This window comes from Lontra canadensis, unplaced genomic scaffold (genome assembly GCF_010015895.1).
Source record: "Lontra canadensis isolate GAN:19392208 unplaced genomic scaffold, GSC_riverotter_1.0 scaffold91, whole genome shotgun sequence".
In the NCBI taxonomy this organism is placed as follows: Eukaryota; Metazoa; Chordata; class Mammalia; order Carnivora; family Mustelidae; genus Lontra; species Lontra canadensis.
The window spans coordinates 3,710,402-3,852,340 of NW_022631085.1; the positions used below are offsets into that span (position 1 = coordinate 3,710,402).

Here is a 141,939-nt window from a genome sequence, read left to right on the forward strand (position 1 = left end):
CAGGGAACCCTATGCGGGACTCAATCCTGGGACTCCAGGATCATGACCGGAGCCAAGGGCCATTGCTTAAACCACTGAGCCACCCAGGCGCCCTACAAACCTATTGATAAAGAGAACAACAGCGGTTTCTGAGTAGGTCCCCAGAACCTCAGACCTGAACTTGATTACACCTTGGATCCATCTACCAATTTGCAGGAAATACAGAGAACAGAGGAAAATCCAGGCTAAGGAAAATTCTAGAATAGTAACCCTGATGTCTTCAACAAATCAAATGTAAAGGGAAGAAAAAAGATATAGGAAAACCTATGGATTAAAAGTGACTACATATATCATATATGTATATGAATATATATGACATACATATGACATATATAAATAAATGACAAAATATAAAGAGAGACTATGTTAAGAAACTATGTATATATTTTTATGGATATATTTTTATAGTGTTTATGGATGCACATCTGGGTGATAAAACTGCAAAGGAATTGTAAGGACATGATTGCTGTAAAGGTCAGAAAGTGGTTATTTTTTCTTGGGGTGGGGGGAGCCGGATTTATTTTGGGCAGGGGCTCCCAGAGGACTTATGGGGTGTCTGAGAAGTTTCCTCTCAGGGAGGGGATGGCGATTATAGGGTGTTAGTCAAGGACAATTCATTTCTTTTAAGCTGTTTCCTATATTTTAACAATAAAACCTGTTTTTGTTTTTGTTTTTGTTTTTTAACTGTGTTCATGAACTTGAGGAAGCTAAGGAAGCAAGGTCTCAGCGTTGCCACCTCAAGTTGCCTTTAGGAATTGCAGACTTCTGTCCAAAATTTCCGGGTAAGGTTTAAAAAATGATTAAAATCTATTTTTTACAGGTAATTTACTTAACTTTTTTTTTAATTCATAAGAGAAATACTAATGGTAAAAATTCGATAATGCAGAATATAAAATGGGATATTTGCCAATTTCTTTTCATTCTTCTCTAAACCCCTACTCCCATTCCATAGATTTCGCCTTCTATTTTGTAAATAAAAAATCTTTGTATCTGTTACTTAATTTAGAAAGAATCTGTTTCCTTACTCTATAAAATGGGAAATTTATTGCCATTTGCACCAGCTCTCCTATCCTCTCCACCTCCTGATTTTTGTTACTTAATTTCATTTCTTCTAGAAATAAAAGTGAACACTCTTCATGCCTTTAAATATCACACTTAAGGCACGCCTGGGTGGCTCAGTGGGTTGAGCCTCTGCCTTTGGCTCAGATCATGACCTCAGGGTTCTGGGATCGAGCCCCACATCTGGCCCTCTGCTCAGCAGGGAGCCTGCTTTCCCCGCCCCCCCCCCACTCCTGCCTCTCTGTCTGCTTGTGATCGCTCTCTCCGTCAAATAAAATAAATAAAATCTTTAAAAAAAATCACACTTAAAACTTTGAAACTGTCCAAGGTGGCAGCCAACAAATATATTTGGGTAAATATTAAACTAGTTATTCCCATTTTTCATGGGGGGAATAATTTTCATGTTTTAAAGTTTGCTTCTAGAATAGAAAATGTTAGTTTCATCTCTCTAGTTTCTGTTTTGTACAATCTACTTTGTAATGTAATGCAAAGACACTTGGAGGTGGCTTTAGAAATTACGAAATTTTAATGATATCCATGATGAGATGTTCAGGGGCGAAATATCTTGATGTCTGCAACTTTGAAGTGTATCAAAACAGAAGACATATTGATGAATAGATTAGATGCTTACAAAATCAAGCAAATATAGGGAAATGCTCATTGTAGAATCTAGAAAGTGGGCACGTGGCTGTTCACTGCACAATTCTTTCATTTTTTTTTTTTCTAAATGTTTGACTGCTTTCTTAAAAAAAAAAAAAAAAATTTATTTATTTTTCAGAGAGTGAGCCAGCGAGCACAAGCAGGGGGAGCGACAGCCAGAGGGAGAAGCAGGGTCCCTGCTGAGCGAGGAGCCAGATGTGGGGCTCCATCCCAGGACCCTGGGATCATGACCCGAGCAGCAGGCAGATGATTAGCCGACAGAGCCACCCAAGGGTCCCTAAACATTTTCATAATAAATTGGAAAAAAATTATTTGTTTTGCTCTGAACCGGCACACAAGGCTTCTTTCGGTAGAAAACAATTTTATTAACATAACTGGGCAATTTACCAAACACAAGTTAGATAGCACAAAACATGTAATTACTACACTGAAAATGTGACCCAGTCATTTACGCAGATTTCGGAAGAGATGCGCACAGAAGAGGCGAGAAAGGGTATGGTTTTGTGGTTGTAACGTCATCGGTCTTTGGTGAAGTGCTTTAGTGGCTGCAAACGTGGGAGACAAGTCTGTTGCAGTCTTCCTCATTAAAGGAATAAGCAAATGCATGCCCTCTCGCATTCGTGAGAAACACATGCTTGTACGGCAAGAAGGGGAGCGATTATGGAGGCAAGATGCGTACTGGACAGGCGCCGCAGTGAGGGTGCTTGCGTCTGGATCCCACCTAGACTGGCACTGGGAAATGGGTAACGACCTCTCCATCACAGGGTCGCTTGCACTATAAAGTGGAACAGGAGCAGCGAACTATTATTATTTGTATTATTATTATTATCACCTGACCAGTCATAATTACGGCTCCACATAATGGAGGAAGCTGGACCAGCTGTCTCAAAGTCTTTTCCATCTTGGATCCTGCGGGAGGATCCGAGACAAATACCCCAGATCGCACTAGCACCTTTTTTGAACACGCGTCACTGGAGAACCTTACACCTGAAGCCCCGCAAACTCCTGGGGCGCCTAGTCAACGGCCGATCCTGCGCAGGCGCGGGGGCGCTCTCCAGCCCCGCCCTTCCGTGGTGCATGGCCTGTTCCATTCCTGAGGGATGTTGACAGTGGGGACAGCTTGGAAGCCTAGGCCCGGAAATACAGGTGCATCACTAGCATTTCCAGACTCTCAGCACAGGAGTGATCACTGGCGGTTATGATATGTCTACCCCGAAGCCTACGATGGGCTTCTGAGTGTTGGGAACGACTCCACAGTGCCTCCCCCCCTCACCTGGGAACGTTAGGGCTGGCCGGCGTGACGGCCAGGTACGGAAGCCCAGAGGGCCCCGCCCACCCCGAGGGGCCTCGCCCACCCCGAGGGGCCCGCCCCGCCTCCCCGCCTCCCCGCCTCCCCGCCTCCCCTAGCCCCGCAGATTTCCCACCCCGCGGCGACGCCAGGAGCTCCTCCTCGTCTCCGCCCCGCCGGCCGCGGCCGCGGGGGACGTCAGCGCTGCCAGCGTGGATACCGCGGCGGGCCGCGGGAGGCGGAAGTAGCGCTCGGACCGCGGAGCCTCCATCGGGCTCCGCCGGCCGCCTCAGCCATGGACGCGTCCCTGGAGAAGGTCCGTACTCGGGCTGGGGGGAGGGGGTAGGTGGCGGCGTTGCGGCCCGGGGTCTCCTGGCTCCGGGGCGACTGTTTCCCGGTCGCGAGCTGCCATTGTGACCGGGGAGGGGCCCAGGGGCTAACTGGCCCTGCCTGAGGAGGCCTGGCCGCGAGGGCGTCCGGCTGGGCGCTCGCGGCTGAGGCCTGGTCACGTCATGGGGCCGGGAGCCCCTCGGGTCCCCGTGGCCCGAGAGAGGCCGGGCCGGTTCTGCGCATAGCCGGGTGCGGGAGCCGCGGGGCCGACCTTGGGGCCTGCCCGAGCTCGGTTCCCCCTTTCGGGTGACAGCTACACACTTGCGGCCCCAGAAGAGCGTGGACAGAAGCTCTGGTGGTTTCGGAGCCAACTGCAAGCCTGTAGGTTTTCTGTGGTCTTCAAGTCAGTGGGGAAACAGGGTTGAAGCAGTGGGTTTCCAACTTCAGCATGACTAGGGATCCCCTGGGGCCGTTGGTAAACAGCCAGATTTTCGGCAGTGGGGTCGGACCCTCAGTGGGGGCGGGACGGGGAGCTGCCTGTTTAACAAGTTCCCGCACGTGATTCTGACGCTGTAGTTTGTGAACACCTGTGAAGAGCCCACTCCTCCCCTGGCCCCGAGGTCGAGAAGGGATGGGTCTTCTGTAGGTGGTGAGTTGCGTTTTGGGGGCTCTGCTATTCCCCCTTTCCGGTGGGGGAGTGGGTGGGAATCCGAAGTGCCCAGATAGCCTCGCTTTCCTCTGGTTTGCCCTGGGGGCGCAGCTGCGGGATGTACCTGGCTCACTGCTCTGGCAAGGGGGATGGATTCTGATTGTCCCTGATTTAGGGCTGGTAGATGAGAACCAGTGCTTGGATACCTGTCTTCCCTCCAGGTTCTTCGTCTTCGAGCTTGTGAGTCCACTCGTGCAGACCCTGTTCTTTTGTGCATGCAGAATTCGGGAGCAGTGCTGCCTTATTTTGGTTTTGAACTGGCAGAAATGTCACACTTTGTCATGGTGTGCCCCCCCCCCCGCCCCAGTGTGGCATCTGCTGTAGATTGGTTCTCTTGTCACTGGAAAGTTGAAGGGAGTAGTTGTACCAGTTCAGCCGGATGTATAGCTTACACCTCATAAATTGCATGGAAGGTTTCTTATAAATTGGGTGGAAGACAGTCAAGAATAGAAGAAGATTATGTTTTTAACCTTATGTGTTTTGCTGGCTAGGAATAAAGTCTTTCCAGGCTTTTGATTAGTACACGGTGTCTACCTTGTGGTACCTTTTTTTTTTTTTTTTTTTTAAATTTATTTGAGGGAGAGCAAGCACAAGCAGGGCAGCTGCAGGCAGAGGGAGAGGGAGAAGCAGGTTTTCCTCAAAGCCAAGGGCAGATGCTGAGCATCTAAGCCACCCAGGCACCCCTGCCTTGTGGTACTTTTGAGTTACAGGCTAGGTCAGTGATTCTCAACCACCATTGCAGTTTTGTTCCCTAGGGGACATTTTGCAGCTTGTTTGGAGACATTTTGGTTGTCACAGCTGAGGGGGGTGCCGGGTGGGGGGCGGCTGGAGGTGCTGCTGGCGCCTAGTGGTTAGAGGCTAAGGATGCTGGTGGACATTCCACCTTGCATCCGACAGCCTCAATACCAGAGAATATGTGCTTAAAATGTTAGTCATGCTGAGGCTGAGAACCCCTGGTCTAGGTCACCTGTGTTAGGCCAGTAGTTGAATATAAAATGATACTAAAATTGCCTCTTCTGTGTTGTTTCCTGTCCAGTTTCATAAGACAGGATGGGCGTTGTGTCTTTTCAGTTAGAAACCTAAAGAACTGGCGTGACCTTTCCTCCAAGAATAGTTTCTTACAGGCAAATCTGCAAAAACAGTGGGTTGGAATCCCGCTTTAAAAATACTACTTTTCTGGTGTTTAATTAGTCGATTATACTGGTTTCTCCCTATAAATGTTGATCGATGCCAAAGGATCGTAAACTCTCCAAATGAGGATCTGAAGTGCGATGAAATTCCAGAGTGCCTACGGCTGGAGCATTCACAAAAATGGCAGTGATCTCTGAGGAATTCAGAATGTGTGGGCTGGAAGTTTCTGCCTTAGGCCAGTGTGGAAATTCTGAATGCAAGTGTTTGAGGACTAAGACTGTGTCTTATTTTTATATTCCCTGTTCACATCTAATGAGCGATTTCAGTTGGTGCTAAGTGGGCAGAAAAGAAAAAGAATTGCTATGTGAACGTTGAGGGTTTCGTGTTCTGAAAAAGAGTTTGAATCAAAGTAAAAACATTGAATTGTGTCTGCTATTCCTGTTTCTTTGAGGGATAGGCTGTTCTGCTAAATTGTACATTGCTAATATAAAACTATTTGAGCAGTCCTGAATGATCCCATTTAAACGGATCCTTGCATAATTTACACTGGCTACAGAAACCACAATGTTACTTGATTCCCATCCTCTAATTTCAAGTAATAGTTCTCTCTGAATGTAGTAGTCCGTCCTCATCTAGTACAATCAGTCAGTACATTTCCTTTGGTCCAAATATAATTCTGTACTCTTGCCTTTTCTTTACATAATATGTAGATGTGAGACCTGCCATGACAGAGACGTTTTCTTGTCCTGACCGCTCCTCTTTCCCAGTACTCTCCGCTGTATCTGAAATTAGTGAGGTCTCAAGAAACCAAGACAGGTCAGTTGAAAGGGCAAGGCATTCGGACTAGAAGAGTAGGTGTAAGGGCCTCAGCCCCCCGGTACTCTGTGTCCAACTCATTAAGGGGCAAGGCCCTATCTCATAGTCTCACAGTGTTTACTTAGGTTAATAATCAAGTTTTAAAAATGCCACAAGAAATAACAATTCTGATGCTTTAGATCTTAAGTTAACACACCTGCATACACTTTTCAGTAAAGACCTGCTCCTTTAAACTTGTACAACAGCCCAGACCTTTTCCTGTTCCTTAATAAAGCTTGTTCTTCCTGGGTATTATGTTTGGACAAAGCGTATTACAATTTATTTGCATTTACTTTAATTCCAGCCTTGAGTAAACTTAAACGCAGCTGTGCTGGCATGCTGGGCTGGATAATGCCGTGTTGGGAGAAGCTGGCCAGTGCATTGTAGAATGTTGAACTGCATCTCTGGTCTCCATCAGTAGCATTTCTTGTAGTGTGAGAACCAGAGTCGGCGAATGAAGAAGTTGTTCCCCGGGGGGTGGGGAGACTGCCTCTGGTTGAGACGCATGGACTTAGAAAATCTGAAGCTGCACCGTTCAGTAGGGGAGACACTAGCTGTATTTGGCTTCTTAAATTCAGATTAGTTAAGATTAAAATCTAGAATGCAGTTCCTCAGTCGGCACTTTTCAAGTGCTCTAGAGTGACGGTGTGGCTCGTGGCTGCGCGACCGGACAGAGCGGACATAGAACATTTCCGTGACCACAGACGATTCTCTTGGGCAGCACTAGGAGTGGGGCTCGTTTATTTGTTGCATATTTACTTTTTGTCTGCAAGAGGCAACTTTGACCTTGCTTCTGATCAAAATAATTGTAACCCAACCCATTTTTTCCTGTATTCCTTCTAAGCAAAACTTCTCCCCCACCCCCTTTGGATCTGTTTTTGGAAAATTGTTTCATCTTCCTGATGGTAAGTTTTTAAGGAGCAATAGGAACGTGACTGTAACGTTCCTGATTATTACTGATAAAGAAGACCAGAATTTCTATTCCTGTTTTGTATTTTAAAAGCGCACAAAAGGAATACCTATTAGCCATGTTTGAAATAACCATTCTCAAATGAAAAAAAAAAAAAGAGGGGGAAAGAACCATTTTCTGTGGTTTGACTTTGTAGACCTTACAAGAAAAGGGGACGGGAGATGATGGCCTATAATTTTGACATTCATTTAATGCTGATTCCTATATCATCCTCGTGTAAGGGTTTTGCATACAGGTGCTTGGTGGCCAACGTGGTAAATGATTATCAAATGCTGGGTGTCCAGGAAAATATGGTACAAAGTTCCTGATCCTGAAAATTTATGGCCTCGGGGATTTTTTATTTATTCAAGATTGCAGAGGCAGTCAGTGACCGAGCCGTTGATGGTGCATTGTGTGTGCCACCAGATCTAGGATTATGAGTTAAAATTATAGAGAGGAGTTGCCTGTGTTTAATGTCAGCTGTTTTCACCTAAAGCAGTGGCCTGCTTTGAGTTATAATTTTTCTTGAAGCCCGGCTATGGTCAGAGCCCCGTGCTGAGAGAAACATGAAGTGAGTAAGACCTGATCTTGCAGGAGGTTATGTTCTGGTAGGGATGTACCTGTTTCGACAAATCCTTCTATAGCATGGTGGGATAACAAGTATTAAGGATAAAAAGGGGAATGCATGGAATTGAGTGGCCAGGAAAGATTTTTGTAGAAGAGATTCTTTAGGTAGACTATCAGAACCCTGTCTTTTCTAGTTTCTAAAAAATGTAAATAAAATGTAAATGCTTACTTTACAATACAATTGTGCCTCATATTAATTGCTGGTAGATCATAAGGGAAAGGAAACCCCTTTTCACATTTTGAAGTTTAAATCAGATATTTAAAAAATATGTTTCCAGTCACTTTGAAAATATCCAAAATCTAGCTTACATCTATTTTTCGAAGCAATATTCAAAACAAAATATTATTTTTTATTTTTTTGTTTGATTTCTGTTTTGTGGTTTTTTGCTTTATCAAATGCTAAATATTTAGTTGCCTTAAAGTTGCATAATCTTTGCAGTCTAGCCTGGGACCCTGTCCACTTTTTATTTCTGTGGAAAATGCATTCTGAGTTTAAAAGAACTGAGGGAGGAGTACACTCTTCTAATAAAACCTTCTTCCTATATGTGGAAAAGCAGAAACAGCAAGATAAAGCCTTCACCTTAAAATGTAACTCCTTGGGGTGGCTCAGTTGGGTTGAGTGTCGGACTCGATTTCAGCTCAGGTCTCGATGTCAGGATCTCAGGGTCATGAGTTGAAGCCCCGTGTTGGGCTCCCTGCTGGGTGGGGAGCCTACTTAAAAAATAAAATGGGACTCCATGACATGGAACATTGAGCCACAGTGACCTAGGACCGTAGCGAGACTGAATTACTTACTAGACTGTACATTGTATTAGGTGGAATCCTATGAGGTTGTGTGGGTTTTGTGCATTAAAAACAGTTGAATGTAGGCACTTTCACAGTTCAACGTTGAAGGTCTGGAGATGCATAGATACCACACAAAGGCTTCAGAATCGGTGGGTTCCTTTCCTCAGAGAGACGTGGCTAGGAGCGTTAGCGCTACAGAGTTCCCATTCAGTAAGGGACAGAGTGATACTGGTGAGGATAATGGGTATCTTTATCTTTCTGATTCCATCCCCACCAAGTCCTAGGAAGCACTCCCTATAAGAAGCACATCTCAGTGAAAGATTTCTATTTTCAAGGGACTCTAGCTTGCTTTTTTGTAGGCAGTTTTTTTGTGTGTTCCAGAATGAGTGTGTGATTCCAGATGAACTAGTAAACGTCTTAGAAATAGAGCTTGCCTGGTGTGTGGTACTTTTCCATCTGTGTAGTTGTTGGGAAGCATTTATTCATGATATATATAAAGCCTGAATGGATTGATTCTTCAGAGGAGTGGTCTCTAGGAATACGTTGTTGAAACTTAGACTTGAATCCCTAGCGTTCCCAACACATATCTTAAGACGAGTGATCTGAATGCCTTTCTAAACCCTCTGCATGCTTCTGTGACAGGTTTGATCTGATGTTACTGACTGCTGCCTCCTTATCTCTACCAGATTCTTACTTCCCTGCTGTCTATTTTTGCCCCTTCTTTTCCCCATATGTTCTGTTTTGCCTCTCCTCTTGATGAATTGGTAAGATTAGATCCTAATGCCCGATGGAATATTTGAATATTCTTCACCTAGGAATCTTAAGCTCCTTAATGAGCCAGTGATTACAGTATGTCTTCCTGTTCTCACAGACACACTCAAGCAGAGTCTATGATAGTTAAAAAGGTTTTCCAAGAGTATCCACTTCTTAGAAGACACAGGCAGTAGTGCCTAGTTCTTTTTTTTTTTTTTTTAAGATTTTATTTATTTATTTGACAGAGATCACAAGTAGGCAGAGAGGCAGGCAGAGAGAGAGGGAGAAAGCAGGCTCCCCATTGAGCAGAAAGCCCGATGTGGGACTTGATCCCAGGACCCTGAGTTCGTGACCCGAGCCGAAGGCAGAGGCTTAACCCACTGAGCCACCCAGGCACCCAGTAGTGCCTAGTTCTTAGTGAAAAACTGTTCTGTTGAAATCAGGCAAAAGTATTTACAAATGGAGAAATTGAGATGCCAAGACAGCAAGCCAGGTTTGCAAGGCACTATATCAACTTCCCAGAGAATCCCTGTCAAAAATTTTCTCTTGTCCTTGACCTGAAAGGAACAGCTGTGTTCCTGGAGTGGCTGCTTGGTGCTGCTCAGAGATGCGTAGTGTTTGGGGTGCTTGTTGAGCTAGTGCTGGATAGCAGACACTGTGTCTTCACTGGGGAGGAAAAGAAATGATTTTAAGAGAGTTGATGATAGTTGCATGATTATCACTCTGTGGAATTCACCCTGTTTAGAAAGATGTAGAAGGCCACAGTAGTTAGTATGTTAGAAAGGATTTTGGGGCGCCTGCGTCAGTTAAGCTGTCAGTTAAGCGGCTGCCTCTGGCTTAGGTCATGATCCTGGAGTCCTGGGATTGAGTCCCAGGATCAAGTCCCGAATTGGACTCCCTGATCATTGGGGCATCTGCTTCTCTGCCCCTTTCCTTGCTCATGCTTCCTCTCTCGCTCACTTGCTCTCAAATAAAATAAATAAAATCATTAAAAAAAAAAAAAAACCCAAGCAGGATTTTAGAGTTTTTCTGATTGCTTTGATTGAAGAAAGGGGGTGATTTTTTTTTAAAGATTTTTGTTTATTTATGAGAGAGAGCACAAGTGGGGTGGGAGGCAGAGGGAGAGGGAGAAGCAGACTCCCCTTTGAGCAGGGCCCCGATGTGGGGTTAGACCCCAGGATCATGACTCGAGCCGAAGGCAGATGCTTCACCGACTGAGCCACTCAGACTCCAAGGTGGTGATTTTTTTCTTTTAGCGTGTCTAATGCATATGTTGTAAACTAGCATTTGATGACACCACAGTCTTCTGTCCACTATGAGCAGCTGGCATTCTCATATGCCTTAGTTCTTCTTCGGTAATAGTTATGAACATTCTGCCAATGAAAACATTTATTAAAACTAGAGTATCACTTCTATTGATGAATGTTGTGCTTTTTCGATTTTAAGATTACATTTTATGCTTCCTTTTCCCCTCTTTCAGGGGTCTGTCTCTTTTTAAAGGGTTAGCTCTGTATTTCCTAAATAGCCATTATTCATATGCCATTTTTTAATTTTGCCACATCAGTATGCCATTTACACTATTATTTGCTTAATGTTTCTTCTAAATTGACTTTAAATCGGTTCACCCGCCTTTTTAAAATTGAGGGACAATTTATGTGTAATAAGAGTACCCACTTTGATGATCCAGGTTGCATTTTGGTGGTTATACACAGGCATAGAATCACGAGCACGATCAAGATACGGAACATTCGCATCTCCCCTAAAAGTTCCCTTTTGCCTCTTAACAGTGGGTCCCAGATATGCTTTCTGTTCTGTAATCTGCCCCCGTTTTTAAACTTAGATTTTGCTAAACAGTAGTGTCTAAGAATTCAGGGTTCAAGGTGTTATTTTTTTTTTCCTCCTAATTCATTTGAAAGTAAGTATATGATTTTTGCTGTCACACTTGGTTCCACTGAGGAAATGTATACAAGAGCTCGATTGGTAGCTGTGAGAACATTCTAAAATTGACTGTAGAGCAGTTGTTGTTGAATTTTATGCCCTAAAATTCTTTTTCTACTGCAGTTTCCACTTTTGAAAGGTTCTTATAAACTTCTTGGTAAATAAACTTTATTAACAAATGATTATTTATCTGCTTGGTAATAACTCCCAACATCCATACCACAGGTTACATCCTGTATATGGGATGTCAGATCAACTTAGCAGGTCATGATCAGCAGGTTTTTAAAAATGAAAAAGAACTTGGGATGCCTGCGTGGCTCAGTCAGTTAAGCACCTGTCTTCGGCTCCAGTCATGATCCCAGAGTCTTGGGATCGAGCCCCCCATCGGGCTCCTTGCTCAATGGGGAGCCTGCTTCTCCCTCTCTGCCTGCCACTTCCTCTGCTTGTGCTTTCACTCTTTCTCTCTCTCGGACAAATAAATAAAATCATTTTCAAAAAATGAAATAGAACAAAACAAATAGGATGTATTTCCAAATAAGGGTAGGAATAGTGCCAGCATTACTTTATACCGAATTAATACATTTCTAGCCTAGAGCAAAAGTAAGAGATTTTTTTTTTCATTAATCCCTGCAGCCCTACTCCAGATAAATTTAGAACTTCTACTAGCTTTTGGAAAACTTGAGAATTACTCCATGACTTCTTTTACTGTTTTCCCTTCATTTGACTCTTGACTTTTTTCCTCCAACATTTGAGAACTTGAATTCATGATGTTTTAACATTATAAGTGTAATATTTCTTCTGATAGTGGCAGGGTATTTTGCTCTTCCACACTGACTGAAAGTGATGAAAATCAACTAGTATAAAAATGGCTCTTGTGCGCCTGGGTGGCTCAGCGGGTTAAGCCTCTGCCTTCAGCTCAGGTCATGATCCCAGGGTCCTGGGATAGAGCCCCACATCAGGCTCTCTGCTCAGCGGGGAGCCTGCTTCCCTACCTCTCTCTTTCTCTGCCTGCCGCTCTGCCTACTTGTGATCTGTCTGTCAAATTAATAAATAAAATCTAAAAAAAAAAAAGGCTCTTAAATGTTTGTAAAATAATGAATGGTGGAGCTGGTTTTATAAAATGAGCTCTTGCAGTTCTGTGACAATTTATCATACAAACAATTGAATGGTTCATCTTTAGCCTTGAAATTGCATTAAGCCATACCACGTGCTTTTGTGAGACATAATTGAAGCAAAAATACTGAATCTATTTCATTACACAGCAGAATCAGCCGTAACTGAAATATAATTTATGAATTTACAATCTAACAACTAACAGTCTAATAGCTGTCTCTGCATCGTCGGTAATGAGCATATAGTGGTTTCGTGATTAGGTACACACACTTTGTAAATGCTTTGTTGCACTGTTTTTTTTTTTTCATTTTTATAAAAGTTTTTATTGATATATTATATATCTGTGTACTTGAGTGAAGGTCCATGAATATTATGATCATTCTAATACCCATCCCATCCAGAGATGGTGTTTACTTTTACTATAATAATTTATTATAATCTTCAAGATTTTTCTTTTAACACTGTCCTTTTTGCATGAATCTTTCTCACATTTCTCTTGTACCCTAAAATATTTTTTTGCATTTCCTTTTTCTTAATCTTTTAGAGATGTGTGGTTTTCAGCCATTTCCAAGCTTGGTTCTCCAGTCCTATCTGTTTTCCGAGTTCCCATTTCATCTTTCCTTGGTTGTGCTGTCAAAATCTGGTTAAAACACTGGTTTAGTTTTCTAATTCTGTAATGGTCACAGCACAGCAGGAGTAGACGTGGGAACCACAGATGTTGCAACTTGAACCGGTCACAGGCTTGGTCAGCCCGGAGCGCGGCCAGAGGCCAGGGCGACGGGAGCAATTGGGCGCCGTTCTCTGAGGGCGCACCGAGGAGTGGGGCCCCGGGCTGTCGGCTCCTCCGGGCCGGACTGGGAGGCCGCCATCCTCATTCCCGTCCTCTTGTTGCACTGTTTTAACAGTCTGATGGCTGCAAGCCTCTTTAAGACTTAGGGACATGGGTGAGCAGAGGCCATGGGTGTCCAGCTCAAAAGTCTGAGTTGACCTCCTACTCCCTTTCCTAGAAAAGCATCTGAAAACCCCCCACACTCACATACTTTACAGCCTGGATTGGCTTGCTTAAGGTCGGTAGGAAAGACAATGGGAAGGAAACGGCTAACGGCCCCTGGCCTCTAAAGGATTGGTTGGAATCTGTTGACCTTTTCGTTAACAGAGGGACCTTTTTTCCTGAAGTTGTTCCTGGTAGGCCCCAGATTTTCAGTTAGGTCACTTTGTTCAAGATTTCAATGAGGGAACTTGGATTCAGATGTGTTTATAGGTAGGAAAAAAAATCTTCGGCAATACTTGGACTTCAGGTGCACTCTTTGCAAATTATACGTTGTCTTTGATTTTACCTTGTAACTCAGACAGCCGTGACCATAGACATTTCCATGGGCTCCACTGGATGGAACAAGGGCATGAGCCGTGGAATGAACGTTTTAGTCAAGGCCAGGGTACCTGTACATCCTGGTTGGCCCAGGACTCTCCCAGTTTATACCTATTGTCATGGCTTAATTATTAATAGTGCTTCCTTCACTCTTGAAAATGCCCTGGTTTGGAGATAAGTTTTTGGTTATCTAGTCATCTAGTTGACACTGTGAATTTTTCCCACTAAGGAGAGCCTTCTGATACACTTTAGCTGAAAACATTAATCAAGGAAGGATCATCTTAACATGAGGTCTGGGGCACTTGGATGGTTGAGTCAGTTGAGCACTGACTCCTGATCTCAGCTCAGGTCTTGATCCCTGGGTCATGAGTTCAAGTTCTGCCTTGGGCTCCATGCTGGGCCTGGAGCCTACTGTTAAAAAGGTTAGTGGGAGGCCTTAGCTCTAATTAAGACTTTTGAGTACAGGGTTTTTTCAAAGTGTGAGTTGCTTTGTTTACTTATTTTATAAAATTGAAAAGCAGTATTGCCTAGTGGTTAAGAGCACTAGTGGTTAGGGTAGTACAGGCTTTGTTTTAAATTCTGGCCTTACACCCCACTGTTTATAGCAGCAATGTCCACAATAGCCAAACTGTGGAAAGAGCCTAGATGTCCATCCACAGATGAATGAATAAAGGAAATGTGGGATATATACATAATGAATATGACTCAACCATCAAAAAATAAAATCTTGACATTTACAACAATGTGGATGGAACTAGAGGATAGAATGCTAAGCGAAATAAGTCAGAGAAAGACAATTATATGATCTCACTCATATATGGAATCTAAGAAACAAAACAGAGGATCATAGGGGAGGGGAAGGAAAAATAAAACACAGATGAAGTAAGAGAGGGAGATAAACCATAAGAGACTCTTAATCTTAGGAAACAAACCGGGTTGCTGGAGTAGAGGGGGGTGGGGCGGTGGGGTAACTGGGTGATGGACAGTGAGGAGGGCCCTCGATGTAATGAGCACTGGGTGTCATATAAGACTGATGAATCACTGAACTCTACCTCTGAAACTAATAATACACTAAGTTAATTAATTGGATTTAAATTAAAAAAATAAATTCCGGCCCTAAAGCATACTAACTGCCTTTGGATCAGTCAGGAAATAATACATATAAAAGTATTAGTTGGCGTAATGCCTGGAATATAGGAAGCAGTCCAGTAACTGTTAGTAATTAACAAGGATCACAGATCTCATTGAGCCCTTTTTCTGTGCTACATCCTGTGCTTGGTGCTAAGGAATAAAAAAAAAAAATGATAAGACATTCTTCCTAGGAACCTAGCACAGAATACTACTCTTTTCCCCCTCAAGAGCCTAAAACAATCTTAATCTAAATACTGAATAATAGATACCTTTTTTTTAAACAAGCAGTCTACACGTATGTATGTATGTAAAGATTGTATTTGTCAGAGAAAGAGAGCACAAGCAGGGGAACCACAGATGGGGAGAAGCTCCCGCTGAGCTAGGAGCCCCATGTGGGGCTCAATCCCAGGACCCTGGGATCGTGACCTGAGCCAATGGCAGACTCGTAACTGACTGTGCCACCCAGACATCCCCTGATACACAAACTTAAATCATTCACACATTTAGGTTTGTGTCTGGCTATTGCCCTTCTGTTGTGTATTAGCAACTGCCTTGTCTGGCACTGTCACAGGAACTGAGGATAAGAAATATGAATTAGATAATCACAGCTGCCCTCACTAGAAGCCCGAGGAGGCATGGTTTTTAGTTTGAAGGAACCAATGAACAAATACACGTTTTTCTTAGAGCATTCCTTGACGGAGCGTATTATTATCCTGCAGCTGGGTAACACTTTATATTTTGGATTTCTCCAGTTAAGCCCTGGAGGGTGTGTGGCATTGGAGTCCCATCACACTCAGATTTAATTTACTGAAAGTTAACTATAAATGTTATTTTCCCTAGCCACCCACTTTCCGCCACCTGCTCCACCCTCGACTTCACTTCCTAAATGAGAGGAGGAGCCAGAACAATTTAAATGTAAGCCATTCCTCTCAGTGAGCCCGGGCTCTGTACAGAGAGACTCACACCGGAGAACGCGAAGCTGCGTTTCCCTCCTGTGTCTTGTCATCACATGTGAATTCTCGTGTTTAAAAATAAGTACTGTTCATAAGAAGCGAGTTCTAAACTAAGTCAGCTATTTTGTGTGCTTTCAACTGAAAAACCATGTTCCAGTCCTATAGGAAAGCGCTAGCCATGTTGTACTTAGAGCCGGTGTGTTGATGCCCATTATGCTCTGTCTTCCGAAGGGGTTTCGGATGTAACATGACCGTCCAAGAATCAAGCCGACTTGAGGCCCCTAGTCCTACAAAAACACTCAAAATGAGTTGTCTGGATCCCTGCCTTCAGGGAGCTTATAATCTAATTGGAGAGAATATACTGGAAAGATCATCTCTTAAACAATCCGCAGTAAAGGATGTCAAGGAATCATAAGGATAAATGGCAGTTGCATATTAGAATGGCCCCTGTTTCACATGTTCTCTTCCATATACACGTGTTTCTGTTCCCATAAATACAGTTCTTTTTGTCAGGTACCAGATCCAGAGTCTATGGTTAAGCAAAAACAGTATTGCTGTCTTTAAAGAGAATACAAGAGAGCGAAGTGGTTTTATCCATCACAGTTTCTTGCAAGTATTGAATTGTGATTTAATAGATGGAAAGACAAAAGGCAGAAGGACCTTTTAGACAGGGCAAGTGTTACAAGCATGAAACAGGGATGTATGGTTCATCAAACAGACCTGTTTATCTTTTCGTATGGTTCATCAAACAGACCTGTTTATCTTTTCATTTGGCCAGAAGATTGGGAACACCCTGGGGGGTCACAGAGGGTAAGGGTAATGAGGAACATGACCAGTAGACGGAGGAGTTCAGATACATTCTCTTTACCATTATCTGTTCCTCATCTTACTCACAATCATTAACTGAGAACACAGAGACCATTTGAGATTGTTTTGTAACCCATCTCATGGTAACATTAAAATTGTGAATTTTTTTTTTTTTCAAACAGCAGTTTTAAAATGATTTTTCTATCCCGTGTAAAATCGTGTTGGATGTGGCTACGCAGTTATTTTGTAATCTGTTTTGGGGTCTGTGTGATGTACCAGAAAGGTCAGAAACAGGAGTCAGGAAACCAGGGTTCTGGCACTGCTCTGTCACCCATTCGCTCTGTAACCTTAGGCCAGTCGCTTTACCTCTCTGAATCTTCGTTTCTTCACTTCTCAAATGGTACACCAGAGGTTTACACGCTATACTTCACTTTTTTCTTCCTTTTTTCAGTGATTTCTTCTACAAGTGAAAGTTAAAACTCTTGTCGTAAAACAGATCTGATCTCCTTAGTGGGGTGCAGGAAGCTAAAAGCCCCAACTGCCTGTCCATCCCTACTTCCCCAAAGTTATTCCTGGAAGTCTTAAGACTCAGAAGAACACAAATGGAAAATCCGTGGACTAGATCCCTAAAGTTAACATTTTTCCGAACTTTAACTGAGTAGCATTTCTTAAAAACAGTTTTGAGGAGAGGGGCGCCTCGGTGTCTCTGTCCCTTAAGCAAGTGTACAACTTTTGATTTTGGCTCAGATCTCTGGGTTGTGAGGTCGAGTCCCATGTCAGGCTCTGCACTGTGCATGAAGCCTGCTTAAGAGTCTCTCTATCCCTCTCTTAAACAGAACAAAACAAACTTTTTTTTTTTTTTTTTTTTAGATTTTATTTATTTGTTTGACAGAGACATAGAGAGGAACACAAGCAGGGGGAGTGGGAGAGGAGAAGCAGGCTTCCCGCTGAGCAGGGAGCCCTATGGCAGCAGGCTCCATCCCAGGATGCTGAGATCGTGACCTGAGCTAAAGGCACATGCTTAACGACTGAGCCACCCAGGTGCCCCAAAACAAAACAATTTTGAGGAGATATGGCAATACTAACTGTAAAACAACCTATTGTACACTTACTTCATATAAGTTATGATTAGGTAAAGTAGGCAGTCTGAAGGGAAAAAAGCATAAATACACTTGAAATACAGTTGAAGGGTAAGAGGGGAGCAAAAGAAAGCCTCTGTAACTCTTGGTAACCCAGCTTGTATGGAGATTCAAGACAACTGGTTTGCCTTAAGATTGCTAGGGAGATTAAGAAGTAAGAAAGGGAAGTGAGTTTGTGTGTTTAATTTTGCAAGACTTTTTAGAATATTGCCTTAGTTATCTTTTGAATGGAAGTAAAAATTCACTTGGTACTAAAACCAGAAGAGAACAAAAAGACTTGAGCTGAAAAGACTCCCTCTGATCTGATGCCTGTCCTTCCAGTTCCCTTCTCTGGAGGCACTCAATGGTGACCAGCTGTGGAAGCTTCCAGAGTTTTTGGAATCACTTCCAGATTTTTTTTTTTTTTAAGATTTTATTTATTTGACAGAGATCACAAGTAGGCAGAGAGGCAGGCAGAGAGAGGGAAGCAGGCTGTCTGCTCAGCGGGGAGAGCAGAGAGCCTGATGCGGGGCTCGATCCCAGGACCCCGAGACCATGACCTGAGCCGAAGGCAGAGGCTATAACCCACTGAGCCACCCAGATGCCCCGGAATCACTTCCAGATTTATGAGGATATTAGTTTCCTGTGGCTACTGTGACAAATGAGCACAAACTGGGTGCCTTAGGACAACAGAAATGTGTTTTCCCACGGTTCTGAAGGCTAGAAGTTTAAAATCTGTATCCGTGGGCTGAAGTCAGGTGTGGGCAGGGCTGAATTCCCTCCAGAGGTTCAAAGGGAGAGTCCCTTCCTTTCTTGGGCCAGCTGATGTTGCCTGCCAGTACTCATTCCTTGGTCCCTGGCCCCATCATTCCAGTTTTTAAGACCAGACCTTCAAATCTCCCTCTGCTCTGTCTTCACATGGTCTTCTCTTGTGTATTTGTGTGTGTGTGTGTGTGTGTGTGTGTGTGTGTGTGTAGTCTCCTTCTACTTCTCTCTTAGCTGGATGCATGTGACTGCATTTAGAGCTCACCTGGACAGTCCATCTCTAGATCTTTAACTTAATCACATCCGCAAGGACTTTGCCATATAAGGTAACATTCACATGTTCCAGGGTACTACGTGAATTTGTTTGGAGAGGCCATTTTTCAGCCTACTACAGTGATAAAACAAATAGGATACTAATCATACTTCTCTGAACTTTGCTTCTAGGAGTGTAAAACTGGAATCATCTAACATTAATTCAAGACTGGCTAAATGATGAAATAGCCATAGAGTCAGGTATAGCGTCACCACTACAAATGAAGTGGATATATACGGACATGGAACCATGTTCACTATAAAGTAGAAGAAAGCAAGTTGTAGGACTTCATAGGGGTGGCGTGTGAGTTTAGAAAGATACACGTCACACCTGAGTGGCTTCCCCTGGGGAGTAGGAATGGTGGTTGTTTTGTTTTGTTTTTTTACCTGTTTGTACTTTGGAATTTTAAAATCAAATCTATTTTAGGGGCACCTGGGTGGATCAGTTGGTTAGGCATCTGACTGTTGGTTCCGGCTTAGGTCGTGATCTCGGGTCATGAGCTCGAGCCCCAGGTTGGGCTCAGTACTCAGCGAGGAGGCTGTTTGGGAGGCTCTATCTCTCTGCCCCTTACCCCATTTGCACGTATGAGCTATGTCCCTGTCCCTAAAATAAATAAATAAAATCTTTTAAAAATTTTTAACAAAAATAGAGAACTTGTAAAACAAGTACTTTATAATAAATTCATGTGTTTTATAATAACCCCAGAAGGAAATGGACTTGAGTTTAATTTTTCTGGATGAATTATGTTGCAGAAGTAATACAGGATTATTGCAATTTAACCTTTTTTGATTTGTTGCCCAGATAGCAGACCCTACATTAGCTGAGATGGGAAAAAACTTGAAAGAGGCCATGAAGATGCTAGAGGACAGTCAGAGGTGAGCCTGGAACAGAAGTGACCCTATTAAACGTGTTCAGCCTGTTGTGAAGCTGGTGGCACTGGTTTCCTGCTGGTAAAAACACCTCTTGGTTTCACAATGTCACACTTAGCTTAGCTTCATCTGACTTTAAAGACGGTGTTTGTTTTGCATAGAAGGTACTTTGTAATTAAAAGATTTTGAAATTGTGGGGCAGGACTTACTGATTTTCAGTTCTGCCTATTAAGAATTTCATTTACTTAACAGATTGATTTGAATCCTGTAAATGCTCCTTGCTCTATGTTTAGGTCATATAGAGCATCAGCTAACCAAAAAATGGGTTACAGTGTTACTCATTTCATGTTCCTTTCCTGAAATTCAACCTGTACCCCAAACGGGCTAGGCCAACAGGACTAGGGCAAGAGATGTGGGAAATGTATTTCAAATCCTATGTCAGTTACTAAGAGGTTAAAGGCAACATCATCACATGTTTACATGTTCAAATCTTGGAAATTTGATAAGACAGAACAAATCATTTTTTATTTCCTTTAAATTAGAAGAACAGAGGAGGAAAATGGGAAGAAATCATCAGGAGATATTCCGGGGCCACTCCAAGGCAGGTAGGTGACAATGAAGATACATATTTTAGTTGGGTATGTGTTTTCTTTAAATCGAGATTTCCAGACTATAGTTGATGGATAATTTTAGTTGTGATAAGCACAGAGCAAATTGAGAGTCCTGTACCGTGTCGTATCAGAAAACCGGAATGCCATTGGCTAGTTGTGATAATGCTGAATCTGCCTGCTTCTCGCCCTTTCCCATTCAGCATTTAATTTAATTTCGCATTCAGAATTTAAGAACTTCAGGACTCAAAAGTGATGCACAAACTTAAAATTCTGTAACTCGACTGTCATACTTAGTTCATCCTTGAAACTTGTCCTCTATTCAGTAGACTGGGCTTTATGGTAAGAGATATGTTAATTTGATAAGACGTATCAGTTTTATAATACAGTAAAATGAAGATGTCAGCTTCAATCTTTTGTAGGCAGGGTGATTTATATGTATATATTTTTTGGCAACTAAGCCAATCTGTCCAGTTTGTATGGTTGAAGCTAGTAGGCAAAGATCAGAAAAATAAGTAGCTGTGTACCTAAGATACTCACCGGATGTTAAGACTCCGTCTGGAATTAAAGTCCCAGCCCAGCTTCCCTCAAGCTTTTTTTTTTATAACCAGGAAACTGCACATAGGTAAACAGTACAACTCCCTTCAATTGTCCTTTGACCTGTATGTGAATCTATACAAGGTTGCAAAAGAGAAGCGTGGAGGAAGGACCACTTGTGTCAATTAGTATCCTGTCTAATACACCCAGATACTAGCATTTTACGATAGGCTTCCTGCCTGTAGCCTGACTGCTGATCTGAAGCCCTTGGATGTGAAGTGAGTTCTGCAGCTGAGAGCACAAATCAAGTCCTGTCACCCCCCTCTTCGCACACCTCTGGAAGAGAATGAAAGGGTTCTGCTGATCCCACAGAAATTTCCCTGCACGAGGTAGTAGCAGGAACTTCTCGAATTCTCGGAACGGGAAGGCATTAAAGCCACAGAGCGGGAGCAGTCACGCTTAATAATGCTGACACCAGCATGGGAGATCGTGTTTGCCAGGCACGGCGATAAATGTGTTCTGTGCACTGATTGTGTCCTCACAGCTCTGTAGTGGGGCTGAGGGAGTTTCAGCAGCTTGCTCAAGGTCACGTGCCTAGCCCCCACTGTCTCCACAGTGTCCGAGGGCCAGAGCCCCTCTCACATGAAGGTCAGCACCTTGTTTTGTCTGTGCTGCATTTTCAAAGAGACCCCTTTTGTTAGTCATATTCTCATTCATGGAGTAATACTATTTTTACATTACAGTTACTACAAGTCGCCTTGTCATTGCTTACTACCATAGCCATTCAAATCCTCCTCATAAGTTTTCAACCCCTCATGTAATAAGCGTTTAATAACATATCTTGGATAGAAGTAAAACTGTTTGCACTCGAAGTAGATCTCCGGTTTCCCTGCCTGGGGGAGTGGGGGTAAGAAGCGATGTTTGCATTACATGTTTAAGTCTGTTAGAACAGCCAGGCAAGACTCCTCCGTGGAGGGAAACCAGCCATACCAGTGGCCTCAGAGTAGTCTTAGTCCCGCTGTGACCTTCCAGCATCTTAAAAAGACTGTGTTGGTTCTTTAACATGCTTATTAAATGTTCTCCTTGGACTCAAATGAACAGGTAGAGAAATAATGCTGACGTAACACTGGTGAAATTTCAGAGATCGATCTCCTGTTTGGGTGGAAGATGTAATAATGACATGGTTATATTGCGAATTCGGTTCATTTGAGGTTTGTTTTTCGAAGATGTCTAGTGTATCTCAAGCACATGCTTATGCTCAATTTAAAAAGAACAACTCGCCAGAGCTGGTTCAAGTGAGGGAGGTAGAGTGGTGAGGGATGTGTGCTCTTTCCACCCACCGTCAGCTCTCTTCTCGCTCTGCAGTGGACAAGACATGGTGAGCCTCCTGCAGTTAGTCCAGAACCTGATGCACGGAGATGAAGACGAGGAGCCCCAGAGTGCCCGGTAATGTGGACGCTTGGCAGCTCCTGTTTGAAAGTATATGCGTTCTTGATTTTATAGCGATTGCATTCTTTTGTTTCGTTTTGTTTTTTGCCCTGTAAACAGTGATTGCAGTCTTACAAGTTGCCAAAATAGAGCTATGTTTCATTCAGAGTTACGTGTGATATTAAAACAGTGGTCATTTCTTCCCTTTCGGAGAGACATTGAACATATTTTAGGGAACATAACTTCCCTAGGAAGGAAGGTGCTCACTCAGACTCAATCCTGTAGTTTCTCTGGCATCAAGTCTTAGAGAGGGGCTGGCACAGAGACCAGAGAACACCGCTGAGGGCTTTCTGCCGCGGCTGGCTTCTGCCTCATGCTCCCGCCGCGGACCGCTGAGAACTCCGCAGCTGAATCTGTGGGTGGCAGGCCCCGCTGTCTGTGAATCACCCACTTATTTTTATTCATCTAACTTAGCTATTTATTTAGTTTCATGGTTAGTTGTTTTACATTTAATTTGGGGGGAGATAAGGAATGGCATTCTCCTTTTTCAAATTTCAAACACTAAAAAAGGCAGTTTTCAGTCAGTGATACGATGGCATGTGTTACCTGAACCCAAAACTGATGTGAATTCCAAAATTACAGAGGCCTTGGATGAAAAGGGGAATTTCCTCCATACTCTTCCCCTCCCCCTCCACGCTTGTTCTCGTGTGTTCGGTCAGTGATACCGTATGTGTATGTGTACACAAGCAAAGTCTCCGTTCCCTCCAGTCTGTAAATACTGTATGTTGTTCTGCACGTTGCTGTTTTCATTTATGTCTTGGAGTTCGTTATTTATCGGTATACAAAGAGCTTTTGCCTGTAAGAGCTGTTTAGTTTTCCTTTTGATGAATGAACCATATTTTATTTAACTGGTCTCCTGTTCATGTTTACTGTTGCAAGCATTGTGGCTGCCAGTAACTGTACGTGTGTCATTTATCATACAAACGAGGGCTTCTGGGGATCGAAGTCCTAAAGTGGTATCTGTAGGCCAGATAGTTTGTATATTTGTAATTTTGATAGATACTGCCAAATTTCCTGTGGAATTATGCCAGTTTATAGGCCCACCAGCAGTGCATGAGAATATCTCTCTGCCCACATCTTGCCTACGAGGCTGTTAGCAGACCTAAGGACGGTTGCCCGTCCGCAAGGTGAGCAGTGATATGTCGGCATAATTTTAGTTCACATTTTCCTTATGAGTCAGGTTCAGTTTCTTTTTATGTATTTTAAGGCCCATTTATATTTCCTTTTTTATGAAATACATCCTTTGCTCAGTATCCTGTCCAGTTTTTTGGTCTTATTCTTATCGATTTATACTTTTTGTAAGGGAAATTAGTCCTTCCATTTTAATTATGCATAAAATGCTACATGGTTCTCCTTGAATTTGCTGTATTGTTATAAACAGCCCATAGACAGTGTGTGTGTGGGGGGGGGAATTGATCTTCATCTAATGATTCTTTGAGAAAATTTTCTGCCCAGTGTATCTCAGCACTATGCTCTGTAGTTCTTACAGCTGACATTTAATTAAAAAAAATGGGGACAGAAAATTATTCACAGTTCGTATATTTAGTAGATATTCAATAAAAAGGATATATATCTCCTAGGATTTGAATTTTTAAAATCTTTTTGTTCCCCAGATTATCAGTACTTTATATACATGAATTTCCTAAATTTATCTGAATATTTGACTTCTAGGCCATTAAGTGGATTTCAAGTCTGACAGATTTCTGTGAAAACCCTGTGTCTCTAGGTTTTGTTTTATTGCTTTATTCATATTTTAAATAAATAAATTTTTTAAATTTAAAAAATAAAAATTTTAAATAAATACTCTTTTAATATAATTCATTTTGATTAATAGAATCCAGAATATTGGAGAACAAGGTCATATAGCTTTGCTGGGGCATAGTCTGGGAGCTTATATTTCAACCCTGGACAAAGAGAAGCTTAGAAAACTTACGACCAGGATACTTTCAGACACTACATTATGGCTATGCAGAATTTTCAGGTAAGGACACACATGAATTGGGTGCAGACTTTTTTTTGGAGCTGTGCTGCTTAAGTTCATGTCTGCTTTTCCCTTTCCTCTTGAAGGGTTTCTTAATCTCTGAATGTCTCAGTTTTATTAAATGGGGATAACATTAATATTTATGTCATGGTATTGTTACGAGGATTAAATGAGCGAAGGAATGAGCATATGTCAAGAGCCAAGAACATATGCACATATAGTTTGGATAATGTCAGAGTTAGTTATTTTTAGGATTCCTGCTTGGCATATGTTGATAGAAGATAGAGTAGGAAAAATGCTTGAAGTATTTTTAATCAAAATACTAGCTTGGGCTTTAGTAGAAGGGAAATGCTGCCATAAGGAATTTGAGTGTGTGTTATGAAATGGAAATTTGCTTTATGCTGTGATAATGTTGGCATTATTAAGGAATTATAGCAGGTGAGGAGTCAGTAGAAGACACAGGACCAGTGGTATTTTTGTGTTTATGCTGTTACTTATAATGAAAAGAGATGTTTGCCTAACCCTATAAGATTTAACATGAGAGACATGCTTTCAGATATTGGGAAAGAGGTTGGCCTGATGAGAATATAAACTGTATTGGTAACTGTATTGCAAAGAAGAAATTTTCTTCTATTCTAGTAATAGTCTACCACCTGTAATTGAAATTCTCTCTCCTTTTCTAGAAAGCAGACTGAGAAGAGTAATTGGCTCCAGGCAGATAATAGCAAAAGCAAAAGTTGGGTTGCCTAGCATTTTTGACAATTTTATTTACTTCGGATGTTTTAGGGCTAAAACTGCTAAGAAGCTTGAGTGTGTTATCTATGCTGGCCTTCTTGTAGAATAAGCCAAAACCACGATTTCAGCTTTTTTTTTTTTTTTTAAAGATTTTATTTATTGATTTGACAGAGAGAGATCACAAGTAGAGAGGCAGGCAGAGAGAGAGAGAGAGAGAGAGGGAAGCAGGCTCCCTGCTGAGCAGAGAGCCCGATGCGGGACTCGATCCCAGGACCCTGAGATCATGACCTGAGCCGAAGGCAGGGGCTTAACCCACTGAGCCACCCAGGCGCCCCTACCTTTTATTTATTATTTTTTAAAGATTTTATTTATTTATTTGACAGAGAATGAGAGATCACAAGTAGGCAGAGACGGGGGGGGGGAAGCAGGCTCCCCATTGAGCAGAGAGCCTGATGCGGGGCTCGATCCCAGGACCCTGGGATCATGACCTGAGCCGAAGGCAGAGGCTTAACCCACTGAGCCACCCAGGCAGCCCCGATTTCGGCCTTTTTACATCAGAGAGATTCCTCTCCTCTGCTGTTTTTCATGGTCGCTGCTCTCTGTGGAATTGAGTACAGATGAAGGATCGTTGCCTCTCTTCTGAGGCATAAACAAAGATTTAGGTATTTGAAAGAGTGAGCGAGCAGAGGGAGGGGCAGAGGGAGAGGGTGACAAGCAAACTCCCTGCCTGAGCAGGTAGCTCCTCCGAGGGCTCAGTCTCAGGACCTTGACATCACGACCTGAGCCGAAATCAAGAGTTGGAGGCGCAACCCACTGAGCCGCCCAGGCGCCCTTCCTCTGTTCCTTAGAGCCTCCAGCTGTACGGTGTGGTCAGCCATCGATGATGCGGGTGACCCCTATCTCCCTCTGACCGTTCTAGGTGACAGTTTCTAGGTTAAAAAGGAATTATTTCCAGGATTATAAGACTGGGATTGTAAAATCCGAGTTACCCAACGATAAGACCATATTGATATATGGCTGTCTCTTAACAGGTATGAAAATGGCTGCGCCTATTTCCACGAAGAAGAAAGAGAAGGACTTGCAAAGATCTGCAGGCTTGCTATTCATTCTCGTTATGAAGACTTTGTAGTGGATGGTTTCAATGTGTTATATAATAAAAAACCTGTCATATATCTTAGCGCTGCTGCTAGGCCTGGCCTGGGCCAGTACCTTTGTAATCAGGTAAGGTGTTAAACGGTGGATATTATAAAGCGATTGTGTTTTGTTCTGTCCTGAGCAGAATGGGTGTAATACACCCATTTCTTTAGCTCCAGTTTCAAAAGGAAAGAAACATTTGCTTGTTTTGTCATTGTCAGCAAATATATTAAAGTATATTAATGAATTTTCAGATATATATATGTGTCTGTGTGTGAAAAAAATACATATATATATTTGAGAGAGAGCACACGCTCGTGCAAGTGGTGGGAAAGGGAAGAGGGAAAGAGAGAATCTTAAGTAGGCTCCATACTCAGCGTGGAGCCTGACGTGGGGCTCAGTCTCACAACCCTGAGGTCATGACCTGAGCTGAAATCAAGAGGTGGACACTTACCCAACTGAGCCTCCCACATGTGGGGGGTGTGTGTGTGCGCGTTCAGTTGCGCGGAGGCAACCACAGTCAACATGGTTGTTTTTTGCAGAGTTTTTACACAGTTATGTGTTTTTACATGGTTATATCTGGCTTTTTTCATTTAGTGTTATAACCGGTACATATGCTGTTTGAACAGTTCTTCCAACTGCAGTTTATTTTTAGTATCTTCATAATATTCCTTTACATGACCGTATGGTATTTTAAATACTGTTTCCCTTTTGGGCAATTAAAGTGTTCACCTTCTTTTATTTTATTTGACCATTTTCAGGTAATGCTTTTTCCATAGGATTATTATGGACATCTTTGTGTACATAACTTCTTCTGTATTAAGGAAATATTTTCTATATTATATTGTTTAAATAGATTTTCAGAATCTATCTAGAATTGCTAGATCAAAGAGCATTACCATTTTTTAATTTCATGGTACATGTAGCCCGATTAGGGGGCCTACAAAAAAGTGTTCAGCCTCTTGGCCAAGATTGTTTTAAGGCAAAGCCATAGGATTAGAGGGTTTGTCTTTTGTAAGATGGAGGAGTCCTGGGGAGATACATGGGGGGAAACTCAGGGACTTAAGTTGATTAGGAGCTGTGGTCATTGGTGGCAAGAAATTATGTCATTTTTTTTTCTTCCAGATTTTGTTTGTTTATAAGCAAGAGTAGGGAGAGGAGCAGAGGGAGAGGGACAACAGACTCTGCACTGAGCGCAGAGCCCAACATGGGGCTTGATCTCACAACCCTGAGATCATGACCCAAGCCGAAACCAAGAGTCAGATACTTAACCAGCTGAGCCACCAGGCACCCCTTATGTCCTCTTCTGAGTGCATACAGAAAGAGCAGATTTATAATATCCTTACAAAATCCTGGAAGACATTACTTCCTAATTACTACAGGCCAGGTTCTTACGGACCCACAGTTGTCTTGGATCAGCAAGACAGTTGGGACAATTGGGACAGCGATTCCAGTTGGAATTGGGACATTCCCAATGCTTAGGAACAGCAATCCAATTTTCAAAAGCTGTATGGGGGCACCGGTGTACTGTCACAAGACCATGCAACTCTTAGTCTTGGGGTCATGGGTTCAAGCCCCACACTGGGTGTAGAGCTTACTTGAAAAAAAAAAAAAAAACAACAACTGTATAAAGGTATTTTGTTAAGTCAGGCAGATGGCAGAATAGTATATATACAGTGGTCATATTCATGTTTTTTAAAGTGTTTATGTGTGGTGTGCCTGGCTGGCTCAGTCAGTGGAACATGTGACTCTTGATCTCGGGGTCATGAGTGTAAGCCCCATATTGGGCACAGAGCTTGCTTTAAAGAAAGAAAGTGTACATGTGCATGTTTTTCATATCAAAAAATATATTTTTTTATTTTTTTTTAAGATTTTATTTATTTATTTGACAGAGATCACAAGTAGGCAGGGAGGCAGGCAGAGAGAGAGGAGGAAGCAGGCTCCCTGCTGAGCAGAGAGCCTGATGCAGGGCTCGATCCCAGGACCCTGGGACCATGACCTGAGCCGAAGGCAGAGGCTTTAACCCACTGAGCCACCCAGGTGCCCCTCAAAAAATATTTTTATAAATACTTAGAAAATATTTAGAAAGTTTTATACTAATTTGTTAACAGTAGTGGCTTGATGGCTTATGGGGTGGGAGGGGATATTCACTTTAAACTTCTATATTTTTTATTGTGTGTTTGACTTGGGCTTCATTTTCATAATTTAAAAAGAAAATCCGCTAAGGGGGAGAAAGTGTGCTCATTAAATTTTTGGTCTCGAAATGGTACTACCAAGTCTTAGTTACACAGGACAATATGCTGCCACTGTTTAAAAATTTCTTAAACTATAAACTCCTCAAGGATTGGGAAGCTAAAAATAAAGAATATAAAATTTATTTGACAATTACTATCTCCATTCATAACACTGACTTCATTTCTTTTAAGAAATGTACATCTGCTAATCCATATTTATTGCTTTTTTAGGAGTGGGTGGATCCATAAATGAGATCCTGTTCTTTGGATGCCTTTTGCTGGTGTTGTCACTAATGCTTGGAGGAAGGATCCTAAATTATCTCCCAAAATGCTTAGAGCTTGGTTGTTTCTTGGTTTGGATGTGTTTTTATTTTTTGGTATATTCTGGAATATAACAAAGATAGTTACCCATTTAGAACACAAGTTGATAGTTATTCATTTTGTTGACACAGAATATTACATTGTCTGTATCTTCTTACAAGAATCTCAGTGCCTGGGTAGCTCAGCTGGTCAAGTGTCTGCCTTCAGCTGAGGTCACGATCCCGGGGTCCTGGGATAGAGGCCCACATCGGGATCCTGGCTCAGCCAGGAGCCTGTTTCTCTCTTTCTCCCTCTCCCCCTCCCCTGCTTGCACTCTCTCACAAGTGTGCACTCTCTCAAATAAATAAATAAAATCTTAAAAAAAAAAAAAAAAGAATTTCTGCTCCTGGAAATTTGCCCTTTTTTTAAACGTGACTCTCTAGATGTACTTCAGCATCTGTTCATAATATGAAGAGTTCCTAAGGAGAGATATTGTTTAAAAAGGGTAATTTTGAGTTTCTTAGAGCCACATTCTTTAGGGGGCGTAAGTGAATGGTGGCAAAGCTCTTTCTTACGAAATGGTGTGTTTCTTCTTGTAGCTCGGGTTGCCCTTCCCCTGCTTGTGTCGTGTGCCATGTAACACTATGTTTGGATCCCAGCATCAAATGGTGAGTTCTCTTTTTGGTTTGTAAAATAATACAGAATTGTTTTTGAAACCTTGTCTTCCTTTCAACTGAATTCTGTTTGCTGGCCTCCAGATAATTATTGGCCTGTTCATTTATCACTTTTATCTTCCCACTGCATAGTACATGCTTCTGGGGTTGAATGTCCATGAAGGTTGGGTGATAGATAGATCAGGAGCACCTGCCTCTTAAGGAATCTTGTCATTACTGTATCATGTGCTCTAAGTAGTAACCTGGGAGTCCAATTAAGCACCAGAATTTCTTCTAAAGCTCATCCTTTGAATGGTTATCATTGTTGTTTGGATTTGTAAATGGCAGATTTTAAAAATGAGGTTCTTTATTGTAATGTGGGGTTGGAGTTGGATTCTGCTTTTTATTTTCTTAATTTTTAAAATTTTAAATTTAAATTCAATTAATTAGCATAGTGTATTATTAGTTTCAGTGGTGGAGTTCAGTGATTCATCAGTCTTACATAACACCCAGTGCTCATTATATCACATGCCCTCCTTAATGCCCATCACCCAGTTACCGCATCCCCCACTCCACTTCCCCTTTAGCAACCTTCAGTTTGTTTCCTGTGATTAAGTGTCTCTTACGGTTCGTTTCCCTCTCTGATTTCATCTTGTTTTTTTTTTCCCTCCCACCCCCTATTCTGCTGATTTTTAGACGTTCAAGTGTTAAGCCTTTCCATACTGAAGCCAGAAACAAAAGGGATAGATTTTAGGGTTCCCTGTTTCTTTTTCCAGGGTAGTTTGATCTTCTGGTTTGGATACATCAATGAGTAATATTGGAAATAAATTTTTGGTTATTTTGGGGGATTGAGAGAATATATTCTCATAAGTATTTAAAATTAGGGAAATATTTGTCCTGTATATATGCAGTTTTTAACTTTGATCTCATTTAAGTGATTTTTGTACTTAGTCTTCAAGGTAAACTATTTGATTTTTGTCTCTGTGATGGGTGAAAATAGAAAAATGGTCAAGAATAAGAGTTGAGCCTGGGTGGTTCAGTTGGTTAAGCATCTGACTTTTGATCTCAGCTTAGGTCTTGATCTCAGGGTCATAGTGTGGAGCCTACTTAAAAAAAAAAAAAAAAGGATAAGAACTGATTTGCATGATTTATTTTGAGAGTCATCTGCTTCTTTTGAAAGTTAGAATTTTTTATCGTATAGCTTTTTATGCAAGTTGCTTCATGTTTTTATGGTTTGCCTTTTTATCTAGGATGTTGCCTTCCTGGAGAAACTGATTAAAGATGATATAGAACGAGGAAAACTGCCTCTGTTGCTTGTAGCAAATGCTGGTGGGTATTATGAGCTGAATCTACCGTTTCAGATATGGGAGAAAGACTAGGTGCTTAGCCTTAAAAACAAAAAGTCCAAAGTAATGTTTGTGCGCCACATGGATCAGCACCATGGTGAAAATGACCGTACTACACTGGGCTCCTTTGATTCCCTTTAATTGTGGGCTTGTTTGGGGAGTCCGTTTACTGGGTGTGTGTCTGTTCTCATTTAGGTTGTAAGTACTTCTCTCTTTCGTGTGCTTCCTTTCTAAATTGAATTTTATTATTTTTTTTATTTATCTGACACAGAGAGAGGGAGATCACAAGCAGGCAGAGAGGCAGGCAGAGAGAGAGGGGGAAGCAGGCTCCCCGCGGAGCAGAGAGCCCGAAGTGGGGTAAGACCCTGAGACAGGGACCCAAGCCGAAGGCAGAGGCTTAACCCTCTGAACCACCCAGGCGCCGCTCTAAATTGAATTTTTAAATGTCATCCTTAAATGTCCACCTTGAACATGGCAGTTCAACCACCCCTTTCTGCTCTGCTTCCCTCATCGTATTTAGCATTGAACTTGAAGCTCTAGACAGTGCGTAAGGCAAGAAAAATAATGATGTGACGCACGTACTAGAAAGAACCAGCTGTCTTTACTTGCAGATGGCATGATTATATAGACAGAAAGTCATAAGGAAACTACAGAAAAGCCATTGGCTTTTCTGCAAATTTTCTGCAAATTTCTGAAAATAAGCAAATTGATCAGGGTTGCAGAATTTCTGTATACCAGCAACAAACCATTGAAATTCAATTAAAAATGCCATTCATAATAGCATCAAAAAAATGAAAACTTTATGGATAAATGTAATAAAATATATGCAAGATTTGTACACTGAAAACTATAAATGTTGCTGAGAGAAATTCAAGAATGATACAGCATACGCATCTGTGGAAAGACTCAATATTATGAAGTCTTAATCTGCCCAAATTAATCTGTAGATTCTACAGATCAGTCTCTATCAAAATTTCAGCAGGCTTCAATTTCTTCCAGAAGTTGATAAGCCAATTCTAAAATTTATGTGGAAATACAGAGGATTTGAGGATAGCCAAAATCATTTTGAAAAAGAACAAAATTCAAAGACTCGGGCTATATCTGGCTTTTAGACTTAGTATAAAGCCACAGATAATCAGGACAGTGTGGGATTAATTGAAGACAATAGAGTTTAGAAATAGACTCACATGTACAGGGTCACTTGACGTGTTACAAAGATGCCAAGGTATTTCAAAGGAAGAAAGGTAGGTCTTTTCCACCAGTGATCTTGGGACAAGGAGATAGGCACATGGGGAAAAAAAAAAACTGAACCTTTTGCTTACCTCACTCTGTATACAAAAATCAGTTAGAATTGGTTTATAGAACTAAATCCTGCAAAAGAACCACTTGCAGTGGTTGTGTTTGTTGAGGCAGTTGGTGAGGATTTGCAACCTAATAAGGTGGAATTCTGGTAACTGGAAGTTTGGGACAGTCAGGAGAAAGCACTGAGTCCTGTTTTACTCACGCTCCGGGAAGAGGGACCTGCCTATCCAGCCTGCAGTGTAAACGGACTTAACAAGGGGACAGGGTAAAGCACTCAGTATGTTTCAGCTGACTTTAGAGTGCACGTTCTATATTAAAACAAAGAACCTCTCGTATTGAGTTAAAAAAAAAAAACCCGCAAATTTATTTACATTTATAATAGGGCACCTGGGTGGCTCAGTGGGTTAAGCCGCTGCCTTCGGCTCAGGTCATGATCTCGTGATCCTGGGATCGAGTCCCGCGTCGGGCTCTCTGCTTGGCAGGGAGCCTGCTTCCCTCTCTCTCTCTCTCTCTCTCTGCCTGCCTCTCCGTCTACTTGTGATCTCTCTCTGTCAAATAAATAAATAAAAAAAAAAAATCTTTATAATAGACACACCTACATAAAAATAACCCAGAAAGTGACAAAAAGCACGCGTGAAAACGGGTATCTTGGGCACATAGTGACAGAATGAAAGTACTGTAGGCGTGTTAGTGTGAGATAAGGTAGACTCCACAGTAATTACAACGCATGTAATCCACTAAGACATAGCAGTTACGAATGCTGATGAGCATAACTGAAATAGATAAAGGAAAACCTTGGGAAAAATTGATAAAATACAAGCATAAATGGACAAACCCACTATCTTAGTGAGAGATTTGAATACCTTTCTCCTGAAAGAACATCAAGTAGATAGGAAAAAAAAAAAAAAAGCTTTAATAAAGAGGTTTTAAGTAACAGTATTAACAATCTTGCTTCTATAGATACATACAATGGAGACTACGCATACGTCGGAATTTGAATAACCAATTTGTAAAAGTTGATTTTAAGCCAGTTCACATAGCTAATCTCAATAAAACGGATATAATGTTACTTCCTTCTGAGAGATAATGTATTTCAAAGCTTCTATCATGCTGTAAAGACTCAGAAAGTACTTGTTCCTTTTAGTATCCTTTTTTGTGTATTTCGTCCTAGGAACTGCGGCAGTAGGACACACGGACAAGATTGGACGTTTGAAAGAACTCTGTGAGCAGTATGGCATATGGCTTCACGTGGAGGGGTGAGTGGAGGGCAAGGTTGGCTCTCTGGTGGGCCTGTGCGCAGTGCTCATCAGGGGCGGGCGTCCAGGCTCTTAACTTTGTTGTTAACGTTTATCTCTAAGGACTCTCTGGGTTCGGTAGTAAAGGTAACAAAATAACCCAGAGTGGCGTGAGCGAGAAGAGATTTTATTGGCTTACATAACTAAAAAGATGGTGTTAGGATTATTTTAGGCACAGCATCAGCCAGGGCTCGGCATCTTCCTCCCCCCACCCTCTGCCCCAGTCACTGGGCCTCATTTCCTCTGTGGTGCTTCCTATAGAGACTTTGCGATGTTGGTGCAAAGTAGTTGCAGTGGCCGCAGCTTGCTCTCCAGGTTTTTGTCCTGAGGGTCAGAAGTCCCAGCAAAAGTCTCCTACTGAGTCCCTCACCGTGGCCAGGGAAAGGTACCACTTCTGTCATGTAGGTGATATGCTCGCCGGTGGAGCAGGTGGTGGTGTCTCCACCCAGAGCTGTGGTCTGATGGAGGAGGTGGGGGTGGTTTCCCAGAATGGCTTAGGGGAGGATAATGGGCAGCTACAGGAAACCATCCCCGGCACACCATATGGGCTGGGTTATTTTGTCACTCTGGGAAAGCACTGATGACTGGAAAATAATAGGTTTGAAAGATAAAAAATAAGACAGCCATTACGTTGCATCAGCAGGTGACATCCCCTGACACACATTTGATTTAAGTGCATTTTCAAGGTTTTGCTGAAATTTGTATATATGCATTTTCTGGTGATACACTTATAACCCCGTTGAAAGACATTTTAATGTCAGTTTGAAACAGCACAGCCTTTTTTTTTTTTTTTTTTTTAAGTATAAACTGAGTGAATAAGCAGCAATAAATTTTTTTTTTTTTTCCCCAGTGTGAATCTGGCAACCTTGGCTCTAGGTTATGTCTCCTCATCAGTGCTGGTATGTGACTGATTTAATAAATATTGTGTTTTTAAGAAGGATTTAAAATCACTTAATCCCCAGGGCGCCTGGGTGGCTCAGTTGGTTAAGCATCCAACTCTTGATTTTGGCTCCCGTCTTGATCTCAAGGTCATGGGTTCAAGCCTTGTGTTGGGCTCTGTGCTGGGCATGAAGCCTACTTAAAGACAACAGCAACAATCCCTGATGGCTTTTCATGTTTTTTAATGATTGGAGGAGGGTGTTGGGTTTAATGGATTCTGATAGTCTGTAGCAAAAAGTTGTTTTCTCTTTGGTAGGCTGCAACCAAATGTGACAGCATGACATTGACTCCAGGTCCATGGCTGGGTTTGCCAGCTGTCCCTGCGGTCACCCTTTATAAACACGACGATCCAGCCTTGGTAAGCTCACTCTCACTGGGAGGGCCTGGGGAGTGGCTAATAATCACTCTGGAGTCTGGGAGCAAAACATGGAAAAAGTGAAAAATTTCCTTAATGCCAGTTCTGTGACTTTTTTTTTTTAAATCAAAAAAATATTTCTAACATAAATGAAACAGTACTGTGTATGTTTTTTTAATATATTCTCATAGGCCCCCATGTGTATGAAGAACGTTTTATGACATTTTATGACTGTGTAATATTCTCTTATTTACCTCGATTTAATCATTCTCCATTTGTCAACTTTGAGGATGTTTTCAAATTTTTGTTACTAAAATAATGAGCATCTTTCTGTACTTCAAATTATTTCCTTAGAAAGGGTTCCCAGAAGTGACCTAACTATTAAAAGTCATTAAAGCTCTCGATCTCCATTATCTAGAAGATTGTAGTGTATTTTTCCTAAGAAGTGGTTCTTAATAGTCGATCCCTCAGTGACAGGCCTATGCAAAATAAGCTTTGAGTGATTCTTACTAAAGCACTTAATGTCTTGCTCAGTTGATAATGGTCCCCTGTTTGAGGACACTCAGAACAGCTTTGGCTCTGGGACGGGACCCATCTGGATTCTCATCCTGGCTTTGCTACATCTGAGCTGTGAACCCTTGAAAGCAAGTTCTCTGACTTGGGTTGTCTAGAATACTCCCCTCCTGGAGCCTTTAGGTGATCAGACAAATAAGGCCAGCCAGGTGCCTGCTGTAGCATCTGACACACACTAAGTGCAGAGGGAAATGGTGACTAATCTGTGTCTTCATTGGCTTTGATCACTAAAACCATATTGGCTTCTTTAGACTTTAGTTGCCGGTCTTACATCAAACAAGCCAGCGGACAAACTCCGTGCCCTGCCACTGTGGTTGTCTTTACAGTACTTGGGGCTTGATGGGATTGTGGAGAGGATTAAGCACGCCTGCCAGCTGGTGAGTAGAAACCTCAGGTTTGAATGAGCCACCAATACTGTGGCAAAAGCAGTGACAGAAAACTGCCCCATTGCCTCACCCGCCGTCCATGACCTTGTTGCCTGGATTTGGCTTCTCCTAAGTGACCAGAGAGCATGCGTACATTTCCTGTGCAAAGTTCTGGGAGGGACTGCAGGGGTGTCCCAGCAGTTGCATCCACAGACATGAGTTCAGAGGAATGCTCATGTGAACACAGGATGAGAGAAGGAATCACAAGATGAGAGCCAAGGATTGGAGAAGGAAGCAAAAGGGGGTGGTGGGGGAGTGTGGTAAATGAGGCCCCTGACTGGCTGTCTCTTGAGGGGGAAGGAAATATGGCTGCTAGGGGTTGATGATAGATGGGCTGCGTATTTTTTTTTTTTAAGATTTTATTTATTTATTTGACAGACAGAGATCACAAGTAGGCAGTGAGAGGGGGAAGCTGGCTCCCTGCTGAGCAGAGAGCCTGATGCGGGGCTCGATCCCAGGACCCTGGGATCATGAGCTGAGCCGAAGGCAGAGGCTTTAACCCACTGAGCCACCCAGGCGCCCCTGGGCTGCATATTTTTAATACCAGCTGGTTTGGGCTCCCAAATGGCAAGGCTCTAGGGACAGTTCTGTAATTTTCCTTCCTTCCATATGAGGTGTTCTCATTGTGAAGATGTAATTACGCTCTAGTTTAGATAGCAAAGAAAGTCATGTTTGTGCCGTTTGAGAGCTGAGTCTGGAAGCTTGACGTCGCCTGTTTTGCTTACCTGGTAGACGGGTGATGTAGTAAGAGATTGTAGGACTGAATGAGCTCAGACCTGTGAGGCTCTTAAGAGTAGTGCTTGATCCCATGCAGATGGATTTAAAAATAAGTCTTTGTTTTAAATGTGTTCTGTGGAATCGATACTTCCTCACGTGTCATTTTTATGTTTAGGGGAAACTAGTGTCTTCGTGTCCCTATAGCAGCTGTCTTTGGGTTTGTCATGTCAGGATCGTTCATTCTAACACTCATTTCTAATGCAGCAGAAACACTATAAATGAAGTAGTTTGATTTTTACATGAGATGATTTTGAGGTTTCTGTTCATTAGGTTTACAGGAGCACATTTTGGGAAAAATGTGGTCACTGGACTGTCGGCTCATGTCTTGAGGTTTGGTTGTTCAGAAGGGAGAGGCCTTTATTGCCGAGGTAACTCGGGCACTGCAGGGAAGGTCTGGGCGTCAGGGGAGGGCTCCTCAACTCCCTCAGGCTTGCAGAGCACAGGAAGATAATGAGACGTCCGCTCCCAAGCCCTTGAGGTCACTGCGGCTCTGTCTTCCTGCAAGCAAGCACCGTAGCTGGTCCCAGGACCGCCGAGCGCCTCTGATGGCCTGTCGCTGACTCCCCGCTGCTCCGAGTGCGCGTGAGACTGTGGGGACACGTAGCACATGTGGTTATCTGTACGGTCATGCCTCTCCGGGTATCCTCCTCCTCCGCTTCCTCCCGTCGTCATCGTCATCACCGTCTTCATCCTCCTCCTGGAAAGCAGCTACAGAGCGTTTACTCTGCGCACAGTAGTGCACGTGCGCGGTCTCATTCGAATGTTCCTAGACACGAAGGCCACAGGTAATGGCGTACTGGGTAGTTTTCGTGAGGGGTTTTCCAGTGTCTGATGCTCAGTAAATAACTGCGGAATGAATGAACCCAACGCCGTGAAATAGCCGCTCGTTGATCCCACATCAATAACGAGACCTGGGACGGAGCTAGCAGTACAATGAGGAGGGGGTCATCGCACAGGCAATGCATATGGTGTTCTAGAGGCTGTTTCCAGGCTCCTGCCTAACAACCCTGTCAGATAGCTACCCTCCCGGTTTTCTCATCGACGGACCCAAAGCACAGAGAGGCTGAACAAGGTGTCCAAGGTCATAGCTAGTAAGTAGCAGATGGACTTGGGCCTTGTCCTGTAGGTGAGGTTTTGAACTCAGGTGTGCGTATTGTAGACCCGTTCTCTGAACAGCATTTCCTCGCTTACCTTGGCTCTTCTTCCCCAGTGTCCTGTTCTGTGTCTTGTGTGCCTTTGCCTCAGTTGCTTTGTGGGGGGGTTTTGAGCTCTAACTGGCATGTAACGTTTTATCAGTCTCCGGAGGACAGCCTAATGAACAGCATAATGAACCGGTGTTTGTGTATATTGGGAAGTAATCGCCACGGTTACAAGTCCAGTTAACCCGTGTCACTATTCATTGTTACAGAATTATCTTCGGTTGTGATGAGGACTTTCAAAATTTACTCTTAGCGATTTGCAGATAAGCAGTATAGTTCAGAACCGTCGTTACCATGCTGAACATGACATCCCTGTGACTGACTTATATTACAACTGGAAATTTGTATCTTTGAACCACCTTTACCCATCTTTCCCACCTCCCATCCCCTGCCTCTGGCGGCCACCAGTCTGTTCTCTGTATTTATGAGCTTGTGGGGTTTTTTGTTTTCTTTTAGATGCCTGTATAAGTGATATCATACAGTATTTGTCTTTCTTGTCTCACTTATTTCACTTAACATATCGTCCTGAAGGTCCATTCAGGTTGTCACAAATGGCAAGATTTCATTCTTTTTTATGGTGAATAAAACTTTGTTGTGTGTGTATGTTCTGCACTACCTCTTCTTTATTCACACATGCGTGGATGGACACTCAGGTTGTTTCTTTATCTTGGCTGTTGTAAACAATGCTGCAGTGAACGTGGGGGTGCAGTTTTCTTTTCAAATTGGAGGTTTTTGCTTTGTCTGGATAAATATCCAGAAGTGGAATTGCTGAATCATATGGTGGTTCTGTTTTTAAATCTTTGAGGAACCTCCGTATGGTTTTCCATAGGGGCTGTGCCAGTTTGCGTTCCACCAGTAGTGCTCCAGGATTTGCCATTTTCTCCACATTCTTGCCCACCTTTGTTGTATCTTTTCTCTTTGATACTGGCCATTCTGACGACGCGGGGTGACATCTCATTGTGGTTTTTGACTTGCATTTCCCTGATGAGGGGTGATACTGAGCATCTATTCGTGTGCCTGTTGGCCATCTGGATGTCTTCTTCGGAAAAATCTCTATTCAGATCTTCCCATTGTTTAATCAGATTTTGTTTTTTTCCCCTTGAGTTGTAGGACTTGTATATATTTTGGACATTAACTCCTTATTAAATAATTTATTTGCAAGTGTCTTCTCCCATTCAGTAGGCTGACTTTTCATTTTGGTGTTGGTTTCCTTTGCTGCACAGAAGCTTTTCAGTTCGATACAGTTGTTCATTTTTGTACTTGTTGCCATGTACTGAGTAGGTTTTGAAAGAATGAATGACTTATGTTGCTAATATGACAAATTCACTTGTGTCTTATAGAAAAAGCTTTTCTAGAAGCACTACATGTAACTTTCAGCTGAAACATGGGGGAACGTTTGCAGTTGTTGGAAAGCAAGAATTGGCAGCCTAACTCAGGAGCCATTAACTGACAGATTTGCCGGCCTTCAAAGACCCTCCTGAAAACCAGTTCTTAATGTGTTATGCTTGGGGCTCCTGGGTGGCTCAGTGGGTGAAGCCTCTGCCTTCGGCTTAGGTCGTGATCTCAGGGTCCTGGGATCGAGTCCTGTATCGGGCTCTCTGCTCAGCGGGGACCCTGCTTCCTCTTCTCTCTCTGGGTGCCTCTCTGCCTGCTTGTGATCTTTCTCTCTGTGTCGAGTAAATAAGTAAAATCTTAAAAAAAAAGTTTATCTACTAAAATTATAATAAGTAATTATTAAATACATATAATGTAATGAAATTATAGTGATTATTAACTGTTTTTTGTCTTTTGCAGAGTCAGCGGTTACAAGAAAGTTTGAAGAAAGTGAACCACATCAAAATCTTGGTACAGTATATAATTTGACTGTTTTTGAAGTGAATAGTTCAGGTTCAAGTTAGAATGATCATTGTGACAATTCTAATAAAACTGCATTCTCTGGAAGAGAATCATGATGACTTTAAGTCTGTAGAAAGCTTAAACCTTAGAAATTTTTACCATTTGCTGAACCCCTTTGGTCCTTTTCATATAATCATTTGTAGTCTTATTCTGTTAAAATTTAGAAATGCGCAAAGAACTCACAAACATGATTGACTTCACTGCCAGTGATTTTAAAACACCCATCTTCCTGATACGAAAAGTCATTTTGTCTCTCACAGTATTTTGACGACATTTTCAGAAACTTTCTGACACCAGAGTTTTCATTTGCACTGAGTGGGGATTAAGGAAGAGATAAGCACATGACCTTGCTCTTGTCTTCCCCTGGTATCTCCCTACGAGATGCCAGACTCTATCAGAGAGTGCTGTCTTGGGGTAGTTACCAGACGAGGAGGTGAGGATTTAGCAGAGCTAATAACCAAGTATCAGTTGAGGCTTGAATGTTTGCATGTTTTGCTTCATTGCATTTCAGAATTTCAGAAGATATAAGTCAGATTCTAATTTAAAACAGGGTCACTGGTTGCTGCAGGACACAATTAAGTGTAAAACTAATACTTGAGTTAGTTTGGGGTTCAAGTTAATACAGTAGATTATCATTTAGTACATGATTTCCGTTAAGTGCTGGATAGGGGCTGCTCTGCGTTTGCTTTAGAGTAGGAGCTTGGAGCTCAGTTGACCTGAGATGACCCAAGTTCTAGCTTGGAAGAGGACAGTGGCCCATTGGAGAAGCAGAGAGATGCACATAAATCAGGAGACTTGGGTTCTAATTTCAGCCGTAGTGCTGAGGCCCTGTGACATTGAGTCACTCTCTTAACTGCCTAAGCCCGTGAGCTCAGTTGTCAGTGAAGGTATGTTGGTTGGACTCCTTTAGTAAACAGAAAAGCCCAGACTATGGACTAGCAGGAGCAAGATGGCAGGAGTCACGGCAGTGCTGGGCCAGTGGACTTTCTTTCCCTCCCTCGCTGAGCCCACTTGGGCTCCTCATGTCCCTTCTCCCTCCTCCTCCTCCTCCAGGCTGGGAGATTGTGCTGGTGCTGGTTAATCACCAGTGGGTTTGGGGCATCTGTGTAAGGCCCGGTAACCCTGCCCCAGCACTCCTTCTAGTGTATGCTTTTCTCTGGAGACGTACAGCCGCTGGCCAGCCCCATGCAGCACTGCAGCTGCGGTAACCGTCCTCCTCCCAGCTGCTGGGAGTGAGATGCGTGCTGTGCGCTGTGTCCGGCGCTGAGCCTGGGCGTTCGTTCATTTACCCCTCACTGTAGTGTCTCCATTCTAGCTGGAAACACTGTCCCTTTTCCTTCTTTTCATTTCATTTCCCTCATTTCTTACCCTTCAGATCTGAGTTCAAATACCATGTCTTCAGGGGCGCCTAGGTGGCTCAGTTGGTTGAGCATCCAACTTCTGATTTCCACTTGGGTTATGATCTCTGGACCCTAGGACTGAACCCCTAGTCGGGCTCTACATTCAGCTGGGAGTCTGCTTGAGGATTCTCTGTCTCCCTCCTTCTGCCCTGTTCGTGCTCTCTCCTCCTACCCGTCCCTCTCAAATAAATAAGTAAATCTTAAAAAAAAAACAAAAAAAACAAACACCAAATGTCATGTCTTTATAGAGGCCCTGCTTGACTGTCCTGTGTAAACCAGCCCTGCCACCGTCCATCACTCTGTCCCCTGGGTGTGTCCTTCATTGCAGTTCTTATTACCCGAGACCATGTGTGTGTTCCTTGTTTGTTTTGCTTTGTAAAGGCAGCGACTTTTGTCTTTTGGCTTTTTCATACTGTGCCAAGTGTAGGATTTGGCCGGGAGTAGGTATTAAGCACGAATAATAAATTCATTCTGTGAGTTGGTCACAATGGCTGTCCCCTCTTTCCTGGGGAGGAAGCAGGCCCAGAGCAGTTCAGTGACTTGCTCAGGCCACACAGCTAGGACGTGGTGGAGCTCGGATTCACACCACAAGGCCCGTGTTCTTAACCAGGGGGGCGTTCTGTTCCCGGTCCGTTTTCAGGAGAACTTACTGTTTGTCCTGCTTCGGTGACCGGTTACGAAGAGCAGATCAGATAACGTGAGACAAAGCGGGTTGAAGAATGTAAGGCCTCACGAACTACCAGTCATCACTGGATGGTTTTGCTTTGGGTCTTTGGGCGGCGCTGCCAGAGAATCCCAGGCATTGAGTCCTCACCGGGAGTCCCTGTGGCGGAGTGACGCCACTTCTCTCTTCACTGTGGCTGCCTGTCCCAAGTCCCATTGTAGTAGGTGGCTGAGCCAGGACTTGTACCCAGCGTGTCGAAGACGAGCCATGTCTGCAGCACCAAGGCCCCTTGGTGCTCCTTCTCGAAGGCCCCGCGGGCCTCCTCCCCCGGTCAGATGGCTGACCCTTCAGGAGCCGCCCAGTCCCGCAGCACAGCCGCGCTTCCCCCGCCGCCCGGATACCTGGGGCCGCTGCCTGTTCCGCGGGGCGGAGCCCGTCTTCTCAGCAGCGGCGTTGTGGCCACTGTCTGACCAGCTCTGCTGGGTGCGTGGGCTGTGCTCTAAGCTCAGCATTTAGGGGGAAGCTAATGTTTCCCCCTTATCCCTGAAACCTCACAGGGCCCCTGTGTACAGCTGACATTCCTGCTGGCTGTTAAGATCGTCTCTGTCCTTGGGTTCTGCTACTTTGACCGTGGTGGGTCTAATTGAGGATTTTCTAGAACTCCTGCTTGGGACTTGCACTTATTAAACGTGAGGGTTCCTTTTTTCCCTAATCGATTCTGTCAAGTTTGTTTTTTCAACTGTGACCTCTTTCTCCAGTCTTACCTCTGGACCTTGAGTTGGCAGCATACTGAACCTTGTCGCTCCATGATCGTCCGTCCCTCTGACACGTCCCATCACTGCCTCTTTGCTGCTGCCTCGTGAGTTTCTCCAGGCCTTTCTTTGCTCCTGAGTGGCCTCTCATCTGCGTCAGCCATTCACTTTGTGTTTCAGTGACTTTTTCTTCCTTCCAACATGTTCTTTTTAGTTCTTGCTCAAGTTGATGCCTCATTTTTGGTCTTTTTTTTTTTTTTTTTTTAATTGCTCCTGGTCTCCATTTCTCTGTAAGCATGGTGGTTACTGTCTATTTCTGATTGTTGCTTAATCTTGGGTCACCCCTGGATTCACACGGACTTCTGCTCCGTGTGTGTGTGTGTGGTAACTTGTCATTGTCAGCTAGATATTTTTGTGTGTGTGACTGGTCCAGGTCCGGGTCCTGCCAGGTCCACAGCTTTAGGACTCTCACGCCACTTAGGACATCAAGCCCAGTGCGATGTGCACCTGATGCTTTGGTCTCTTGTGAGAGAATTTTCTCTCCCTTTGCAGACAGAGCCTCAGGCAGGGGGAAGCTCTCTTGCTGACCAGCGGGTGGAGTTTTTCCTCTCAGGACCGTCCTTCGAGGGTCCATTAGCGCCATCCGCACATGGGCCTGAAGACACTAGATGTGAAAGACAGCTTCCTGTATCTCCTCTCCTTCCTCCAGCCCTGGCTCGGCCGACAATATTCTTTGCTTTCTCTTCTTCCTGGGTTCACTGTTCTTGTGAGCCTAACTGTGGTTTAAAGGTTTTTTTGGGTTATCAGGATATTGAATCCAGCATTTCAGTCTGCCGTGTGCTAGAACCAGAATTCTGTGCACGTAACCCTGGACAGTATTTCTCATGCACTGACATTTGAGACCACCGAGCTCAAAGAAACAAGAAACCAAGGATTGTATTAAACTATATATAGAAGTCTCGGCACTTGAATCGTCCTGCCTTATCCTAAGTGAGGATGGGGGAATGGCTGTAGAAGTTTGCTGCTTTTGTGTCTGTTTCCATCTTGGGTTTGCTCCATTCTATTTAGACATTCAGCCCCTCCAGCTTTGAAAGTATTACTAGATGTATTTACGTGACAGGTAGAGGAGATGACGGGTGAGCACAGGAACCAGCCCGGTCAATTGGTAGGTTGGATACACACTCTGCTTGATCTAAGTCACATCCGTGTGGTCCTTTGAGAGGTTAGTAGAGAAGACCTTGGGCCAGCTCCTCCCTGGCTTTGCATGTTAGCATTTCTACCATGGAGAGTCTTGGAAGATAGGTTGGGGGATCTTTTTGTTGTTGTTTTAAAGATTTTATTTGAGAAACCATGAGCAGAAGGGGGGCAGAGGGAGAGGGAGAAGCAGGCTCCCCGCTGAGCAGTGAGCCCAAGGCGGGGCACAGTCCCTGGACCCTGAGATCATGACTTGAGCCAAAGGCAGATGCTTAACTGACTGAGCCACCCAGGCACCCTGGAAAATAGGAAGTAGGTTTTATGTCTAGAATTGTTGAATGCTCAAAGATGTTCTGTCCCTGTGTGCCATCGTCTGTCAAGGGGCGTTGCTGTTCCCTTTGTATCCTGACCCTCTGATGGAGCTGATGGCGAGCTGTGTGTGTGCAATGATGGACATGAACTCCATGCTGGCTTATCTTAATGCAGTGAATGCTTTTGTCTGTAATGAAATCTATTGATGAAGTTAGTCATCTGACCCCTGTCCCGAATATAAGGACCACTTCAGTGTTGGAGAAGATACGAAGCTATAGCTCTGGACTGTGTTTATCTTCTTGCCGGGGAGACTTACATCCTGTTCTGAGAGTGTTACAATGTGAGAATATTTTGTCTGTGAATATAAAAAGTTGCAGTCAGTCCTGCTTGAGTTAGCGTTAATTTCTAGATTCTTGAAAGCTTCAGCTGTCCCAACACTGATTCTGGTTATACTTTTTCCTTGCCTCCTTTGATCTTTAATGGCAGGCTTACGTTCAGGAGTGGTGCAGTTTCCTCCTGCTTTAATTTCAGCGCACCAGTGTCAAGATGTCACAGTGCAGGAGAGCCTTCTCGAGCCAGCTGAGAATTACTTATGAGAATTTTACTAAACCCTTGATTGTTGTTTCTGTAGCAGCTGAAATTAACCTTTGAGTTTCACATGTTGATTAAGAAAACATGCTATCTGTAGCCTGTTGTTCAAACCCACAGTTTTATTTTGCAGGTGTTGCGATTTAATGTTACTTGGTAATAGCAGATTGATTTTTCAGGTGGAAGATGAGCTCAGTTCTCCAGTTGTGGTGTTCAGGTTTTTCCAGGAATTACCAGGCTCAGGTAAGTGATTCTAAAACGTGTTATTTTTGTATTTGTGTTCAAGGGCTTCGAATTTTAAACCATTACAACGTATATAGATAGTCCAAAATATTTTGACTGCTAAAATCTTCAGTCATTGTTTCAGAAAATGTTAATAATTTTCAGAGGCACCTAATTTTGGCTCAGGTCATGATCCTCACGTTGGGTGTAGAGCCTGCTTAAGATCCTCTCCCTCTCTGTCTGTCGCTCCCCACCCGGCTCTTGCCCGTGTTTGCACTCACTCACTCTGGGGAAACAACGACACAACAACGACGACAACAAAAACAAAAAACCACCTCACAAAAACTCCAGGCCTAAATGCCTTAGCATTTTGCTAATCGTTTCCTATGATCAAAGCAGTGGTTTCCAAATGCTAGTCCCTAGACTAGGACTAGAATGAATGGGTAAGAGTCCCTTGAGAATAGAGATCTGGATACACACTTACATACCGTGAATGTGAGTATCTGAAGTAGGGCCCCCGAATCTCTCGTTTTTTTGTGCTTATCGTGGTTTATTTGTTAAGTACTTTAAAATACAGGGTAAACATACATTAAAGACATGGGCAGAGCCTTTTACGAAGATGGTGCTGAAAGCTAAGAAGGAAGCCCTGCCCCTCCCAAAGCCGAAGCCAAAGCAAAGGCTTTGAAGGCCAAGAAAGCGGTGCTGAAAGGCGTCCACAGTCACAAAAAAAAGAAGATCCGCACATCACCTACGTTCCGACGACCCAAGACTGCGTCTCCGAAGGCAGCCCAAATACTCTTGAAAGAGCTCCCCCAGAAGCAAGCTTGATCACTATGCCATCATCAAGTTCCCCCTGACTACTGAGTCAGCCATGAAGAAAATAGAAGACAACAACACACTTGTGTTCATTGTGGATGTCAAGGCCAACAAGCACCAGATCAAACAGGCTGTGAAGAAGCTCTATGACATTGATGTAGCCAAGGTCAACACCTTAATCAGGCCTGATGGAGAGAAGAAGGCATACGTTCGGCTGGCCCCTGACTATGATGCTTTGGATGTTGCCAACAAAATTGGGATCATCTAAACTGAGTCCAGCTGGCTAAATCTAAATACAGTTTTATCATGATTAAAAAAAAAAAAAAAAACGACATGGGCAGTTGAGATTGGGAATAACATGAGGCTGTATTTAAAGGCTGCCCAAGTGCCACCACCCTAGCACAGGGCACGGTTAGGTGTCCCCTGGACAGCCACAGTACCCGCTGAACTGCTCTCTTACTTCCGTGTACTGCACACACCTCATTCCAGACCATTCTCTGAATGCAGAGTGGGTGGTGATGCATGTGGCAGTCCCGTGGTGCGTGGTCACTGCCCAGACGCTTCAGTATCTTACTGTTTCTGTTGAATTAAGTCCAAGCTCTGTACCTTGTGAGGCCTGTGGGGTCTACCCTTTGCTGTCTCCTTTAGGCCACATCTCGTCTTGATCACTGTGCTTTAGTCAGATTGGTCTTGAGTTTCTAGAACATTCTGTTCTGTTCTAGAGCAAGACCTTTGCAATTGCTGTTCCCTTTGCTTCAAGCACATTGCCCCTCAGTCTTCTGGCTGGCTCCCTGTCTTCATTCAGGTCTCCAGAATGTCCAGCCTCCTCAAAGAGGCCTTCCGTGTCTGTCCTGTCTTAGGTGACTATATCAGAGTCCCTACCTTCTTTCTTCACACCAGCAACAAAATACGTTGATTTCATTTTTTGCTTTATGGTGTTTCTCAATAGACTAGAAACAGTAGGATGACAGAAGCCTTGTCTGCCTTATATCCCACGTGCCCAGCATAGCACCTGGTACGAGCAGGCACCCAGACCATTTAAATGGAAGGATATAATTTTTGTTGTGAGGCCCACTCTGGGCCCTCTGGGGTTCTGTTCTCTGATTTACCTCGCACAGTGGTTGATAAGACTTGGTGATTTAAAGTGTTAGAGTTTCATTTCTTCTCAAGGTTCCTTGAAAGAAGGACTCCTTTCTTTCTTCCATTTTTAATTTTTATTTATTTATTTATTTTTTAAAGATTTTATTTGTTTATTTGACAGAGAGAGCTCACAAGTAGGCAGAGAGGCAGGCAGAGAGAGAGGAGGAAGCAGGCTCCCCGCTGAGCAGAGAGCCCGACGCGGGGCTCGATCCCAGGACCCTGAGATCATGACCTGAGCCGAAGGTGGACACTTAACCGACCGAGCCACCCAGGTGTCCTGAAAGAAAGACTTCTTAAATGAAATTAAGAATTCCATTTGTGAGACTATATTCAAGTATTATATTTTTCATGAGGAAAAAAATGTGGAAGCTTAAAACCCCCAATACACATTTTCAAAAAAGTTTAATTATGGTAAAAAGAAAAGTTTACTATCTTATGTGTACAGTTCATTAGGGTTAAATGTATGCACGTTGTTGTCCAGCAGCTCTCCAGAACATTGACGTCTTAAAAACAAACTCCATACTCATTACACGCTAACTCCCCATTTCCGTCCTCCCTCCCAGCCCCTCGCGACCACCATCCACCTTCTGAGTTTGACTCTTGTGGGAACCTCCTATCACTGGAGTGCTACGGCATGAGTCTTTGTAGTAACCGGCTTGTTTCACTTAGTGGAATGTCCTCAAGGGTCATCCCTATTGAGCTTGTGAGAGAACCGAACCTCCTTCCTTTTTGAAGATGACCATGTTTTGTTTACTCATTTATCACGAGCTACACATTTTAGTTCCTGTAATGTTTGCGACTTCTCTCCTGGACTCATGTTGGGAGCTCAGTGAAGTAGGGTTTGAGGGGTGCATATAGAGCTGTGTTTCTAGAAGGTGAATCCCCTGTGTTCTGGTGTCAGATCCAGTGCCCAAAGCCGTCTCTGTGCCCAACATGACACCTTCAGCAGTCGGCCGGGAAAGACACTCCTGTGACGCCCTGAATCGCTGGGTAAGAACCGCGGTCCTGTGCCCTTCCTTCTCCAGCCCAGGTGGGGGCACACGTGCTCATGTCGGGGAAGTCAGACCCCGGAGGGACGCTCCCGTGGAGGCACAGGTCTTCCCACCAGGGCTCTTCGGCCGCTGAGGACGGCTCGACGCCACATGCCAAACGGGGACTGTGGGGCGGCCGCTTGGGTCTTGTGAGCGTCTGTAGCGGTGTCGGAGGGCTCGTGAGCCAGACCCACCCCAGCACCTGGCCATCTGATGGCACAGACCGAGGACATTGTGCTCCTGCTGCCATTCGATGCAGAAATTGAGCTTCCCGGATTTGTGTGTAAAGAATGTTCTGAACAGTGTCAGGGTGTCCACCACAGCCGTGTGGTGTCATGTGGGTCAGGCCCCACCTGGGGGCTTTGATGAGTCGGGATCCATTCACGACAGGCAGAACAGCCATTAGAAACCATGTTGCTGGGTGTTTATGGCAGAAAGGAAATGGTCATCGTAGCTTACATGAAAAGCTGCAGGTTACTGCCCGGTACGTAGAATGTTGTGTTTTATGGCAATGGAAAAAACAGACACCCGGGATGGGTCTATCAGACGTGAGCAGTGGGTGCTTCTCAGTGGTGTGCTGTGGGTAATTTTTATTTTATTCTTTTGGTTTGCCTGTATTTCCTAGATTTTTCTACACTGAAGTTGTATTTTTTAGCAACAAAAAGTGTAGAACTTTTAGTCCGTTTAAATGAAGTGGCCACAAGTATTCAAAGAGAATCAAAAGAATCTGGGGGCCTTGCCCCAGGGAGCCTCCGGGCCTGGGGCTGAGTGGGTGAGGGTAGGTACGGAGACTGGCGGGTCCCTCCCTGGGGGAGCCTCGTCACTGTGCCCTTGTCCCTGCAGCTGGGAGAGCAGCTGAAACAGCTGGTGCCCACGAGCGGCCTCACAGTCATGGACCTGGAAGTGGAGGGCGTGTGCATCCGGTTCAGCCCTTTGATGACCGCGGCAGGTAACGGGCCTCTGTGGGTTGCCCGCGCTGGTTCTGGGAGCGGCGGTGAGCTGAGCGCGCAGTCCGGGCTGTGGCTTTGTTTGCTGTTCTGTGGGGACTCCGCTCTGCCTTCAAAGGGGCTTTTTCTTTGCCTTTGCGCTATGCATAGGTAGATGAGTTTTCCGAGTAACTTCTCAGAAATAGCCTTCTCCAGTCACTTGAGTCTCCCTGTGTTTTGGTGTCTTGGCGCCCTTCGCGGTCTCCTGCGTGGTGCTCAGTCTGCGCCGTGGAGCTGCGGACCCCGGGGCTGCCCTGCCTGCTGAGATGCGGGTCTGTGGGGCGGAGGCCACGGCTGTGTCCCTCAGAGCTCCCCAGGCGGTGTTTGCACAGAGCCGTGGAAGCTGAGGGCCGCTGTCTTAGGTGTCATAGAAAGCGGGACCGCTGCAAGTACGCGGGCTCCCACGATGGACCGTCCTGGGCCCGTCTTGGCCGTTTCACACGTGTGGACACCTCAGCGTGCGGCCTCCCGTCCAGACCCGCTTCCCACTGCCAGATGCCACCCGCCCGGGGGGTGGGGGCGGAGGTGGGGCCGCCTCCTGTCCTGGGACTGAGAAATCGCTGACAGATGCATTAAAAACTGTGATGATGCTGTTTTCTGAGATGATTTAAAAGATTTTCTGAAAATCTTTGATTTTTTTCTTTATCAGATATTTTTAACATTTTTGAAAAGATTCTTGATCTAAAGCCTCAAAGTAGGGGGGTGTGGGCATTTGTCCTGCAAAGAAAAGCCCGCCACGAAGACGGCTGGTGGCCTTGTCTGCCAGGGATTTCTGCACCTGCTGTGTGGGGCCTGCGCCCCAGAGGCTTAGTGTGTAAACCCGGTGGAGCGAGCCGAGGACATCGGGGCAGCACGTATGGAGGCTCAGTGGGATCCCTTGCCCCGTCTGAGTAGCACGTGCTGGGTAGTGATGTCGGGTCCTGCACCCGTGGGGGCGTCAGGCTGTCCCTGGGAGCTGTCGTCAGCCCGCCCTCCTGCCTCCCTGCACACCCCCGCCAGAATCCCTGCCTCCCATGATGCTCGTGTGCAGCAACAGCCATGTGCTTGCCTCGGCTTTTCTAGCGTGTCGTACAGTGTTCGTGACTTGCGCTGAGTCCGTGAGAAGAATCTGATTTCTCTGTCCGAGTGTCACTGTGTGTGGCGCCGGGGCTCATTCTGTCTTCTGGGTAAGAAAGCACGGTGTCCGCACCCGCAGGAGCGGGCTGTGTCCGTTTCCAACGCCCGATCTCTCCAGAGGGGCTTAGTAGCCTTTTTTGTTCCTTTCTTTCTACTGCTTTAGCTCCTGCTAACCAGATGCCCCAGAGCTGCCGAACTCCCGAACAGTGAGAGGGGAGCCCTGCTCTGTAGTCCACCATGTTCTTACACATTTCTTGAGCTCTGTGGGGACGGTTTCAGTTTTAGGCACCCGGGGAGAGGACGTGGATCAGCTCGCGGCCTGCGTCCAGAGCAAGCTGCCGGTCCTGACCTGCACACTGCAGCTGCGGGAGGAGTTCAAGCAGGAGGTGACAGCAACGGCAGGTCTCCTGCACGTCGATGACCCGAACTGGCCTGGAATAGGGGTTGTCAGGTACGTGTTCATCCCGCTCGGCCGTACAGAGACCGCGGGTGCGTCATACTGTGGACTGGCTCTGTATGGGCCCAGCGTACACATCTCTTAGAAGTTCAGTGAGATCCTTTGGGCACTTAGAAAAGCCCAGCGCAGCGGTGGCGTGGCCATCCTTGCCCTCAGTAAAATAGAGATCCCTGTATTTTCTGTGCCAGCTCGCAGGTGACTGGGGGGGGGCACTTAGAAGTGCACAGCTGACTGATGGTTACTCCCATGGGGTACAGGGAGCCACAGATCACTAAGACCAGGGACCAGCTCACCGGCCGAGCATACGTCTCTGCCCTCTGTCGCTTGGTGCGCACGGTTATCCCTTCTGTGGGGAGGGGACACTCCCTGCTTCTGCTACAAATGAGGCTTCCAGACCTGGCCTCTCTTAAGTTTCATGGACTGGAGACTTGGGCCTTCCTTGCCATGTTCTTGACAGTGTCTGACCCTGAGACACTCCGAGGCTCCTCGGCCCATGTGTCTCACCTTCCAGGCAATAGCCAGTAGCTTAGACCACTCGCAGTCCTGTGTGCGAAGAGGCGTCTGACCTTTTAGACTGAAATACTGTTACTTGATATCGTCTGTAGGTATGAACATGCTAATGATGACAAGAGCAGTTTGAAATTAGATCCAGAAGGAGAAAAAATCCATGCTGCACTCCTGAAAAAGTTAAATGAACTGGAATCCGACCTTACATTCAAAATGGGTAACTACTATTTTTATAAGTCAACGCTGAACTTCGGAAGGCCATTTTCTGACTGGTTAAGGGACTTTGGGCTCTGTTTCCTGGGAGGAAATGCTGGTTTAGTTCTTTCTAGGGTGGGCTGGCTCCCTCCCGCTCCCACAGCCTGTCCAGGCATCCCTTGTCCCCGTTAGCACTTTCCTCACCCGGGGAGGGAGGCTCCTTTGTGCCTGGTCGTGCCGTCATACAGGAAACTGGGCCCCGGACGGTCTTGTGACCCAGGACTGGGGAACCGAGTCGGTCGGTTGTTTCTTTCCGCAGGCCCGGAGTACAAAAGCATGAAGAGCTGCATCTACGTTGGCATGGCCAGTGACGATGTGGATATTTCGGAACTGGTAGAGACCATTGCAGTCACAGCCCGAGAAATTGAGGAGAACTCACGGGTCCGTAAGACTAATCTGCGTCTCCTTCCTTTTCTGGGTTTTCTCCAGGCAGCTATCGGAGGTCCCAAAGGAAGCCACTCCCCTCAGAAATACCTGTTTGTTCCTGAAAAGTGTGTGAAGGCTAAGCCTTGCGCCGGGAACCCAGAAGCCCATGGGGACTGGACACAGTCCCTGCCCTGGGTGGACTCACAACTGGGAGGCCGAGAACTGCAAAGCCAGGCGAGGCAGTAAATGCCGTGGGGGAGAAGTTAAGGGTAGCAGAGCGTTCGGAAGACACGGTCACCCCTGCCTGACAGGGTGAGGGGAGACTTCCCGAGTGTAGCTGGTCCTGGAGCTGCATGAGGCACATGTTTCTCACAGCAGAACTTCCTGCCAGTAATAGACCTTCTTTTGGCCAACTGTTAAGGAGACCAGACTGTAGACCTCACGGATGTTCTGCAAACCAGGTACTTGAGTCAGTAGAAATCCCTCAGAAGCAGAGAAAAGGAACTAAGGCAAGATGGCTCTGAGGAAACCAAAGCATGTGAGCGGGTCACTGCTACTAGGGAGGGGAGAGGAGGCTGCCTGTGAGCTGAGGAGCCGGCTCTCTTCAGTCTCAGGCAGACTTCCTCAAGGTTTTTCTAGACTCACTCTGTCACTTCCAATTCCGTTCCATGAGTGCTGAGCCGCTTGTCTGTTTTCTGGTGGGGGGGACACAGATCACATTTCTCTTGTCCCTTCCCTGACAGATGAGGCTGGTCACCGAGGTGTGTCTTAACTTATCCAGGCATTTCATCCTCTTCTGTTTAATTTACTATTTTACTTTCTATCCTGACACTTAAAAGTGCAAGATTTCATTTACTACTACACTTCTGAAAAATGTCGCCTGTGCTGTGGTAGTAGTTCTAGGTCTCAGGCAAGCTTAGACAGCTGGAGACTGGGTGGCTCAGTTGGCTGGTGTCTCACTCTTGATTTCGGCTCAGGTCATGATCTCAGGGTCATGGGATCAAGCCCCACATTGGGCTCTGGGCTAAGCACAAAGTCTGCTTGGGATTCTCTCTCCCTCTGCTCCTCCCCACACTTGTGTGCATGCGTGCACACACACACACACACACACACACACACACTCTCTCTCTCTCTTTCTCTCTCTAAACAAAATCTTCAGAAATCTTGGACAAGTAAAGTCTTTCTTGGTCCTAACACAGCTTCTAGAAAACATGACAGAGGTGGTTCGAAAAGGGATCCAGGAAGCCCAGGTTCAGCTGCAGAAGGCAAACGAGGAGCGGCTTCTGGAAGAGGTGAGCGCGAGGCAGACCTCCCAGCTGCCGCCGCACCGGGGCCGGCAGGACGGTGAGCAGCAGTGGGTGTGTTTTGCAGGGGGTGCTGCGGCAGATCCCCGTCGTGGGGTCCGTGCTCAACTGGTTTTCTCCGGTACAAGCTTCACAGAAGGGAAGAACCTTTAACTTAACAGCAGGTAGGACTGACCAACATCATCCCAGGTCTCACTGATTTTGCGAGTTTTATCCTGGTTCCTGGGATGCCCCACTCGAGCGGAGGAGCCCAGTGCGCACACAGCCCGTGCCAGGAACCGGTCCCAGAAGCTGGGACGCATCTGCCCTGGGGACACTACGGTGTTGTCTTCCTCTCCGGCCCCCTGGCTGTGGCGACATGAGAGCAGACCCCCACCATCCCGTGGGAACTGCTTCCCCGGCCCGTCACGTCGTCCCCGCAGCGTCCTTTGCTCGGCGCTCAGCCGAGTGCTTCCCGCAGTCTGTGCGCGCTTGGCCCCAGCTCCTCAAGGGAGACGAGAAGGTCGCAGTCCAGAGCTCGGGCCGGCTTACTTCACAGCCGGCGGCCAGAAAGTAGTAGCAGTTGCCGGGAAGGATGTCCCGCTGTCGCTCTCTTCCTTTCCTGTACTGCTGGGGGAACAGTACGCTCAGCCTGGGGTCCCTCCCTCGGAAATGACGGCGCCCGCCGTGTCCTCGGGCCATAATCTGATTGACACGCCAGGCCTCCGCCATCAGCAAGGCGTCTGTTCCTTGTGGCCAGAGCACCTTCCCCATGCGCACGTCGACTCCCAGGCATGCTCGTGCCACCCTGCTGGCCGAGGACCGTCCCAGGGGGGCGGGATCCCCGGGGAGGTTTAGGGTGGGGACCCCTCCCCCTCCTGCGGGGCTTTCTCCAGGTCCCAGTGCGTTTCCAGAGGCCCAAAGGCTCTGCTGGTCTGAGTGAGGCTGAAGGGCCGGAGGAAGCTTCTCGGGGAACGAGGCTGCCTGGGTTAGCTCCCCGGGTGGCAGGCGCTTACTGCTCTCTCGGCAGGCTCCCTAGAGTCCACGGAACACACCTATGTCTACAAGGTCCAAGGCACGGGTGTCACACCCCCGCAGACCCCCTCGGGCACGCGCACGAAGCAGAGACTTCCAGGTACGGGACGTCTCCCGGGGGCGTATGAACCCCGAGAACTGGCGGTTCCTCTGGGGAACGTAGACCTTCCCGTCCTGGGGCTTTTCCTGCTCCCTGCGTCCTTCTGTTGTCTCGGCACTTTCACCCGAAGTCCTGTTCCTCTTAAGACTCGCTTCATCTTAACCTCGGCAGTTGCTTGGAGCTTTAACTTGGAGAATCTGCAGCGCTCCACGGGGCGTTAGGGCCCCGCGAGCTGGCATCCCGTCTAGCCTGGTGTCGACCGGCCTCAGCCGCGCCGGCTTCCTGCCCGTGCTCCTTCCTCACCTCCTCCCTCGGGGGCGTCCGAGCTGGGGATCGCAGGGCTGCTCTGGGAGCACGCCGGCAGCTTTCAGCACGGTCCGTGCCTCTTTCTCTAGGCCAGAAGCCTTTCAGGAGGTCCCTGAGAGGTTCCGACGCTCTGAGCGAGACCAGCTCGGTCAGCCACAGTGAGGACCTGGAGAAGGTGGAGCAGTTGAGCGGCGGCCCCGAGCCCGACGCCCCGGAGCCCGGAGGCCCCGAGCCCCCTCCCGGCACTCGCGCCCCGCCGGACGCCGAGCAGACGGGCGCCCTCCGCAGCGGGGCCCAGCGCCCGGAAGACGACCGTCCGCAGGTAGAAGAACCGGAGAGCTTAAGATAAAAGTCAGTGTTGTGCTTGGAGACTGTAGTATCGTTTCAGGGAAGAAGTTGTTCTACTGACAGTGTGAACCGTGCCACGTGCTAATGCGAGAGAAAGGACTGTTTTTGTGCGGAACTGGCATTTTTGCACACATCCGTGCCTGAAAGCCAGACTTTTTAGAAGGGCAGTTGATGGTCTCATTCCATGGGTCTGTGGAGCAACTCCTGTCGTTTCGGTCTGCCCCGCTGTAGTTCACACCGGTTTCCCCCGTTACATAAACACGTTGATTCACAACACTTAAGAGCTCAAGAGCCCGCCTCTTGGAACACTCGCGCTCACCTTTCTAGATCCAAGTGTAAGACGCCGTATGCGGTTACGTGTAACTCTCCACTGAGGCCGCTTTCGTTAGAGCCGCTGGGCTTGCGCCGCCCCCGGGAACAGCGGGCGGGGCGGGCGCTCGGTTTGGTGGGGCTGCAGCGCTCCGCGGGCATGGATTCGGCTCGAAGGAGACAGGGATTCAGTGGGATGGTGAGCGAGCCCCAGCCCGGGCCTCCCGTGCCCGCTGCTGCTCCCCCGGGGCTGTGGGGGCCGGGAGCCCCCCCCCCCCCCCCCCCGCCGCAGGTCATTTCTCCCTTTATGTACTATTTGTAAACACATTAAAGGACTATCTATGAAGAGTAACTGTAAAACTCTTGACCATATATATGTATATTTTTAAATATGGGTAAAGCTTTTAAATTGGCACACAGGTGTAGGCTGTGCTCATTTCTATGTTTAATATCTGAAAACCTGATAGAGATGCTCCTCTTAACCAATGTGAACTAAGTTCCAATTCTAGAACAAGTAGATCTTTGACCCGGTTGACATGGGAGCTTCTCCCCACTAGCAACTCACCTCTTTGGGCCCAACTCAGAAACAAGAACCAGTGACGTCCCTTCGCTCGGGCTGGTCAAGCCAGACCACTGCGGAAATAACTAGAAGTAAGCCCTTGATTACTGCCCGTTTCTACTTCTCCAGAATTACCGTGTCTCTTCATTTATCCTAGGTAATGGCCCCTGTGCCTTTAGTGCAGCCAAGTCAAGCTATGGCCGCCTCAAGGTAGTGGGGATTCACACTGGGTTTGTAGACTGTCCTGTTGGAAGCCTTAGTTACACCATATTAAGCCTATAATTAGACTCTGATTGGATGTGATCTCTGACATTTGGCACTTGTCAACATGTAATTTTCTTTTTCTTTTTTTTTTGGTGCAGATGATTAAAGTCTTCCCTGTTTATTTGGTGCAATGAAGTATAGCAGATAAAATGGGGAAAGGGGAAATTATCACCTTTAACAAGATTAATTTTTAAATGTTTTTATATATATTTGGAATTGTTAAATTGGTTTTGCTGAAACAACTTCACCCTTAAGACACTATTTGAATGTTGGTTTCAATAAAGGTTCTTGAAATTGTTACCAGTGAGTTCAGTTTCTACACAGTAATTGATCAGACCTCGTGACTGCCTTTTCAGAAGCATAAAGGTCTCTACAGGTATGACTGGCATAGATCACAGTTGGGGCATTTTAATGACCTTACACCTGACAGAACAGACTTCAGTGGCTTTGTGCAGCTCTCATTAAATACAATCTCCTAGGAGATTATTTTGATTATATTGCAGAGCAGACTGACCAGATTCTGACGCTAGCATTCATCAAGAAGTATGATACCAGCTTTGAAAATGATGCTTCTAAAACATTTTGGGGGCCAAAAAACCCCTCTGTGAGATGCATCAATTTTCAGAGAATTTTAGTGCATTTTAAATACTGTTTTTTAAACAAACTTACCGGTTTTCCATTACTCCCTGACGTAGCAGAATGAGGAGCACTCACCGCGTATCTGAGACGGCTGCTTATAGAGTCACGAGGCAGGCGGCTCCTCCGGTGCCCTTGTTACCAAAAAGGAGAGGCTGGAGGTCAGCTTCCGAGAAGCAGAAAGTAAACCCTGTAACAAATGCCTTTGCCAAAATAAGATTTTATTTTGAAAGTCATTTGAAGGACAGTAAGGAGGGAGACCTAGGCCTCGGCAGATGGAGACTCTGATGCCCGTTCTCTGCAGGCCCCGCGGCGGCCCTCAGGCCGGCAACATGCTTGCTTTGGTGATCTCGTGTTCAGCTTCCGGGAGAAGAGATCTTTTCCCACAAGCCACCTTCATTCTTTTTGTAGAGCAGAGCCTTGTTTCCAGGAAACAGTGCGCTGGTGGGAGATGGGTGTTTTTTTAAAAACATCAAGGTAGACCTAATATGTTCCACAAAGTGGGGCGGCTCAGCCAGAGGCGAAGTGGAAAGGTTCTGGAAAGAGAAGATTCAGCGTATGAGACAGAGGAACAACCTGGCTGTTACCTTTCCTGATAGAGCCGTCGCAGTATCTCCGTGTTCTTCAACCCGGACCTGGACACTCAGGTCACCCAGCATTGAGCCGCTGCAGAGTGACCAGGCGGGAGGGGCCCCGCGCCAACGGGGCAAGGAGGTTGGCTGCATCCTCCTCCCGACCCATGGGCATGCCGCGGGGACCCGACGTCCCCGCTGACCTAGAAGTGAGCGGGGTCTGCCGACGGCGGCCTACAGGTAACTACCGCCCACCGCGAGCCGAGCAGCTCTGCTCTAAGCACCTTTTCTCTTACAGATGAAGAAACCAGCGTGCAGAGATTTACCCAACCCGGAAATGTTCACCTCCAGGATCTGCTTGTCGTCTTGCTGCAGCCAGAAGTCCACGTGCGGGAAGGGCACCCAGGAGTACGGCCCCAGACGCAGGTGTTCAGTCTCTGCGTCGTAGATGCTAATCATCTAAAACGACCATTTCAGGGGCAGAACGTGAGGCGAGCTCCCCGCTTCTCAGAGCCCGCCAGTGAAGCCGGCCCAGGGTAGGCCCGCAGCCGCGCCTTTACCCGGAGGACAAGCTTCTCGAGAGTGTCTCACGGAAGCTGCTCCGGCCCTGGGTGAGTCACAAGCGGTATCGCCTCAGTCCCGACGACAGTCCTCCAGGAAGACCGCGTTTTTCCCACTTGGGGGGAAAACCTGAGGCCCGGAGGGACAGGCACTTGGGCCCGCGGCGGCCCACGGCCCTGCGGGGAGCAGCGGCCGACCCGGCCACGCAGAAGCCGCCCGCCGCCCGATCGCAGGCAGCGAGAGCGCCGCGGGCAAGTGCGCGTCCGCCGGCCGTCGGGCTCTGCGACTGGACTGGGTGGCGGCCTTAGCGGACCAGGCCATGGCGCCGCGGGACAGAGCGCAGGACTCGTCTCCCCGCTGCGTGCGCTGAACCCACACGCGGCCCAGGACGACGTCCACACCCCGTCAGCGGGCACGTCCCTTCGCGGCTGTGACTGTGGCGGCTGGTCTCGCCCCGGGAAGGGGCCGGAGAACCCTTCAGGCATTTTTAAATGACATGTAAGGCTTGGGTGGTTCTTTTTCCTTCAAAATGAAGGTATTAGTATTAAAAAGCATCCTTGGCGATCAGACTTGTGGAAAGTGACCCGATGACTCTTGGGGGCGAATCCACGTGTTGCGGCAGATCGCCCTTCTGGGACGCGGCCCACGTGCGTGTGGCCGCCGAGGTGCAGAGGCCGAGACCTCTCCCCGCTGTCTGGCTCTGCTTTCCTCGTGAGTCGCGTGTAGGCCAACGGTGCACCAACAAAAAGGGGTTCGTTCTCTGCACTGGATGCTGGGAGCGCACGTTACCTCCCTGTACCCCTTCAGGGCCGAGCGCCTACAACCTAAAACCATTCCTTACTCTTCTGTGTTGTGTGTGGAGGGGAGAGAGGTGACCCCTGATCATTCCATAGCTTTAAAGAAACTCCTATAAAACGTTCACTTCTAAGGTCTATAAAACTTGAGGCTTTGGAGTGCGATGCCCTTTTCTCCCCAAACCCCTTAACACAAAGATGATTTCACACTCACTGGTCCTCCTGTTAAAGCCCGGGCAGCCCGCAGCGCCTCCTCCGGACCCCGGTCTGGGAAGGACGCTCGGTAAATCTCCGCGGTCTTAATGTTGACAGCTGCGGGGGACAGAGGACATTTTCTTTGACTTAAGACGCAAATGGAAAGTTCGCGTGATCTTACATTTCTACCACATGTAACAAAGTGCGGAGTCTCCCCGAGAGAGAGGAGAGTCCTCTTGTTCCATTTCCGCTGTGAGGTGTCTCCAGCGTCCCCCTTTGCGGAGGGGGACACCGCGGCCTTCCAGCCGAGCCCACCGCATGCACCCCTGGGGCCTGGGCCAGCCGAGGGGACACTCTGCTCCCAACCCAGGGTGGCTGCACGGCACCCCCAGCAGCCTGCCATTCCTCCCGGCGGGCACGTGGCCGACCCCCCTGCTTGGCCCGGGGCACAAGTGTGGCCTGGGATCATGGCCAGATCCGGTGTTTGTGATCTGGCTTCTCTGGAGCCGAGAGAGCTTTACACCTTCCTTAGGAGCAACTTCGTTCACAACCAGACCTTACGAGGTTGCTTGTGGGTAAGGAGATGCAAAGGCCCCAGCTGCTTGGAGCCCCGTTACCACTGCCACCGGGTCTGCCTCCCACCGGCTCCCTTGTTTGTCCTTCATGGCCTCAGAGTGTGGACATTCTTGGTTTCATAGACAGAGGTCAGAGAAGGCACGCTCCTTGCCCGGGACCCCCCCATTGGGCCCACAGAGGAGCCAGGACAGGAACCTAACAGTGCCCCAGCAGGCTCACCACGTGGTCCCTTCAGCACGGGACCGGCCTCTGACCCTCGGTGAAACATGCTACTTACCGATGCCATAAATGATTGGGAAGTGGTTTTCATTTTCTTCCCGGTCATTTAATTCTAACAACAACAAAAAAAGTTCAAGATTTAATGTCTAAGAAATACTCAACAGTTGCTTTCATGTTCCATAATCAAAGCCAAGAAGGAGCCCAACCACAGAAAGGGGAAAAAAAAGCAGAACATGCAAGGCACTGTTTCCCTGTGTCCCTGCCAAGTCCCCAAGCGGTGGGGCTGGGGTCCACAAGCCCCGTCCCGAGCTGGATCCTCCCGGCCCACCACATCCTCAGCGTCCGCCGCGCGTGGTGGCTGCTCCTTCCCAGGAGCTGGGGAAGCCTCTGAAAAGCCCCAGGAAGGAGAGGGGAGTGGCACTGAAGGTGGGGGTCAGGGTAAGGAGGGTCTGCGTCAGGAGGCGGCGCTGGGGGTGGTCATGGCCGCAGAGGACACCAGTGGGGCACACGTCAGCCACGCGCTGCCGGACTACACCCATGACCGAGGTGCTCGTGCAGAGTCTTACTTTAGGGGGAAGGCACCAGTCTCGGGGAGGATGGCAGAACTCACCTGTCACACACAACGTCACTAAGTGAATGTCCTCCTCTTGTCTGTCAAATTCACCTACAACGAGAGTTCTCAGTTAGCAGCACACAGGCTGAGCGAGGTGGGACAGGGCCGGGGGGACAGCAGCACCGAGCCATGCCTGTCCAACCTTCGGCCACAACCTGGCCCGTCTGCAGAGGCCAGATTCCCGCGGACTGACGCCACGGCACCCCACCTGCCAAGTGACAGGCCCGTTCCCAGCCTCGGGCCCAAAGGAAACCGACCGGGCCATCCCCTCTTCTCTCCCTGGTGAGGGCAGTGAGGGGACCACTGACTTGTAAGCTCTTTACTATTAAGTAAACTCTGTCCTGATCAACAGTCATAAAAAGGTTTATCACTGTAAAACATAAATAAAAGGAAAATATAGGCAAGTGTAAGGAGTACGTGGGTTATTAACGGCCACAATCCCAGTGCGTGCCTTTCCTTACCGCCTGTGCCCTGCTGAGCCCACACCAGGGGGTGAGGGACTGGGAGCAACTTTGTGTCCCGACTGTATGCATCTGCCTGCCACGTAATCCTGAGTCTTGCTTAGTGGCTCCTTAACTATTTACTCGTGGACATTTAACTGCTTCCTAACGTAAAGAACGTTCTTACTGCCCATCTTTAGGCCTAAAGCTCTAGGCACAACTCAGATGATTTTCTTAGAGTCCCAGGTGGGAATTACTGGGTCCAAGGATGTGAAACCTTCAGACTGAAGCCCCAGGGCCAGGTCGCTTCGCCGGCAGCTCGTAGCAGCGTCTCGTCCCCTGCGTGTGAGCACGGGGACAGAGCGGGGCTTTTTCTCATGTGACTTTAGTAGGACTACAATGGCATCGTTGGTTTTAATATTCTGCAGATTAAGATGGACGTTCCTGCCCAGAGCGGGGTTCTGTCTTCACAGTTCAGTGCCGACTATTTCGCACGGTGCCGACTGCTGGTGCCCGGGAAATCTCGGCCCCGGCCCCTCCGCCCCTGAAAACTTAGCTCTGTTCTGCACGAGTCCCGGCAGGGCCATGCCCGGGGCTCCAAGCTGTGGGGACCCCCCGGAGGTGTGGCACGAATGAGGACTTCACCCAAGCTACAGTGGGTGCAGACTTTGATCAGAGCTGGGGAGAAAGAGGGGCACTTACTAAGAAGCTGATGAGTAAGTTTTTGTGACAACTGCCTGTCGTCACTGAAGCCTCCCACGAGGTGCACCTCCAGCCTGGCAAAGAGACGGGACGGTGGTCAGAGGCCCGCACGACAGCCACGGGGGCCCTGGGTGTGCTTGGGATCTCAGCTCTCCGCGTCCACGAAGCCTCGCTCTACAGCAGTGCTTCCTCCGGGCCGCGTCGGGGCCGTGGCGCAGGGAGGACACGTCTGGGCGGCACTGGGGGAAACGGGTGTGGCTGCCAGGGCTGCACGAGCCTCTGGGGACCCCGCCCAGGGGCCCTGATGGCCGAGGGGAGCTGCGTCTGCACGCAAGACGCCCAGCTCTGCAGGGACAGGACTACCTCACACTTTCACCCACCCAGCGCCGGGTGCTTCCAGAAACCTCTTAAGGCATCTCAGCCTGAGAGGGTGCGGGGCTGGGGAGGGGAGGCGGCAGCCGCTGCGGGGACGGTGGGGGGCCCCCTCGCCGCACTATGTCCCGTCCACCTCACCCGGAAGGAGGGAATATCACTTCCATTTCCAGAAGGAAACAGGGTCTGTTCCTAAAGCCACGCGTACCCAGTACACCAGCTTTTCCAAGCTGGGGACACTGTGCCACTTCCTCGGGGTGACCCTCCCTAGGACGGTCCCCGCGCACACGAGCACGGCAGAGCCCCGAGAAGCCCCGCGGCTGGAAACGCCCAGCTCCGCTGCTGGACCCCGTGTTCCCTGCCCTCGTCTGCTAATGTGTCTGCAGCCGGGGACAGTGAGGGACAGCGCTTTCCAGGACCAACTTCCTGAGGAAGGAACCTGAACTGGCCACATCGCCAGCACGAGGACAAGCATCAAGGGGCCCCAACAAACGTGAGCCAGTGAGAGGAGCCGTGATGGCCACGGGGCTGGCTCGGGGGTTCCGGGTTCGCCTGCCGGGGTACCCTGCCGCACCCCTGCCAGCGCGCAGACGTTGGTTCCAGAACCGCACAAGGATGCCTCCCACCGGCGGCGCCCGGGGCCCAGGGAAAAACTCAGGCCAAGCTTCCCTGCCTGGGCGGCCTCCAGCCCTTCCCGGCGCGCACCATCCCGTGGGGCTCCCTGCGGCCCCCCTGCCTTAGCACGTGAGCGCCCGGGGCAGCTTCTGTCTCCCGTGGTTGCAGCTGCGGCCTGGGGACCTGGGACGGGTCTGGCTGGGAGCAAGTCCCCGCCAAGTGGCTGCCAGGAGAGCGAACGAACGACTGACTGAACCCAGGGAGACGGCATCCGGGGTCTAACAGCGACGTCCGACAGGTGAACCTCTACAAGCACACGAGTGAGGAGACGCTGGAGGTTCCAAGTCAGACCGCCGGGACCATCAGCCTGTACCCGTCACCCACAACCACCGACGACGGCCCGGCGCCATGCCAGCTGCGCTCCCCTGGAGCAAGCCGGCCGTGGCCGTGGCCGTGACCTCCCGCGCGGCCGCCTCGGCCGGCCCCTCCACACCACGGCAGCTCCCGACGGCGCGGGACGGACGGGCGTGGAGCTCACCTTCCACACTGGGCGTGGTCGGAGAAGGACTTGATGGAGCTCATGATCAAGGGCACCTCCGCTCTGGTGTCCGAGCCATCGCAGTGGGTCAAGCAGGTGGCCCCGTTACCTGGAGAGGAGGAACGTCTCGTTATTCCAGTGAGAACCCGGGACGCACGGCGCACCCCTCCGGGTAGCCTGGACAGAGGAGGAACAGCAACACCTGTGCCGCCCGCCAAGCCTCCTGACCGGGCCCGGGAGACGCCGTGTAGACCCGGGAGAAGGGGGGCGTGACCGGGCCTCGGAGGGGACCCGAGAACACTCGGGCACGGGCTCTGATGGCCCCGCGCGGGCGGCCGCTTTCAGCAACGGTTCCCTTCGCGTCTCGCCCTACCTGTGTGCCTCAGGACCACAATGTGACAAGTGGTGGCATCATCAGAACCCAGGATGGAGATGGAGCCTGCTTGAAAAAGAAAGAAAATAAAATATCCAGTAGCCTTGGGGGGTAGCGCCCAATTCACGGCTTCCTAACCTACCATCCTTTGGGGAGGTCACGGCCAGCTCTCTTTGCTGAACATACAGAAGGCCCCGGGGTCCCACCTGTTGAACAGACTGACCTCTGAGAAGTCTGGCTCTTTCCTGTTTAATTAAGAAAGAAAATAAAATAAAATCGTGATGGCAATTAGTAGGGCTGAGTACCCAGCGAGGGCTGGCAGGGCTCGGCGCGTGAGCACCACGGGGCCGTGGCGGCTGTTGCAGGGGACCAGGCGGAGGAACGGTGCGGTTCTGGGCTTTGATGACCTACAATACGAGACCTAACTCAGGAGCAAGAGACTGCCCAGCTCTGCCGCGGGGCAGGGAATCGGGGTGTCCAGGCGAGCGCCCCAGCCGGCTCTGCAGCCACAGCCCTTGTGGGAGGGAGGCTAGGACTGTCCCCGTCCCCCGTCTGGCCCTCCCACTGTGGGACCCCCGCACTGAGTATGCACCCCAAACACGCACTGCCCCACGCGGCTCACGACAGCCGGGTGGCCAGCAACGCCGGGGACTACAGAGGAAGGTGGCTCGGCGATGTACACGGACAACAGGCAAATGTATCAAAAAAACAAACAAAAAAAAAAACACAAAAAAAACCCAAAACATAAAAGCTCTTAAGTGTGCCGGTTCTACGGCAGGGCTCAGGGGCCGCTACACCCGGGAAGCTCAGCTCTGCAGATGCTCTCGGGTGGGGTCCCAACCGGCGCAGAAAACCAGAAATGAGCGGCCGAAAGTACGCCACCCCATGGAAAGGCCGGGGTACCATTAGGTGTCAGGACTTCCTCTCCTTGAACATGAGCCTGAATTCTTCCATGGACCGTGCGTGCAAGTGCAGGATCCCAGACGGCGCGCCCAAAGGGAACCTATCCCCAGGATGGCAGTTACACTGGAGTTCGGGTTTCAAAACTCTTATTAGACTCCAAGCCTAAAAAAACATTTAAAAAAAAATAGTAATAAGGGGCACCGGGGGGCTCAGTCGTTAAGCATTTGCCTTCGGCTCAGGTCATGATCTCAGGGTCCTGGGATGGAGCCCCGTGTCAGCCCCTGCTTCTCCCCCTCCCACTCCTCCTGCTTGTGTTCTTTCTCTGTCTCTCTCTGTAAAATGAATAAAATCTTAAAAAAAAAAAAGTAATTTAAAAAAACCCACAGGCCTTCAATTCTTAATGAAAACTGAAGGTTTTCAAAGACATCAGGTGGATATACAACTGCAATCATTGTAGGATACACGGGCTGTGTCCTTACTTCCTTCTTACTCGAGACAAGCAAGAGAGAGAACAAATTCCTATCCCAGCGGGCAGACAGGGGCGCGTGCAGCGTGGGGCCTGGAACAGAGCCTTCGGGTCTCACAGGCTTGTCTCCTGGCTGGGGCTCACCCGGGCTGGTGCTTGCAGACTTCGTAAAACACAAGATGTAAAAACAGATTAACTCACTCACTAACCACGATCAGCTGGATTAGTTACACCTTGTTCTCTTTTGGCAAACTCGCATTAAGTGGAAGCAAGGCAGCCGTGAGCATGACAGCGGCTCCTCCGTGGAACCAACCAGAAGGAGCCCAGAACCTGCCGAGAGGAACCAGTGGGACTCGCCATCCTGACGCCTAGGGCGCCTTCTCACCTTCAGGGAGAGCAACAGCTGGAAGAACGCAGCGTTTCCTCTCCATTATTCCTTGCACACATACCTCTGGCTTTATTGTTTCGGGGCTGGGGGAAGGAGGGTGAAGGCCACTTTCATGAGGGGTCACCGCCCGAAAGCAAAGCCGAGACCAGAAATCACATCGTCCCAGCCCCCCACCTCTCCCCGCCAGGCTCCTCTTCCCCCAACAGACAGGAGCATAAACTCATTATCAGAAGAGACGATGCCAAGTCCCCTGGGAGGCTCCGTCATTAAGCCTCTGCCTTCGGCTCAGGTCTCTATCCCAGAGTCCTGGGATCGAGTCCCGCGTCGGGCTCCTTTCTTAGCGGGGAGCCTGCTTCTCCCTCTCCCTCTGCCTGCCACCGCCCTGCCTACTTGTCTCTCTGTCAAATAAATAAAATCCTTAAAAAGAAAAAAAAAAAAAAAAAAGATGAAGAAGAAATGATGCCACAAAGCGAAAAGAACATGTTGTCTTGGTTTCCCAATTTTAAGAAATAAAAAAAAGTTTAGCCACACGTCCCCACTGTGGGAAAACACCGACAGCTCCTTGGTGAACTCCCATCCCGTCCCGAAATAAAGGAGCCCCGTCCTCTCGACCTCTGACGTTCTCTGGACACTCAGATCCCTACGGAGCCCCCCGTCCGGCAGCCTCTCATTTCCCAACTCCTCTGCCTTCGCGCCGCTCGCTGAAGCCAGGGCTCAGCAAACTTTTCTCTGAAAAGGGCCCGAGAGGAACTATTTTGGGCTCTGCTGGTGCGGTCTCGTCTTGCAAGCACCAGGCTCTGCCGTGAAGCCCAAGAGCAGCAGAGACAACATGTAAACAACCGGACAGGCGCCGTGAACCCAGAAGATTCTACTGATGGATAACACCGCAATCTGAATTAACTTGTCATTTCACATGTCACGAAATACGCCTCTTTGGATTTCCACCCCGCCCCCACCACCATTTAAAAATGTAGAAGCCACTCGTGGCTCACGGGCTGTGCAGAGACAGCATCGGGCCGGGGGCTGCAGTTTGCAGACCCCGGTCCTGGCCAGTCACAGAATGACCAAGTGACCCCTTATCCCTCCTCCTGGAGTCTGTCCACTCTTCCTGCAAATTCTCCTGCCCTGGGGAAAAGGGAATGACTCCGTCTGCTCCTTAGCCTGCGTGAGGATTAACTAGGGGGCTGTCCCCATGCCCTCCTGTTTCCCTGACCCCGAGGTCCCCCTCGCCACCCACACTACCCTCCCCGATGGTGTCCCTGCATCAGTTCTAAACATGGCTCTGTCACACCCCTTTCCTGCTCGGAAACCCTTCGAGTCCAGCCATTTCAAGGGTGGGAATCATTACAGGGGCTGACGAAGACTGAGCTCTGGGAATGTTGGTAATGCAGGAGATTTAGAAACCTCCTGCGTGCAGAGAAGCAGGAACTAAGTTACGGTGCGTTCATGTCATGGAATCCTATGGCACCACACTTAGCAAGGTGCTGGGGGGACTGGTTACGGAGCCCCAGTGGGGGACTGGGTAAAAGCAAAGACTCGAAGAGCGCACCCCCCCGAAGGAATGTTCTGGGGTGCGGACCATGACCTAGACCCGCCCTGCCTCACGAGTAGCCACCAGCCACACCCGGCTGTCGAGCACCTGAAACATGGCCAGTGTGACTGAGGAACTGAGCTTTCCATTGTCTTACAGGGTAATGGCACCTAAGTAGCCCCAAATAGTGGGGAGAGTCGGGGTCCACACTGAGCAGAGCCGCGTTAGAGCCAAAGGCAGGCCACCAGGGTCCCCACGCCGGCTTCGCAACTTCCAGGACGCGGGACTCTGGGCAACTCACTCCACCTGTCTGTGCCTCCAAGGGCTCATCTCTCAAATGGGCTCATCTCTTAAAACAGGCCTAGCGAGAGCACCTGCTTCCGCAGGTGAGGCCCAGTCCCCGGCGTTCCAGGAACGGGGGCGGCAGCTGCTCTGTGCCGGGCCTGGCTAGGGACCGGCTTCTAACTGCCACTGCGGCACAGGCCACATCATTCCGTGAAAAAGACACATCACCGACCAGAGTATGTAGTTTGCGCTCACTTTCAGAAGTACATCACTCGTATATAAAGAAAACCCTCTGTCGAGAAGGGTACCAAGACGTCCGGAGTGGTTGTGGTCCTCTTGACGTTTATATGTTCTGACAAAGGGGACAGGCTACTTGTTACAGAAAACCTAATGAAAGCTTTCATCTCCCCCCACTGCTTATTCTTTGAAAGATCCTCCGAAACCCCTCTGACCCGAGGCCGCCCACCTCCCTGGGTCTCTATCTTCTACTCTTCTCCGATCACACCCTCTGCCCAGGCCAGTCCACCCGCCCTCTCGGGAAGCTTGCCCTCCTGCGCACGCAGCTCAGCTAGAATGCCCTCACCCTCCTCCCCCTGCTCGATCTCTCCCCTGCGTCCATCCTTCTTCCCTAAGACTGCTGCAAAGGCGGGTGACACCCCCAGTTTCCTGGAATGCGCGCTGCCGCCGCCCCCTACACAGGCCGGCCCGACTCCCCACCGGGCCTGCCGCTTGGGACTCTCATCTTTCTGACCTTTTATCACAGAAATTCTCAGAGAAACATAAAAATAGTGTCACCTGAATTCTGCAGGCAGCTGAGAGATGCTCCCCTTAGTGAATCCTACTCTGACTTCATTGGTTAACGAGGTAACAGCGATGCAGCCCCAGGAAAACGCTTAGCACAGGGCCCGGTGTCCGCTCGGACCCCGGCAGATGCTGGCTAACATCACAGCTGTTTTCTTGACCTGCAGGCTGGGAATCACGGAGTGTTCCCTTTCCCCTGCTACTCCCCATCCTTCGGGTCATTCTCAGGGGTCCCTCTGTTCATTCATGGATATAACAAGTAATTACAAAGTGCAGATTCGTGACCAGAGACTGCCCTAGGCTCGGAGGACACGGAGCAGTAACAGACACGCACTGTTCAGGAAGCCCACTTTCGGGGGCGGGGGATGGGGGGGCAGGTCGACACAAGTATGCAGACAAAATAATTCCAAAGTGTGCAACGGAGAACATGAAACCCCAAGACGACCTTCCGCGAGCCCCCGGGCTGTGTCAAGCTGCCGTGCCTCCCCTCTGAGGGAAAACGGGCATTCTTCCCGTAGGCACTTAGCAGCCCAGGGCGTCCGAGCCATTCTGTGATTAAAGACCAGCCCCTCTAACTCGGCTGGGAAGCATTCGGCCCTGATCGTAGGACACACGCGCACACGGTGCCCGACAGACATCAGCAGCTCAGGACGAACGAACTGACTCCAGTCCACGAGCTGACGGATTTCCCCGCAACCGGATCTGGGCCCGTTTCTTTTTTACATTAAGAACCACTTTCTCTGCCTAAGCGTGGACTGAGGGTTCAGAGAGAACTATTTGAGGACAAAAGCAGGAAGACGAAACAAAACCTAACCCTTCCATCAGGGCGTGGTCCTCAACTAGGCTCAGCTGGGGGAAAAGCAGGGCCCTTTCTTCTGGCTAAAAATACCCGGGGCCCTAAGCCTCGGGGTGGAGGGGGTAGAGGGTGGAGGGGGTGGAGGGGGTAGAGGGGGGGGGGGGGGTGGGGAAAAGCCGGGGGGAGCGGCCGGATGCCCCCGGCCGCAGCCCCGCCGGGAGGAGCCGCTCCCCGCGGGGCGCGGTCCCCCGCGACTGCCGGCGCGCAGGGGCGCTGCTCGGTTGGCCTCAACCCGCCAAGCCCGGCTGGGGGTGGGGACCGGCCTGCCCCGGGTCGCGGAGTCCCCGGGCGCCCTCCGACCGGCGTGCTGTGCGACCTCGGGCAAGTCGCCTAACCTCTCTGGGCCGCCGGCCCCTCGTCCGGCCTCGGCGGATGCCCTCGAACGTCCCAGGGAGGGGCAAGCCGCACAGACGCCCCGAGCCAGGGCAGAGAGTCGCTGCCGGCGGCCGGGGCTCCCGACGTGCCGCCGGCCGCTCCGCTGCGCCAAGTTTAAACTCTGCCTCCGGGAGCGCGGCTGGAGGCGGCGGGGCGAGGGGGGTCGGGCCCGCCCGCCAGGGTCCCTCGGGCCCGCCTCGAAGCCTCCCTCCCCTCAGCCCGGGCCCCGCTCACCTCCAGAGGCGGGTGGGCTCGCACGAGGTCCCCGGCGGACTGCGGCAGCCGCACTCGCCGCCCTTCGACGAGCAGCGGCATCGCGGAGGCGGCCTCCCCGGCAGGCCCAGGGAGGCGGCGGCCTCCCCAGCCCCGGGCCGCCCGCGGCCCCCGCCCCCGGGCCGCCCCGCCGCGCCCCGCCCCGCCCCCCGCGGGCGCCGCCGGGAACTGGAGTCCCACGGGGCAGGGGGCGGTGCATCCCGGAGCGGCTGGGGAAACCGAGGGCGGGGCCGCACTGCCCTGTGGGAGATGTAGTCCAAACGGGAGGGGGCGGCCCGCGACCGGCCCCCTCCGCAGGGGGCGCTGGGAAATGTAGTCCCGAAAGCGTGGACGTCCAGGAAAGGCGGGGCCTCAGCTCCTGGTGCCCTGCTCCGCGGGGTTCGAGGGTCAGCCAGCCTGGCCGGAGTGTGGGTTCCGGGATCTGACCGTCTCGAGTCAAGATCACGGCTCTACTACTTCTTGTATTGACCTTGAGCAGGTTATCTGAGTGGCGGAAACTGCTGTGCTCCTCAACAGGATTGTGTTCAATCAACAATGAACGTTGAACTGAGAAAATAGAGCCGAAACCCGGCTAGCCCCACACATGCAGAAACCCTCAGGAACACTTGCTGCTTGGCGTCCAGGAGGCACGCACTGATAGGCTCAGAGCCCTGGGAATGAAGATCAAGATATCATCCAGTCCCTACTGAGGACAGGTATCTGGGTGTGAGGCCTCTCACCTAGGGGCTCTCTGTTACAAATTTGGAAGTACTCCTTAAACAGACCCAACTCCCCATTACGGTAACCAGAAGGCAACTTTACGAAACTAGTGGTGAGATGAACAGCCGCCGCACAGAGCAAACACTGTTGGAGTGGCATTTGAATTCCTCCGCCTTAGTTTTTCAAAGCTCCCAGGGGGATTCTAGGACCAAAACTAAGAAGCAATGCCCGGCAGGTGGCAAACACTGGCCGCTCCTCTCCAGGTGAGATCTCTTCAGCTGGTACCAAGGAGGCAACCGGTGTGGATGGAACGAACGTTACCCTTGCCTCGGAAAGACCCTGCCATGGAAGTACTTCCTGCTTAACTACCTTCTCACCAGGCAGCTCAACAGCTACTGCCTTTCCATGCATTTTCACTAATCCTCACAACCCTATGGTCGGTAACAGTTACATCCACCTTACAGCTCCAAGTGGAGCTCAGACTTGTTCAAGGTCACACAGCTGGCTAGAGAAACGCCGGTTGTGTTATCCGTGACACTTAAGAAGTCCCTGGCCCTTTCACACTTGAACTAATTCACCACTTCTCATTAAGGAAGAGCCGACCATAGCAGACAAACAGGACAGAACTTGGAACTCCGACCCCGAATGAAGGCCTACTTGTCAATAAGAGGAATAGAAAATCCTTTTTCTAGAATTCCCAATGAAATTTCCCAATTTTTCCCCTCGCAGATGTTCCTTGAAAGCATGTGCATTTTTCAAGTGTTTGTTCTGCTGGAACCCGTTCAGGCGTGGGGGGGCTCTAGTGGCTGGGCGTGCTCACAGAGCCCCTGACACTTGGCTGCTCCTGGAAGTCGCTCTCCTCCCCAGCATGTACTTTGTCTCCCAGCACCCGCAGCCGCTATGGCGCGACTTCTGCCTCTGACGGAGTAAGGGCTCAGCTGCAGTTTCTCACGGAGCTTTAACAGAGATCAGTAAAAAGCACAGAAACCACATCAGTGTTAGAAGCCTCTTTATTGGGGTACCTCCCTTGACTCCTTTACTGGTGTAAGAACCAAAGGTCCAGATTAACCATGCCATTGTTTTATGCCCACAATATTTTTTTTCCTCCAACTCCTTTGAAATTAAACAGATTTGTTTACAAAGATAGCCTTAACTACATTAAAACTTCTCAACCCGCAAAGGCCCACTTACCGTTACCTTATAGGGACACACTTTCATGTACTCATTTACCTCGGGTACAAAAACCCCACCATTTTGCCAGCAGTTAAAGGAACAGAGAACCCAAAGGTTCTCGAATCACTTTCCACCAAGTCACCAAAAGAAAATCTGCAATATCCAAAACTTTTTAAGCCCATAAAAATTTGTTTTCCAAAAACATATTTACCCTACATTGCCATCAATATAATTATACAAGAGCATACAAAGCCCTAGGAAAGAGAATGTATTTCATTACAAAATATTTGTGATCAAGAAAATATCGCTTGCCTTTAAATAATAGGAAAAGTGGCAGAAAAAATAAATATGTTTAGAGATGTCCATTTTCGCAAGTAACAAAAAAGTTCACAAATAAGGAATGAAGCTAAAATATGCATTGGCTACAAAATGAATCCAACAGTGTTTGCACACATGTCATAAAGTGAGGTTGTGTTGACTCCTCTCTCTCAGTGTTTAGTTATAAAAGTACAAAAAGAGCCTCCCCAGAGGAAGATCTCACCGAGTCAAAATCCACGATACGAACAGCCAGGAGACAGAAGCCGGAGCTGTGACCTTGGTCTATTGTTGCTAGCGAAACCATCCCACCAGACGACCCAAGCCCCCCTTTCCCCGCCCCATTAGCACAGAGAAAATTCTCAAAATGACCAACTGATTCTAATTAAAAAAAAAAAAAAAGAAAGAAAGAAAGAAATCCAAGTAACATTGCACTACAAATGAATAGTTTCCGTTCTAATAGCTCCTGGGAACCCCAGGGTAAAATGTCAGGTGCTGTGTTTTATAAAAGTCCAACCCCACTCTCCATGCATGGGAATTCCATTTACCCCGAACTCTGTGTTTCTTTTAAATCCATTTTTAAACTCACAAGTGTATGATTTGTCTGCATCTGTTTCCCTAAATCCTCCAGCTCTTCTCTCAAGGATTTCATTGGTCTCCAAAGTCCATGGGGATCCTCCCTGTCAGCTCCAGCTTCCAGCATCAGGGACCAGCTCTGGCCACCTCCACACCTTCCTCCCGTCCCCCCTACACCTCACTGAAATCCCAACACATAGATCCAGTTCCTGCTGAGGGGCAACAATGTGTCCAAAGTAAATCATTTTAAAGACACTGAGTAGCGTCTACACAGAGCATTTTTTCACTGAAAAGAAATCAGATCAACACAGTCTTGTGACTACGGCTCAGACAAAACCTATATGAAAAATGCAATTGGTTAAAACAGGCTACTGCCAGTATTAGAAATTTCACAATGATGTCCGAAAGCTGTAACAGAAATAAAATATACATTAAACAGCCAAGTCTTCAACATTTATCATCAACTCCATTCTAAAATATTGCACATGATAGATATCCAGTCTTCTCCTTGTCTGGAGGGGAGTAAAAAAGAAAAAAACCACATCCGTTCAGACAGTAGAGTAGGTCTACTTTGCAAGTAAGATGCCTGAGGCATGTCCTCACTCTAGTCCCAACAGGGTGAGCCCTGGTACTGACGGCACGATAGGGAGGAATGCCCGTCTCAATCACAAATCCTTGCGATCACAGGGGACTGGTCTAGCAGGAATAACACGGGAGGGGAGCCCACACTGCTTGAGGGACTTCGGAAATGCGCGTCAAAGGAGCTTGGAGTGATCCCAACTTCACCTTTCAAAAAATCATCATCCTCATCTTCCACCACCTCCTGTATAAAGAACAGAGGTTATCAGTAGGAACACCAGGGCGGTGTGAACTTTCAAGAGTTCCTCTCAGGATCGTGCCACTTCTGGAAAGAGGAAAGTAAAGAAACGTATCTTAATTCTGGAAGCTTCCCCTGACACGCACTTTTTCGTTACCAACCACCCACACAACTGTCCGTCACACGTAACTACTCATTGGGTCTGATTTTTTGGAACAGATTTTAAGCTCAGAGGGCAGGTGGCACATGTCTTTCTTGCTCAGCGTCCTCACCCTTGTACCTAACACAGTGTGACTGAGTGAAGGAAGGATCCGCCCCCCCCAAAACCCAAGCTAAATACAAAGAAAAAAGAGCTTTCCAATGACTACTTACGAAAAAGGAGACCTAAATAAGTTTGAGATTGCTACTTGGTGGTGGTGACCACACGACGATGTGAACTTGCTGAGCTGACCAACCTTCACTTCCCAAAGTTCACTTACCAAGTGTCTAAACATTCATCAAAAAACCAAAAAATTCTTTTCGTAAGAAGAATATAACCTGAGTTTGGATTTTTGCAAAGGCGGAATTAATAAAATGTGTTTTTTAAGTGTGACATTGCTGTTTACCATTTGATTGTGGTCTGTAACCACGCTGGAGCTTCCCAGGGTGCTGAGTCACAAATTTACCTGTTTAATGGGTTTCTTCAACTCCTGAAGCTCTTCTGCACTCATGTCTTCCCATATCTGATAAATAGGATCGATGAATTTCTTCGACCTGTGGACAGAGGTCAATTTCAAAATCACGTTCAATGCCACACTAGAGGTCAGATTTGTCTGGCTCTTTTTTCACAGGATCCACTACCCAAAATAAAAACTACGGCTCAAATAATTGTCGTGCCAAAAAATCCCGGATGTCAGAACTGTACACAATGGGGCTCCCAGTCTGTAAAGCTTCATCTACTCAGAAGGCGTATTCAGCTACTGTTTCTCATCTTTTTATTTTCTTTTTTCCATCTTTTTATTTTCAAGTGAAATTATTTCTCAACTCTGCCAGGACCGACAATGAGTTAGAATAGGTCCAAATGAAAACAAAACTATATTACTCTGGAATTCATTTTTTCATATTCCTACGGTAAATCTATTGAAGATTAGTCTGGGAAAAAAGACCAATGTGGTGGCTTCAGTCAACCGTGACTTGGGGGACCAGACAATCCTAAATGTGGTGTTGCTAGTGAGAAACTGCACAGCACGCAGAAGTCCTGCTTCCTTATACAAACGCCAAGTTCAAGACTGGCCTGGAGGTTTCCCACCATCACCCACCCAGATAGACTACACGGCTGCCGTTCATCCTTGGCAATAGCGGGGAAGGTGCGCTCTAGAGGGAGGGACAAGTCGCTTGGCAGAAAATTCTGAGCCACGAAAAGCAGTGCCCTCCCCACCCAGGCACCTCTATGCCCAGTCCCTTTCAGGTTGAAACCAACTGGTTTACAGCAAAACAAAAGATAAATGAGAAACCTCTGGTGTCAATCCGGGGTTCCTCCTGAACTACAGGTCTGCACAGCCCTCAGCCTCTAAAAGGCCTTCTCTGCCTTGGGGACCCGAAACACGTGAAGGGGACCCTGAGCCACTGATAAACAGCGGGAGCGCCACTTAGGACAAAGAAACCCCCAGCAAATACATGTCCCACATACAGTCCCCCTGACCCCCCGTCCGGCCGCAGGCTGAGTCCCACCTCTTAAGCACACAAGGATCGAAGGGGAAGAAGGTGTCAAGCGGGTTTGTGCAGGTCTGCACCGAGTCCCCGCCCGCCGTGTTTCGAATGACTGGCAGCATCTGGCGATTGTTCCTCTCGATGATGGTGTAGCAGAAGACCAGCTGGTACTTACTGCGAACAGAACCGAGACACGAACGAAGAGTTAACCTCGCGGCTAAGTCTGCACGGAGGTGCCTGTGTGATAACCAGGCTGACCACAAAGATGCTGTCACACAGAACACGTCCAAGGAAAAAAAACACGTAAAAAAGGAAGCGATGCTTTTAGGGTGCAGCTTACACGCCTGCTGTGTACACACCTCCCAGGAGCAGGAAGGTGTGGCCATCGCTTTACACCGCCAGAGGGCTTAGGATACGCACGACTCACTAAAAATCAGTGTGTTTGAGGGAGAACTCTTACGGTTTGCAAGATGCTGTAAACTGTCTAAGTGACGTCTGCGATCTCTAAGAGAATGAGGAGGCTGGCGGAAAGGGGATGCTCCGAGGACAGCGGTCGCTGAGGGAGAGACCTGGCCCCTGAGGTGAGGGCTCCACCGGACATGCCTGTAATGAGGCCCCTAAGCCCCCAATTCTGAAAAAGTAATGGCCTAAATCCCAACAAACGACTGATTAAAAACAAATGGACAGAACAAGACTCAGCAGATCAAATCAAATGCAAGTTATGGGTCCACAGGAATCCCCATCCCATTAGGAAGCGAACGCAGCAGCCACGGGACGCCGCATCAGTTTGACACAGACCTCCAGGCCCAGCTCTTGCTCTCGGCCTCCCTCCGGACCCCAGACCCGCAGCCTCTCGCACAGCGGGCTCCCCGCCGTGAACATTCTAGGGGCTCCTGCCTCTCTTGCTTTTCGTCGGCCACCTGCTATCTCCCACACTGTGCTGGAACCCTTCACACCGCCCCCCCGCCGTGCTCCTGCTTGTCGTCTGTTCCTTTCCTTGATCCCGTTATCATTTCTGAGATCCCAGGAGACAGAACACCTTGAACTACAAGCCCAGCAAAGGAAAAATAAGATTACTGAATAAGAGCAGCAGGGACTAAGGGATGAAGAATTATCTTCGTCTTCTAACATAACAGACCCTTACGTGTTGAAGATTCTAAGCTATGATCCTACCCTGAACACCTGGACCGAGGGCTCAAAGTCCCCAACTCACTGTGTACCCAAAGCAGAATCACCCGGGGAATAAGGCTAGACCGCCTGCGTTTGCGCACCGGCTCAGCCACCGGGGAGCCCCTTCTCACAGGTCGGCCTGTCTCCCAAGGGTGCCACCGTCCCGGTCTGAATCAGGACGTAGCACTATAACCAGGACTGGGGAGGACGCAGGGAGTCCTGCGTGACGTGCCTCCAGGTGCGCGGGGACCCAGCCCCCGCCGCGCACGGCCTGATGGACAGCCGCTCGCCAGCCCGTCTCCGGCCGCTGCATCCCCCTCCCGCGGCCGGTCTCTGTGTATGACCCTGAGAAACACCTCTGGTCTGGCCCTCTCCGCTTCCTAGTTGCCTTACTCATTTCAAAGCACTGAAGCCTCCGCTGAATTATCATCTCTGAACACAAAGCACTAGCAACTTCCGGTAGTATCGAAGCATAAAAACAAAAGCTTAATGGCAATGCTCCCTAAAACGATGCGGTTACAGGTTTTTATGTGTTTTATAGTGACTACTTTTACTAATTTCACAAAAATGTAGTAGAACTGTACAATACTGATACTAACAAACTTATTTTTAAATAATTCCCACCCATAAAGTGTAAGTAACTTACCTCGTGATTGCAGCAAAAAAGTTCACTACCGAAGGCAGACAAATCTTCAGGGGATTTAGCTGACTCATCACTATACGTTCAAAATTTAGACTTTGAAGGTATCTCAAACCTTTGATTAAAAAACAACACACTTGTTAAAACGTACAAACTTAACAGTCGAAATACCTTGAAGCAGCACGGAGTACTTCACACACCAGAAATATTTCCCAAGTCACTTACAGAAATGGTTCAAATAAGTGAGAGCCAGGCAGTCACACACGCAGAGCCTGGAAAAGGTCATCAGGCCAAACCACACCCACTTGTGACTAAGTCACCTTTTTTTTTTAAAGATTTTATTTATTTATTTGACAGACAGAGATCACAAGTAGGCAGAGAGGCAGGCAGAGAGAGAGGAGGAAGGAGGCTCCCCTCTGAGCAGAGAGCCCGATGTGGGGCTCGATCCCAGGACCCCGGGATCATGACCTGAGCCGAAGGCAGAGGCTTTAACCCACTGAGCCACCCAGGCACCCCTAATTCAACTTTTCTAAAGAAAACAGTGTATTCGTTCAAAGACCTGGAAGTAAGCGCACATCCCTAGTGGGCTATAAACTTCTATGACAATTTGGAATTCAGGTATTTGTAAACTCGGGATATTCTGAGTTTGTAAAGGAAAAAAAAAAAAAACGTATGATCTGATCTCAGTTAATCACGAAGTCAGTACGGAGCTAAGGCAACAAGTGCGGTCTCTACTCCCGAGAGGTAATGACTACGATCTGGTGTTCCTCCTTCCCGACTTCATCAGACAGACGCGTGTGCCGATCTGCCGAGAGCAAGCAAACAGCAGGACCTGCCGCACATCTGAAATTACGAGTGAAGCTGAGCAAGTTATCCGTGTGTGTGATAGCTGTCTTTATGCTTACAAGGGAACTACGGAGGTAGAAGTAAAAGTTAGACACCACTCTCCTAGAACAGATACACAGAATTCTCTCCTCTATTAGTAAAAGACACCTTGCAAGCAAACCAAAGTAAATTTTTTAGGGTAATTCTTTAATGTATTTCTTTAAGTTTTATTTAAGTAATCTCTACACCCAACATGGGGCTCAAACTCACAACTCCGAGAGATCAAGAGTCACACGGTCTTCTGACTGAGCCAGCCAGGGGCCCCATCTTTGATGAATATTCTGATAAAACTAAAAATGGGATACTGTCATGGCTTACAAGAACATGCTCTTTAACCAAGAGTCTTACCATTTATTTGTACCCCAAAAAGCAGATACTTTGTTTAAGTTGGGCTAAAACCTTGTCCTACTCCTAGTTTATGTAACTAGCTGTAACCTTTTGAGAAGTAACAGAATATGAGTAAACAATACAATGTAACACACACAAGTTTCAGTTCAGAGCTGTGGTTCTCAACTCTCAAGGCAGCTGTGCCCCCAAGAGGACCTATAGCAGTGTCTGGAGGGTTTTAGCGGTCGCAGTAGACAGTCCGGGCAGCGGTCAGGAGGGTGCTACTAGCATTTAGTGGACAGAGGGTGCTAAGCATCCTAACACGCCCACGACAGCCCCCACAACAACCAGAGACCCAGCCCTGAATGTCAGATTTTGAGGTTTAGAGGAAACAGCCTATTAAACCATCTGAGTTATTCATGCAAGTATTAAACCATTTAAACGGACTTAACTGGTACTGTTCTTGTCACACTAACCTGACAAACAAACTTCATCTGGTAGATTTTAATTCTATGCAACCCTTAGAAATTAGCAAAACTGCAAACTGGTAGGTTAACGGTTAAGTCCCTAGACAAAACACCCTGACTGTTATGACCCCGAGCTTCAGAATCATCTTCATCTCATCCTGCCAATCAATATCCTGCGTCTGCTTAGAGTCCCCCTGGGACGGGGGGAACGACACCCACCCTTCCCGGGCTGGCACAAGGACCAGCAGGAAGCACTGTGCTGGGCCTCATCCGAGGAAGAGCCCCCTCACGGCTCACAATCAGCCTAGACGTCACCCTCTAAAACGGAGGTGCTCCACCGCCAATCCATTCTCTGCTCAACAGGGGCCTTTGCGGCTTTAGGGGTCTAAGGGCTGCTTGAAATTATGTGTCAAAGTTTGAGTGCATGGGCAGTATTCTGACTCCACAGTTTTCATCAAATCCTCAAAAAAGAAATGACCCCCCCGTTCTCAAGACTGCCAGTATTCCAGAACAATCCAGCTCACCCCCATCAACCCCACACCACTGACCTTCTTTCAGGTTTCCACTTAAAAGCTGCTTGTGTCTAAAAACAAAAGTGTAGAACACAGCTTGGCAGGCCGAATAAAATGGTCCGTGGAGAGCAACGTCACAAAATGCCTTTGCTCCTGAGTCCTGGTTATTAAGGTATCTGTGCAGCCAGTTAAGCAAAAGATCCAGGCACGATTTTACGGTACTAGGGACAAGAAAAACCCAAGTCAACTTCACTTGCTTCACACAAAACCAAGAGTGACGTAAAAACACACAACTACCTCACTACATGCAAAGAACAGTTAGTCTGCCGGCTTCTTCGTCTATTACCCGTGGGCACAGAGAAGCAGCAAACGAAGGAAGGAAGAGGATGGGTGGCAGGAAGACAGCTTTTCAATTCTAAGGTAGAACCTGCGACCTTCTAGCAAGAACAGGCACCTAAAAGCTGCCCGTGGCCCCGAGGGATGGACCATGTCTCCTTATGGACTCTGAAGGACTCCTCCAATGGCCTCCCTGCCCTCTCAGAGCAATACAGCCACGGGAAAGGGCACACTTAGCAACATCTTACAAGGAAGAGACTGTGTGACTGACTTCGCCCTTCCTTATAGGGTTCTGATGAAGTCCTGTGGCCTATGATGTAGGGTAGAGTGGACAGAGGGCTATCAGTTGAAAGGGACTGGCCCAAATACATCACTGGAAGAAGTAGGCCCAGAGCTGGCCTCCTAAACAGATCTTTCTATTACCTTTAAAAGAGTTTTTTCTTCAGCTTTAAGATACAACTGATTCGGAATGCAAATGAAAAATGACAAACCTATAAAAAGAATCAAAACAGTATACAAACACTGTACAATATCCATGAAGACAAATGGGGCTTCATGTTCAAGTGTAACTATGCAAAACAGAGGACAGAAGCTTTCCATATGAGGCTTTATATGTAAAGGAGACATTTTATTCTGAAATTGCCTTTTGGAAATGTAAACATCTTACACAGAATGGGGAAATAGATTTTTTCACTTTAAAGCCAGACAAAAATTAGAGCAGGTATTTCTCTGACTTAAGACAATGCTATAATCTTTTTAAAGCATGACATGAAAAAGCACTTGGAAAATTAGGTTACTTACATAAGAGGAATAAATTTAGCTCTTGCCAAAAAGCTTCCAATATAATTTCCAGCAGCTTGCCTGATGATGGCAGGATTATTTGGATCCTGCAATTTTTTCCAGAGATGTTCCAAAAATGCTTCTGCGAATCCCTATAAAAAGAGAAGGTATTGCTCTAATCTTTTTTAATACTGAAGAAATCTCTGGCTATCGGAATCCTAAGACTGTAACTCAACCGTAGAGGACAGTGCTAGTATCTCTGTCATACCGCTAGATAAAGATATATGCAGTTCTCATGGTTCTTAATTTTATAGCATTCTGAGATAATAGTATTAAAAACTAAAGGTGTTCCCCAGCCTTAAAAAAGTTTCCCAAACGAGCTGAAATTTAGATACAACCCTACAGATTTCATAGGCTGTGACGGGGCCTTGGAATCCACAACTAATCCCGCCATTTGGCCAGAAATGGAAAGCAGGGACAAGACACTCATGCGGGGGAACCGTGCAGCAGGCCTGTCACAGTGCCAAGTCCTCTCCCAGTCTCTGACCACATGTACTGACCTTACCCAGAAACACAGACACAGATTCAAGGACAGTGTTTGACTAATTATGCTCATCACAGGAAAAAGACTAAAGCTTTTTTTTAAACAAAAGGCACAAACTCCAACTTCTCCCCAAATAGCTATCTTCAAAAGCTACTAAACACATACTTCGGGGCAAAGAATTTAACCTTCTTATCCATGCCCAGTACTCTCCTGACACTTCTAGAAAGCTACAAAACAGTGGCAAAGGAACAGTTGTCCATATTTCCTTTTTTTTTCCCCAAACAGAAAGCCAATGCCTAAAGTTTTAAAACTCTGGATTTAGAAGTTGTTTGGGGCTAGTTAGGATCAACTGAGAGAATGAGGACAGAAACAGTTAAAGATCCACGGGGATTTTAATAGCCAGGGCTGGAAGGAGAGGGAAGGGCACCACCTAGTGGAGCAAACGCAGAATGCCACTTTCGGAGCACCTGGCCTAGGACAAGCTATTGTATCATTAGAGGCACCAGAAAAGTGAGCTCAAGAAAAAAAAAAAATGCTCACCTCCTGTGTCATTTCCCAACTCCCCCCACCCCCACCCCTAGTTTTTAAGGGAAAATCATGGGCAAGAATAAAATCAGTTAAGACCATGCAGACAGTACTCACCAGTTTAAAACTGCAGAGGTAAAACATGAAAAACTGTACATGGCAGGAGGCGTGGGTGGGCAACAGGAGTTTGTCGAAGATGGTTATGAGATCTCGATACAGATCCTTTGTTCTGTTGGTATCTACCTTGCCTAAAGAGACAATTTCGCATTTCAGCCTTACACATCATTTTTAAGCTGCCACTTTCGTTTTACCAAATTTCTAAAAATAAAATACCATTAAGAAACATCATCCACTAAGCCATGATTGTAACAAAATGCCATTTTTATTTTGCACAGATTTTCCTTCATAAGTAACACTAATCCAGCACCGACAGTGAAGCAGGCCCTCCCCTCACACACCGCTGTGATGCCATAAATAGGAAGCCCTTCTAAAGGGCAATTTTACTATTTATGTAGCAGAACCCTTTGATCCACTAACTCTACTGCCAGAAATCGATCACGGGTGCACTACCAGACACACACACACACACACACACACACAGGATATTCATCACACATTATAACGGCAAAAAAATGATGGGGGAAGGCGCCTGGGTGGCTCAGTCGGTGAAGTGTCTGCCTTTGGCTTAGGTCATGATCCTAGAATCCTGGGATCGAGCCCTGCATCAGGCTCCGTGCTCAGAAGGGAGCCTGCTTCTCCTCCCTCTGCCCTTCCCCCTCACCTCACTTGCTCACTCTCTCTTTCTAGTACGTAAAATCTTTAAAAAAAAAAAAAAAAAAAAAAAAAAGAGGGGGGAGGGAGAAAAAAATAAGAGACCAGTTAAATCCACACCATCAACAGCAACCTAGACGGATAGCGAATGATCCGAGAAAATGTTCACAGCAGGGGAAAAGGGCAGATTATGGATCACTGTGTGCGGCACGAGCCCCAAACCCAGTGAAAAACACACTCCTAAATATCCACATGCTAACATAAAAGAAAAACAGATCAAAATGCTAGTAAGTGTTCTCTGACTAGTACAAACGCAGACATTTAAATTGTCTTTTTTAATCCTTTCCTATAGTTTCCAAATTTTCTCTCAACTCTATAATAACAACCAAAAAATTAAAACAATAATACGGTCAACCCAGATTCCAGTCTTAGAAATTATTCTGAGGGGCCAACTATCATTCTCAAACCTTCACAATGCGAAAGGAAGAATCCTGTTTCCGTGGCAAAGCCTCCAGATGCACAAAGTTCCAGGACGGCAAGAAGTGCTGCGATTCGTTCACAACACAACACCGCACTATGGCCCAAACTCAACCCCTAACACCAACCCTGTATCGCCGTGTGCTACTGCTAGACGTCCTGAACAACTCGAGTGTTTTGATCTCCACCTAAAACTGACCAAACTCCAGGAATCATCCCCAACTACGACGGTCAGTGAAACCATCAGGCCTGTGAAGACAAATACAGCTGAACCCGAATCCGGTCCCACCGTTCTCAAGCTGTGTCACACCGGCAGTCACGGGATCTCCCTAGGCCTCCTTCCCTCATACTCGAAACGGCGATTTGTACAGGACCTCTAGGAGGACTCCGTCACGTATGAGAAACACCCAGCACACAGCCGGGGCGCTGCCGCGTTCGCATGCGGCTGCCGTGACGAGTGAGGGCCATTACCATCTACAAGGCAGACGTCCTTGAGGTAGGACAGCAGCAGGGACAGCAGGATGTCCAGGCGCTCGGCTACAGGATGCACCATGTGATCGAGCCCCTGCGGGTCAGCCTTGGCGTCACGTTCAGTGTCTTCGTCCTCATCCTTTGAAGATAAGGGACAGACGGACATTAAAAACTGGAGTAAAAGAGGTAAGAGGGAAAATCTCAGTGCTGATTATTTCCTCTGAAAGATAAAACAAAGAGAAGACACAGGCCCCCCCTCTAGGCAGAGGCTCCCCATCAAAGCTGTGACCCAGAACCCCTGGTGGCATTCTAAAGATTCTGAGCGCAGCCGGAGAGTCACGGGGAAGGCCCACCTGGGGCAAGGCCATGTGAGCAACGCAGCTTTCCCCGAGCTCCTGGGACCCACTGTGCTGGGCCCTGCTGGTGCCAGGTCTCCTCTCCCAGGACAGGGCACCCGTGCCCCAGCTGCTGGGAGCACCAGTTCTCCGGAGAGCAGCCCTTGCACTCCTTCCTCCCCTCCCCAGCTGAAATGCCCAGCTGACAAGGGGTCACGGGAGGCTGTCTCCCTGGCTTCAAGCTGGGACCCACATGGGATCTGGGGTCATCATGCTGCAGCTGTTTTCTGACCGGGAGCAAACTCTCGCTTAGTTCCCTCCCCTGCCCATTCCTGCTTCTTCACGCCCTTTGTCCCTAGTGACCTAAATGCCCCTCTCAAGCCCTCCTCCTCCTAGTAAGCCTGGCCCCAGGTGGAGAAGTACTGCATTAAGGCCTAAGACTTATAAAACAGAGAAATCACACTGGTATGCTTTCCTATGTATCACTCCTTCACAAACAATAAGTGGTTTACAAAACAAAAGGCAAAAAACCAGAAACAACAGAAAACGCAAACTAAGAACAAAAGTGAAACCCACTTCACCGCTCCCACATTCAAAGCCTTGGAAATAAACGAAGTCTACTGGACAGTGAGCAACCTGACGGCAGCCGCTCATTTCAACTTCACTTTCAAGTTTGCCAAACAACTGTTTTAACCTAAAGCCTTGGAGAAGATGGGGGGCCGTCAGCCACCCTCACCCACCCTGGGGGACACTGACCATATTGAAGAGTCCTTCGGTGGCGTCTGGCCCACTGCCAGTCTGCATGGCTGCTTCTTCAGCATCCTCGATATCCTGCCGGGAGGCATTCACCTACATTATAACAAAGGGGAAAAAAATGATGGCAGTGAAATTACAACTATTTCGGGGGTACGTGGGTGGCTCAGTCAGTTGGGTGTCTGCTTTCAGCTCACGTCATGATCCCAGGTCTTGGGACAGGGCTCCTACTCAACAGGGAACCTGCTTCTCCCTCTCCCTACTATCTCCCTACCCCGCTCCCATGCCTGCTCTCTCTCATGCTCTCAAATAGTATCTTAAAAAATAAAATAAAGTAAAATAAAAAATACAATTACTTTGGGGTGCCTGGGTGGTTCAGTCGGTTAAGCATCTAACTCTTGGTTTCGGCTCAGGGTGTGATCTCGGGGTTGTGAGATCGAGCCCCACACTGGTCTCTGTGCTCGATGTGGAGCCTTGCATGAGAGTCTCTCTCCCTCTCTCTGCCCCCCCAACCTGCTCCCTCTCTTCCTTTAAAAAAAAATTTACAAGTACTTTATTTGGATACTGGAAATTCATCTGCTATACATACTTAAAAAAAAAAAAGATTTTATTTCTTTATTTGACAGAGAGATAGACCACACAAGTAGGCAGAGCAGCAGGCAGGGGAAGAGGGAGAAGACATGAGGCTCGATCCCAGGACCCCGGGAAGGCAGATGCTTCACCGACTGAGCCGCCCAGGCGCCCCTGACACTACATACTTTAAAGGAGTCCACATGAGCACCCCTCCTGACACTGTGACTCAATATACAATTATGGTGCAAACCTACCAACTGGCCTGGGTCACAAAGGAATTTACGAGACTACAAATCAAAGCCCTTTCACTACACACTTCCATAAAATCATTACGAAATGCAGTGCGCTGGTCTAAATCAGCTTCCACAAACCCAACATGCATCCCAACTCCTACATCCTGTACGAGAAGCGCTTCATTCATCAGCTGAGCAGAAAAATGACAAAATGCAAGTCAATCTGAATTACTGAGTAGCCACTTTGGTATACAGTCCTTCACATGACTTTGTTCCACACAACATTCAAATCCTGCCTTTTCTCTCTCTCTACACGACCTTCTTTCTAAATGTGCTCTCCGCCGCCGCCCAGTACGACCCATGGGAAGACTGTACAGGTGACACACGCAGCAGGCCAGACAGCTTTCCTCCCAGTGAGCCGCGCACCAGCCTGCCCACCCTCTTCTAGCTCTTCCCAGGCCTGCTGCACAGCTGGCTCGTCCCTGCCACAGTATCAGGGCTCTCCTCCATCACTCACAGCTCCGCAGTCCACAGACCTCTCGTCCTCCCAAAAGCCCAGCTCCATCCCCCCCCACACACCCTCACCAAGGCCTCCAACAGCCCCACTCAACAACCACACACACTTCCCCCCAGAAATGCAGCTTCCCCCTCCAGGGACACGGCAACAGACTCCCTAATCACCAACTCCAAGGACTTTGGCTCTGTTCAGCCTCCTTAAAAACGTCAATAGGAGCTCACACCACTGACTAAACCCTTCCTCCTTCCAGATCCCCCGTAGGTGTCTGCCCTGGCCTTCCCTCCCACTCAGCACCACACTTCCTGTCTCCCAGGTCACCAACATCACAGCACAGTGCGCCCTGGCCCCTCCCCACCCTCCCACTGCTTGCTAGCCATCCTCCATCTGGTGCCCAGCTGCCCCCCAATCCATTCACAATGGAACTCTTCCTCTCCCAACCTCCTCCTGACTTCTTACTGCTAACACTGACTCTACTCCCCAGGGAGCAAGTGCTCTCTTACCCTCTACTTCCCCACTTCCAACCCAGTCTCAAGGACCAGTTCGCCCTTTCTCCCCCGTCACTAGCATCCATGACTTTCCTTCATTCCCACTGCACCCCACTGCAGGCCTCTTTCAAAAAGGGTCTAAGAATTCAACATCATTTCCTTAGGAATACCTTCCTCACCCCTTCGCATGGTATCGGGTTTTCCAGCACGTAACGACCATGTGTTCCAGTCACAGCATTTACCACGACTGTACTTTCACATGGCTGAGGCCATCTAATGCCTTGTTTCCCGACCAGGAGAGATGGGACCATCTCTATAACCCAGCACATCCACCAAGATCCAGAAATGTTCAAAGAAATCAAAGGTGGAAATGTGGATTCTTCTCCATCATTGCCACTACTGTTTCACGCACTATGACTACGTATTTAATAAATGAAAATCAATGAGAAAAACCGATTATCAAATACTTACATCCAACTTGAGTAGCTTCTCAATCACAAGCTCCAGAATTTCATGCCTCAAGGTTGGGAAATACACACTAATCCTTAGTAAGTTATGAACGTAACATTCCTAAAACAAAAAAAGACAAAACGTTTCAACAGAGGGTATTTCATAATGACATAAGAAACATGAATCACATAATCTTTAGTTTCAATTAAACAGAAAAAAAAAGACTATTCAGCAACACAGAAACTATACAGTTCCTCCATCGACACAACGTTCAGTCTAATTAATTTAATTACCCCCCAGTAAATTAAGTTTGTTTGGGAAGGGTGATTTTATTAAGATTTTATTTTTCAGTAATCTCTACACCCAATGTGGAGCTCCAACTCACAGCCCTGAGCTCAAGAGCCACACGCTCCACCGACGAGCCAGCCAGGCGCCCCCCACCATACCCCCGTTAATTAAATCTGTAATCTGTATACCTCTACAGCATTTTAAAAAACAGGTTTGTTGAGATATACATCATTCATCTACAGCATACAATTCAACAGTATCCAGTATATTCAGAGTTGTGCAACTGTCACCACAACCGATTTATAAAATTTTCATCACCTAAAAAAGGCAGGGCATCTTTTGGTAGTGTACGTCCTCCCAAGCCCTAAGGAGCCACTGATTGACTTTCTAACGATCTGCCTATTCTAGAACCTGCCATGGAAGTGGGAGTCTTCTGCTATGTGACATTTTAGCATGTTTTCAAGATTCACTCACTTTGTAGCAAGTAAACCACTCTGCTTTATTGCCAAATAATACCCACTATATACACGTAACACATTTTGTTGATGCACTGGCCCGTGAATATTTGGTTGTTCCCATATTCTGGCTATTAGAGATAATGCTGCTTCTGAGTATTCTTGTAAAGTGCTGTGTAGACGCACATTTTCTGCTGTTTAGACACTAGCAGTGGCAATGCTAAGTCATATGGCAATTCTCTGTTCAACCTTTCTGAGGGACGGTCTAGAGGCCTTCCCAAAGCACTTCCAGCACCCACCATTCTCCACTCTCACCAGCAAGGGAACAAGGGAGGGTTCTGACTTCTCCACATCCTCGCCACTACTTGTTACAGTCTGTCCTCTAAGTACAGCCATCCCAGGGGGTGTGAAGTGGGACCTTGTTATGGTTTTGTCTTGCCTTTTCCTGATGGCTAGCGATGTTGAGCTTTTTTTCTTTTGCACACTGACCATAAGCGTTATCAATTCTGGACAAATATCTGCTCAGATCGTGTGCCCATTTTTTGAGTTATCTGCGTTTTTATTATCAAGATATTGAAGAGTGCTTCATATATTCTAGATTACTCCTTTATCCACTATATGACTCGCAAGTATGTTCTCCTAGGTTTGGGCTGTCTTTCACTCTCTGGAAGGGGTCCATGAAGCAGAGCTGGCTAGCTGAAAGGAAGTCGAATTGGTCTGGTTTTCTGTGGCTCTTGTGTTTTGGGCATCCTATCTGGAAACTGTTGCCTAATCCCAGGTCACAAAAGTGCTCATCTATGTGTTCTTACTAAGAGCCCTTTTTTTAGCTTACATTTAGGTCTTCCACCCACTTTGAGGTCATTTTTGTTTATCATGTGAGGGGGGCCCTGCTTCATTCTTTGCATGTAGGCTTCCGCTTATCCCACAACCATTTGTGGAAAAGACTATTATTTGCCCCATTAAATTATCTTGTACTACTGGCTCTTGTATATTGATCTTATATTCTTTTTTTTTTTTAAGATTTTTATTTATTTATTTGACAGAGATCACAAGTAGGCAGAGAGGCAGGCAGAGAGAGAGAGGAAGGGAAGCAGGCTCCCTGCTGAGCAGAGAGCCCGATGCGGGGCTCGATCGGGCTCGATCCCAGGACCCTGGGACCACGACCCAAGCCGGACAGAGGCTTTAACCCACTGAGCCACCCAGGCGCCCCGATCTTATACTCTATAACGAGGCTGAACTCATCTTAGTTCTAATAGTGCTTTGAGAATTCCTCAGGATCTTTCTAAATGTAGGATCATGTCATCTGTATATAGAGGCATTTTTACTTCTTCCTTTCCCACGTGGGTGTCTTTTCCGTTTCCTACGCGCCCTTGTTAGAACGTCTAGTACAACAGTGAACAAAAGTGGCAAAAGCAGACGTCCTCGTCCTGTTCCTTATCTTAGGGGAAAGTTCTCGCTCATTCACTGAGTGGGATGTCATCTGTTGAAACATCTGCCTTCTATTTTTGTCACGAAAGGGTTTTGGTGTTCCTCAAATGCTTTTGTGGATCTACTGAAATGATCATGTGGTTCCTGTCATCTAGTCTACTGACATGGTGTGTTTTATTAACTGATTTTAACAGGTATTAAACGAACCACGCATTCCCAGCATAAATTTCACTTGGTCAGAGTACATTAACTCTTTATGTTGCTAAACGCCATTTTCTAGTGGGTTGTTGAGTATCTTTACATCAACAGTCATAAGAGATACAAGATTTATAATATGCCACTTGAAACAGACCATCACAAACATTAGCAAACCTTACTAACTCCATATTTAATACACATAATACCTTACTTAGAAAAAAAAAAGCATGCTTAGTAGGAAACTATTCTATTAGTTTCTATTCTATTAATTAGTTTATTAATTAGTTTCTATTGACTATTCATTAGTCATTACTGAAAACCACAGGTCATCTAAATATTACACAAAACTTAAGAAAAATTCATCCATAGACAGTTCTGCCTTCATGTTCAAATAAGGCTTGTTTGCAATTGGTAATGTATAAACTACTACCTTCTAGTAATTTTTACCTATATTATCACTAAGCCTATTCAGATATTTCTGAAATGGACTCTTCCCCTGACCTGAATAAGGGAAAAAGGGCTTGGGGATCCTCAGTGAGTTCCGAAGAAAGGAATCTGAGTCAAATTCTTAGTCTTGAGTTTAATCTAGAAGACAAATGCTAAGAAAAAAAAATAACATCACCTAAAACTAAATTATAACTTTTCCATTATTTTCCCCATGAAAAGATTTCTTACCAGTGTTCTTTCTGATTTTCGAACAAATGGAAATTTTTCCACCAGTATTGGCATAAGAAACCACGGTGTCCTATTTAAAAAAAATAAAAAAATTTAAAGATCAATCCATGTTAACTGGACTCTCTTGGAAGGTGACATTTCCATTCTAAGAGCAAATATGGATGCAGGAGGCAAATGGTCACTAACTACTTCAAATAATCAGAACTTGAAATAAACACATAGCTTCAGAGAAGATCTATATTAACTTAGCAGGAAACAGCCTCCTATTAACTTTGAGATCAACGGCAAATCAAAGGGGGATTTTTTCCTACAAAAGCAACAGAGCTTCAGTTTAAAATCTAAAATGTTTCCCTCTGTAGTGCTTTCCCACATATCTTACTTTAAAAAGCAGAAAAAAGTATCATCTTGAGTATTTTTTTTAAGTTAGCAAATAATAAACTTACAGGGGGAACTTGAAGTCCACCCTTCCAAAAGAAACCCAAGCCTTTCTTAGAACTGTAACTTTTTAAAAATGCAAATATGGGGTGCCTGGGTGGCTCAGTTGGTTAAGCAACCGACTCCTGATTTCACCTCAGGTCACAATCTCAGGGTTGTAGGAGGGAGCCCAACGTCAGGCTCCATACTCAGAGGGCAATCTGTGTGAGATTCTTTCCCTCACCCTCTGTACCTCCCCCTGCTTAGGCTCTCCCTCTATAAAATAAAATAAATCCTTAGAAAAAAAATTTTTTTAATATAATCAACATATAAAATTAGAACAGCAATTTTTATTTATATGAAATGACACATGGGTTGTTCACTGAAAATTTTTGGATATCACATCTTGTTGAAAATAAAAACGAAATTTCAACCACTATACAAAATTTGGAGGAAAATTTGCACACAAGCTTTAAGAATTTACATAATTTTAATTAAGCCCTTAATTCTTAAATTAATTTTTAAATAATTTCAATACAATGAAGAGAGAACTAAAATGCCATTTTATAGAATGTTCTATCAACAAGATACAAAAACATGTACCATACAACTTGAGTTTTGATGCTATGAACATAGTAAATCCCTAACTGATTACCATTTTCTTAAGACTTAAAGACCATGATCAAAATAAGAAGCAAAAGGATACTCACGAGGGGACATATCTTGCTATTATTTGCAAGGCTCTGTGACATGTGTCAAAATTGGCAGGAAGATCTACAAGGAGAAAAGTGAGAGTATGAGCGTTAAGATAAAATTGAAAACCAAAAAATTATGTGGGTTTTTTTTAGCTAAAAACACCTCCTAACCAAAACTGAATCATTTATTAGCAAAATATTAAATTTAAGATATTTCCCCAGAACCAACCATCAATGAAGACTAAGTAGATTGATGACATTAAGTAATGCGCGAAGGGCAACTATTACATGTGAACCCTGAATGTAACAAAAAAGAGTCTATCAAAGGTTGTCATCTGTTGCAGTCTAAGCGTTAGAATAAATTCTGGAGTTGCTCTATACTTTATCCTTCAGCATGATTCTCCCAGACACAGGAGGAAACCCTCGCTTTAGTCCTCTTTATACTTACTATCATCTTCATCATCAGAATCTGAAACATCGACGTCACCGTCCTTAACGACCACTCGGGCTTTTGAGGGGAAAAACAAAATATGTCATTCTTTGTGTCACCAACCTAAACAACAGCTACACAAAAAAGTGATTTTTCCATTGTCCAAACTTAGTACAATGATTGAATGTGCAGTCTAAAGAAGAAAAAAAAAAAGTCAAGTAACTTTACAGGTAAAGCTAAAAATTCCTGACTTTTAACACTTCCTGAGAATCTCACTAAAGCAAATTACATTTAAAAAAAAAAAAAAAATCACAGCAACAAATCTAGATGCCTCCACAGAAATCCCTACAGGGAACAGATATGTACCAAAACTGCTGTCAGTATGCATCTCAGAATTTTCCATGTTGGTACAATCCCCACAGTGTTCTGAGAGGGTAGTATCTTAATAAAGAGGTGTTTAAAAAAATGAAAAAGCAAAGAAAGCAAAGCACCACTTACGAGGTACAAAATGAGAAACAATCATGCTGAGACACGGTCTAAGGAAGACAGTCTGCGCTGATACAAGATTACCGAGGAAAGCCAAGTACTCCTCCACCACGGTCTGACTTCTATTCAACCAAGGCAGTCTCTAGGGATGGGAGGGAGAGACACACAAAAGAAACACTTTACCGATACAATGTGTTCTGTTTTCAAAGTACTGAATCACAAACTAGTCAATGACATAAGTGGCCAACTTACCAATAAAATACTGATCAGCTGCTCAAATTCTTTAGTCAAGTACATGATGGAAGAACGGAATTCTAACAGCCAGTTAATGATCTGGTCATCCTTAAGGCAAACAAAGAAAAGTCCTGTCAAGATCACAAAATCCTCTAAAATAACTGAAAAGATGATACCTATCTTGCACCAAGCACCTGCCAATAATCTTTAAATTAGGAGAAAAAAGTCACAAACTTGCACTGAAGCCAAAATTGAACCGAAAATTTCTTAGTTTGTATCAAAACAGAAGGACGATAGATACCGTTCCCTGTTTTAAAAAAAAGTAACACGGGAACTCTGACACACAGGAAAGAGAATTAAATGCAATATTTCATTCTGATTGCTTCTGTTTGCTAAGCGGAAACACTTCAAATGTTGACACGTGAGAATTTTTCAAACTGCAGAATGATGATAGCAAATTCAAATACTGGAACACCACAAGGACCAAGAGTTACCTCAATTTCCTCTATATTCATGCTGATGTGTGAACATGTTAACATTCAGTCTAAGCTAATTAATTAGAGACGTCAATATATGTAACTTTTTCTCAAGCCAATCTATAACTAGACTTAACTATATTCAGATCCAGGGGCACCTGGGTGGCTCAGTGGGTTAAGCCTCTGCCTTTAGCTCAGCTCATGATCTCAGGGTCCTGGGTTTGAGCCCCACATCGGGCTCTCTGTTCAGCAGGGAGCCTGCTTCCCTCTCTCTCTCTCTGCCTGCCTCTCTGCCTACTTGTGATCTCTGCCTGTCAAATAAATAAATAAAATCTTAAAAAAAAAAAAGTGTATATATATATATATATATATATATATATACACACACACACATTTATATATATATAACATAATATAAATATATACAAATACATGAATATATATATAAATATTACTATATAAATATTATATATATAAAATATATATATACTTTTTAAAATACACACACACACACACACACACACACACACACACACATTCAGATCTGTTACATAGAGGGGCACCTGGGTGGCTCAATTGGTTAAGCGTCTGACCCTTGATTTAGGCTCAGGTCATGATTTTGGTATTGTTGAGATCAAGTCCCACATCAGGCTCTGCACTGAGCATAGAGCCTGCTTAAGAATCTCTCTCTCCCTGCTCCCTCCCCCGGCTCATGCATGTTCTCTCCCCCCAACTCTCTCTCTCTCTCTCTCAAAAAAAAAAAAGTGTCAGGGCACTTGGGTGGCTCAGTCAGTTAAGTGTCTGCCTCCCGCTCAGGTCATGATCCCAGGGTCCTGGGGTTGAGCCCTGCATCCGGCTCCCTGCTCAGCATGGGAGCCTGGATTTTTTAGGCAAGAAAATAACTGTTCATTATTAATAACTTCTAGTGGCATGCGAAAAACCGCTAAAAGAAAACAAGCCATGTATAAAATATGTTATCGGTTAGGTAAATATAAAATATATTGTTTGTATGAATTCATATGCACAACATACATAAGAACAAACTATGAACCCCCAATTCTGAAAGAAATGGTTGATGCTGATTCAGGCTCAGGAGGGAAAGGACCATATAAACAAACAAAAGACGATCACAAGAGACAATTAACAGACAGTGCTGTGCTTCTAGGGAGATTATCACAGACCGTATCATACCTACGTGACTACCAGCCAGGGCTGTGCCTGCAATTACAGACCACTGATGGGGGCGCCACTTAGTGAGATCACAGCAGGCTCCAGGCATGGTGCCAAGAGCACACAAATCCATCTCTTACAGACCCTAACAATGCTGAAAATGGACTGCTGGTGTTCCCACTCTACAGCTGAGGAAACTGAGGCCAAGAGAAATTAGTAAGCGACCTGCCCGTTTGAGAAGCTAATAAAGAACTGGGTTCAAACCTGTCTGAATGGGTCAAAACCTATGCTGTCCACTTTCCCACAATGCCTTGCTCCACAAAGAGAAGGAGCCCACCCCCTCTCCCCCATTCATTCAACCGCTGACCGTCTGTGATGTGCAGCGACAAACTTCAATGGGACCGACCCTCTCCTGATGAAACCCCAAGTAAGCGGGCAGTAAAATCAAGTAAATTGCAACTCATGTGCACTATGGTAATTTCATCATGTCCACAACCAGTAAAGGTAACTTCACTGATAGCTCACCGAGGCTTGATGCAGAGAAGACAAGCTAAGATACGTGCAAATAAAAAACGAGTTAACTCTATCCTATCCCTTTTCCACTAAAAAAAAGGTACAACAAAATGATAAAGCTAGTATTTGAACTACTCCTTCTTTTAAAGTAAACTAGCCACAGACTCTGGTGCTTTAGTACTGAAAATCACTTGCAACACTCTCTGAACTAACAAGAGACACAAATGAAGCAACTGTTGGTACATCAAGATACGATGAGAATGGCTGATAAAAACTACAGTAGGGGGGACGCCTGGGTGGCTCAGTGGGTTAAGCCTCTGCTTTCGGCTCAGGTCATGATCTCAGGGTCCTGGGATCGAGCCCCAAATTGGGCTCTCTGCTCAGCAGGGGGCCTGCTCCCCCCCCCACCCCCGGTCTGCCTCTCTGCCTACTTGTGATCTCTCTGTCAAATAAATAAATAAAGTCTTAAAAAAAAAAAAAACTACAGTGGGGCACCTGGCTGGCTAAGTTGACAAAGCATGCAACTCCTGATCTTGGGAGTTGTGAGTTTGAGCTCCACACTGGCGCTCGAAGAGATTACTTAAAAAAACAAATAAAAGGGGCACCTGAGTGGCTCAGTGGGTTAAAGCCTCTGCCTTCGGCTCAGGTCATGATCCCAGGGTCCTGGGATCGAGCCCTGCATGGGGCTCTCTGCTCAGCAGGGAGCCTGCTTCCCCCTCTCTCTCTGCCTGCCTCTCTGCCTGCTTGTGACCTCTTGCTCTCTGTCAAATAAATAAATAAAATCTTTAAAAAAACAAAAACAAAAACAAACAAACAAAAAAACCAAATAAAATCCTAAAAACAACAACAGAACACAAAGAAAATGGTCCTTTGTACCAGTGGAAGAACGCAAGGGTCAGGGAGAGCTTCAAACAGGAAGTGACACGTCTGCTGTCTCTGAACAGACTGTGTTCTCTGGTGGCTACATTCCTCATAGAGCAACAGGCAAGTATTCAGAAAACCAGAAGTAGTTCCGTTTCAGCTAGAGTATATGGCAAGCACGTCAACAGACCAATCCGGGAATCAAAAGGGGGCAGAGATAAATGGTTACCAAAGTCCCTGTAAGTCAGATTTGTAATTAGAAAGATGTGCTGGAAGGGTGGGGAACAGAGTTAATGAACACCCATGAGCTTAGAGAGAGCCAAGGAAAGTTCCATTAAGGCGGGCACTTCAGGGGCACCTCGGTTAAGAGTCTGCTTTCAGCATGGGTCATGATTCCAGGGTCCTAGGCTGAAGCCTTGCATCAGGTTCCCTGCTCATCATGGCGTCTTGTTTCTCTCTCTCCTTTCACCCCTCTCCCTGCTCATTCTCTCTCTCTAATAAATACAATGTTGAGGGGAAAAAAAAATAAGGATACTTCAGCTGGATCTCAAATAGGAATTTTGTAGATAAAGTAATAATAACAGTAAAACTAATATAGTAATTTACCATGCCAGCCACTGTTCTAAGATTTGAACATAGAGTAAGTCGTTTAATCCTTACAACAATCCCATGAGGTAGGTGCTAACATTGCTTCCCACTTTATAGCTGGGTGCAATGAGGCACCGAAGTGCTGTATATTTACTCTCAGTCACAACGCCAGTAGAGGAGGCCATGAAGCCAGGGCCCACGCTCCAACTGGGACCAACTAAAGTGGATAGAGAGGCCCTCCTGCAGCCACAAAAGGCACAGGCAAAGAGATGAAGATGAAAAGAAGTGGCACCCAATGCTTGGTGTAGAGATGACTTTTTAAAAAATTTTATAAGAAAAAAAAATGAAAAAAGTGGCAAATTCATGGAATAAAGTAGTGAGACTGAACATAGAAAGAAATGCAGCAGATCATGCTAAGGCGGGCCTTCCTGCAAAAGCCATGAAGGTTTCCCTCAGGAAAATAACATGTTTAGTATGTGCTTTAGAGATGATTTAGGCTGCACTGTGGAGGGTAATATTTTGGGGGGGAGGGAGGTCAGTAAAGGGAGCTAGAGGAGAATGGAATGTAGATAACCTAAAGGAGTTAAGGGAAGAATCCAGACCAAAGAGTACCAACAATGCAAGAAGCCTTGAAAGATTTTTTTTTCCTCCAAAGGCCCTGGTGAATCAATGGAAATGAGAGGAGACAAAGTCGAGAAAGACCCCAAGGTTCCTAGCTCAAGAACTAGGTCAGCAACACATCAGTTAGGCCCATAAAGAAGACTGTAGAGGAGTGCATTTGGGAGAGAGAAAATACTAAATTTGAGGCACTTGTAATACTTGTGGGCTAGCAGTTAAGAAACAAATTGGGAAGGGGAGGATGGGTGGCTCAGGCGGTTAAGCATCCTACTCTTGATTTTGGCTGGGGTCATGATCTTGGGGGTCCTGAGATCAAGTCTCATGTCAGGCTCCGAGCTCAGCAGGAGTCTGCTGAAGATTCTCTCCCTGCACCGCACCCTGCTTGTGTGCCTGCTCGCTCTTTCTGTCTCTCTCAAATAAATAAATAAACCTTTAAAACAAACAAGCCTGGAGCCCACATGAGCACTCGGAGCTATAGATACAAACCTGGAAGTTATCAGGCCATGGGTGAGTTCCAAAGCCACAACGGCCTAAGGAGTTCATGAAAGAAGAATCTTCGGAGGAAGAATCTTCAGTCAAGTCTGGAAACCTCACCAACACCAAATTTAAGAACCAGTCACAGGAATAATTAAATGTAAGTGGTAAGAAGACAGGAAGATCCCAGAAACTGAAGGAAAGGTTTTAAGAAGAGGGCAGCCAACAGTGTCAACTGCTACAAGTTCATGTGAGGCTTGGGGGTGGGGGGGGGGGGGGAAGTCCACTGAAATCAGCACGTAAGAAAGGACTGGTATTCTCTGTCCCGGTAATCACACCAGAGGACTTCACAGTCGACTTAAACATGCATGGAAATGAGAAAGTGCAGGCTGTCAGCAGGAACAAGAGCTAACAACTACAAAGCCCTTTGTGTCAGGGGCTGTTCTAAGTGCTTCTCATATATTAACACACTGGATCCTCTAAAACCTCTACATTTAAAAGACCCCTCTCTACTGTTTTCCTGGTTTTACAAAGACAAAAACAAAGGGAGAGAGGTTAAACAAGTTGCCCAAGATCACGCACTGGGAAAAAACCATGTAAGGATTTGATCCCAGGCAGTGTGACTAGTAAGGCCATGGTAAGAGACAACTCTTTCCAAAATTGGAAAATAAAGGGAAGAAAAGGGAAACAAAATTCACTGACTTGTGCCTACATGACAGGTACAGATCTTAAAAGGTACATCTCTTGAAACATTTCCAAAAACACTGAAAAGGGAACTAGCCTGAAAGACAAGTCAACCTGTGTTTTCGTTTTTGCAGTTAAGAGATAGGAGGGCAGCATGGAGCAGAGAGGAAAGAGGCTCCAGAAAGGAAAGATAAAGCACAGATCTCAATCTGAGAACTGGCACTTCAATCTCAACCTGACACCCTGGACTCAAAAATTCTTTGTTGCGGAGGGCCACCCTGTGCATTGCTGGACTTTTAGCCACACCCCCGTCACCCACCTCACTGGATGCTAGTAGAGCCCTCCCTCCCCAAGACGGGGCAACCAAAAATGTCTCCAGTTCAACACTGAATGTGCCCTGGGGGCAAAAGTGCCCCTGGTTGAGAGGGGCTGCATTACAGTGAGGGATCATACAGAGAGAGCAAGTTCTAGAGGATGGATCAGGACCAAAAGTGCAAACTGAATCTGTACGAAGTGGCAACAACTTTGCTAAAGATCAAATGTAAATTAATTACCTTTATGTCTGGATCTGACAGCTGGTTCTTCAACAACTCGAAGTCATTGGTTTCACCCTAAACAAGAACAGGGTGAAAAAAAAAAAAAAGTAGTTCTGCTTGCTTCAGTTTCCTGTTAAAGACGAAAAGCAGGACTTTTAACTATTACAAAAGGAACATCATAACTTTCACACATCAGTGGACTGTAAAATTGTTAACTCCAAACATTTAAAAACTCATGTTAGTACAACTAGGTGGCGTGGAAAAAAATAAAAATGAATACTGAAAGGTTGTTCACATTTAGGTATACCTGTGTACTGACAGCTGAATATGACAACTGATGACGCAAGATACCATCCATTCACATACGCGGATCTAAAATGCTTATACGTATAAAAACGAACATTCATAATTTCCCTCCATCACCGAGATTTAGTAGAAGCACTTCTAAAGTAAAACAAAATCAAAACAAAAAACAAAACCAACCACTACTGATAGAGCTGGTTTATTGTCCCAAACAATGTGTAGCTAATTCCTTAAGAAATAAAATGCTCTTGGGTGCCTGGGTGGCTCAGTCAGGTAAGAGTCTGCCTTCAGCTCAGGTCATGATCCCAGGGTCCCAGGATCGAGCCAGCAATGGGTTCCCAGTTCAGTGGGGAGTCTGCTTCTCCCTCTGACCCTCCCTGCTCTGGTGTTCTCACTCACACTGTCTCTCTCAAATAAATAAATAAAATCTTCAAAAAAAAATTTTTGTGTGTGAAGAAAGAAAAATGCTCTGATCTAATAATGACTTTTATTCTAGCACTTGCTCACGTTTTTTAAAGATACTCTGTAAGTAAAGCATGTGAAAATATACAACCTCAGCAAAGAAGTTATTACTCTAATTCTAAGCTGATAATATAATGCTGTTATTAAATAACTGACTTCAAGACTAACATCTCAAATTCACTTTATTATGACTACTGGTCTTTAGTTTTATAAAAAGACTTGAGCGTATCCTAACCAGTAACAAATTAACCAAACCTCTGGGGCACCTGGGGGGCTCAGTGGGTTAAGCCTCTGCCTTCAGCTCAGGTCATGGTCTCAGGGTCCTGGGATTGAGCCCTACATCAGGCTCTCTGCTCAGCGGGGAGCCTGCTTCCCTCTGTCTCTCTGCCTGCTGCTCTGCCTACTTGTGATCTCTCTCTCTGTGTCAAATAAATAAAATTAAAAAAAAAAAAAAGAAGAAGAACCAAACCTCAACATATCAATTACATCTCAATAAAGCAGGGGGAAGGGGCACCTGGGTGGCTCAGTCATTAAGTGTCTGCCTTCAGCTCACGTCATGATCCCAGGGTCCTGCAATGGAGCCCCACATCAGGCTCCCTGCTCTGCAGGAGGCCTGCTTCTCCCTCTCCCCACTACCCCTGCTTGCGTTCCCTCTCTTGCTGTGTCTCTCTCTGTCAAACAAATCTAATCTTTTCAAGCAAGCAAGCAAGCAGGAGTGGGCAGGAGACAGGACACCAAACCTCACATTATCGCCTCTTACCTTTTTGTACTTCAGCAAGACTTCTGTCACAGTCCCACCAAACCGAACAGTTTTTCTTGGGGGAGAATTGAAGAAATCATTCTCTAATGTGAGCATATCTGAAAGCCTGTAGAACCAAGATTATCACACTATTAAGTGCAGGACAAAGAATAATAAAAATTGTAATAGTCAATATTTATGGAGCCAACATCATTCCATGGGACTACTGCTAGAGCCTCCTACCTGGCCTCCTTGCTTCCACTCTAACCTCCCAAAGTCTTCAGTCAGTGATCTAATGATCTTTCCAAAACTTAAAACAGGTCCTGCTACTCTACTCTCCTGTTAAATTCTCCAAAGGTCTTCCACCTCACTTAGAATATAATTTCAAGGGGCACCTGGGTGGCTCAATGGGTTAAGTCTCTGCCTTCAGCTCAGGTCATGATCCCAGGGTCCTGGGATCGAGCCCCACATCGGGCTCTCTGCTTGGCAGGGAGCCTGCTTCCTCCTCTCTCTCTGTCTGCCTGCCTCTCTGCCTACTTATGATCTCTCTGTCAAATAAATAAGTAAGATCTTAAAAAAAAAAAAAATCCAATTTCAAACTCTGTGTCACTGTCTTCAAAGTCCTACATTAAACTGGCCCCTGCCTACCTCTCTGACCTCATCTCCACTTAACATGCTGCGACCATAGTGTCCTTGCTATTCTTCAGACTTGCCAAGCTGATTCCCATTTCTCTTACTGTTCCCTTTATCTGAAATACTCATGCTCCAGATCTAGACACAATGAGTTCCTGTATTAGTTCAAGCTAAAGGTCAAATGTCAGAGGGGCCAAAATTGAAAGTATCCATCCCCTCACTCCCCCTATTACCCTGTTTTTATTTCTTCAGGTTATCTCTACCTGAAACCATGCTATTCTTTTATTTATTTGCCTGATCACTGTCTTTCCCTCCTTAAGCTCTGTTAAGAGCAGATGTCTCTTTTGACAGCTACTGGTTTTACTGTATAACCACAAAAGTACAGGCACTTAATAAATACTATGAAGGATACAACTGCTAAGTGTTTCACAAAGTTTTTTTTTTTTTTCCTTTTACTCAGAGCGGAGTAGTGGGGGGAAAAACAGCAACCTACTAATGACTCCAAAAGTTAAACCCCAAAATGTTTTATGGGGATTAGGTGCTTTCAAAGTTAAGAAAGACAGGGACGCCTGGGTGGCTCTTGATTTCGGCTGAGGTCATGATCTCAGGGTCCTGAGACTGAGCCCCACCTCCAGCGCTGAGCTCAGCGGGGAGTCAACAGAAAACTACGAGTTCATTTGCCATCAACGACAACGTCCGCCTGATAAAGAGCTCAGGGAACGCTCTCCACGTCTAGACGAAGAAGCGGGAGGGATGAGTAAAGGAGAAGGTAGTCCCCCGGCCCCGGCCTGGGGCGCTACGAGACAGCCCCGTGGGGAGCAATGGGGACTCTGGAACGGAGAACAGATTCACTTTCCCAGCCCCTCTCCCACCTTTACTACCCACTTAAGGGGCCTGGCCTTACTCCCGAGAACCTGAGATGACCCTCTCTACCCGTTGCTCCCACGATTCCCTCAGCTCTTTCACATCCGCGGTCCTAACCCCGGTCCCTGGGCTTCGGTCCCAGAGGCGCAGAAGGGAACGTCCCGGACTCTCACCCGGTCCTCGACGCGCCCAGCGTCTTGACTGCAGAGGCTGCGGCGGCCGCATCCCCGGGAAACCGCGTGTGAAGCAACGGGGCCGCCATTGCGCCGGACAAGCGCGACGACTGCGCTTCGCACCGGAAGTCGTGCTCCTTCGGGCATGCCCTGTGGCCCGGAAGACGCACGCGCGAAGGGCGGCCTCCAGCCAATCAGGATTCCCGAGTGAGAGGGCGGTGATCCCGGCGGGCTAGAGCGCCGCCAAAGCTCGCTCTCCTCCCCGCTCTGCGTCAGGGCCTCTCCTCGCAGCTGGAGGACTTTCCGAGGGGTGCGGCGTTTGGAGTGGCCTCCGCGCTGGCAGAGGAGAGATCTTAGGCGGCTCCGAGCAGCTCCCGATGTCGTGAAGGAAGCGCGAGAACCCCCCGGGAGGTGCTAAGCGGTGGCCGGGTTCCACGAGTATTACGGAGTCAAAGCATCCCTTAAAGAAACCGAGGCTCTAATTAACCCAAACCCGCGCCGCGATGGGGGGGCGGCCGGGGGATTCGAACTAGGCTGCTCCACCGAGCATCCTGGGCTCTGTACCCTTGGCGCTATCCTCGCAGACGTCCAAACTCATCTTGGGTATGAGGTTTGATGGAGCGATTTGCCCAGAAATCCCCGCGCTGTGGTGGTCTGGGGTGAAAAATCAATGCGTGAGAGGAGACAGTTTGCAAGAGGCGTTAGGCTTTGAACTTAAATTTTTAAGGGAGGTCCAGGGGTCAGCCAGATCAACAAAGCAGCGAAAGGTTTTCCAGCATGGGGAACAGCAGGTGCTAAGGCATGGTGGGTGGGAAGGAAGCGGAGGGAAAGAGGGATTGCCCCTCCCCTCAGTTTCTAGGAATGGAAAATGTTGTAACCTTTGGGAAACTGTATAGAACCATCAAAAGGATTTTAAACCAACGACAGCAACTTGTTAAATATAAAGCACTGTTCTATTTTGCAACAGTGTAAAATCAGTAACTATCTGCCGACTCCATACGGTCCCAGCATTTCTCTCTCTTTTTTTTTTTTTTAAGATTTTGTTTATTAATTTGACAGAGATCACAAGTAGGCAGAGAGGCAGGCAGAGAGAGAGGGAGAAGCAGGCTCCCCGCTGAGCAGAGAGCCCAAAGTGGGGCTCTATCCCAGGACCCTGAGATCATGACTTGAGCTGAAGGCAGAGGCTTAACCCACTGAGCCACCCAGGCAACCCAGTCCCACCATTTCTTATGCCACTGGTTTAGAGTTCCTTCGGAATGTTGGTGAGATATCATCAATGTCCTGAGAGCAGAAGAAATTGCACCCTAACTCACAGATACTCCCAGACAGACTTTGAAGTTGGAATCTTATCCCCTCCATCCCCAAAGCAGAAGGAAAAAAAAAAATTAAATCACATTCATTGGCACTCTCAAACAGTCAGTAGAAATTTAACTGTGCACTGTCAAACAATTTGACAATTACTTTATTCTTTCTTTTTTAAAAGCCTGGCATGCATGAAAAAACATGTTAATGCAGGCTATATATTATAATAAAATGGATACCGATGAATGATGGCCCAATTTATGAAACAGAACTTGAACCTGTATTGTTGAAGCTTCTTTTTTTTTTTAATTTTTAAAGATTTTTATTTATTTATTTGACAGAGAGAGATCACAAGTAGGCAGAGAGGCAGGCAGAGAGAGAGGGGGAAGCAGGCTCCCTGCTGAGCAGAGAGCCCGATGCGGGACTCGATCCCAGGACCCTGAGATCATGACCTGAGCCGAAGGCAGCGACTTAACCCACTGAGCCACCCAGGCGCCCCTTGTTGAAGCTTCTTGTATGTTCCTCCCAGTTCCCACCTTCTCTCTGCTTCTTCCCAAAGCTAATTACTACCCTAACTTTCTAAAACCATTTCAACTTTTCTTATGTAATTACCATATATATTCCTAAACTATTATAGATACACACACACACACACACACACACTTTTGCTTATCTTTCCATGATAAAATTATTTCCATTCTGCATTATACTTCTGATTTCAATCCATCCCTGTTGTGTTTCTCTGCCATGCAGCATTCCATTATATGAGTATACCATGATTTATATATCCATTTTCTTATCACCAACATTTAGATTATTTTTTCCTCCCCCAACCCCCACATATTGCTGTGAATATGCTTGTATAGCCTCCTGAATCATGTGTGTAGAAATGTTTCTAGGGTAGAATTTTTGGCTTGGAGGGGATTCAAGACACAGTTGAAAGAGTTTTCCAAAGTGATTGTGCCAGTATACACCCAAGCAATACCTTTCCCTTAAGCTTGAGCACAGCTCCTTATTTTCCCAAAGCACAGTTAAGACTAGATTCCATGTTAAAAAAATTTTCAATGGAAGCTTCAACATATACAAAGAAAGTCTTAAAGCTAAATAGCATAATTCACTGTTGAAGATCTTTGGTCATGTCCCTTCATTGGGGGTCCTCTACTCAGTCACCCTATTCCATGGGCCAACTCATCTTGCCAGGACAAAAGCTTTCTTTATCCAGTCTTGCCTTCCCTGGAGTCCCATCTTTTTTTAATCTCCAGCTCTAATCAAAGAAAGTGAAGACTGGGGCACCTGGCTGGCTCAGTCTGTAGGTTGATCTCAGGGTCTTGAGTTCAAGACCCACATTAGGTATAGAGATTATTTAATAAAAATAAAATAAAAAGGAGTTCTTTCTTTGGCAGCACATGTACTAAAAAAAAAAAAAAAAAAAGGAAAGGAAAGACCTATCCTATAAAAAAAAAAAAAAAAAAAAAACAACAACAAAAACGAAAGGCAAACAAGCATTAGCACCGCAGCCTGCAAAGACAGCTTTGCCCACAATGTAGTCATTCCTTTGTATCACTGTGCATTGCACTTGTTCATAATTGTTCTGAGGTTCTTCATTCCAGAATGAACCTTTGCTTTACTTTCATATACCCAGAAGACCCATTAAACTATTTTTCAAAAGAGCAGTCTTCCCTGAGAGATGAATTTTACAACCATCCCTAGAGCAATTCTGTTGGTTAAAGCTTCTTGGCTTGAAGGTAACAGAAACTATGTCGAGCTAGCTTAAGCAAAGAAGGATACTTTGTTTCTAAGGATACAAGGATATATTAAGGCAACAAAGAATTTCTCATTGACTAAATTTGAGTCAAGTGCCCTTCTCTAACTTAATCCAGACAGGTGAGGTCATATTGTGCCCAATGGCTTCCAATTTACTTGCTGTGGGTGAGAAGGTAGATATTAATGCTCAAGAAATGTTTAAAAAAAAAAATGTTTTCCAAATGGCTGAATGGTTGAAAAGATCCAGGTCAACAATTTCTAAACAGCAAAACCAATCAATGGGAGGTATCCCATGTGTTCCTTTCCCCTTTCCAGAAAGAGTCAACAATTAGTTCATGAATCAATTATCTTTCTAAAATCTCCAGTTGCTAATGCAAGATCTCAACTGTGTATCTCCAGTATATATAAAAAGCATATAGTCTTCCATGTTTATTGCAATGAACTATATTAACTCATACAAAATGGGGGAAGGGTAAATAATCACAGTAACAAGATTAATTTTTAAACGTTTTTATATTTGAAATTGTCCCATTGGTTTTGCTAAATTTAAAAAAAATTTTAATTTATTTAACAGACAGAGATCACAAGCAGGCAGAGAGGCAGACAGAGAGAGAGAGAGGAAGGGAAGCAGGCTCCCTGCTGAGCAGAGAGTCCTATGTCCAGCTGGATCCCAGGACCCTGGGATCATGACCCGAGCCGAAGACAGAGGCTTTAACCCACTGAACCAGCCAGGCACCCCGGTTTTGCTAAATTTTACCCATTAGTAGAACCCACAGTCAAATAGAGCAGGATAAAAATTTCAACTTTGTTGTTTATTACTTTGGACAACTGGTTTATGTTCTTAGAACTCTAGTTGCCTTATCTATAAAATGGAGATAACTATTTTTTTAAAGATTTTGTTTATTAATTTGAGAGAAAGAGTGAGAGAGCACAAGCAGGGGGAGCCGCAGGCAGAGGGAGAAGCAGGCTCCCCACTGAGCAGAATGCCTGATGCGGCGCTCAGTCCCAGCCTCCTGGGATCATGATCTGAGCCAAAGGCATATAACGGACTGAGCCACCCAGGCACCCAGGGGATAGGTTTTTTTTTTTTAAAGCTATTTCAGAGCTAGTGTAAGGATTAAATTGGAGCACTTAAGCACAGACCACAAAGTATGACAGAGTGAGCAGAAGAGGGTAGGTTCTTAGTAAATGACAGTAGTATTTGCCCATTTAGTTTCCTATAAATATGAATATTTTGAGATACTTGATAGAGTCACAACCAGGTGAAAACGGACCTATGAGATAGATGATTGTTGGAGAGAAGAAAATAATTCATAAATTGCCTGGCAATACTATCTTGCATATTTTGCATCTTGTGACTTAGAATACAGTCTGTTTCCCATGGTTTTTTAAACTTTCTATTTTAAAAACTGCAGCCAATGCCTGATTACTTTGAGCTTATCTAGTTCTAGACTAGTTAGTTAGCCCCTTAATTTCTTGATGTACAACAGCACAAATAGAGAGAAAGGAAACGAATTCTGTAGAGACGGAGTCATCTTTATGTCCCATGGGGTACCTAGCACTTAGTATGTACTAAATAGAAAATACATCGATTTAATCACCGTTTGGTAACTCCGGTTTTAGAAATCTTGGGTAAGACCAAAGGTAAAAATGAGACTCTTTGAACCCTGTTATTTTGTTTTTCACTATCACTATCTCTAGCCAGCGATTTTCATAACTGAGTTCTGACTTATACATTACATCAAATGCTTGGAGTAGTGTTGAACAGAACACACATTGATTCAGATTCCTATTCAGAATGATGTCAGGTATGACCTTAATTACTAGAAGAATAAAACCAACTGCAAAATACTTCAGCATATTTTATACGTCTTGTGGGAGAAACAGAAGAGAGGATTCCAGCCTTCAAGGAGTTAGAAACATGTAAAATCAGGTTTAACTTGCATATTAACAACTTCAGAGAAACTTTAAAAGGCAAAAAAGGGAAGGCACAGAACAAGATCTAGAGGGTCCTGTTTGTTACACAGACATACACACACACACGTGTGTGTGCAGGGTTTTGCACAGTCTCTGAATAGGTATCCCAGACACCAGACACTAGTAACAGTGATCGTTTCTGGGTAAGGGCCGTGGAGGACTGTGGGGTCAGGAGTTGGAGGAACACTTACTTTTCAACAAAGAGCCTTTAGCACTATTTAAGTACCATTTCACTTCGCCTTGTTTAAAGATTTGAGGAAGAGATAGCGTGGGGAGCCTGCTGTGGGGCTTGATCTCCTAACCCTGAGGTCAGCACCTGAGCTGAAATAAAAAAAAATCAAATGCTTAACAGACTGAGCCACCCAGGTGCCCTTCACTTTTTCTTTTTGAGCCATGTCCTTACAAAATTAAAATGTTCTGGTGGTGAGGGAACAGTGAAGTAAAATGCTGCATTATCCTTTCTGAACTCAAGTTCAAACCACTAAGATGATATATTTTTTAAAGGAGGCTATTAACAATGCAGTAAAATGTTAATTATACAGATTTGTTGGAAAGAAGACTCAAACCAAGGGCTGTCAGATTTTAGCCCAGACTCTGCCATGAACCACCTACAAGATCTGAAGCAGGTCCCTTGTTTTCTTTATGATTTTTATTTGTGTGTTTGTTTCAAGGGAGGAGGGGCTAGGGACAAGACTAAATGGCCTTTGGAATTCTTAAAGTCTATGGTCAAAGTATGGTCCCTATCTATTTATTAGGTCCAAATTTTGTGTTACTTAAAAATTTTGCGTTACTTAAAAACATTCATTAGATTAGAAATAACCGGGGTGCCTGGGTGGCTCAGTGGGTTAAAGCCTCTGCCTTCCGCTCAGCTCACGATCCCAGGGTCAACAGGGAGCCTGCTTCCTCCGCCCCCACCCCCGCCTGCCTCTCTGCCTACTTGTGATCTCTCTCCCTGTCAAATAAATAAATAAAATCTTTAAAAAAAAGAAATAACCAAATGTCCACAAGTAGGAAACAAATTAATTATGAAAAATCCACTAACTGGAATACTGTGTTCATAAAAAGAACAAGGTCTTTAACTGCACAAAAGGAAAGGATCTTCAAGACATGTGTTAAGTAAAAAAAGCAAGGTGCTGAAAAGTATGCTAAGAAATACTGGAATATGCAAGCACTTTATACATATATGAATATATATATATATTTCAGTATATATAATTATATATATATATTTCAGTGAAAGGATTTACAAAAAAATAATAAAATTTTTATTTTTTTTAAGAGATTTTATTTATTTATTTGTTAGAGAGAGAGGGAGAGAGAGCGTGAGCACAGGCAGACAGAGTAGCAGGCAGAGGCAGAGGGAGAAGCAGGCTCCCCGCTAAGCAAGGAGCAGATGTGGGACTCGATCCCAGGACGCTGGGATCATGACCTGAGCCAAAGGCAGCCGCTTAACCAACTGAGTCGCCCAGTTGGAGTCCCACTAATAACATCTTTAAAAGTGGGGGAGAACAATATAGGAAGAGAGAAAATCTTAGGCAGGCTACACACCCAGCATGGAGTTCTATGCAGGTACGATCTCATGACCCTGAGATCTGACCTGGGCCAATATCAAGAGTCATTCATTCAGCTGACTGAGCAACTCAGGTGCCCCTCAAAACCAGTAACATTTTTACCGTCTATCAGTAGCACTGTGCTGCGGGATGCAAGGAAACCTCACCATATGCCATTTTATACTTTTTGAATTTTGTAATATGGAAATACTTTACCTAGTCAAAGATTTAAATTTTAAAAATTGGTTCATTCTATAAGAACATTTCTATTTTTAAAATGTTTAAAAAGATCTGCTCATTTATTTTAGAGAGAGTGCATGAGCGAAAGTGTGTGAACAAGGGGAGGACCAGAGGGAGAAGAAGACAAGCAGACTTATGACCTGAGCCAACGGCAAGGGTCCAGCCCTCAACCAACCAAGCTACCCTGGCGCCCAGAACATTCTTTTAAAATGTACGGACAGGGGAGTTTCACGGACAAATTCGGTGGAGCATGTGACTCTTGATCTCAGGTTGTGGGTTCAAGCCCCATATAGGGTGTAGAAATTACTTAAAAATAAAATCTAAAAAATTAAATACATACATACATACATACATATATACATACATACAATATTTTTCTTTTAATGTAGGGAATATAAACCAGGAAAACTGAGTGTTTTTAAAATCAAAGCCACTTAAAATAAAAGCCTGGCTGGCTCAAGTTGGTTAAGCGTCTGCCTTTGGCTCAGGTCATGATTCTGGGGTCCTGGGATCCAGCCTGGGTTACGCTCCCGGTTCAGTGGAAAGTCCGCTTCTCCCCCTCTCCCTGCCGCTCTCCCCAACTTGTTCTCTCTCTCTCTCAAGTAAATAAATGCTTTACATAAACAAACAAATAAATAAAATTTAAATAAATAAATAAAAGCCATTTCTAGGTTTCTTTCAAAGTGCTTCTAGGCACTGTGATAGCACCTGAGGTCCACTAATCATAATTCTTAAGGACTGCCTCTATGTATCAAAGATCAAGTCCATGGGTGCCTGGGTGGTCAGTGGGTTAAAGCCTCTGCCTTTGGCTCAGGTCATGACGCCAGGGTCTTGGGATCCAGCCCCATATTGGGCTCTCTGCTCAGCAGGGAGCCTGCTCCCCGCCCCCATTTCTGCCTGCTTCTCCACCTACTTGAGATCTCTGTCAAGTAAATAAATAAAATCTTCAAAAAAAAGATCAAGTCCAATCCCAGTAAAGGTTTTCTGTAGGGTTTTGTAAGCGTGGGTGCACTTGCCTGCACGCCCTCTCTACCATTCCCTTTATACTCATCTAGTCCTTTGTTCAGTAGTACATTAAAAGTGATTTTTCTCTAAGTTCCTAACTGTAGTTCCTAAGGTATTAAATAGCTGCTTACCTGGTACACTTTATATCCAGAAACTCAACTGTTGCATATATTTATTCCTTAAAAAGAAATGTATAAATGTCAGGTGGTTTATACACTGCTGGTTTAATCCGGTTATTTTTTTTTTATTGTGGTAAAATATACACAAAATGTACCATCTTAACCATTTTTTTAAAGATTTAATAATTAATTTATTTGAGAGACAGACAATGCAAGAGAGCACGAGCAGGGGTTAGGGGCGGAGGGAGAGGGAGAAGCAGACTCCAAACTGAGCGGGGAGCCCAAGGCAGGGATCTCCTGACCCTAAGACCCCAGGATCATGACCTAAGCCTAAGGCAGACACTTAACTGACTGAGCCACCCACGTGCCCCATTATCTTAACTATTTTTAAGCATGCAGTTTGCTAGTGTTAAGTACATTCACACTGCTGTGAAACCAATCTCCAGAACTCCTTTCATCTGAAAGGCTTTACCTATCATACAACTCCCTGTTCCTACCCCCAGCCCCAACCCCTGGCAGCCATACCTCTACTTTCCATCTTGTGAATTCAATTCTGTCATATGAAAAATGTCATATAAGTGGAACCATATAGTATTTGTCTTGCCGTGACTGGCTTACTTCACTTAGTGTAATGTCCTTCCAGTATTCTTTGTTCCAAGTATCTGCAATGCATGGTCTTCCTGTCTGAGTTAGTTTTTTAAAATTACAAATATAGGACTATGGAAGTATAGGACAGAAAAGGGGAAGAAATATAAAAACAGCTTAAATTTTTGGAAGTTTTGATCAAAAGTTCTGTACCATCTAAAAAATGCTTCTGCCACAGTGCCTGGGTGGCTCAGTGGGTTAAAGCCTCTGCCTTCGGTTCAGGTCACGATCTCAAGGTCCTGGGATCAAGCCTTGCATGGGGCTCTCTGCTCGGCAGGGAGCCTGCTTCCCCACTCCCCCGCCTGCCTCTCTGTCTACTTGTGCTCTCTGTCAAATAAATTTAAAAAATCTTTAAAAAGAATGCTTTTGCCTATTACTAGAAATTTAAAAAGAAAACTATCCATCTAAAAAAAAAAAACTATCTATTAGAGCATTCTTGCATATGTAATCTACTGATACAAAGAAAGAATGTAAGAGGAGGATATTCTCAAATGAATTTTATTTATCATTAAAAGATACAATCCAATCAGATTTTAAAATCCTTGGGAAAATGGGAAATTTTTGTTCCTTAAATCAAAATAAGCATATAAATATAAATTGTGGCATGTTAACAATGCACTGATTGTGTTAAGTTTTCTCTTCATTAGCGAGGTCACAAAGTACCCTTAAATACACAGACTTACACTTTCCAGTGTCCATTTCTGTGGGAAGTGTACTTACTTTCACCTTTACCCAGAGTATGCTAGGCGTTCTTTTCCACTTAGAATGCTGGAATGCTTTCACAAGGAGTCTATTTTAAAAACCAACTTATTTTAAAACAAAGTTCATTTGGAATAGCATAGTTTATTATGGCTTAAAATTCTGGCAATAAAGAAATTTATGACGTGAATCTGGAAAACTCTCCCCAACACTGACACAAACATACTTGGCAGAAGCAGCGTTGGAGGCCTGCTGGTCTGAGACAGGTCAGGACCCACACAGAGGTTTCCAAAACGAGGTTAAGGTATGTATTTGTGCTTTCATAAAGTTGGAAGCTAAATCTGTGGAAACTTCGGTGATTCTGGAAAGAAAAAAAGCAATTTTTATGTGAGATCATATTTATAAACAGAGTGGAACAATTCTTGATTTCCATTCTCTCTCTGGGAGTAAAATTTTCAATAGAGAAGTCACCCATAGACTGGTCTGGAGTGTTACAAATGACAGGCTTACAAAAAAAAAAAAAGGCTCATTAATAACTTTAATGTGGAAGGAAAACTTATAATCTACACCTTTTAACAAATCTTATATCTACTGCACATTAACTCCAGCTCTGCTATCTGTGTGGCACTGAGAAAATGCCTTAACCTTTCAATCAATATCAAGTCTACCTTCCTTGAAGTGGACACAATAATGGTGCCTACCTGATTGTTATGGGAAATAAGACGAGGCCTGTAAATTACTTGGTACAGTGTGTAGTCTATTATAAACACCCCCAATAAATGGTATGTTATTAATAAATGCCGCCACATCTGTGTTGATTCAAAATGAGAATATAAAGATATAAAGATATATAAAACAAAGGTGAATAAAATCTTCATGGTCTAGAAGATACCACGACAGTTTAAGAGCCAATGACTCCTCTGAGGATAAGAAGATCTTTCCTTAAGCACCTCATGAACTGGAGAGCAGTTTTTTTTTTAATTATTCTAGATCAGGGTTCCTCAACCTCACAGTAACAGTGTTGTGGGTGGGATCATTCTGTGTTGGGCCGGGCTGGCCAGTGCACCGTGTGTTGTGTGCGGCCCCTCTGGCCTTTACCCACCAAATACCAAATACCTCGCTCTGCGGTTTTGTGTTGCGGTGGCCTAGCCCTGTGAGCTTCCAAGACCAACCTGGGCATCAGCTTCCATCCCTGCTCACCTCAGAGCTCCCAATGGCTGCCTGTCTGGCCACGGGTCTGCTCAGGGCCTGAGCACCACCGCCTACACATTCTAGACTCCAGTATTGGCAAATGCCAGGCACCACGCAGGGGAATCTGAAGCTGGGATTCAGAGACTCTGGAAATCACCCATCTTCAGGCCAACGGACCAAGATGACAGGGCCAGGTTCTCTGAGAGCAGATTATTCCATCCTCAGGCCTGGGTGTCACTGAGGCAGAGCAAAGCACCAGGTTGGCTGCAGGTCTGACAGGCCAGGCCATGCCCCTCACCCTCTGTCCCAGGTCAGTTGCTCTTAGGTGAAGGCCTCCAGATGATGTGACTGGGGTCAAAGTAACTAACTCTTCCGCCTACCCAGGCAAACTGGGGTAGCTTTCTCTCTTCTTATATAAACAGTCACATAATATCCTTGATTTTGCTTCTTGGCCCACCGAGCCTGAAATATTTACTGTCTGGGCCTTTATAGAAAAAATGTGTTGGGGCGCCTGGGTGGCTCAGTGGGTTAAGCCTCTACCTTCGGCTTAGGTCATGATCTCCGGGTCCTGGGATCAAGCCCCACATCGGGCTCTCTGCTCAGCAGGGAGCCTGCTTCCCCCTTTCTCTCTCTGCCTGCCTCTCTGCCTCCTTGTGATCTCTGTCAAATAAATAAATAAAATCTTTTTAAAAATGTGTCAACACTTATTTTAGGTAATATGTATCTTATGGTCAATATAGAGCAATGCAGTCATAACATTTGGTGTTCCTTCTACCTAATGTCATCATAGTAGCAAAAAAAAAAAAAAAAAAAAAAGTTATGTACAGGTAAATAAACACCAGAAAGTGTTTTCCAAGATGAACACCCATGGAGCCCACACTTGGGTTAGAAACTGCTGCTAGCATCTAAGAGGTCCATTTTCTGCTCAGAACTAACTGGGAGAGACCTTGGCAATTATTATCTCATTATTGGCCTATTGCCATTTCCTTACAACAGAGACCACAGGTTTGATTTTAATACACCTTATCCTTCTTTACAAGCCTTCAAAGCTTCTCCCCTTACCTCAGCCTCCGAGTCCCAAGAACCCATGACTACAGCATCAGATTACCCTTTCCCAAGTATGTCCCCAGCAAGTCATGGACTTTTATGGCTCTGTGCCTTCTCGTTGATGCTTTTTCCCTTCGCATGGCATGTTCTTCCCATCTCCCTCACCCAATGAACGCTTACTTTGGGATCAAACTCAAAAAATCCCTCATGTAGCCCACACCTGTATTCTGAAAGGCTTGGACTAGACTTCAGTTACCACGTACTGCATTAGTTATTTCTTTTTTTTTTCTCCCCCCCTCCAATTTTTATTATTTATTTATTTATTTAATTTTAAATGGGGGTGGGGTGGTGGTTGGGGAAGAGGGAGAGGGAGAGAGAGAATCCTAAGCAGTCTCCACACCCAGTTCAGAGTCCAATACTGATGCGGTGCTGGATCTCACCATTCTGAGATCATGACCTGAGCCGAAATCAAGAGTCTGACCTTCAATCAGGTGAGCCGCCCAGGCACCCCTGTGCTAATTATTTCTGTGTCTGTTTCTTCCTTGATAAATAGTGAGCATGTGGACAGCAGAGGACTCTTACTTAACTCTGAATCCCTAGGACATAACGTGATTGACTAGCACTTAATGGAAATTCAGTAAATGTCTGGTCAGTAAAATAATTCTTCCACTAAGAATTACTAGGTAAACCCCTTTCCTTTCTTGTCTAAAATTTTCTCCTCTTTACAGTTGTTCCTTTGAGTTAGAGGACTAAGTCTAGAACAAAGCCTTCTGATGCCAAGGTCTGCATCCTTTCATCTCTATACGTGTTTACCAATATTTCTGGCAGCTAGTAAATGCTTAAGCCCCCTTCAAGAATTACATTGAGACTTAATTCAACCACATAAATTTCATGAAAGGATATGATTAACGGGAAAAAATTAATGATCTCTTTCAGTCATACTAAATCTTTTCCTTCCAGAATGACTGTGGTTTGTTAGTGTTTTGCTTTTTTATTTTTGTTTTTTAATAAAAATAAACGTGAGTCACTGAATATATTTCATTTTAAAATCTTGGGGTGCCTGGGTGGCTCAGTGGGTTAAAACCTCTGCCTTCTGCTCTGGTCATGATCCCAGAGTCCTGGGATCCAGCCCCGCATCGGGCTCTTGCTCAGCAGGGAGCCTGCTTGCCCCCCCCATCTCTCTCTGCCTGCCTCTCTGCCTACTTGTGATCTCTGTCAAATAAATAAATAAAATCTTAAAAAAAAAAAATCTGAGGATCCAAACTGTACAAAACCAAAAGAGCCAGAGTGCTCTGTCCCTATAGATTATCTATAGAATATATATGTGTGTGTACACCTATATACACTCTCTTGAAGGAGAACTCGAGAAAATTATAAGGAAATTAAGAGTTTGACATCACTGAATATTCAATTGTTCCCTACCCCGGAAATGAAACCAACCAATAGGAAATAACCTTGTGGATAACGTGTTGGTAGCATTTAAACAAGGAGCATTAACATAACCTCCAATTAGTGCTCTGCTCTCTACTCCCCCTCCAGAGTAGGTAATTTATGGAACAGGATTAAAGAGAAAGACCAGGAAATGGATACTCAGCGCGAATACCATCATAGCAGCACTTACCCGACTGAGAAGCAGGCTCACCAATTTTGACCTTCACATGACCTTCTCTACCTTTCTAACTGACAAGGGGTTGGGGAGTTCAGCGGAACTGGTCCTCAGTAGCCTCAACCGTAGAGTTCATTAAACAGGTTAGCACCAAGGGTCTTTCGATTTAGTAGAAAGCTCATGGAATTTACAAATAGCCAAATGGTTTCCAAAGTTAAGGATCATTCAAGTTTCACTACACACTTACTTTTTACCTTTAAATTGTTTCATTAGAAACAGTGTTTTTTTTACATAAATGTATTTTGAAAAGCAACGATCACTATTGCAAATAGAAAAACCAGTATGACTTGGCATAAATAGAAGTTATCCATTGAAATAACTTGAACATACGTAGTATTACATCCTAGCTGGTGCAGCTGTTGCCTACCAAAATGTTGGAGAGCTGTTGGAGATCACTAAGTCCACGCTAAGAATGCTCTCCTTGACAGAATCATGAAGGCTGCTCAAGAACCCAGAGGGCGGGGCTGCTGGGTGGCTCAGTGGGTTAAAGCCTCTGCCTTCAGCTCAGGTCATGATCCCAGGTCTTGGGATTAAGTCCCAAATCGGGCTCTCTGCTCAGCAGAGAGCCTGCTTCCTCTTCTCTCTCTGCCTGCTTCTCTGCCTACTTGTGATCTCTGTCTGTCAAATAAATAAATAAAATCTTCAAAAAAAAAAAAAAAAAAAAGAACCGAGAGGGCAGTAACTTACCCACTGAATGCTATTTCCTGCTGTGTCCCTGTACCACCGAAAATCATTCTGTTTCAGAAGCAGTGCTGAGTCCCTTTCCCCACCACACCCACAGGTCCTGATGAAATGTCTTAATGATCCTGCCCTTACAAAGCCTAAATAAAAAGAAAGCAATCTCACTCTGATAGAGTAGGTAAGACCTTAACCTCACTAGGTTTCAAAAACCTACCAAAGTGGATATAAAACAAAACAAAACAAAAAAACCTACCAAAGTGGAAAAGATCTAATCCCCAAAGGAACAGGCCATTTGCCTCCACTTGGTTTTTTCCAGCAGAAGGGATTGAGGAAACCATCAGAACCCAGACCCGGAAACGATCAAGGAATACTGCAGGTGAAGATTCTGCCCACGGACTTACTTGGCAGAGCGGCCTATGGCTGGGGTCTGGTTCTGTACTAGGGACGGCTACTTTTCATCTCTGAGGCAGGGGCGGTTGTGCTCTCAGGGGACACTGATTGCTGGGCCTGAGAAGCTGGAGCTTGGGACTCAGGGGGTGGGGACGAGGTGGCAGAGAATTCCTGACTTAGCTCCTGGCCCACTGGTGGCAGAGTCTCAAAAGCCTGTGCAACTGGCTTCTTCTGAAACTCTTGGACGGGCGCAGACTGGGTGGAAGAAATCTCTTGGACCGAAGAGATGCTCTGGAGGGTCTGTTGGTTGTGATAGAAGGCCTGAAAGTCCTGGACAGCAAGGGACATCCGAAGGTTCACAGGTTGGGCCTGAAAAGACTGGGACGTTGGGACCTGGATCAGAGACCCAGGGGGGGGCCAGGCCCTCTGACTGGGGAGCCTGAGCACCTGAAGATGAAGTTTGAGAGGCCAGAGGAATATTCTCCAGCTGGCTCTGGGAGGCCAGTGGGACTTGGAGGTGGCTCTGTGCAGCCGCAGACACCGGGAGGTGGCTTTGAGAGGCCAAAAGGATCTGGAGGTTGCTCTGTGCAGGCACTGGCACCAAGTTATGGACCTGAGAGGCCAGAGAAACCGAGGAGTGGTCCCAAGAGGCCACAGGCACAAAGGGCTGGTTCTGAGAGGCAAGGACCACTGTAGGTTGAGTCATTGAGGACAAGGGGACAGCAGGCTGACTCTCAGAGGCAACAGTGAGCAGAGGAGGGCTGGTAGAAGCCAAGGAGGCAGCGGACTGGCCTGCAGAGGCAAGAGTGGCCACATGCTGGCTCCTGGAAACACAGAGAGCTAGAGGCTGGCGGGTGGAGGCCGAGGGAAGGACAGGCAGGCTCCTGGAGGAGAGGACGGCTAGGGGCTGAGGCTGGTCGGGAGGAGACGGAGGGAACTCAGGCGTCACCATATGAGTGAAAAACGATCCTTTCACAGGCCCTGGCAGTCCGGCCTCGGCGCCCAGAGACCCAGCACCAGGCCCTGGGGAGCGAACTCCCTCTGAACTCACGACAGCTTCAGGTTTGGGGCCCAGGTCCTCGCTGCCCAGGTTTTGCGCGTCGCCGCTCTCCTGGGCACCTGCCGCTGCGTCTTTGCCCTGGTCTTCCTGCTGCAGCTGGTTTTCGGGCCGGGCCGTGCCGGTCATACTCAGAGAAGCAGATCTAAGCAGGAACGTCCTGGGAGCGCAGCGCCGCCGGATCCGCGTCAAGCTGCGGGACACGTTGCAGAGGGTGTGAGAGAGGCGCTGGCTCAGCGCGTTCACCGAGGTGGAGGACGGCACGTGGAAGGGCTCCTTCAGGGACTCCTCGACAGTCAGCTCGATGTTGCCGGTGTACCAGAAGACCCACCAGAGCAGGCTGAAGAAGATGATGATGGAACCCAGGTAGAGCAGCAGGTCGTAGAAGAGCAGGCGAGCGAAGACCCCGGTGAACAGCAGGGTCGCGCCCACCGTGTCGAAGACCACGCCCAGCCAGAAGAAATGCCTGCAGCGCCCGAGGCCCGTGGGCTTCCTGGTCTCCACGCTGTTTCTTGAAAGCTCCATGACCCGCCACTGCCGCCGCCGCCGCCGCCGCCGCCAGGTCCTCAGAGACCTGGCAGGCGGTGCAGCCGCCCTCCTGCCGCGGCCCCCGGGTCGCCATGGCAACGCCCGGGGGGGGGGGGCGCCGCGCAGGGGGCGGGTCGAGAGGACGGGAAAACGAGGCTCCGCCCCAGAGAGGGGCGCATGCGCAATACGCCCCGTCGCCCGCGCGCGAATCCTCACCGCATGCGCAGTGTTTCTGACCACCGGGTCACTCCCGTATTCCCCCAGCGCGGAGTCTGGCATGTGGGGACATGAGTGTGGGAATTTACGTTTTGGGACTGTGGGCTGTGCTCCCGCTTTGGGGGAATGAAGTAGCTGCATTCTTTTCCCCATACCCCTCGCGTTCTAGAGCAAGGGTGGGTTCCCGAAGGAGAGCGAAGGGCAAGGGCCCTCTTTTTTTTTTTTTTTTTAAAGATTTTATTTATATATTTGACAGGGAGAGATCACAAGTAGGCAGACAGGCAGGCAGAGAGAGAGAGAGGGAAGCAGGCTCCCTGCTGAGCAGAGAGCTCCATGCAGGACTCGATCCTAAGACCCTGAGATCATGACCTGAGCCATAGGTATGGGCTTAACCCACTGAGCCACCCAGGAGCCCCAAGGGTCCTCTTTTTGGTAACTCCTTCCCCAGCTGTGAGTGCAGCGTGGATCCCAGGTGCTGCCCCCTTCGGAGGAGGTCACGCGTTTTCTTTGTTTTGGAGAATTGGCCAGATTAGAATCTCCTGTTAAATCTTAGTTCCCATCTTATCCGTTTGCTGGTAGTGACATTCTTGTGCTAGTTAATACAAGACCTAGAAGTCAATTCTTTTTTTTTTTTTTTTCAAAGATTTTTATTTATTTATTTGAGAGACAGATCACAAGTAGGCAGAGAGGCAGGCAGAGAGAGAGGAGGAAGCAGGCTCACTGCTGAGCAGACAGCCCGATATGGGGCTCAATTCCAGGACCGGGCTCGATCCCAGGATAGGGCTTGACCCCAGGACCCTGAGATCATGACCTGAGCGGAAGGCAGAGGCTTAACCCACTGAGCCACCCAGGCGCCCCTAGAAGTCAATTCTTGAGGCTTTTTCCACTCTACATGTCCTTCCCTTTCATTGTTAGCACTTTTGGTCACCTGCTTGCCCAGACCCTTGGGAGTACTTAAATAGCAGCTTTTCCCACTAATCCCAACAGAGTAAGGTTGGAAGACTGTGTCAAAAATAGGAGGATCCACTGGAGCCCGAAAACTACAATAGATTAAAAATGAGCTCATTTGAAGCTTGAAAATTGGGCGTGAGAATATTAAAACTAGTATAAGACCTAGTGTCATTCAGGTTCTGTTAATAAAAAGTCATAGCCAAGCACTGACCTTTGGTCCCTCAGTTGTTAAAGGTCGATTTTTTTTTTAAATTTAAGATTTTATGTATTTACTTGACAGAGGGAGATCACAAGTAGGCAGAGAGGCAGGCTGAGGGGGAGGTAGGCTTCCTGCTGAGCAGAGAGCCCCATGTGAGGCTCAATCCTAGGACCCGATCTGACCCAAGCAGAAGGCAGAGTCTTAACCCACTGAGCCACCAGATGCCCTCGATTCTTTTTTTTAATAACCTTTTAATTTTAGGGGGGCCTGGGTGGCTCAGTTGCTTGGACCGCTGACTCTTAATTTCAGCTTGGGTTGTGATCTCAGGGTTATGAGATCAAGCCCCCAGTGGGGCTCCCTGCTCAGCTGGGAGTTGGCTTGAGGATACTTTCTCCCTATGCACCTCCCCCTTCTCATACTGTATCTCTCACTCTCTAAAATAAATATTTAAAAAAATAACCTTTTAATTTTAGAATCGATTAGATGTGCAGAAAAATTGTGAAGACGATATAGACAGTTCCTCTCTACTTCCATACACCCAGTATTTGTGATGTGGGGAGCAAAGGCAAAAGAAAAAAATTAAATTTCCCTAGAACGTACAGCCCACTGACAAGTCCTTGAAACAGGCAGAGTGACCTTCCTCTAGAAAATCAACTGCCTAAGTGTTACTACTTTGCTAAGGACAAAAGGCAATCTTAGCTTAACATTATCCCAATCCCTCTGGATCCTGTGGGTCTACTTTAACATATACAAATTCCTTTGGAAACTTCCTTTATCTCTCCCCCCCCCCCCAATATCTATGTTAGCAATCATCCTCCAAGCACATGGCCAAGTGATAGACATCTGAAGGGTCTGGCGACTGAGGGTTTACTAAACAGTAGTAAATGACCTTTTCCCAACAATAGCTGCCCCTTCAAGGTCCTGGAAACCTTGCTTCCAAAATTCCTTAGAGACTTCCATATCCCTGAACCCCTCCCAACTTGAAAGTATATACTCAGCCACCCTTCACAATCCAAGTGCAGCTTTCTGTTTACTGGTCCTATCCCCGTGCTTTAATAAAACCACCTATTTTCATCAGAGATGTCTCAAGAATTCTTTCTCAACTATTCACTCGGAACCCCAACATTTTCATATCATCTGTACTTTGATTTTTAAAATGTATTACAAGGGAGACTGGGTGGCTGTCCTTGGGTAGCCGGCCGCCTTTGGCTCAGGTCATGATCACAGGTTCCTAGATCAAGCCCAGCATCAGGATCCCTATTCAGCAAGGAGTCTGCTTCTCCCTCTCTCTCTCTGCTGCTCCCCCTGGCTCATGCTCTCTCCCTCCCATCCTCCCCCTCCCTCCCTGTTAATTTATAAAATTAATAAAATCTTTAAAAAAAAACATTACAAAGCAGCACTTTCTCTTTATAACTTTTTTTTTGGTAAGTGTTTCTAAAAGTTTAAGAAACAATGTTTCATGAACTTCTTGGTCAACCAATAAGACTACTTCTGAACCTAGGTACCCCAGAAATATGCTAAGGATACCTGATGTCACAAGATAAAACATGGTCCATGTTCCTACAGTGTCAATTTTCCTTGATAGCAAGTAGTTTAAAATACAAATATGAAAATAAACAGGTATAATGGAATAGAATATAAAATGAGAAAACAGATTGTATTTAACAAGTTAAATACCCAAGATAAAAGTTCATTCCTTGTGGCTATTCAGAAATATTAGACTATGTGGCTGACTTTACACAAAGACTCCATGTATATAAACATGGTACACCTTCAAGGAGGCTCAGTTTCTTAGTAGTAAGAAACTTCAGAATTTTTTTTTAAGATCTTATTTATTTATTTTAAAGATTTTATTTATTTATTTGACAGACAGAGATCGCAAGTAGGCAGAGAGGCAGGCAGAGAGAGAGGAAGGGAAGCAGGCTCCCCGCTGAGCAGAGAGCCTGATGTGGGGCTCAATCCCAGAACCCTGGGATCACGACCCGAGTCAAAAGCAGAGGCTTTAACCACTGAGCCACCCAGGCGCCCCTGAGCAAGGAGCCTGGTGCAGGACTCCATCCTAGGACTCTGGGATCAGAACCTGAGTCGAAGGCAGATGCCTAACAGACTGAGCCATCCAGATGTCCCATCTTTTTTAATTTTTTAAGATTTTATTTTATTTTTTTTAAAGATTTTTATTTATTTGACAGAGAGAGAGAGATCACAAGTAGGCAGAGAGGCAGGCAGAGAGAGAGAGAGAGAGAGAAGCAGGCTCCCTGCCGAGCAGAGAGCCCGATTCGGGGCTCAATCCCAGGACCCTGAGATCAGGACCTGAGCCGAAGGCAGAGGCTTTAACCCACTGAGCCACACAGGTGCCCCAAGATTTTATTTTTAAGTAATCTTTATACCCAAGGTGGGGTTCAAACTCACAACCCTGAGATCAAAAGTCAAATGCTCTACTGACTGAGCCAGGGCTTGCTTTCTTTTGACATTAGGGATACTTGATTAGAAAATTTCTGTTGAGGGGTGACTGGGTGGCTCAGTCTGTAAAGCATCCAACTCTTGATTTTGGCTCAGGTCATGACCTCAGGGATGTGTGTAGAGCCCCGTGTTGGGCTCAGTGCTGGGCACGGAACATGCTTAAGATTCTCTCTCTGGCCCCAACCCTGCCATCCTCACTTAAAAAAAAATCTGTTGAGAAATATTGCTATTTATATGATGCTGACATAAGAAAAACTCCATTTTGGGAGGGAAATAAAATAATCCCACAAACAAAAGACCCCTCTAGAGTCTGGGTGGCTCAGTGGGTTAAGCCTCTGCCTTCAGCTCAGGTCATGATCTCCGGGTCCTGGGATCAAGCCCCGCATCGGGCTCTCTGCTCAGTGGGGAGCCTGCTTCCCCTTCTCTCTGTCTGCCTCTCTGCCTACTTGTGATTTCTCTCTCTGTCAAATAAATAAATAAAATCTTTTTTTAAAAACCTACACCAATATAAAAGAGAGAAAAAAATTGTTGAGAAATTATTAATAGATGTATATGCATTTAAGGTAGCACAAAATCTTTGTGTTACTTTTGTTGTATTAGGACATGTGTCAGACTCCTGACTACAGAACCAACTCAGTGGCCTGTAAATACTGAGTAAAAAACTTTGTTCTTGTGGCCTGACAGCTTTGCCAAGCCTTCGTCTGGAGGTTATTTTTCAGTTCGTAAGCACTGAACCTTTTTTATATTCTGGATGATTCTCATGAAGGGCTTTATTTTGTTCCTTTCTCGTATGACATTTTAGCAAGGTTTATTTTACAAAGTACCCATTTATTGAGCATTTATTAGCATGCTATACTATTTTTTACAGACTTGGGCCTGTTCTGTGGAGAAATTCTGTTACAAATTTAAAAAAGGGAAACATTCACTCAGGAAATAAAGACACAAAATATCAGGACCTTCCTTTCAGGAAAATAAGTAGGGCATACAGCCAGTGCCCAGCCAAGTCATACTAGTTCCAGAGGTGAAAGGGAAAATGTGTGTCAGTACATTTATGTAAATATATATATATATATATATATATATATATATATATATAAAGATTTTATTTATTTATTTGACAGACAGAGATCACAAGTAGGCAGAGAGAGAGGAAGGGAAGCAGGGTCCCTGCTGAGCAGAGAGCCCAATTCAGGGCTCGATTCCAGGACCCTGGGATCATGACCTGAGCCGAAGGCAGAGGCTTTAACCCACTGAGCCACCCAGGCTCCCCACGTAATTCAATCTTATCAAGGTTTGGAAGCTTTATGTATTTTTTTTTTTTACAATATCAATCACAATACTGAGGTCCTGAAAAAGATGTTTCAGCACCTTGAACTTAGGAAATTCTTAACTGGAAAAAGATGATATTGACATACAGATGCTCATGGCCAGAAAAATGATGGTGGAGCAACTTTGGCAGGTGTAGAAATGAGTAGAAGCCATCATTTCCTTCCCCCAAAATGACTATCCTACATTTGTGCCTTACTCTGCTATAATTTCACAGGCAAAACTTTTGTGTCTTTGAATTCCAACATAACTTTAAAATTTTTCTTTTTTTTAAAGATTGACATATCTATTTTAGAGAGAGAGAAAATGAGAGCACAAGCAGGAGGGGCAGAGGGAGAGAGAATCTCAAGCAGAATCCGCAATGAGCCTAGAGCTTGATGGGGGGCTTGATCTCACAACCCTGAGATCACAACCTGAGCTGAAACCAAGAGCCAGACACTTAACCAACTACACCACTCAGACACCCCTACTTTTAAATGTTTTATAGGGGCACCTGGGTGGCTCAGTTGTTAAGCATCTGCCTTCGGCTCAGGTCATGATCCCAGGGTCCCAGTGGGATCGAGTCCGCATCGGGCTCTCTGCTCAGAGGGGATGCTGCTTCTCCCTCCTCCTCTGCCTGCCTCTCTGCCTACTTGTGATCTCTGTCTGTCAGGTAAATGAATAAAATCTTTAAAAAAATAAAACATAGGGGCGCCTGGGTGGCTCAGTGGGTTGAGGCCTCTGCTTTCGGCTCGGGTCATGATCCCGGGGTCCTGAGATGGACCCCCGCGTCGGGTTCTCTGTTCGGCAGGGAGACTGCTTCCTCCTCTCTCTCTGCCTGCCTCTCTGCCTACTTGTGATCTCTCTGTGTCAAATAAATAAATAAAATCTTAAAAAAAAGAGAGAGAGAGAGAGAGAAAATAAAAAAATAAAACATAAAAAAAGAAACTGGAGGGTGTCTGGGTGGCTCAGTTGATTAAGTGAATGCCTTCAGCTCAGGTCATGATTCTGGAGTCCCAGGACCAAGTTCCGAGTTGGGCTCCCTGCTCAGCAGGGAGTCTGCTTCACCCTCTGCCCTTCCCCTCTCTCATGCTCTCTCTCTTTCTGTTATTCTCTCTCTAAAATAAATAAATAAAATCTTTTTTAAGAAAAGAAACTGGAAATGTATGAACTGGATTAAATTATCAGATACTATGGGAAATAGACATACCTAAAATATTAGCATATTAAACTGTCTTCAGATTTTAACTGGTGAAAAATTATTTTCAAAGAATAGATAAGATTTATAGCAAGCAGCCACTGATTTGGCTCTCAAATGTTCTGCCAGTTTAAGTCCTGCTGAAATTTCATCTTCACTGATTTTTAGACAACATTCAACACCAACAATCTGTATTTTAAAAAATCACCATTGTGTTTGGATGAGTCAGGAATTTTGCTTAATTCAATCTTTTTTTTTTAAAGATTACTCAAATAAATAAAACTTACAAAAACAAAACAAAACCAAACCCAGGAATCTGCTAAACTTAACCATATCACAATTTTTCTTTCACTTCGATCATGTCAATACGTCTTTCTTGTTATGATAGTACTCTTAATGTGAATACAACTTATAATCTGACAGTTTTGTCTATGATGGGTTACACCTGTTTAACTGTTTCAAAAGTAAGGAAGAGTGGCGCCTGAGTGGCTCAGTCCATTGAACAGCTGACTCCTAATTTCGGCATGGGTTGTGATCTCAGGGTGGTGGGATAAAGCCCTGCATCAGGCTCTGCACTTGAAGGGGGTGGAGAGGTGTCTGCTTGGGATTTTCTTTCTCCCTCTCTCATTGGTCCTCCAACCATGTTTACTCTATCTCAAATAAATAAATACATAAATAAGTGTTTAAAAAAAAAGGAAGAGAGTTTTCCTTCTTATATTCTCAGTGGTATCCCAGGTCTAAAGAGATTTCCTACTAGCATTATAAATTCCTTTTAAATTCACTGAAATAAATAAGGCACAGATTCTTTTGTATCGTCGACTATATCAACATTATCGTAAACCATAAACTCATCTAAATCTGGAAAGATTCTAGGGTTTAGATTTCCAATGCTTTCTTGTTATCCTCTAAGATACATATATATTTTTTTCCACAAAACCCAACACCTAAAATCCCTGGCAAAATATTCTGCCTTTTTAATTTCTCTGATTGTATGACTCTCTACTAAGCATTGTATAGCAAACTATCAGTTTGAATATTTCTTAAAACCTTCCTCTTTTAGAAAACATCATGATGAAACTCTGAATCTTTATGATCTCAAATTCTGTTTACATTCTTCCAATCTTTGTATTTTTTTTCTGACTTACAGATAATGGATTCTGTTTAACTACTGCTAAAAATATATGCATGGAAATAAGGACAAAGATACCTTGGAATAAGAGAGTCAACAAAAGTAAATCCACTTGCCACTAGAATCTTTTTTTTTTTTACAAAACCAGTCTTTTGGAAATGTTCACCCATATGTGAAATAGATTCTCCAAAATCTGAATCAATCCCTGGTTTGAGGTGACCAACTTCTTTAGAGAACCATTGCAGGTCATAGCTATAACAGACGAAAAAACCCATAACATAATACAATAGATATGAGGCGCCTGGGTGGCTCAGTGGGTTAAGCCTCTGCCTTTGGCTCAGGTTATGATCCCAGGGTCCTGGGATCGAGCCCCACATCGGGCTCTCTGCTCAGGAGGGAGCCTGCTTCCCGCCCCCCCTCCCCCGCCTGCTTGTGATCTCTCTCTCTATATCAAATAAATAAATAAAATCTTTTAAAAATAATAACAATACAATAGATAAATATACACCTATTTTAAACACCAGAATGTATAAAATAGGTGTTTTAAAGAAAGTCTGTATTAGTTTATATTATTTACTTTTCTTGGACAAACATGCTATTACTTAAACAAAATAACAATAGGACTGGTTAATAGTGGCAGGAAAACTTTGCAATTTCAGAACCTAAAAATTATGGCGTTCTGATGTAGGCCCAGGAAATTACAATTCTTCCCATCTGTAGGGCTCAGCAGAACTCTGTATATGGAGGACTCACCACTGGTCATCTTTAATGTACTGGAATAACCACATCCTCTTATACTTACTGCAGCTTCTAAGAAAGAGTTAATTGTCCAGCAGAAAAACACCATATTCTATTCTCCAGGGAATTTCTTTTTCTGTTTGTCCATTTTTAGTGTAGGCTTGGTACAGTCATATTTTCCATTTGTGTTAGGATAAAGTTCTCACTAGTGAGAAGTATTCCCATTGCAAGACCCTATGTGAAGCTCATACTCTCATCTTTATTTTTATTTTTATTTTTTTGTGAGAGAGATAGAGCATGAGCAGGGTGAGGGGCAGAGGAAAAGGAAGAGAGAGAGAATCTCAAGCAATTTCTGTGCTAAGCTCAGAGTCCTACCCTGGGCTCCATCCCATGACCCTGAGATCATGACCTGAGCTGAAACCAAGAGTTGGTTGCCCAACCGACTGAGCCACTAAGGCACCCACCATCTTTGTTTTTAATGAAATCTATCAGTCTGATTCTTCATAAAGTCTTTCAGGTTTCTTCAAAGTTTGCGTAAGCTCTTTACCCACTAAGACACATTTCCTGCTATTACCGAAAGGTTGATGATAATATTAACAGCTTTACCTAACTGCTTTCTCTGTGTCAGAATGGTTCACATGAACCTCTTTATTTTCACAGTCCTTTAATTTTCACAACAGTACTATGAAGGTTTGATTATTACCTGGGTCCTACAGTTGAAGAAATGGAGAAACGGGGACCAACTTGTTCAAGGTCATACAGCCACTAGGTGGCAAATCAGTACACAATATGCAAAAGTGTAGGGGACCAGAAGTCAGCAGATACGGTTTCAAGACTGAACCATTTGAACACATACTATGTGCTATACAAGGGACGATGGGGAAACAGGTGGTCAACGCAGTACCAGGAAGTGGAATTACAGCACTGTTCTGTTCACCTTCAAAATAAAAACATCCAGTTATTTTATCAGCAAAAGATGGGTTTATGCAGGAATAGCAGAGCATTGCAATCCAGGAGCAGCAAGCTACACCAAAACCATAGCTGAGCCCAACAAACAAGAGAGGAACATTATTTTGTAGAGAGGAAGGAGGATGTTGGGAGGGTTTATTATGAACAAAAGTCCCCTGCTGGGTGCTTGGTTGGCTCAGTCTGTTAAGCATCTGCCTTCAGCTCAGGTCATGATCCCAGCGGTCCTGGGATCGAGTCCTGGATTGGGCTCCCTGCTCAGCGGAGAGCTCACTTCTCCCTGTCCCAGCCCCTGCTCATGCTCTCTCTTTCTCAGATAAATAAAATCTTAAAAAAAAAAACCTCCCTTGAAGAGATCAGTTCAGGGTTATGATAGTTTCTCACTGGCTGAGTTGCGGGGGTGGTTGATTTCTTCCAAGAGATGCAATGTACATCTTTCTCCTTTGGGGCCTGGACATGATTCCTGTTGAGATACTTCCCGTAGGGATCTGTAATTAACAATTCTCTCCATAGCTGACCCTGAATAGTAGGGTTCCCCCTACCAGCCTCCCCTTCTAGCATCCTGATTCCACTTTGAGAGTCTTTGCTTAAAGCATCATTGATCAAGAGTTAGGGTTTTTTTATATAGAGTGGTTTCATCCCTCAGTGCCAGGAAGGACCTTTCCTGATTGTAATGTCCCACTTTGGCAGGAAAGTGCAGAGCAGCTGGAAACCACTTAAGGCCACATTCGAGTAACAAGGAGAGTGAGGAGGGAAAAGTCTCATGCACTTCCCTTCTCAAGTCTGTATCTTCTCAAGGTTGTGTGTGCTGGAGATCATGTTGAAATATTGAGCCTGCATCACCTTATTGGGTACAATTTTCTTACAAAAGAGTGACAGATAAGTACAGAATCAAAAATTACAGAATTCCACCAGACGCCTGGGTGGCTCAGTCGGTTAGCATCTGCCTTGGGTTCAGGCCATGATCCCAGGGTCCTGGGATAAAGTCCCACATTGGGCTCCCTGCTTGGTGGGGAGCCTTGCTTCTCCCTCTGCCTGCCGCTCTCCCACTTGTGCTCTATGACAAATAAATAAAATCTTGAAAAAAGGAACACAATTCCAAACTGTGTGTTGGGTTCTAAACCAGGACTCTAGGTCTGGAGGGTATCCAACTGAAAATATTTATTGACACATTCTGACCTAGGGAAGAGAGGTTTTCCCTATGAAGGCAAACCCAGACTCATGGATGTCTCCTGGATGTCCCTGCTTAAAGCAGTCATGAAAGTGGAATAGTAAATACTACAAAAGCCCACAGAAAGGAATTAACTAAGTACTTTTGGGAAGATACAGTGCAGGTATGAACTTGAAGCAACAGCTGATGAACTTTTGCAAAACAGCACATCTTCAAAGACTTTTTTTTCCCCAAAGGAATATATATATTTTTTGAGATTTTATTTATTTATTTGAGAGAGAGAGAGAATGAGAGATAGAGCACGAGAAGGGGGAGGGTCAGAGGGAGAAGCAGACCCCCTGCCGAGTAGGGACCCCCCCCCGCCCATGTGGGACCTGATCCCGGGACTCCAGGATCATGACCCAAGCCGAAGGCAGTCACCCAACCAACTGAGCTACCCAAGCGCCCTCTTCAAAGACTTTTTAAAAGTATTGTTATCTCAAAAAAACTGTTTTGAAAATAAATATTATTGAATTATATAGTCCGCAAAGTTGTAAATTCAGAGACCATGAATTTGGATAAGAACCCAGCAGCACTCAGTAGTTTAGATGAAAGAAGGACTTGGATGAATTCTGAACCTTCAAACCCTTCAGAGAAGGCACATAAAATCGTGGGATCATGACGCGGCTCTTCCCAATAGGCCATGATCAAAAGAAAAGTTTTCCCCCTGCACAAGCATTTGGGAAATGTGGACAAGAAAATGGTTTTTTCATGGGAAAGCTAGGAGAGGCAAGAGTGAGAAAAAGGTATCCAGTCTTGGGGCACCTGGGTGGCTCAGTCGTTAGGCGGCTGCCTTCGGCTCAGGTCATGGTCCTGGGGTCCTGGGATCAAGCCCCGCTTCGAGCTCCCTGCTCAGTGGGGAGCCTTCTTCTCCCTCTCCCACTCCCTCTGCTTGTATTCCCTTTCTCGCTGTGTCTCTATCAAATGAATAAATACAAATCTTTAAAAAAAAAAAAAAGGTATCCGGGCTGGTCTGGGCATCCCAGGAAAGCTGTCCATCTGGATGTCCTCTGCTTCCACCAGGAAATCTTCATTTGATGAAGCAGGGCTTCAGATGGTGTGCAGGTCCAATCCGGGTTTGCTGCTTTCTTTCTTTTTTAATTTTTAAAATTTTATTTATTTTATTAAAAATTTTTATAAAATTTTTAAAATTTTATAAAATTTTATTAAAAATTTATTTTTGATTTTTTAAAATTTTACTTATTTGTCAGAAAGAGAGAGAGAGAGAGTGCACAAGCAGGGGGAGAGGCAGGCAGAGGAAAGAGCAGGCTCTCCACTGAGCAAGGAGCCCATTGAAGGGCTCCATCCCAGGACCCTGGGATCATGACCTGAGCCAAAGGCAGAGGCTTAACCACCTGAGCCACCCAGGCTCCCCTTGCGTACTGAGTCTTTTTTTTTTTTTTTAAGTTTTTTTTATTTGACAGACAGAGATCACAAGTAGGCAGAGAGGCAGGCAGAGAGAGAGGAGGAAGCAGGCTCCCTGCTGAGCAGAGAGCCTGATGTGGGGCTCCATCCCAGGACCCTGGGATCATGACCTGGGCCGAAGGCAGAGGCTTTAATCCACTGAGCCACCCAGGCGCCCCATGTACTGAGTCTTAATAGTGTTGTTAGTGTATGTGATAACCCTCAGGACTGAGGATGGTATTGCCTGAGAGCAAGAGTTCCTGTCCCTTTTTGGGTCCTTCTAGCTGGATTAAGAATCAAACTGACATGAGACAGATTAACAGGAGAAAATTCAATTTGATTTTTTATATACAGAGACTCCACATAGTGGCATTCATGTGGAAATTCCAGAAACAGGCAGAATAGGTATATAGTTCATCCTGAACTAAGGAGAAGGGGATAAGGGTCCAGGACTTCAGGGGAAAGGAATGCAATTCCCAGGGCGATCAAAAGGGCAGATGTTTGGTAATTAGAGGTTTGCCCTGCCCTACAGATGGACCATACAGATAAAAGTCATCTCTCATAATAACCCTTATTCTGGGAAAGACCCCCAATTGTATTTTTCTATGTAGCTAAGGGAGGGGCCAATATTTCTTCGGAGCCCGCAGGGTCTCCAGTGCCTTCGGCTCAAGATAATCTTGGGGCGCCTGGCTGGCTCAGTTGGTAGAGCATGCTACCTTTGATCTCAGGGTTGTGAGTTCAAGCCCCACATTGGGTGTGGAGCCTATTAAAAAAAAAAAAAAAGATAATCTTCATGCCAGAGTGGCTCATCTTGGGACAGCCTGCCCACAGCTCCTGTGTTTTGCACAATGAAAGTATTGTAAAAACCAGCCAATGAGGACACTCTTGTTGAAGCAGCTAGCGAGTAAAATGGGTTCCCTGATCACTATGAAGTTAAGTGGGGAAAATGTTTTCCAACAGCAGAAGCATTGGCTTGTCTACAAGACAAAAGTTTGGTCCAGTGATAAAACATACAAAGCATGACTCAAACATATTTATATCTAGGAGATGGGGAAGCTGTATGAAATCCATTTGTGTGAACAGATTTCCTTGGGCCATACTTTGGACAGGTAAGACGAGCGAGGTAGTCACGTTCCTTGGCTTTCTTCATCTTTCCCCGCCAATACTGGTTCATGAACACTGTTACTGTGTCAGTAGACCAGTGGTTTAATGCATGTTCAAGTGTTAGTGGGAATTTTAGAACTTCTGGTAGGGTCAGATTGTTACTTGGTCCAATCCAGAATTCTCTCTTTTTATCAAGCCAACAATTTTTAGATTTTCAATATTGTTTCTCCCTCTCTGGGGCCAAACATTGGATATCTCTTATAGGTTTTTCCAAAATTATCATTTGAGAGAACGTATCTTTGGACTCTGACAGAGGTCTGGCTATTGGTCTCCCTAAAAGTAGCATTTTTGGTGGAAATATCATTGACGTGGATTACTTTGACCTCCAGGGAGTAGAGTCTGGAATGCTCCAGAATTTTAATAACAGGCAGAGCACCTGACAAAAGTATGGCATCTAATACATTTTGGACACAGGATCCATTTTTTAAAAGATTTTATTTATCTTTAAATAAATAGGGAGAGGGAGAGGAAGTGGGGAGAGGGAGGGGAACAAGCAGACTTCCTGCTGAGCAGAGAGCCCAACATGGGACTCGAACTCAGGACACTGGGACCATGACTGGAGCTGAAGGCAGAAGCTTAACCCACTGAGCCACCCAGGGGCCCCATGCCCTGGCTCTTGGCAATAATAACAGAAACTAGGGTAATTTTGGTTTTGTTTAGAACCTTCATTTGCCAGACCTGAAAACTGAGCATTTTAGAAGTTTTTCTTTCAGACGACTCATCTAGGATGCAAGCGAGCTGGTTTGCCAAATTTCCTAACTCTGGAGTGGCTGGTTTTCCATCCCAACCTGGTCTTTTTAACTAAAAAGGTCCAGCTTATTAAAAAACACAGAGTTGAATGCCACTTACAAGGTGACTTCAACATCTAAAGGGAGACCAGAATATTCTTAAAAGCCAGTTTGGAGGGTCACCTGGGTGGCTCATTCGGTTGAGTGTCTCTTGATTGTGGTTCAGGTCACAACCTCAGAGCGGTGAGATCGAGCCCTGTTTCAGACTCTACGCTCCGTGCTGAGTCTGCCATGACCCCCCACCCCCTGCCCCAGGGCTGTGCTCTCTCGAAAATAAAGAAATAAGTCTTAAAAAAAAAACACAAAAGAGGGGTGCTTGGGTGGCTCAGTGGGTTAAAGCCTCTGCCTTCAGCTCAGGTCATGATCCTGGGGTCTTGGGATGGAGCCCTGCATCGGGCTCTCTGCTCAGTAGGGAGCCTGCTTCCTCCCCTCTCTCTCTGCCTGCCTCTTTGCCTACTTGTGATCTCTCTCTCTCTCTCTCTGTAAAATAAATAAATAACATATTTAAAAAAAAACAAAAGACAACTTGGAGTTGACTATAATAGACATGCACAGGTTGATCGGGCTTTTGTGGGAAAGCCTGAGTTTTGTACCAGTCAGCAGGTTCTGACAATCTAACTTATTGCCTTGTGGAGATTTCCAGCAAGTGCTCTAGCATCTTGCCAAAAGTTAGGGGTTTGTTTCTCTCAGTCCCCTTCAGGATGTTCCCACTGGGCTACTTTCATCCAATGTTTGGCCTTTTCCTCACCAACAAGCTTGTGAACTAATAGATACAAATCTTGAGAAAGCAGGTTGATACAAGTGAATAACTACGCTAAAATTCTTCTGTAAACTTATGGGGGTCCTCAGTCACTTTGTGAAACTCTTCCACTGAGGCCCACGATTCGGCTGTAGTCCAGGTGATGTGGGAAGCGACGGCAAAGGAAAAAATTAAATGTCCTTCCTTCCTTCAGTCCATGGACAAGTCCTCCAAACAGGCAGAGCAAACTTTCTCTGAGTATTCAGCTGCCTTGATGTTACTCCTTTGCTAAGGACAAAATCCAATCTTAGCTTAACATTATCCCAATCCCTCTGGATCCCGTGGGTCTACTTTAACATATACAAATTCCTTTGGAAACTTCCTTTATCTCTACTCCCCCCAAGATCTATGTTAGCAATCATCCTCCAAGCACATGGCCCAGTGATAGACATCTGAAGGGTCTGGCGACTGAGGGTTTACTAAACAGTAGTAAATGACCTTTTCCCAACAATAGCTAGCCCCTTCAAGGTCCTGGAAACCTTGCTTCCAGAATTCCTTAGAAACTTACACTCTCTCTAACCCTCTGCCAACTTGAAAGTATATAATTGCCCATTCCTCATAACCCCAGAGCTACTCTTTCTTCCCACGGGTCCTGTCCCTCTGGTTTAATAAAATCACCTTTTTGCATGAAGTCATCTCAAGAATGCTTTCTTGGCCATCGGCGCTGAACCCCAACATCTTATCTAAGGAACATAAGAAAACTGAAGCTTCTTTAGAACCTCAGAAGACTTTAAAGAAGTGGGATTTAATAGGTTCAGAAGAGGAGGGAGCAGAGAGAAAGTCTGATGAACAGGTAGCTTTGGCAGGAAAATGGTGCTGGAATTGGGGTCTGAGCCCCAGGTGGCTGCTTTGGTTCTAGAAATAAGAAAGTGGGGTCAATGAGGCCTCAGAGCTATTTTGATTTCTTTCAGTTATTTGCCTCAGGTAACATCAAAATAGTATTTTACAAATGGGCAAAATGAGAAGCCTCAAGGTACCATGTAAAATATTATTAAAATAATAATAGGAGTAGTCATAATAATAATGATACACTTTCCATTCAGGTTTTTTCTTTTCTCTCTCTCTTTTTTTTTTTCTTCCTTTTAAACATTTTTTTCAGGGGATGCCTAGGTGGCTCAGTCAGTTAAGCATCTGCCTTTGGCTCAGGTCATGATCCCATGTCCTGGAAACAAGTCCCACATTGCACTCCTTGTTCAGTGGGGAGCCTGCTTCACCATTTCCCTGCCCGTTCCCCTTACTTGTGCTCTCTCTGTCTCTCTGACAAATAAATAAAACTTAAAAAAAGAAAAGAGAAGAAAAACAAAAATTAAAAAAAAATTCAGGAGCCTTGGCTTCCTAATTTAATTTTGAGTAAGACAACTATGGTGAGATTGAAAGTTCTCCATAATGAAGTTCTAAATTACTTCTGGTTCATTTAGTCTACTTAGTTGTAGATGTGTATGTGGAAAGACCATAGTTTTTGTTTTTTTTTTAAAGATTTTATTTATTTATTTGACAGACAGAGTCACAAGTAGGCAGAGAGGCAGGCAGAGAGAGGTGGAAGCAGGCTCCCCGCTGAGCAGAGAGCCTGATGCGGGGCTCGATCCCAGGACCCTGGGATCACGACCTGAGCTGAAGGCAGAGGCTTTAACCCACTGAGCCACCCAGGCGCCCCAAGACCATAGTTTTTAAACACAAAGGACAGGCCAGAGTTTTGGGGGGTGGGGGGTGGTTGTGGCCGGAATCCCATTTCTTAGAGATTTTTCTCTAAAGCAAAAAGAAAAATCCCTACACAGCCATGTCAACAGGAACAGCCTGGTTCCAAGAAGAAATCAGAACAAAGGCCAGCATGGTTCTGTTGGAACAGTCCAGTTCCAAATAGGACTTGGACCAAAGGGCAAACAGGCACTCTCAAAGTAAAAACAAACAAACAAACAAGAAAACCCAAAGCCTTAAAATAGATCTTGAAATCCAGGAGAAAGGCATGGAGCTTGAAATCCAGGATAAAAGTTACCTTCAATGTCCAGGGCTGGAGAGAAAGCAGTGAGCCCAGTAGGGTCTGAGGGTAGAGGTACCTGTTCACTCACCAGCTTCTGAATTTGTTGGGGGTCTTCTCTGGATCCCACTTCTGATCACCAAGTAATGTCAACCTTAAAAATGAGGCTGTCCGTTACGTTACTGACAGTCAGGATGGGTTTATTCAGGAAGAGCAGAGAACTGCATCCCGGATAAGCAAGCTATGGCAAAACCATCAGAAGCCTAACAAAAGAGAGGAATATGTTTCACGGAGGAAAAGAAGGAAATTGGGAGGCATTGTTTCAAACGAAATTCATTAGAGAGAAGCAAGGGTTCAGGGTCATGACAGGTTCTCACTAGCTGGGTTGCAGGTCTGGTTGATTTCTTGTAGGAGATGCAATGTACATCTTTCCTGGTCGGGCCAGTAACTGACAACTCTTTCCTCTTAGGATTCTTCTGGTAGGGATCTATAATTGACAAATCTTCCTATAACTGACTCTGGCTGGTAGGGCTCCCTCTACCAGCCTCCCCTTCTAGCATCCCAAGCCCACCTTAGTGAGATATCCCTTTATTAATTTTCATAGTTCTAAGTCTAAATAGTTAGGGAAACTGGGGCCAGCATGGGTAACAGGTCTTTCAGCTAGGCAAGGCCATTGTGTGAGCAAAGGAGGATGAAAATTCTCTGGCATATTAAAGAAGCTGCCGGTGGACCAGTGTAGTTGATGTGGGTGTCTGTGTATCCGGGGACAGAGACACACAAGTGGAAAGAGGAGGCTAGGATGGCTTCAGTGGTCAAAGAGTTTAGGACATGATAGGGAGGGTAGCATTTTGTGAGGAGAGGGGAATCACAGAAGGGCCCTAAGTGATGGGGCAATAACATGTACAGTTTTAGAATCCCCTATTAGGTAGCCTAAAGATAGCATCGGTCATCAAGGTACCAGTTAGTTAAGATTTATGCAATATTTCAGCGTTAAGAGCGAGAATGGAGATAGCAGGAGTAGTGGGGTATAGAATTAGTGCCTGGCCAAAAAAAAAAAAAAACAAAAAAAAACTGTTAAACTGTTAAGAAGGTAGATTTGCTAAGGAAAGTCTGTGGGAGATTTCACTGATGAATCATAGCCAGAAACTTAGAAAACACTGTCCTATGGTTCTCTCTACGCCCAGTGGCTTTTAGGGTCTGAAGTGTTATACACTATGTCCTTTATGTCTTTGTATTATTGAAGTAAAATTAACATACAATGTTATACTAGCTTCAGGTATACAATATTTTGATTCAACAATTCTATATGTTACTCAGGGCTCACCTCGATAAGTGTAATTGCCAACTGTTACCATGCAACGTTAATACAATATTGACCATATTTCCTATGTTGTATTTTTTACTTCTGTGACTTGTTTTGTAACTGGAGGTTTCTACCTCTTAATCACCTCTGTTCTGCAACCACACACACACACACACACACACACACACACACAGCCGCCCACCTCCTCACCACCTCTTTGGCTAACACCAGTTAGTTCTCTGTATTTAAGTCTGTTCTGTTTCTTTGTTTGTTTTTTTACATTGCACACATATGTGTGTGTCCTTTAAATCACAGGCTTGAATCCTCTGTGAAGTCAGAGACCAACAGCCTATCTTGCTCACCATTGTATTTCCACCGAAGGATCCCGAAACAGATTTTTTTTTTAAAGATTATTTATTTATTTATTTGACAGAGAACACAAGTAGGCAGAGAGGCAGGCAGAGAGAGAGGAAGGGAAACAGGCTCCCTGCCGAGCACAGAGCCCGATGCGGGGCTCAATCCCAGGATCCCGGGATCATGACCTGAGCCTAAGGCAGAGGCTTTAACCACTGAGCCACCCAGGTGCCCCCCGAAACAGATTTTAAAATAGTTGTTACAGATCAAAGATTAAACAGTACGTCCTTTGACTAATAGAATTAAAGTTCGTCATCAGACGTGAGAAGAAAATTTAAGTTACTTTTTCTGATACAAGCAAATCTTTTTTAAGGTTTAAAAGAAGAGGGCGCCTGGGTGGCTCAGTGGGTTAAGCGTCTGCCTTTGGCTCAGGTCATGATCCCAGGGTCCTGGGATCAAGTCCCACATTTGTCTCCCTGCTCTGTGGGGAGTCTCCTTTCTCCCTATGCCCCTCCCCCACTCACGATCTCTCTCTTTCTCTCTCAAATAAATCAATAAAATCTTTAAAAGAAAAAAAAAAGGTTTAAAAGAAGACCAGGGGCACCTGGGTGGCTTAGTCAGTATGAGCATATAACTTAATTTTGGTTCAGGTCATGATCTCAGAGTGGTGATATCAAGCCCTGCCTGGGGTTGGGGGGTGTCCACACTCAGTGGGGAGCCTGCTTGAGATACACGCCTACCCTCTCCCTCTGCCCCTCCCCCCGCTCACACTCGCGCGCTCTCTCTGATAAATCATCTTTTTTAAAAAACTAAAAGAAGTCCATATCAGAAGTTTTATGAAGAACTGCTAAAAGCTTAATAGCATTTGAGAAGATTTTTAAATTATTCCAGTTGAACAAGGCTTAGAATAAATTACACCTGCATTTTTCAGTGTTGTTTAGTCATAAGATATTTTTGAGTAAGTACCAAAAAAAAAAAAGTTATTATTTTTTGAAAGAAATGCTTACATTACTTACCTGACGGTGAAAAGTAGCTCTCACACAAGAACAGAGAACAAAGCTTTTTAAGCCCAACAACACAACCACCAGTGGATTCTTAAAAAAAGCAATATCATGGGGGCACCTGGGTGGCTCAGTTGGTTAAGCCTCTGACTTTGGCTCAGGTCATGATCTCAGGACCCTGGATCAAAACCCCCACTGGGGTTCCCTGCTCAGAGGGGAATCTGTTTCTCCCTCTCCCTCTGCCTTCCCCCCCTCAAATAAATAAATAAAACCTTAAAAAAAAAAACAACACCCAATGTCACAACACCTCCTTTATAGGCTGCATGATCTTGATTAGAAAATGATGACAACAGTTTCTCAAAGGAAGCCACTTTCATGCTTCAGTTTTTTGAAGTTTTTTTTTAACTTCACTCATTCTTTTTTAAATGTGGGAAAATACATATAACATAAAACTTACCATTTTAACTATTTTCCTCAGTTTTTTTGCAACATAATCGGCACATAACATTGTATGAGTTCCAGGGTTCAAGGTGTATGATACGCTAATTTGATTCACTTATGAATTGCAAAAAAATGATTCCCACCATAGAGTTCGGCAATACCTCCATCACATTACAAAATTGCCATTTCCTTTCTGTGGTGACAACACTTAAGGTTTACTCTCTTAGCAAATTTCAAGTACATAATACGGGATTTTTTTTTTAAATTTTCCAATTTATTTATTTATCTATAAAGTAGGTTCCACACCCAGTGGGGAGCCCAACACCAGGCTTGAACACATGACCCTGAGATCAAGACCTGAGCTGAGATCAAGAGTCACAGGCATGGGGTGCCTGGGTGGCTCAGTGGGTTAAGCCTCTGCCTTCAGCTCAGGTCATGATCTCAGGGTCCTGGGGTCAAGCCCCATCTTGGGATCGAGCCCGGTCCTGGAATTGAGCCCCATATCGGGCTGTCTGCTCAACAGGGAGCTTGCTTCCCCCCTCTCTCTCTGCCTGCCTCTCTGCCTACTTGTGATCTCTCTCTCTGTGTCAAAAAAAAAAAAAAAAAAAAAAAAAAAGAGCCCTAGCCTTAACCAACTGAACCACCCAGATGTCCCTAATACAGGATTATTAATTAAAATCACCATGCTGGATGTTAGATCCCCAGAACTTACTTGTCTAATAACTGAAAGTTTGTACCCTTTGACCAACATCTCTCCATCCCCTCTCTCCCCGCATAACATTCCCTCATCCTCTGGTGACCACTGTTTTACTATTCTTATGAGTTCAGCTTTTTTAGACCACTAACACTGTATGTGATATCATACAGCATTTGTCTTTCTCTGGCTTAATTTTACTTAGCAAAATGCCCTCAAGGCCCATCCCTGTTGAGCCAAATGGCATGATTTCCTTTTTGCTCATGTCACAGCTGAATAATATTACAGTATGTGTATGTGTAACTTTTATTTCTGAGTTGAGTCTTCTTTTAATCTAGATAAAAGTTTGTCCATTTTGTTTATCTTAAAAAATGCTCTCAGTTTTGCTGACCTTTTCGATTATTTTTCTAGTTTCTATTTCATATATTTTCTGTTCTGATCTTTGTTATTTTCTACCTTCTGCTAACTTTGGTCTTACTTTCTTCTTTTTCCAGTTCCTTGAGGTGTCAATTTATGTGGTTGATTTGAGATCTTTCTTTCATTCTTAATGTTGAGTTTCTCTCTATAAAGGTCCCTCGTAGAACTACCCCTTCGGCATCCCATAGGTGTTGCTGGTATGTTGCATTTCCATTTTTGGTTTGCTTCTCTTTGACTTCTTCTTTGACCCATAGTTTGTTCGGGATGGTGTTGTTTTATTTCCATATATTTGTGAATTGTCGAGGTTTTCTTCTCTTGATTTTAAGTTTTTATGCTAGAGTGTTTGGAAAAGGCACTTGATATGACTTTCATCTTTTTACATTTGCTAAGACTTGTTTTGTGACTTATTGTATGAGTTCACCTGGGGAATGTTCTATACACTTGTGAGAAGAACATGCGTTCTGGTGCTTTTGGATGGAACGTTCTGTATCTATCTGTTAGATCCATTAGATCCATTTGCTCTATGGTGTAATTCAGGTCCTGTCTTTCCTATTTCTTTTTTTTAGATTTTACTAATTTTTTAAAAAGATTTTATTTATTTATTTGACAGACAGAGATCACAAGTAGGCAGAGAGGCAGGCAGAGAGAGAGGAGGAAGCAGGCTCCCTGCTGAGCCCAATGCGGCTCGATCCCAGGACCCTGGGACCATGACCTGAGCGGAAGGCAGAGGCTTTAACCCACTGAGCCACCCAGGTGCCCTTACTAATTTATTTTTAAGTAATCTTTACATCCAAAAAAGGGCTTGAACTCACAACCCTGAGGTTAACAGTCCCAAGCTCTACCACTGAGTGGAGACTTGTTTTATTATATAGTACATGAGCTGGGACTGATGGGATGGGGTAGCTTTCGTGGGTAACCACCATGCTGATGAGCAGTGGATGGTCACTCTGAAGGCCAGGGATGGGCCAAAGAGGCTGCCATTCTGCATCATGGTTTTCCTGAGGCCACCCATCAGCTCCCAACCCCACATTCTGATCCCGAGACAGCAAAAGACATCGAAGAGTGCCCTGGCCACCGTGTCCACTGCATAGCCCATCACAAAGCCCATGTTCATGAGGTCGAAGCAGCTGGACTGGGACTGTCTAGTGTCCTGTGGTGACCTGCATCTCATTGGAAGCTTTGGTCACTCAGTTCTCAGGTCCTCTGTTTCCTTATTCGATGTCTATCCGTTGTTGAAAGTGGAGTACTGAAGTCTCCTATTATGATGGCATTGTCTAGTTCTTCCTTCATATCTATTAGTATTTGCTTAATATATTTAGGTGTTCCTCTGCTGGGTGCCTACATATTCACACTTGTTGTATCTTCTGGATAGACTGACCCCTTTATCATTACATGATGAACTTCTTGGTATCAAACCATATTGGGCTGAAAGTCTGTTTTGTCTGATATAAAGGGTAACTACCCCTGCTCTCTTTTGGTTTCCACTTGCACAGAATATCTGTTTTGCATTCCTACAATTTGAGTGGAAGCATGTCCTTGGAGCTGAAGTGAATCTCTTGTAGGCAGCAGATAGCTGGTTTTTCTGTTTTTAAACATTCAGTCATCCTGTGTCTTTTGATTAGAGAATTTAGTTCATTTATGTTTAAATTGGGGGTGCCTAGATGCCTCAGTCGGTTAAACGTCTGTTCTATATGGATTGTTGCTTTCGTGATTTATTCCACAGAATGACTTCCTGGATCTGCATGGACACAGGCAGGATAAGGAATATTGTTTTTGAGACTCGTGTTATGTAAAGAACCTTGAGAGCCTGGTTGATTGAAATATGCTATCTGGCCTCCAGGTCAGAACTGGCCCTCCTGTTCTGGACACCGAGAGCTACGAACCTTGTCTCGCATCCCCTCCACCTCCAGGCTGGGCTGACCCCCTAGAATGGAATTCAGGAGGGGAGGTAGACACACATAGCCGAGGCTCCTTGAATATGTAGAAACATGATAACATAGAAATGCAGCTTGCTCCAAACTGCACGTAGGTGAACAAATGTTTAGCTTCAAACCCTATCATTTACCCTATCAATATGGCCATTATGGGGATGGTCATTTGGAAGGCTCACCTGAGGGGAAGTCTCCATCCAGACCTCCAGGACTCCAGCCTGCCTGTCTCCAGGGGGTTCTCCAGCTGATGAGGTTGGATTTTTATTTTTTGTTAACTCTTTTTTTTAATTTCTTTTTTATAATTATTTTTATTAACATATAATGTTAATGTATTATTTTATTTATATTTTATTAACATATAATATAATGTATTATTTGCCCCAGGGGTACAGGCCTGTGAATCCTCAGGTTTACACATTTCACAGCACTCACCATAGCTCATACCCTCCCCAATGTCCATAACCCAACCACCCTCTCCCTACCCCCCCATACACTCCAGCAACCCTCAGTTTGTTTTGTGAGATTAAGAGTCTCTTATGGTGTGTTTAAGTACTCAATTTGATGTAATTTTGCCGTATTCTCACTTATTGCCTAAAATTACCATCATCTATGTGTAGATTCCTTTCCTCTTTTGTTTCTATTAGGTTTCTATAATAATACAGTTTGCTTTCCTTTTCAAAACCTAAACACAGCCATTGTGAATCTTTTGTTCAAAACAACATCAGACTTTTGGTTTTGGCTCAGGTCATGATCCCCTGATCCAAGATAGTGAGATCCTGCTATGAGATCAAGCCTCATGTTGGTATCTGCACTCAGTAGTGAGTCTGCTTGAAGTTTCTCTCCCTCTGCTCCTCTCCCCACATGCGCGTACTCTCTGTCTCAGATAAATAAATCTTAAAAAAATTAATTATGATAGGTATAGACTTATTCTTATCATTTTGTTAATAGTTTTCTGGATGTTTTGTAGTTCCCTTAATCCTTTCTTCCTTTCTTTCTGCATACCTTTGTGAATTGATGATTTTCCATACTGGTATGATTTAATTCCCTTCTCTTTATCTTTTGTGAATCTACCATAGGTTTCTGCCTTGTGGTTACTGTAAGACTTACATATAACATTATATAGATATAAACATCTACTGTACCCTGACAATTTAACTTTGATCACATACAAAAATTCTATCCTTTTACTTATCTCTTTTTATTCTTTTTAAGATCTTATTTATTTATTTGAGATAGAGAGTGAGAGTAAGAGCCAGGAGACGGAGAGGGAGAAGCAGGCTCACTATAGAGCAAGGAGCCCAATGAAGGGCTCAATCCCAGGACCATGCGATCATGACCAAAGCCAAAGGCAGATGCTTAACCAACAGAGCCATTCAGGCAATCCTCCCCTTTTATGTTTTTGATGTCATAATTGACCTGTTTTTATTTTGTGTATTAACAAATTAGGGTAACTACAGCTCTTTTTAATACTCGTGTTCTTTAACTTTTTACACTAGACTTAAGTGGATTATACTCCACCACATTACAGTATTCAAGTCTTTTGAACTGACTAAATACATACCTTTCCCATGTGTATATTTTCATTTTCATCATTTTTACCCATTTTCATCATTTTCATTTTTCATTTTCATCATATATTTTGTATATTTTCATGATGTTTTCATGTTACTAATTAGTGTCTTTTCATTTCAATGTGGAGAACTCATGTCAGTGTGTTGTTTGTTTTTTTTTTTTTTTAAGTTTATCTATTTAAGTAATCTCTACACCTAATGTGGGACTTGAACTCACAGCCCCCAGATCAAGAGTCACATGCATCTACCAACTGAGTCAGCCAGGGGCCCCTCTGGGAGTCTTCATCTCTCCTTCATTTCCAAAAAAATGACTTTGCCAAGTAAAGTATTTTGGGTTGGCATATTTTTTTCTTTCAGCACTCTGACCATATTATCCCATTCTCTCCTAACTTGTAAGGTTTCTGGTGAGAAATTACCAATACTCTATCTGTGGGAGTTCCCTTGTAAGTTACAGGCTTTTATTTTTCACTTGCTGCTTTTAAGATTGTTTTGATATTTGATAGCTTTATTATAGTGTGTCTTTAAGAGGATCTTTTAAAAAATATTTTATTTATTTATTTATTTATTTATTTATTTAAGAGAGAGGGCATGATCAGGGGAGAGCAGCAGAGGGAGAGAGAGAAAAACTCAAGCAGACTCCATGCTCAGTCCAACGTGGAGCTCCATCTCATGATCCTGAGACCGTGATCTGAGCTGAAATGAAGAGTTGGATGCCTAACCAACTGAGCCACACAGGCGCCCCTTGAAGGAGATCTCTTAAGTTGATTTTGTTTGGTGACCTATGAGCTTCATGAATGTGGAAATCCAAATCTCCCCAACAGAGTTAGGAAGTTCTCAACCATTTTTTCTTCGAATAAACTTTCTGCCTCCTTCTCCCTCTCTTCTTCAAGGACTCCAACAATTCACAAAGTGTTAATTTCTTCTCTTTTTTCTTTCTTTTTTTTTTAAGATTTTATTTGTTTATTAGACAGAGAGAGAGATCACAAGTAGGCAGAGGCAGGCAGAAAGAGAGGGGGAAACAGGCTCTACACCGAGCAGAGAGCCCGATGCAGGGCTCGATTCCAGGACCCTGAGATCACGACCTGAGCCGAAGACAGAGGTTCAACCCACTGAGCCATCCAGGTGCCCTCTTTTTTTCTTTCTTTTTTTAAAGGCTACTCAACACAAAATGGTTATTTTGATGGTATCCTGTAGACCACAGATGATTTCTTCACTCCTTTTCCTTCTTTTCCTTTGTTCTCTTCCAACTGGATAGTTTCTAAGTCTGTGTCTTCTATCTTATAGATTTCTCTGCTTGGTCCAACTGCTTGGTGGTTCTCTATTGCATTTTTCATTTCTTTCACTGTGTTCTTCAGCTTTACAATTCCTGTTTGGTTCTTTTTCACGATTTCTATCTTTTTGTTAAACTTCTCACTTTGTTCATATATTGTTTTCCAGATTTTGTTGAATTTTCCTTTTGTGTTTCCTTGAAGCTCGTTGGGTTTCCTCAAAACAGCTATTTGAATTCATCATTAGGTAAATCGAAGATCTCCATATCTTTGGGTTTGGTTACTAAAAGATTACTGTGATCCTTGGGTGGTGTCGTAGTACCTTGATTTTCCAGGTCTCTGAAGTTTTGTATTGCTATTTCTGCTTTTTTTTTTAATTTAAGATTTAATTTATTTATTTCACACACACAGAAAGAGAGAGAGCACAAGCTGGGGGAGCAGTAGGCAGAGAGAGAGGAAAAAGCAGTCTTCCCACTGAGTAGAGATCCTAACCTGGGGCTTGATCCCAGGACCTGAGCTGAAGGCAGACATTTAACTGACTGAGCCATGCAGGCACCCTGCCATCTTTGCTTTTGAAGTAACAGTCACCTTCTCCAGTTTTTTACAGAAGCCTTTTGGAAAGAGGTACCCTCTGTCAGCCCAGCTAGAGATTCTGAGGCTGTCTTGGACCTTATATGGATACATCTTCTCCATGCTTCTTGCTCCCTCTGCTTATGGAAGAATTCTTAAGCTTCTCTGCTTTTTCTGGATGCTGCAATGCACCAATCTGAGTTCTGAGAGCCTCCCTTTCATTTTTCCAAAGGTGGTGCTAAAGCTTTGTAGCAGGGGGAGACCACAAACTAAAGTTGTAGTCTCTCCCTGGTCCACAGATCCAGGCCAGCTTTCTGTGTGTGTTTGGTAGCTCTCTAACAAAGTCTGCTCTTGCTGCTACTGTCAGAACCACACACAGTGAGCAGACCATGGGGCTGGGGGGAGGGAGGCAGACAGCACCCGGGTCTGTCTGCCTATCACTTGATGTACAGTTGGGCAAGACTGCTCCTTGGTCCCTTGGCTTATGGTCCTGGATACCACAAGTCTTCCAGTGCCACTTTGTGCATGGATGAAGGCCAAATTTTTGTTGTTGGGCATAAGGACATCTGTGCCACAATGTTGCTGACATCACCTATCCCATTTTAGCCATTTCTAAATGTACAACTCAGTAACATTTAATATATTCACATTGTTGTAGATCCATCTACCACCATCA

At 45.6% G+C, this 141,939-nt stretch overlaps 4 protein-coding genes and 1 non-coding gene across 11 annotated transcripts; 2 read left to right on the forward strand and 3 right to left on the reverse strand.

The window, feature by feature from the left end:
* Window positions 1-3,121: 3,121 nt before the first annotated feature.
* PDXDC1 (pyridoxal dependent decarboxylase domain containing 1) lies at window positions 3,122-54,611 on the forward strand. 5 transcript variants are annotated; one of them, XM_032836254.1, is made up of 23 exons: window positions 3,122-3,362; window positions 19,499-19,568; window positions 20,105-20,167; window positions 22,073-22,153; window positions 24,030-24,176; window positions 25,943-26,132; window positions 29,179-29,247; window positions 30,483-30,561; window positions 33,052-33,136; window positions 34,026-34,074; window positions 34,371-34,472; window positions 35,294-35,419; window positions 39,238-39,288; window positions 44,429-44,492; window positions 47,329-47,417; window positions 48,302-48,407; window positions 49,840-50,011; window positions 50,623-50,741; window positions 51,039-51,160; window positions 52,345-52,437; window positions 52,517-52,613; window positions 53,459-53,563; window positions 53,959-54,610. In XM_032836254.1, the coding sequence occupies exons 2-23, from the start codon at window positions 19,519-19,521 to the stop codon at window positions 54,216-54,218; spliced, it is 2,319 nt and encodes a 772-aa protein (XP_032692145.1). In that variant the 5' UTR covers window positions 3,122-3,362; window positions 19,499-19,518; the 3' UTR covers window positions 54,219-54,610. The 5 variants fall into 5 exon arrangements, with proteins under 5 accessions (XP_032692145.1, XP_032692143.1, XP_032692142.1 ...); XM_032836252.1 differs by having other exon boundaries at window positions 3,232-3,362; window positions 19,495-19,568; window positions 20,108-20,167; window positions 53,959-54,611; XM_032836251.1 differs by having other exon boundaries at window positions 3,232-3,362; window positions 19,495-19,568.
* LOC116854462 lies at window positions 22,715-22,784 on the forward strand. Its single transcript, XR_004380166.1, has one exon. It is a non-coding gene; the product is annotated as a small nucleolar RNA SNORD45 (small nucleolar RNA).
* A 1,699-nt stretch (window positions 54,612-56,310) lies between the features above and the next one.
* NTAN1 (N-terminal asparagine amidase) lies at window positions 56,311-68,552 on the reverse strand. 2 transcript variants are annotated; one of them, XM_032836259.1, is made up of 10 exons: window positions 68,395-68,552; window positions 62,698-62,800; window positions 62,556-62,621; window positions 62,183-62,291; window positions 60,658-60,731; window positions 59,513-59,566; window positions 58,961-59,014; window positions 58,127-58,224; window positions 56,903-57,016; window positions 56,311-56,521 (listed from the first exon to the last, which is right to left on the reverse strand). In XM_032836259.1, exons 1-10 carry the CDS (start codon window positions 68,473-68,475, stop codon window positions 56,342-56,344), a joined length of 933 nt encoding a protein of 310 aa, XP_032692150.1. In that variant the 5' UTR covers window positions 68,476-68,552; the 3' UTR covers window positions 56,311-56,341. The 2 variants fall into 2 exon arrangements, with proteins under 2 accessions (XP_032692150.1, XP_032692151.1); XM_032836260.1 differs by lacking the exon at window positions 62,698-62,800 and having other exon boundaries at window positions 68,395-68,502.
* A 2,904-nt stretch (window positions 68,553-71,456) lies between these two features.
* On the reverse strand, window positions 71,457-99,487 carry RRN3 (RRN3 homolog, RNA polymerase I transcription factor). 2 transcript variants are annotated; one of them, XM_032836257.1, is made up of 18 exons: window positions 99,351-99,487; window positions 97,702-97,756; window positions 96,195-96,251; window positions 90,275-90,364; window positions 90,035-90,164; window positions 89,555-89,614; window positions 89,122-89,185; window positions 87,998-88,067; window positions 84,975-85,073; window positions 82,699-82,791; window positions 81,608-81,746; window positions 80,006-80,136; window positions 78,841-78,971; window positions 77,740-77,924; window positions 75,519-75,627; window positions 73,724-73,876; window positions 72,679-72,766; window positions 71,457-72,019 (listed from the first exon to the last, which is right to left on the reverse strand). In XM_032836257.1, the coding sequence occupies exons 1-18, from the start codon at window positions 99,437-99,439 to the stop codon at window positions 71,858-71,860; spliced, it is 1,905 nt and encodes a 634-aa protein (XP_032692148.1). In that variant the 5' UTR covers window positions 99,440-99,487; the 3' UTR covers window positions 71,457-71,857. The 2 variants fall into 2 exon arrangements, with proteins under 2 accessions (XP_032692148.1, XP_032692147.1); XM_032836256.1 differs by having other exon boundaries at window positions 97,702-97,807.
* Window positions 99,488-108,485: 8,998 nt separating this feature from the next.
* On the reverse strand, window positions 108,486-115,237 carry LOC116854421 (proline-rich protein 36-like). The gene is given in 3 exon segments (XM_032836261.1): window positions 108,486-109,012; window positions 113,638-114,040; window positions 114,042-115,237. Coding segments are annotated over 2 exon segments (1,533 nt in total). The 5' UTR covers window positions 115,209-115,237; the 3' UTR covers window positions 108,486-109,012; window positions 113,638-113,674.
* Window positions 115,238-141,939: the final 26,702 nt, after the last annotated feature.

What these genes read in the sequence shown, in the direction of transcription:
- NTAN1 (XM_032836259.1), bottom strand. Translation starts at nt 68,475, where the DNA reads ATGCCGCTGCTCGTCGAAGGGCGGCGAGTGCGGCTGCCGCAGTCCGCC. An exon ending in GACCACGCCCAGTGTGGAAG is followed by an intron (nt 60,732 to 62,182) that starts GTGAGCTCCACG and finishes TCTCTTTGCCAG; the next exon opens with GCTGGAGGTGCACCTCGTGG. An exon ending in ACTTACTCATCAGCTTCTTA is followed by an intron (nt 59,567 to 60,657) that starts GTAAGTGCCCCT and finishes CTCTCGTTGTAG; the next exon opens with GTGAATTTGACAGACAAGAG.
- PDXDC1 (XM_032836251.1), top strand. Translation starts at nt 3,342, where the DNA reads ATGGACGCGTCCCTGGAGAAG. An exon ending in TGGCTATGCAGAATTTTCAG is followed by an intron (nt 24,177 to 25,942) that starts GTAAGGACACAC and finishes GTCTCTTAACAG; the next exon opens with GTATGAAAATGGCTGCGCCT. An exon ending in TGAACCACATCAAAATCTTG is followed by an intron (nt 39,289 to 44,428) that starts GTACAGTATATA and finishes TTGATTTTTCAG; the next exon opens with GTGGAAGATGAGCTCAGTTC.
- RRN3 (XM_032836256.1), bottom strand. Translation starts at nt 99,439, where the DNA reads ATGGCGGCCCCGTTGCTTCACACGCGGTTTCCCGGGGATGCGGCCGCC. An exon ending in ATAGCAAGATATGTCCCCTC is followed by an intron (nt 88,068 to 89,121) that starts GTGAGTATCCTT and finishes TTTTTTAAATAG; the next exon opens with GACACCGTGGTTTCTTATGC. An exon ending in TTTTTTGCTGCAATCACGAG is followed by an intron (nt 73,877 to 75,518) that starts GTAAGTTACTTA and finishes TTCTGTTCGCAG; the next exon opens with TAAGTACCAGCTGGTCTTCT.